Source organism: Lissotriton vulgaris, chromosome 10, assembly GCF_964263255.1.
Source record: "Lissotriton vulgaris chromosome 10, aLisVul1.2, whole genome shotgun sequence".
Lineage (NCBI taxonomy): Eukaryota > Metazoa > Chordata > Amphibia > Caudata > Salamandridae > Lissotriton > Lissotriton vulgaris.
Genome location: NC_141698.1, coordinates 926,542,823 through 926,687,001, shown reverse-complemented (window position 1 = coordinate 926,687,001; position 144,179 = coordinate 926,542,823).

Genomic DNA, 144,179 nt, shown 5'->3' with positions numbered 1-144,179 from the left:
CAATGAGATGGGGCGGTAGCATTTCACATCCTGGTGGTCCCCTTTTTTAAAGATGGGGACCATGATGGACTTAGTCCAGGAGTTTAGCAATCCCACATTTGCAGCTGCTGTGCACACTCTGGTAAGGATAGGGGCCCAAAGATCCAGGTTGTATTTAAAAAGGTCCACTGGGACCCCATCTGGGCCTGGGGCTTTCCCGTTCTTACTTGTTTCTAAAGCCACTAATAAATCGGATATATCAAAATGCAGCGGGATTGGATATTCTACTGTTGGGAGTATGTTAGCAGACCCGGCTATAGTGGAATTATTTTTAAAAATGTTGGTGAAGTGGGCCACCCATGTTTCTTCATCGATGGCCACTTCAATCTTTGGGCTATTATTATAAGTGAGATAAGGAGCTCTAACAGTTCGCCAAAAGGCCTCACTATATTTAGAGACAGCGCTCGTGTGGAGGTCTTCTCAGAGTTTCTGTTTCAGTTCCTGGATTCTTAGTTTGCGTTCCCTTCCATATTGGCACCTGAGGAGTTGGATCTGCCCCGCGTCTCTGGGTTTATTATGTAGGGCGAGTTTTAATTTAGTAAGGGCTGTAGTGCAGCTATGATTGAACCACCCTTTCTTGATAAGGGTCTTGGGCGTTGGTTTTGCAGTGAGTAGTCCCTTGATTTTCTCTAATATTTGACCGAAATTATTTAGGACTTCTTCGTGATTTACCGACAAATCCAGACATTTAATTATATTGGGATATGCCACATCAACCAATTTTTTTGTAATTTCATTTGGATTAATTTTTCCCCATTTTAATGTGTAGCCATTGTGTTTGCCTAAATCTAACTTATTCTGGGCAAGAGTTTTTGCTATTACTGTATTTTGGGGCTTGTAATCAGTTAAGTTGATGTCCATCCTCAGCACGAGATGATCGCTCAGTGAATTGGCGATGACCCGGAAGGCTCTAGCTATGTGTAGCAATCCAGGTGACAGGAAGATGTAATCAACTGTTGTTTGATATCCCCTGCCCACATAGGTCGAGTGGAGGGAGTTTTGATCCGAATTTGGACTGTTAGCTATTACAAGGTCCAAATCAGAAAGCAGGTTGTTCATGGCATTCCCCACCTTAGTGCGAACAAAGTGCACTAATGGGATATCAAATTCATCCACAATCCCACAGCAGGATGATTTTGCCTGTGGGCATGGATGAAGGTTGAAATCCCCTCCCCATAGAAGATGAGTTGCCCCTTGTCCATCCTTCAACCGATAGAGTTGCATTAATCTCTCCTGAACATTACGTAGAAGGATCAGAAATTGATCGTCCTCTAGGTTATTATAAGAGTTGACCAGAAGGATAGTCTCCTTGTTCGCAAAGGAAAGAGAGAGAATTGGGAAATTTGGGTCGGAGTGGACGTTAAACACTTTTAGATGATTCAAGGTGTTTGCAATATAAGTTATTAGCCCTCCTTTGGGTCTACCTATTGAGCTACGAACAGCTGGAATAAAATATGTTTTATAGGCCAAGAGATGAAGCTCTGTTGTGGACCATGTCTCTTGGAGGCAAATTATTTTACATGGCTTCAAAAAATGCAAGGCCGTCCCGTCCTCTATCTTTATACGTAAACCCGCCATGTTCCAGAAAAGGATAGGTATGGGCAGTGTGTCAGATTTTATTACTGCAGCTTCAATAGTTACCGGAGGTGTTCTTATTTAAGGAGACGACTGGGGTAAATTAGAGTTAATAGATTCAGTTTCCATTGATGGTCAGTCGACCATTTCAAGGCCGCTAAATCTATTGCTCAACGGGATGCTATACCAAGGGTCCCAGCGGGGCGGTTCTCTGTGAGTCGTCCTCAGCATGTGTGGACCCCATTCTTCCCAACCTCCTCCCTGGTAAAGCGAACCCACTAAATGCCAGGAATTATCATAGTCACGATAACGAGGGCCCCCAAATTGTCTTGTGTTCATAAAATCAACCTGACGGGGGGTGGTGCAACCCAGGGAGAGTCATGATTATGATAAAGGCCATTGGGTTGTCTTGAGGGATAGAAAAAAGAAAGTAGTTTAATACCTATACCTCCATTTGCACTCGGGTGGTCCCAAGAGCAGATATAGTCTACTACTCGGGGATCTTCAAAAGTAATCACAATTCAATCTCCTGAAATCGTTTTTCTACCTTTTCCCACCCATGGGGTCCTACGTACAGTCAGAATCCTTCCATGCCAAGTTGGAGGCATGGGACGGTTGGTATGTAGCCAATGTTGGGCCTTGTTTTTCAAGGACCACATGGGTTCAGCATTGTCGTCCGCTAGCTCAGGCACACCAGTCATTACCACTACGTAAGGTGAAGCGTCCGGTGGCAAGTCTACTGGAAATCTAACTTCGACGGGTCCTCTAGGGACGTCTCTGTTGGAAGCTGGGACCGAGGGATTGGAAGCTGGAGTTTGAGTTTCCGGGGTTTTAGATGTTGCTTTATTTGATGCCACTGTCTTCACTACAGGTGTTGTTGTTGACATAGCATTTCCCTGTGGCAAAGTCGCGACTACGTTGGTAGATGGGTTTACTGTGCTCTTTCTGTTCGTTGGTATGGGTGTTGCAGCTAAAGATACATTCTTTTGCGTGATTGCGGGTTTCGAGAGGGTATTTCCAGGCTTAAGGGAGGGTTGTTTGTTATGATTATTTCCCCCGTTTTTTGGGCCCCTGACGGTTGGTTATACTGTGGAAGATTAACCAGCTTGGATAGTTGAGTCTCCAACTGCGCTAGCTTTGCTTCCACTGGTTGAAAAAGGAGTTTTAAAAGCTCAGAGATCTTATTTAGCAGCTGGGAATTGTTGCTATCTATTGATACCTTACTACAGGATAGGAGAATAGGCGATTCCAAATTAATAGGGGTAGGAATGTCGTGATCAGGATGATGTACCATCGCAGGAACTACTAACTGTTCTGCTCTAGGGGGTGGATTCTGTGGAATACTAGAGGTGTTATCGGTCTCATTAGGTGTGGGATTTTTCGGATGGGTCTTTCTTTTCCTTATTGCCCCCTCCCTCCTTCCCCTTGCTTGCATTCTTTCATCTGATGTCATTTGTGGAAGGGTTTGGGGTAGTAGCTCAGGTGTTCTTTCAAGATCTGAGCTTATCTGTGAATCTGAAAGCTGGGAGGCCGACAGGTCCACGTTGTTAGGCAAACTACGCCTGCCCTCACAAAGAACCCTCTGCCCTTCATTATTGTTACCAGATTCGGGGGTTCTAGCATCCGCCAAGTTACCCATGGAGGATCTTTTGGCAAACGCTAAATCCAGGGAGACTCTTTCCTCCATCAGAGAGATACTTTGATCTATGAATGTATTACCCTTGGTGATGAAGTCATCCATGGGACCTAACAGTTTACCCACACTACCAGGGGCCTTACTTTTATTTCCTCTAGTTAGCACCATATTTCCTAAAAAGTGACAATATATTAAAAAGAGGTTAGAGGGGTGGCCCAGTCCAGTCTCTCCGGTCCTCGAACGGCCTCAAACGGCCCGCCCTTTGCCCGGGCTTCGCTCCGCGCTTAGTCCCGCGAGCGCGGTAAGGGCGGGATTTATTTAACAAGGAGGAAGAGGAGGAGTCTGGGAGGAGGCAACAGGTGCGCGTGATGTAGTGAGCGCTAAGACCTGTGGGCCTCGCAGTCCCGGACTCGAGAATCCAGCGGCGGTTGTCTCAACACCCCAAGAGTTACAGGCATACACGATGTGGCAGCAACAGGGGCAGTTCTTCACAGGTCACAAAGCGGCTGAAAAGGGCAGAGTCAAAGTTGCGACTACGAGCGGCGCCCGCGGAGCGGGGGCCGCGAGCCGTTGTTGTAGACGCACAGATCAGCTGGGAGGAGTCCGGGAAGAGGCAACAGGTGCGCGTGATGTAGTGAGCGCTAAGACCTGTGGGCCTCGCAGTCCCGGACTCGAGAATCCAGCGGCGGTTATCTCAACACCCCAAGAGTCACAGGCATACACGAAGTGACAGCAACAGGGGCAGTTCTTCACAGGTCACAAAGCGGCTGAAAAGGGCAGAGTCAAAGTTGCGACTACGAGGAGTAGTTGTATACCAACTAAAGTAAAATATTGCATTCACAAAATGCATACAGACCCCGAGGTAAGGGCTCTAGAGTTTCAATAGGTGGTTCCTGAGAAACACTCCCCTCTTTTCGTGGTTATTCCCCATTCACTATAGGTAACATTCAGGGCAAGAGGCAGATGGATTTGGTGCTGCTCAACTAAAGGATATCCAAGTTGGAGGTGGTCAAGAGGAGGGCTTTGGGGGCTCACTGACAAGTTTCCAAGTCCCTCGAAGCTGTGTTTGGGGAGTGAAGCAACTCAGCAGTAGCAAGCTTCGCAATGGACTCATGCAAAGCTCCTAGTGCACTGCTTGAAGGTTAGACACTAACTATGAACTATTCTGAGCCTCAGCAAGACAGAGCAGCTCTGTACTCCACAGACATGATGCTGTAGTGATGCTATTAATAGATACTGGACTTTTCCGCATCAGTGTTCGTGCCTTGAATCTCATCAGGTGAAACTATGAACTCATGCAACCTTTCACCTGGTATCTTCCCTCCAGCTGTCCACTGTTGTCCGCGTGATTGACGCTTGAGACTGATGAACTCAGAGTGGTGTTCTGTGGCTTTAATTTATTTCCCACTGTTGGACTATTTGACCCTCCTTTTGGTTTCTGGAAGGAATGTAGTTTCCAGAAGACAGATCACAATGTAGCCCCCTCTCAGTAGGCTGTCCCTACACCCTCCCCACACCCATCCAACGCAAGTGTCATCAGTCAGCTGACCCAGCTAATAAAAGAGGGCTGGGCGATGGGCCATGACTCAAGATACTAGCAGCACTCCTGTGTCTGTGTCACTCTGACACCCACATGTCCAGGAGAGAAGGGGCAGACTGACAACCAATCTCACAGTGAGGAAGAGGGGGCATACTAGGAGAGAGCTCACAGACTAGGAGAGAGGGCACAGACCAAGCGAGAGTTAGCAGAGACTAAGAGACAGGGCACAGCATAAAAAGATGGAACAGACTAAGAGAGGGTACAAAGACCCACAGCGAGGGCACAGACTAGGATAGACAGCACATGCTAGGAGAAAGGGCACAGCCACAGACAAAGAGAGGGGGCACATACTAGAAGAGAAGGCATAGACTAGGATAGAGAGCAGATACTAGGAGAGAAGACACAGACTAGGGGAGAGGGCATATAGTAAAAGAGAGAGAGAGACCGAGAGAGAGAGAGAGAGAGAGAGACCGAGAGAGAGACCAGAGTGTTCAAGAGAGAGAACAGAGTAGGAGAGGGGGCACAGCCAAGGGGAGAAGGCACACAATGACACCCAGGTCACATAGTGGGGAAGAGGGCACATACTAGGAGAGCGAGCAAAGAGTAGGAGAGAGAGGGATTGAGGGAGAGAAAGAATGAGAGAGAGGACATAGCCTAAAAGAGAAGTCATCGACTGACTGAGAGAAATGACAAGAAGGTGCAGAGTACACAAGAGAGTGAGTTGATTGCAAATGTATGCTGGATTCCTATTCTTCCACCAACGAAGGCAAACTGGAGAGTTGATGTGGCCTAGAAGCTAGAGCTGACGACTTTGGAATTGGGGGAAGGAGGTTCGAATCCCTCCCTTTGCTCAACATCCTGTAATTCAGTGTAGACCCCTCAGTCCTCCAAGTGCCTCAAAAATACAAAATGCGTACCATAAAGTGCTCTACTGCTCGCTGCCCATATGTGCACTGCATAAACTGCAAAAATACGAATAAAATAATTGCGGCAGTCCTGTCTTGAAGCATACGCTAAGGGGCAGATTTATGAAGGGCTTGCGCCACGTTTACGCCGCCGTTGCGTGACGCAACGGCACGGAAACGTGGCGCATCCCTGCGCCCTATTTACAACGTGACGCATCTAGGAGATGCGTCACGTTGTACAGCACTGCGCCATGAGGAGGCGTTCCTGCGCAGGGGCGGGCGCGTTCCTGCGCAGGAACGCCTCCTGAAAGTGGCTGAGTGAAATCTATGAGATTTCACTCAGTCACTTTCAGGGCAATGCTCCGTCATAACCCTGCGCCTGCTTGAAGCAGGCGTAAGGCTTGAGGCAGCATTGAAAGAAAAGGCCCCCCCAGAGCATTGCTGGAGCTGCGTCGCGCTTGCGACGCAACTCCAGCAATGCGCCACATTTCCGGCACAGATGCGTCACGCATCTGTGCCGTTTTTGCCCCATGGTGCGCCGCATCATAAATGCGGCGCACCATGGGTGGCGTAGCTGTGGCGCACTGTGGCGCATGTTAACTGGCGCATCCCTCGGGATGCGCCAGTTAACATAAATCTGCCCCTTAGGGGCAGATTTATGAAGGGCTTGCGCCACGTTTACGCCGCCGTTGCGTGACGCAACGGCACGGAAACGTGGCGCATCCCTGCGCCCTATTTACAACGTGACGCATCTAGGAGATGCGTCACGTTGTACAGCACTGCGCCATGAGGAGGCGTTCCTGCGCAGGGGCGGGCGCGTTCCTGCGCAGGAACGCCTCCTGAAAGTGGCTGAGTGAAATCTATGAGATTTCACTCAGTCACTTTCAGGGCAATGCTCCGTCATAACCCTGCGCCTGCTTGAAGCAGGCGTAAGGCTTGAGGCAGCATTGAAAGAAAAGGCCCCCCCAGAGCATTGCTGGAGCTGCGTCGCGCTTGCGACGCAACTCCAGCAATGCGCCACATTTCCGGCACAGATGCGTCACGCATCTGTGCCGTTTTTGCCCCATGGTGCGCCGCATCATAAATGCGGCGCACCATGGGTGGCGTAGCTGTGGCGCACTGTGGCGCATGTTAACTGGCGCATCCCTCGGGATGCGCCAGTTAACATAAATCTGCCCCTAAATGCTTAGCGCACCGAAGAAAGTTGCTTTTGTACATTAACACCCATCAGAGCCACAAGATCTGTTGTTTAACAATAAAGGTGTGACAGTACAACGTCAATGGAAGCTTGGGTAATAGCAAGAGGCTGATGGTAATCAACGCCTTCAACCCCTGCCTAGTCTAGAAGAGAAGTGGTGTCCAACGTGGGTCCGAGCTGGCAGGATTCAGGCAAACTTTCAGGATATCCATACAAGGCATACTTGTATTATATTTATTTAAACAGAAAATAATTTACAAAGTCGTGCTCTTGAAAATCCAACATAGGTCGGAACTTCCTCGACATATGTTGGACGGACACCCCAGCATCGAGCAATGTAAAACATTGTAATGTTAATACACTTTACAATAAAATAAGCTATGTGTCAATTGAAATGATTTATTTTGGGTCCAAAGAAAAGAAAATGGAAAAATAATTTTGCTCTTAAAGATATTGCTGTATTCTGAACATTGCCATATTGCACCTATGCAACAGTTATTAATAGGTCTAGAATTAGCCAACACCTTTTGTTTTTGATCAATAAAAATGCATTTCTACTATACTTACGTATTAGGGCTTTCAGTGGAGTCCTCTTCACCCACAGGTTTGCTGTAGTGTCATTACCTTTTTGTGTGCACCGTATCAGCACGTGACACAGGTTCAGGCTGCTTTAATCATTGGCTTACATGTGTGATGGTATACTCTGTACGTTCTCCCAATATGTTGTCCCCTTCAGTGCCAGGGACTATTGGTAGATTGCGTGCTCTTATATTTAAAAAATATACGTTTTGACTTTTAGGCTTTGCTTGTTTTGTGCAATGCACGCCTTCATACAAAAATATTCACTAAGTATTGGCAAAGCCAAAAAGGTTCAGTAGCCAGCTTTGCCAATGTTTGTTTTTATATGACTTTTGCTACAGTGCCAGAGCCGTCAGCTCCACCTTCCTAAATTCATATAAAAGTGTTCAACAAAGATTGATCCACTGTATACTGACACACAAAACATGCAGAAGGAAAGTGTGGTATTTTACCCATGTGACTCTCAGTTCAGGCCTTTGCAGTATTCTCGTGACTGTCTGACGAATAGATGTCAAAGTCTCACCGGTATGTCTGTCTCCAAGAAAGACGTCAAACAACTAAAGAAAAGCACAGAACTGGGCGTGGCAACAGATAGCTGGCCTCATTAGCTCTGTGCCTGTTTGAACTGCTTCTTAAATCCACTGTAATTTCGCTGTCTGCAACTCTGCTGTCGCCTTCCAGAGGGTGTTGCCTCTCAAAGTGTGTTGTGTTTGAAGGTGCCAAGGGCTACGGCGCTACTTCAGTGTACCTCAAAGAATGTGTGAAGGAATGTATTTTTTTCTCTTGACAGATCCGTCTGGTGGAAAGAATCCAGAATTTCCGTCTACAGGGCCTCGATCAGTCTTACAGAGGGATTACAGAGACAGGCGACACAAACGAGTTCCTCCCCAGAGGTGTCAGCTGTAATGTACCTGCCACTCCTCTTCACAAACACTGCTGTGGTTGTACCGCGGTTACTGCAATATTACATTGGTCATATTATGTAAGAAGCAATATGGAGCCATATGGTGCCGTGACTCTGTTTTAAAGCAAAACCAAAGCGGGTGATAGGCGGAGTGTTGAACAAATCAAACACTCACCCCCAGTCAACTGATCTGCGTTTAATCCATCATCATTCTTTAGCTCACTCCGCCACCCCAGTTCAAACCAGTTTGACCCTGTGCCTCATGGGAACAGTCCAGCCCAACCTGCCAAGCCATGTCTTGCCTGGACCGGAAACAAGCATCCTGGGACCGGTTTCTGGCTAATCGGCCATCATCAGCCTGTTTTAAGGCATCCTTTGAAAAGAAAATATCAAATAATAAATCAATAAGGGGTTTTAAAGCGCACTACTCACTCTTGAGGGTCTCAAGGCGCTGTGGGGTGAGGGGGGTGCAGCTCCGGATCAGTCGAAGAGCCAGGTCCTGAGGCACTTCCTGAAGGTGTGCAGGGTGGGGGAGCGTCTGATGCTGACTCGGAGCTCGTTCCAGGTCTTTGCTGCGGTGTAGGAGAAGGCTCTTCTGCCTGCTCTGGTTCTCCGGATGCGTAGAGTCTCTGCCAGGGCGAGGTCGGCGGAGCGGAGATTCCTTTTGGGTACGTGGAAGGTGATGCTTTTGTTGAGTTATTTGGCTCCGATGTTGTGGACATGTAATGAGAAGGTGTATGGCTGAAGCCATAAAGACTAAGGGCCTGATGCCGACTTTGGCACATTTGCGCCAGCTCTCTACCGGCACGGCTGAGCCACAGCCGCTTGAGGACCGCCTGCCATATAATTACTTTTTTAGTCATTGGCGGGCATTTCCTTTGCCATTCCCTGTGCGGTGCCTATAAAATAGACACTGCAATGGTAACGCCAAAGCATGTTCAAGCACGGCATGGACTAAGAAGTCTATGCTGTGCTGGAACGTCTGTGAATGCACAAAGGGGATTGTGCCCCCCTTTGTGCATCCACAAGGTGTGAGGCACAAGTGTGTCCTGCAGGGCTCCCTTTCTTTCCTCACTGCCACTGTTTTCATGGAGGAAAGACCTCCATAAAATTACTGGTGGTGATGAAAGTCATTATATGCTTGACAGGACAGCGGCGGCCCCACCAAGAACATAGATACTTCTGGACTGCCGCGCTATCGCCAGGGAATGGCACTTCCCTGGTGGAGTCAGCGGCCCCAGGGCGGCAAGATCACTAGGGTTGTAATGTGGCAGTTGCAAGACCGCCACCACAAGTATGGCGGTCCTCGGGCCTCCAGACTTGTAATCGGGACCTTAGGGGCTGATTTACAAGCCCTGTTCATCACTTTTATTGACATTCTGGCTGCATAGATTGCAAAGTCATGTCTACGAGGCCACAAAAAGCCACCCTGTGTGGCTTTTCATGGCCACGTTGATATGGTATGAGGCAACACAGCGCAACTTGCTGAATTGCTTCACACAGCGCCAGTGGAGGTGTGCATGCGCATTACGGTGGGTGTTCCCACTTAACACCCATAGTATATGACACATTCTCAGATTTACAACACAGTGAAAATCTGGGAATGTGTCAAAACCGTGCGCCTCCCCAGGGGAGGTGTAAAGATTGTTTCTGTACATGAAGGGGGCATTCCTGTATAAAAACAAACAAGCCAATAACACAGACACCTTTGCACCATGGTGCAAGGGAGCCTGCATTGGTGCCAGGCACCAATTTGTGCACCATTGCAGTGGAAGAGGACAGGAATGCACTGTATCGCATAGAATTGGCACATTCCTGACCTTTTCTTTTGGCACAGAGCAGTGCAGCAAAGTGAAGTACAGTGCAGCCCCGCGTCAAATTGTTGTAAGTGAGGTCATCAGGTTTATTTATGAGAGCCCTTCATCACTTTTGCACCACGTAAAGTGGTACATGTGTGACGCAGGGCTCTCATAAAGATATATGACGCCATGCAAAGCACCCTGCAGCCTCATAAATCATGAGTAAACCAATGCAGTGCAAATCGCTGAGCCGCCTTAATCGGCGTCCGGGAGGTAATCCATGGGCATTGCGGTTTCCCACGCAACACCCATGGAATTTGACGGTGCTCCAGATTTACTGAAACGGTGCCAGCACAGGAAGAAAGAACAGGAATGCCCTGTGTTAGAACTGGGGGTCTCTAGTTGGCAGTGGTAGGTACCACTGTCCAAATAGGGACCCTTGCTTCTAGTCAGGGTAAGGAGGAAACACTCTTAGATAACCTCTGCTCACCCCCTGGTTAGCTTGGCACAAGCAGGCAAGGCTTATCGAAGGCAATGTGTAAAGTATTTGTACCAACACTCACAGTAACACAGTGAAAACACCACAAACTGACTCCACAACAGTTTAGAAAAATAAAGGTATTTAATCTAAAGTACACAAGACTAAAATGATAAAAATCCAACATACACAGTTCACGAATATGGTTTCAAAAGAGTTCTTAAGGTTGTGTTAAAATAATCCACAGTTGCGTCACGTTTTAGCCAACAGTACCTTTAAATGCGACAAAGTGAAAAGCTGTAGCAGTGAAAAGCAGGCCTGTTGCGGTGACTCCGGTCTGTACGGGGAGGGATGCAATACCTTGCGTGCATTCCGGTGCACAGGTTCTCATGGAAGCGGCTTGCAAAAGGGACGATGCAACGATGTTTGGGGCAGCGACGATGCGCGGCTAAGCGACAATCTTCTACTCTCGCAGCCCCTCGATGCGATGGCTCTATGCTGACTCTCGCAGCGACGTGATGCGATCCGCAAGCAACCGGTGCGACGATCTCACCCAGTGACGGCAAGCTCTGCGACGATCCTCGCAACGATGATACTCTTCCCCCACCAGTCTGGTGCGTCCCGCAAATGGAGGATGCGACGGCTCTGGCAGAGGCAACAGGCTCTGCTTTAATCTCGGCCTTCGTAGCGGTCTGAATTTCCTCGCACTGACGGGGATGCGATCCGCAAGCGAGTGGTGCGATAAACTTTGCAGAAAGTTCTTTAAAGGTTGTTTTCTAGCTTCCCAACACAGGTACAACTTCCAGAGGCACGACACATGGGCCAAGCACTCCAGGAAGGACAGACCTCTCTCAGCAGAGTTCAGGGAAGCTGGGGGTGAAGTTCTTTTGTTTCTGGGACTTCTTAACAGGGAGCCAGCTCTTCTTCAGGCCCTTTGAGATTCCTTCAAGCAAGGGGACACAGCACAAAGCAAAGTCCTTCCCCTCTCCTTGGCAGCAAAGCAACAGCAGGTCAGTACAGCAGAGCAACAGCAGGACAGTCTTCCTTCTTCAGTTTGAGCTTTCTCCTTGGCAGAGGTTCCTTCTTGATACCAGGATTATCTAATTTTCTGTAGTCTGGGGCCCTGTACTTATACCCCTAAAAGTATTTGTTCCCTTTGAGCAGGAGGGCTCTGAGCCCGGCCTGACCCAGTTCTGGATGTTCCTTGAGCACCTTGTTTTCCTGGCCTCTCCTTTCTCTACAGAGAGAGAGGCAGGGTCGTCAGCCACCCAGCAGGTAGAGCCAGCATTGTGGAAGGCAGGCACAGCCCTATTCAGGCCCAGGTGCTACCCCCTCCCACCACTCTAGAAGCAGATGGAGCTATTAAGCCCAGGGATCGCCCACTAAGCCTCTGGGAGCAACCCAGCCCCTGTCACTCACAAACCAGACAGTCAATTCACAAACAGGCCAAGGCACACAGAAAGGTCAGACAAGAGAACAGCAACTTTCTAAAAGTGCTGTTCTCAAACACAGGATTTAAAAACAACCTTTCCCAAAAGATGTGTTATTAAATTCTGAGTTCAGGGATACCAGACTTTTATGTCCTATCTTGCTCCTATGGGAAGATATGCTTGTAGCCACTGTAGCCAGCATTCCCCATGATAGCCTATGGACAAGGTAGCCTTACAATAGTGAACAAGCATTGGCCATGCCAATTGGTTTCGCCATATTAGTGTATTATGAAAATAGGTCCTTGGTGCAGTGCAGAGTTGGAAAAGCATTCCAATGACACATGCGTGGCTCAGATAGGGTGGGAGGGAAACCTTTGCCCACTTGTGGTTGTCAGTGAAACACAATCGGATTTTGTATGACAGGTGCTCCAAACTCACATTTTTTAAAGTGCTTTTATAGTGGTTAAATAAAATGTTTACCTACAATCACACAATTTAAGCAGATAAGATGCAATATATACTGGTTTTCTTGTTTCACTTTATACAAACCATTTGTCTTTCCTTATGGATATATTTTTTTTATCCTTGTGTCTTTTTTTGCAGTATTGATATAGCCAAAGTCGACGGGAAGGTTATGAAGCAATGTAGAGCTGACACTGAGACTTGAACCTGAATTGATTGTAATATTAGAGTATGTTCGAGATAGTTGCTTATATTTAAAAGCACGATGGGTCAGATTTTAACATTTTGGTTATGAAGCCCTCTGAGTGTTTATGATGCCAGTACGCCAGTATATTTTAAAAATTTAGAACCTGCTCCACCTTTACCTCGAATAACAGGAGAAATAAAATTAAGCAATGTGATTGTGGAGAAAGTGTGCATTAAAGCTGAAAGAAAACACAATGTAAATAAAGTAGATAAAACAAAACGCAGTGACCAGAGAGGTTTAAATCCTAAACAAATGTAAAAAACAAACACAAATACAAGCAGTTAGAGTACAATTAGCCGAACATACACCTGCACAACAACCAAGTTATCTCTTCACGTGGTCCATTGTCCAATGAATATAGACACAATAACGCAGAAAAAGTCTTGAAAGTTGAAAAATGTGTCTGCTGTCTCAGATGTATTTATTGTTGTCGCAAACTAATTTTGTACAATAAAATATATCAATAATTTATCCAAGCACAGTAAATGTATTGCTGTTTGTTTAAGACATAAATTACAGAATGTATAGTCATTAACAGGGTAGCAGGGTGGTTGTATGTGTAATGAGCACCATCAATACACACAGGTCTTCGTCACCAATAATCTTAAATCTGTTATACAAGCTATATGCACATTATTTGTTTGTGAACCTTCTACCTTCTAGCCTGCTATTGCCGTAATAGTGGACGTGTGTGTGTGTGTGTGTGTGTGTGTGTGTGTGTGTGTGTGTGTGTGGTAAGCTTCTGAGTCTGCCGCTGGCCTTGGCATACTTGAGACAATGCTTTGGATAAGAGATAACCATAGCAAAATGCTGCCACTGGCACACTAGACGTAATTATTTGCACGTAGGACAACTGTAGCAAAATGCTAGCATTGAGATACTAGACATCATTGTTGTTATTACGCAGGAAAACAATGGCATATGAGGTGTGGGGCCTGGAAATCAACCGCGACAAAAGGTTGGATTTGGATAGCCATAATTTGTCTGTACATATGGCTTGCCTATGGTGTATGGATGGCTGCAATAGCAAAATTGTGGCACTGGCATACTGCATGTAACATTTGGCATAAGAGAGCCTTCATGACAAATGTTGGCTATGGCAAAATGGAGGTAATTACTGACATATCAAGGGATATGGGGGGGGTGGGGTTCTCACTGCTGGATCCGATAAAAAACTAGGTCAACTCCTGAAAAGCATCAGTCTTCATCGGCTTGGCACACCATGAAAGAACTTGAATATTTAACGAGTGTACTTTAAACATGTTTAGGTGAAAATTGTGCATTCAAATTTACTATTTGATCCCACTTTTTTTCAATCAGTTTTCTGGGGAGAACCACCCAAACCATCCAAGAACAAATCTGGTGCAATGGCTTGCTGGACTTAGAGGAAAGTATTATGACCCATAACTGTCAAAGTTCACCAGCCACCACTGCCACAACCATAAACACTAGAACCCATGTTTGGGCAGTTACACCGGCACATTGCTTTTCCTGTTTCTGATCCCTGTTTCCATCCTTGAAGGAATTGATTTAGAGTCACTGTTCTACAACCTGGAAATCTCATCAAGAAAACACTTTTTGGTAGCAAAAATGGCACAACTTAGAGATGTTCTTGAACTTGCAGAATTCATAGTGCAAGATTACTACTCACACTCATAACACAAGAATAGTGCCACCAAATAACCTTCCTGCATTACCTAGTTTGGAAGCAATTGTGTAGGGGACACAGTGGTGGTGATATTTGCAGCTGTAATCCTTTGGGTAATAATTTCCCTTGGTGGAGCAGTAGGAGGGGCAGTACCTATATCTGATGTCTGGTTTGTAGCAGAAGTGGCAGGAAACAAATATTTGCAGCTGAGAAAGAGCAGCAGACAAACTGACTCAACAGACTGAAACTGCGTCAATAAGGGTATAATTCTGAGAAACAATGACTTTATTTGAACAGGTACCGCTACTGAAATCAAGTGTGTGTAAACACAAAGCATACTTCTGATTGTGGCAGTGAGGTAGGCGTGACACTGAATTAAGTCTCCACAGGCAGCGTGGCAGCGGCTCTTCTCTGGCTGCCAGACACTCCTCTCAATGGCAGCACGCGGTCCAGCACTGTCTCTCCAAGTGATCCCACAACCACTCCGCTCAATTCCGTATCCCACACAAGTCCTGGGATGTGAGTTCAGAATATTTTGCCATTTGTTAGATAAATGAAGCACAATTTGAAGAATCATCAAGATTTAAATAAGCGTAGGAGCTATTGGCATTGTAAATGACAATGGGCCTCATTTATGAGGCTGTGCGTCACTTTTACGCTGCCGGTGCGTCACTTTTTGTGACGCACCAGTGGCGTAAAAAAATGCGCCTCGTTGCGCCATATTTACAAAGTGACGCATCTAGGTAGATGCGTCACTTTGTAAACCCCTGTGCCACATTATACCTGCGCCAGGTATAATGTATGCAAGGGGGCGTATTGACGCAAGGAAGGGTCGTAGAAGTGACGCAGTGAAATCTATGAGATTTCACTGCGTCACTTTTAGGACGCCGTTGCGTCAAAATCTTGCGCCTGCCTCACAGCAGGCGTAAGATTGACGCATGCCCTTTCACATGGGGCTTGCCCCATGTGAAAGGACGCATTGCTGGAGTTGCGTCACTTTTCTGACACACTCCAGCAATGCGTCACTTTTGCGCTTACATATACGTCAGAAATACTGACGTATCTGTAACTCCTTGCGACATGATGCGTCATACATTAAATATGACTCATCAGGAATTTCGCAAAGAGTGCGCACTGAGAAGTGACGCATCGCTGCTTTCACGCAGCGATGCGTCATTTCTCATAAATGAGGCCCCATGCCTTTTATTTATGAGTAGGTTTAAAAAAAGATAAATAAACAGCGTTGTCATTTAGAATGCCAATAGCTGTCCCTCTTACAGTTCTCTGTAATGCCTGCTTGCCCCCCTATAAGTTGCACTAAAACGTGCACTGGGTGCTGCAGGTAATGCTGCATTGACTCCCAAAACGCCATGCCGTGTCTGTCCCATGTTGCACTTTGACCCCACCAATCCCTGGTAATAATGGCGTGGGGCAACAGAGATCATGACGGAAACACATGGCGCAACCAAAGCTCACGAGGCTGCCACGCATGCCCAGCATCAAGCAGAAACCACCTACAGCGGCTGGGGGGGCCGCAACACCATCCTCCCCCACGATGTGGCGCCCGCTCCAAACGCGATGCCCCCGCAGCATGGTGGGCAACGCAAAGGATGGAGACCTTCCTGGAACAGCGGGCCCACCGGCAGTGATGGCACCTCAACCACCCTTGCAGACTCCACCACCATAGGCATTCAGGCCCGCCCCCCAACCCCAACCATAGCCCAGCAGCACTTTGTCGGCACCGGACCTGCAAGAGATGGTGGGGGGGGGCAAAGTGGGGGGGGGCATAGGGCATCAGGGACTGCTGCTAGGATCAAAGGACCGAGTCCCCCCGCCTCAACCACAGTATTAAACTTGTGCCTGACCCGCTTTTTGCGAGGAGCCCTGAGATGCCAGGGCGCGCAGGAAGCCAGCAATAGGATTCGGAGGGAGGGGTCCACCGGAGGCCCGCACCAAGCACAGCACACCAGGGGCAGCATGTGGAGGCACCGCAACAGGCCCCGTGAGCACCTGCCCCTCCAAGCCTGCACCGGTCCTGAGGGGCAATCGCCCTTCCCAAGGGGAAAGAGCCCATGTCCCAGTCCGTCGTGTTTACATGAGTCCCAGAACCATTTTGTTGCGCATGCGTACGATGTAAGGTATCGCACGCATGCGAGACAAAGAGTGCAACCTCATTAACCAATCAGACGATCAAAAAGCATTGAAAATGCAATAGGACTCGGATTTAACGGAGACCTATTGCATTTTAAATGCAAGTGCCGGCATGAAAGAAGGCACGAACAGGTAGGGGCGGGGGGGGGGGGGTTGTATGTGGTACAGAGAGAGAACGAGGAGAGATAGGAAAACAAAACTGTTTCCCAAGTAAAGGGGCACAGGAAAAGTGACGCCATAGCAGCCAGGAGGCGGGACTAAGATGACAACAACCAATGGAAATGCAGGATTTTTCATTGTAACCAATCAGATGTATGGCCTGAAAGTGGGCGGAGCTTTCCCCCACTATAGTATATACAGCATCTCTCCCCTAGACAGCGCATGCGCTGCCTAGGCAAAACCTAAAAACGAAAATGGCGGTCATTCACTACAAGACCATGTTACCTGCACTAGTACATGCTCTACCTTTCACATACACTGCACCCTGCCCAAGGGTGTACCTTGAGCCTGCCATAGGGGTGACCAATGTGCACAGACAGGGATGGGTTAGGCCTGGTCAGTGGGGACACTGACCAGGAGAACATGGCAGTTCACAGACTGCACACAGGCACTGCAGTAGCAGGCCTGAGACACCATTTTAGGGCTACTCATGTGGGTGGCACAATCAGTGCTGCAGGCCCACTAGTAGCATTTGTTATCACCAGCCCTGGCACACTCAGTGCACTTTACTAGGGACTTCTTGGTGATACAAATATGCCAATCATGGATAACCAATCACAATAACAATTTACACAGGGAGCACTTGCACTTTGACACTGATCAGCAGTGGCAAAGTGCCCAAAGCATCTAAACCAGCAAAAACGAAATCTAGCATAGCATCAAAAATACAGGAGGTAGAGGCAAAAACATAGGGGGAAACCATGCCAAGGATGCCAGGTCTAACACCCCGTATTGGTGAAATAAGGTGCATTCCTGCCCTTTCACTTTAGCGTAGGGCAGAGCAGCAGGGTGCCCAGCAAGGTGCCCTACGTCAAAATCCCATAAATGAGGCCATAGGGGGCTTTTTTATGAGAGGTTTGCATGGCCATGGCCTGTCACATTTTTTGACGCTCCAGCAGCGCCAGCCTATCAATTATATCTATGAAGTGACGCAAAGCCACTCTGCATGTCTTTGCATGACTTCATAGATATGGAGTAAGACAAAGCAGCGCAAGTCACTGCGTTGCCTTACTCTGCGTCAAGGAGGTATTCCATGGGCATTGGGGTGGGTTTAACCATGCAATACCCATGAATTTTGATGCTGCCCTAGAATAGCTCAATCACGTAAACCTGGGGCAGAGCTAAAACCTTATGCCTCCCTAGAGCAGGGTAGCGAGGAGAAATATTTTTATTCGTCCTTGTTTTTTGCTTTTTCCATGTGTGCACATAGATTGAGTAATGCCCCTTTTGGGATTGTTTTTGTGTAGGAAGGTGCCCATTCCTGCACAAAAACAATTCTGCCTGCAACAGAGGCCCCCTTGCACCATGCCCATTCCTGCACAAAAACAATTCTGCCTGCAACAGAGGCCCCCTTGCACCATGCCCATTCCTGCACAAAAAAAGAATTCTGGCTGCAACAGAGGCACCCTGCACCATGTTGCAAGGGTGCCTATGTTGGCGCTAGGTAAAACATTGACCGCCAGAGCAGGGTGAAAGGACAGGAATGCACCGTATTTAATAAACACGGTGCATTCCTACCCTTTCACATTGGCATAGGGCAGCACAGCAAGAAGACTTGCAGCGCTGCCCTATGGTAATTTCTCATAAATGAGTCCCTTGGTAGGGATATTCATAGTAAATTTTCTTGGACATGGGTTTTGATACTACCTTTGGTCCCCAAATGTAGTGTAACGAGGCAAATTCAGAGATTGAACAGCTGGTACAACTATAGGTTTTTTCAAAGAGTACGTGGAGAGTATTGACTGCAGTACTGAGTGTTGTTATTGGGTCATGAATAAATCTGTCTCTTACAATGTCTTCCATCGGAAGCAGGGATGCAGTCTCTTTTCCTGTCTGGGCCCACAAGTCTCAATCAATCCTGGTGGGGCCGCAGACTTGAGGCCTGTCGACCCAATGGCATGCTCACTTACATACATCCTCACCTTATGAGCCCTTCTTTGCCGTAGACCCAAGGAATAAAGAGGAGTGTGGTGTGGGCAGCCCAGGTTCCAGGGCGTCTGTCTGTTCCTCCACTCTGGCGTCCTCCCTATGACAACGCCATGGCTCAGATCTCCCACCAGGTATGAGCCACAGAGGAGCAGGTGGCATTTGCATCAAAGTACAGGCCAGTGAGAAGACGCGGCCTGTGTATTTTGTGGCCCAAAGATGGAAATTGAAGGACAAAAGGGCTGTCCACTAGAACACTAATGCTTCCCATACCATGGGCTTATGTCGCTCATCTATTCCTTAATATTCAGCTGTCACCTGAGGCCCAAAAACACAAGGCTGTGCTTGGACTCCAAGGATGTGCGTCCTCCCAGGAGACAAGGCTGCCCTTCTCCACCACAACTTTAATTTAAAGAACAAGGTGTTTCACTAGTAATGTAGATTACAATGTGCCCATGGCCTGTTGGAATATTAATGCTGCAATTGCTCGTGTTGAGCAAATATACTTACAAATGTACAAACAAAATGGAAATTGGTTACAATCTGGAAGCTGTACTTCCCCTACCAGTGCTGGAAAACTGGGAGGGGGCCCCGGTGGGTTCAGCCAGATCCCAAATCTGTCAGCTATTATTGAGTAAGATCCAGGATCCAGGCTGGCCCAGTGAAATATGTAGGCTCTGCAACAAACTGCAGACAACATGGCATATTTAACAGTACTAGCAGTTGCGTGCTTTCCTTTCAGAGCAATGATCTGCATTTCCAGCAGGGCCCAAAACAAAAGCTTCACTTAAACAGCCATCAGCACTCCCCTAGCTTTAATCTCAGCCTGCTCTTAGCTGATGATTATCATCTTGATTCCAGTGTCATGGCGGAAACGAAAGCTTGTTGTTACTTCACTAGTGCTTAGGAAATAAATTATGATATGGAAGCAGGTTTTTGACTTTCTAAGTTTTGTATGAAAGTGATATGTGTGCACTATGAGAATGTTAGGCGTATCTATCTATATAATTACACTAATAAGCATTTATAAAACACTTACTAATGAGTATTTGTTAATACCCCCCAAAACTGTTTTTAGCAATATTAGAGTAGCAAAAGATTGAAACTAGTGAGCTAATACTTACAATTCAATTTTGTGACCTGCTTGTTAACATGCTGTGCTTTGAAGCTGCGAAATTAATCCTCTGTGCTGCTGTTTTATGACATGGCACATCTGTGACTAGACCTTACACGGATTTGTCAATCATATGCCTTACCATCAGAGTTAAATTGCAGATGTTATACCCTACAGCATGCTAGGTACATATAAATCGTTGGAGCAGGTACCTTAACCCCTTGAAGAAATTTTGTAATGCAGTATTTTGTGACCAATTAAGTAAGCCAGGCCAGATTTTCTATCGCAGGAGTCCTTGTTGCTATTTTGTGGGGGGATAAAGTATTAAAAACATGAGCATGTAGGTTGACTGTCAGGCTCCACTCTTTATGATTCGCCCTTTCTGATGGCACCCTGTGAAACCAAATTAATGGGATCTCGGAGTACATTTTTCATTCCCAGCACATGTTCTTGGTCTTACAGAAAGTAAAAGACGGCATCCATGTATAAAGAGTCAGCGATGCAAAGAATTGATGGGGAGAGAATCCAGTTGAAACTGGTGGGGCTAATTGAGAACATGCAGCTAAGAAAGGGGAGGGCAACGCGTGGGCGCGCGTTTCGCACTCACAGGGGCTCATAATCGAAAGTAACTCGAGTGAGGAGCTGCCGACGAGCGTTACCAGCGTGGGGTGCAGAGCCCACGTGACCTGCTCACCTCTAGCAGCCTGTGAGTAATGGCGCAGATCCTTTCGCCAGCTTTTCAATTAATTTCTCGTGCCATGATTCCTCATCGGAGCAGACTGGGCGCAAGGTGAATGATTCCTGCGCTTTAGTGCGACATGGTGTTGATTTTACGTCTTTTCCTTTTTGTGCGACCTTGAAGTGACCTTGCTTTGTAGCAGGTATTTAGAGCATCATTACAATGAAAGCTGCACCCTAGACGGGCTTCCACGTCTCCCTCAGAAAAGCCAGGGGCGGTGATGTCATGAGGAGCTGTGCAAAGAACTGTGGATCCACTTGACCCAATATTTCTCCATTTATTTTATAAAGTTTTATATAGCGCAAACTTGATCACGAAGGATATCAGAGCGCTTTACAATTTGAGGCAAAGGTAACAAATCAGAACATTAATCTAACATGGGGAATCTAATGGGCATTGAATCAACTAGTACAAACATAACAGCTCAATATAACCTCGGTGCGCGAGTAGGAATGGGCTATGCGATGGAGCATAGAGAGACAAGGGGAGTACATACAATAATCATATACAGGAATAATAACCAGTACCCGAAACAATAATCGAAACAAGAGTCAAATGGGGAGTCTAAAAGGCAATGAATCACATGTTGAACATTAATAACCGCAATTGCATTGCAGATTCTTAATTCAGATAGGTACTCTAGAACTTTCTCCTTGTGTACAATCCTTAAATTAAAGCATGTTTGTAACTTAGGAAAGGCACACAAGATGTATACTAATGCTCAAACCTTGCATTAATCAAAACATAACAGTCTAAAAAACTCAAACCCATTCAATTCATTTTTAATACATATATTAATAATTTCAGAAGTTTTAAATTAATTCTACAAGTGATAATTCCGACATATTCACTGTAAAACTCCTTTTTAAGGAACAAAGCAGAAACACCCAATATAGAGTGGGAGAGTTAGCTTTTCAGACAGTACATCTTGAAACCAGGGAGCAGTGTTTGCCTCGTCCTGTTTCTGTGTGCTCCCTTTTTTCAAGGAGAAGACAAAATGGTCAGGATTGGACATCAGTGCAGCTGCTGCGGCAGAGACTATCAGGGCACAAGTCCTAAAATGCAATAGGTCTCGCATTTGCGAGAGTTTGAGCTCTTGGCATTGTAAATGGCAATGTCTTTTATTTACGTGTTGGTTCTTAAAACATAAATAAAAGGCATTGCCATTTACAATGCCAATAGCTTAAACTCTCGCAAATGCGAGACCTATAGCCAGTGGCGTAACAAAACCTGAAGGGGCCCCCCCTGAAAAATATGATGAAGGGGTCCCCCTCATCGTGTTCTGCTCCCCTTTCCCTTCAGAATATCATTATTTCTGTGATATCGACAGTGGTATAAAGCACTACATATAAACAAAGTTAACATTACGAAATTGATTTACAAAGTAGGAGACTGGTAGATAGCATGTCCCTCGCTTGAGAATGATATGAAGGACAAAACATGGTTCTCTCATCAACAATGGTGATAAACAGGCAAATGTGGATTTCTTAGCCCATTATGTGTGTTATTGGGCCACATTTATTTTCTCTGGCATGTACGTTTAGGAGACTGTCAAACACAAGATCTATTGAAGCTCTATAAGCGTTTTATTTTGTTTTCAGGAATACGGGTAAGCAACATTAAACTATATCATACTTCATTTAAAAATACTAAGATTCTTTTCTGATTTCAAGCATGAGGCAACTTTAGTGGTAACATGTCACTTGAATGTCATTTGATGCCTTTCTGAGCATAGTCGTGTTTTATCATTCCATCTCTCCACTTATTGGCCAATACAGTGTAAAAGAATATGCCTAATATTTTAAATTGCAGCACAACAAGACAAGGTTCCATATGAACCAGAACCAAAGACATGGGCCTAGGAGTTGCTGTCATAGGTATATGCTCCTAACTTGCACTCGCCAACAAATTGTATGATCCTAGGCAAACCACTTCTTCTCCCCATACCTCAGGTCCATTATCTACCAGAAATGCAGATATACAAAGTTTGCTGTGCTGCCATATCAACCCATTGAATTATCCAACAAGGATTTTAAGTTGTAAGTTATATACAGAATCGAGCCCCTTCACTCCTCAAACTAGCAGTGACCTATATGACATCCTTCTCGCTGCTGTTACCACGACAAAGACTCTTAAGAGGAGTTTCTAACAAGCTTCCGGGAAACGATTACATTGTAGGAAAAATCCTGAATATATCCTGAACACCGAGAGACAGTGAAAGACTTGAACACAGAATTTTGCCCACCGGGCTTAGTTGCGCTATAAAAATTGTTTTTCATTTCATTTCATTTCATTTTCATCAGGCACATTAGCTCTCTGATGCATTTTAATTCACTGTCTTCTGCCCTTACAACCATTGAGAGGAGTTGGCCTAACGGTTGGGGCGGTCAACCTCAAATCGGGGAACCAGGTTCAAGTCTCGGCAAGAACGCACAACATCCTGTGATTCTAGGCAAATCACTTAATCTCCCTGCGCCTTTACAAAAATGAATGTGTCCTTATGTAATGCAACTGGTGCTTGTGTAAAGCAGTTTGATACCCGATTTCTTTGGGTCAAGTTCGCACTATATAAAACTCTGCAAAAAAAAAGTAAATAATATTTTGGAATATGACTATTTGTGCATTAATAAAGGATTATTCATACCCTTTATGCTGTTGCGCGCTTCTCCATCATGCAACCATAGCAGAACCATCACAAACCACATGAGTAGTCTGCCTTTTTTCATCTTGTCTTGAGTGTGTTGCTTGGAGTGGTGTATGAGAGAGTGATGGTCAACCCTGAAGGATATGGTTAGGGACTTACGAAATGTATCCAGTTCAAATGCTGAATGTTAGCATCTCTCCTCAACCTACCTGCATGTAAAAAAGCCTAATTTATCCTAAGCTGACAATCAAGTTTGCAACAAATAAATTCCATTTTTCATTAGGTATGGGTACAAATGATTTTAATAAGTAAAAGTACCTTGAATTTGACTGATTGTAAATGCTATATTTAGATTTAGGCAAAGGTGCTCTCTATAAATGATGTTTTGGAAAAATAAGTGACATCGTTTGTATATCAAGGTAAATTAGCACAACAAAACTGACCAAAGCCTGATCTGTATTAAATATGACCTTCATAGGAAGTTTTGAAGAGGTCTCATTCAAGGGTCCTTTTAAAAAAGAGCATTTTAGTGCACAGCGGGCAACTTAAAAAGCTACATAGTTGTGATCAGGGCAGTTCTGCACATCTCTCTGAGCAGTAAATAATGACAGCTACCATATCCAAGGTAAAATCTTGCATGTAATGAGTTACAGGTTTTGAAATGCCTTTTGCAAACTCTGTCTTCCAATTTATCTTTGATACACTTCACACATCTTAGCACTCACACAAATGCACACTCCTATCCATCAAAACAAACATCTAGACACACACATGCACACTAAAAATCTCCAGTACGGTTCCTCACAAATACTTTTCTTTACACTTTGTCACACCTTTATCCTACATGCGTGCAATACACAAGGAAGTCAAGGATGAAAAGGGAAAGCTGCAGAAGTATACTGACAAATATGTCAGCCTAGTATCTCTTAAAAAGAGAAAGGAGTGAGGATAAGAGTGCGTCAGCTAGACGTGTTTACATATTAGGGTGGGTTCTGTGTATGACATTATTTGATGGAACCAAGGTATCTTTAGGGACCAAAAGCACAGGGTTTTTGCCACTGTTGGCAAAGATGCATTTTTCCACCACCGTCATTGCCCCTCATGATATCAGAGAAAAACTGAAGTAAAACTGATGCAAAGCCTTAACATCTGAGCTTCTGAAATGAACATACGGACACTTTTTATGACCCCCGTCTCCTATGTGCTGTCAGCTGACCTCATCCAAACAATTTAACACCACAGCATGTTTAATCTTCTCCATGAAATGTTTAAAAGATAGGGATAGGTTTGAGCATGCAACTCTGACACGTGCAAGGCATGCTCATAAATAAACATACTGTACAGACACATCCAACATTTACATTCAGTTCCTTAAGGCAGAGTCACCTTCCAGTGACAGTTAACTGGTCAACCCATTTATTCAGCAACCCTCCAAACACCAATCAGATTAGCCAAGGAACTGATAGAAGGGAAAAGAGTGGAGGGGGTAAACAAATATTAACAGTCAAGGGAACCTAATGATAGATGTATTGCAGTGGATGAGGTAGAATCATAGTTAGACCAAAGGCTTTCATAAAGAGGAGGCAGCTGTAAGAGAGGTGGAGACTGCCAGGAGAGAGTGACCGTCATTGACGAGAAACAATACAGGAGGAGAAAAGCAGTCAGAAAATGAGAGGGGTCAATTAGCAAAAGAGAAAAGCAGGCCATAATGGATGTATAAGAGGAAAGAGAGACTGAAAGAGGATGCAATAGGATACAATCAAGAAAAGAGGAAGAAAAGGAAAGCAAGAAGGCTAGTTCATAACAAAATAATGTGTATGAGAGAGTAAGTGAAAGAGTTAGAGATAAAGAGAGAGAAAGACTACTGAGAAAGTCAGGACAGTCTGCACAGAGATAAAGGAAAGAGTGAGAAAAACAGACCAGAGAGGTAAGGGCAGAAAGGAGGGGCATTTATGGGAAAGAGAAGAAAACAAGAAGGGGAAAAACAGAGAAAGAAACAAAAGAGGTAGAAAGAGAATTGGGGTATAGAGGGGTCAAGAGTGGCCCCCTCTGAGCATATGCTCTCCAGAGAGTAAGATTGCCTAAAATGAGGGTCATTCACAGTGCATGAAAGGGACTATTTGGAGGAATGAGTGAGAGGCACAGAACAGAACAGTACATCTTAGTTGCAGCTTGAGAGAGGGGAGGAAAGAAAGCAGGATGGAAATTACATGTTGGGAGATAACAGAGAGGGAGTTACCCACAGATTAAAAAGTGGGGCATCAGGGAAAAGGAGGGATGTTGTGTTCAGAGTAGAGATTGCAAGGTGATGGGAAAACACCAGGAACAAGTACATTAAATGCAGCGTGACTATGGTATTGTAAATGAATGCGTTATTTTGAGTAACAGAGCTCTGAGAGCTTTTTTAGACAAGTTTTCAGTGTGCTTTCCCACAACATGAAAAACATACATTTTAAAGAAGTGCAGGGCACCCATTTTAGTGCAGTTTGAGAAATGGAAAAGCTGTCCCATCTTTCTCACCCAGCTTTCAATAATTATGGCTGAAATACATACATGTATAAGGAGCAATGTCCACTATTCAGAGGATCATTGGGATAGAGCTGCAGGCCAGGGCTCTGAGCCATAAGGCCACCCTGCTACAAAACCTAGACACTGAAAGTCTGACCCAACAGCGCCACTGTCAGAGTCACAGGATTTGAACCTGACTTGGTTCTCGTCTCCATCCACAGACCAGAGCAACATGAGAAATCCACATCTACTGTAAATATAATTCTGCTTGAGGTTGGAAATTCTCAACTGCGCTGTGTCCTGGTGGTAATGCAGGTGCATGTACTTGGTCAGATCTCACTTTTGGGGGGTGAGGGAGAACCTACCTCTGAAAGTCAGACCAAGCAATGCAAGGAGTCACTCCTAACCAGTTTCCATCCCATGTCAGGCATTGTTAAAACAGTTTTCTTTGTTCAGCACTTGCAGAGGGCCCAGTGGGGGCTTTTGGGGTTTTTGCAAAGTCTGGTGTGACCAGGTGGTGAGGCATAATGAACGCTTCTGTGGTATGGTCCAAATACCCCCAGTGCCTGCCAGTTACACCATGCCTCCCTTTACTACATTAAGGTAGAAAGAAAAGGGTGGTTGGTGGACTCACCTGTTTGGGGGACACCAGCTAGTCCAGCGCAAGTTAGCCTCACCACTTCTTTAATCACCAGGAATCACAACCCTTCAACAGCTGAAGGATGCCAACATGGCCTGGGAGAAGGCTGCCACCGGACCAAGACACATAAAACCCAAATGCAGCCCTTTTGCTCTTTGCTGCTTGCCTTCTCTGTAGTCTGACTCCAATACTGGACTCTTACTGAGGGTGCAGGCTGGATGTGGGAGGGTCCACAATCCTGCTTTAGTCATCCATCCAGGCCTTCTACAAGAGCCCTTCACCCACTCCTGCAATTAAAAAAAACCCTGACCTGGCTTCCTGTAGAATCAGTAGCTTTCTAAAATGTAACAATAATGTTTTACATTTCTACAGAGCAGTGTCAACCTATTGCACTGTCTCTGCACAAAGAACGGAGCAAGTTGCAGACTGCTGCATGATATCCGGTCAAGAAAGTTGGTGGCTGAGGGGTCCCGGGGGCCTCCTGCACCATGGGTGTGGATGGGGGTGTTAAGCCGCACACACATACATACACCTACACACATACACACACCTATATCCGTCTCTCTTTCTCCGTATTGCGTATTCCTTTGAACTACTTTTGACATTCTCCTGGGCGCCGTTCTCTTGACTTTCTTTCTACACTCCAGCGCTCTTGATTCTCAGGTAAATCCTGGGGTGCCTTTCCTTCCAGACCTCTCTACACGTTCTAGAAACAGAAGCTATAAATTGCAACTGTTTCTTTTTTGTGCCCGAGATCTTAACACCGCTACCTGCCCAAAGAAAGGCTGAAGCTAAACAGGAACGGGCCTGTTGGCTCTTTGCTTCAGCACTCACTTCAGTCTGGGGCAGAGGGGGCCCCTTCAAGTGTAGGGAAGCCTGGGGGCCCCCTGCACCGCGGGGGCTGTGGGGGCCTTTGTTACGCACCTGCCTATAGCATTGCAATCACTCAAGAGCAGCAATGCTCATGGTATGCAGATCTGGCAATGGTTTGTTTCTTTACAGAAGGGATACGTTCATTTAGCTTTACAAGGAGTGAGTAATTCCACTCAGACATGCACAACAATGAGCACACGTTTTAAACACATCGGGCAGCATCAAGGACAGGTTGATCAGCAGAAGTTTCACTCTTCCTATTAGACAATCCTCTCTACAGCTTGTGTTCCGGCAGCTTTGGTATGGGTGAACCTTAATATTAATAAATTTGCCATGATTCAAGTGAAAATGAAAAGGAATTGAGTCCTATACGATATACCATGGCAATATCTAGTCTGGCTTTTGGGTTTTCTTGAGGTACAAACATTCAGTGTGATTCTGCTAATGCCCTCTGTGTGCCAAAATCCCCACCAAAACAATTTTGGATGCATACCCTGGCATTACAAACGCCTGCTTTACACATAGAAGGCCCAGTAAAGTCCCAGGGATGGTGTACATCATTTACAAATAAATAATTGACACAACTGTATTCATTTGACAATAGTCAGTATTATAGTGCAAAGCAGGGCGTGAAGATGTAGGTTCATTCTAAATTGCCAAGGCACCAATACATTTGAAACAATGACAGCGACTACTTCCCAAATCTCTTTTATATTAAAAAAAAAAACGTGTGGATGTTACTCACACAAGCAGTTTTTATGACACTATCTGGAACACACGTCTCAGAAATGAGTTGTCAACTACACTTGGCTTTAAAAAAACATGAATAATAAGATAAAAACCACTGAAGATCACAAACGATGCACCAGTACGCAATATAGAAAGAAAGGGTAATTTTTTTTGGTATCCTTGCCCTTATTAAAATGGTACAGTCCTATTGCGCTAGAACTTCCCCTACAGTCAGTCAACATGTGCAAACCATGCGAAAACAGAGTATCGACCAGTGGAGCCATGCATGAGGACTTCCTGCTCACCCAGAAGCATGTCCAGGTCACGACACCCTTTGAAGGGGGCGCTTCTGGGAAAATTTCCAGGACACGCGGTGCGTAACATGCAAATAGTCAGAAATACTAATACCTGAAGCAAGAAACGATATACGTTATAACGGCAGCAAACCACCTCAGTGACACGGTTTGCGTTTACAGAAACGCATACCTTTATCCAGTTTTGCATCTATTGCATCCTCGCACTTCGTCAGAGCATGGACTTAAAAAAATAAAACAAAAATCCTTTGTAGAAACCGGCTACGAAATCTTCACCCAATAATATGCAGCTTCTGTTTCGCTCTCGCAGTTAACTTCCTCAGTAGCTGTTTTGCAAGCTCCGCTCGGCTAACTTGCAACAACCAACCTCCTGCGAGAGGCAGCACCCCCGAGTGACAGAAGAAACCAGAGGCAATGTTGACACCACAGCAGAACAGTGGAGCAGATCACCTGACTCATCGGACGCGGAAAGCAAAGCCCTGTAATCCCGCTTGCTCGCAGAAGCCTGTTGCAAAAATATAATTAAATTAATAAACAAACGCGGCCAAAGCAGACTACGCTGAAAATAAAAATAAAAGAAGTGAGCATGGTGTCCCTAGCGGACGCCACACTCATTAAAGTAAGAAAAGAAAAACCATACAATTTTGAGCACATAGCACTGCAGCCGCCATTGTCCCAATCAGTGTTCATTGTAATAAAAAATAGTGCTCACCCACCAGATAAAGCCCACCATGTAACGCCACAAGTGCAAAATCCAGCCCGGATGGGTGAACCGAAAAAAAGACAGGGAGGGAACAAACAAGCCTCACTTCAAATAGAAAGCAAGTATTAAGCATAAAGTGTGACGTGTGGCAACAAAAAGCATGGGCGGAGCTTCCACTCCACTTCCAAAATCACCTCGATTGCAATAGATCTCGCAGAGTGAGCAGCGCATGCGCTGCAGCGCTAGGCGAGACCTAAAAAAGAAGTGGGAGGACTGACCAAGTCAGGCAGTATTTAGATAGGTAAGTGGATTACTGTTATGAACAAAGAGATCCTTTTGTTACTTGCAGTTAGTGCATAGTAATCTTTCTGGTAAACTAGAATGAGCTATGAAGTGTATTTGACTCCCACACTTCGTAACCCTGACTGTCTCATGTAACACATCTTGTACATTAATTTACACATTTACATGATTTATTTGGAATGGATAATGTGTATGTTATGTAAAGCGCTCTAACACTCTGCACAAGTGTGCTGTTTAAATTGTTGTTTGTGTAAATACTGAGACAGACCAACCCATCTGACATTATTACAGTGCAGGCACTTATATACAACAAAGTAAAAAGCATGCATCTCTTAAGGACCTGTGACGAGATAACAAGCTGTGCGCTTTTGTTTTCTCTCCCCGTGCATTTGCGAGTTTCCATGGATGCCTCCAGTCCCATACACGATCAAAAGGAGGCCTGATGGCCCCTTAACTTCAGCCCAGCTTGAGGTCAGAAAAACAGTCCCCTCCCTGCCTCACATTGCTGCTGGGAATCGAAAGCAGACAACGTGCAGGAGCTGATGAACTTGTTCCAGTGTTTCAAAATTACGCTGGGACAAGTTCAACATATTTCTGTGGGACCCAACTTCTTAGCAGGGGGGACGGCTTCTACCCTGTGAAAGATTGGGTAGACGCCGTATACCCGCGTGTACCCCTGACTCGGGCCCTGCTATGCGAGCCAACACCAATGGTACATGATGCACACATCCGAAAGATGTATCCTAGATGCACGATGGGGCACTGACCGGTGGTGGCACTTGGAAGTTATCCATAGCAGAGACAAGTATTTGCTGCTTTCTATCTGCCATGTACAGTGATGTCATGAATGCATTTTCTAATGTGCTTTCTAGACCAGTCCTGAGAAGTACTAATAGATTAGACTTTCATTGCATCTTGAAAACTGATTCCCTTTCGCACAGCATTTGTAGAGCTGATTTTGAGACCAAATGCTGATAGCTTTTAAACATGAATACTCTAAATATCTATGTGGAAATGGAAGTGGCAGGGGTTTTCTTGCATTTTTTATCCAAAAGCTCATGTACATAAGAATGTAAACAACAGTACTATTAAATGTTCTTTGAATAAACTATACATTTATCTCTAGTCGTTGCGTATTCTAATTGTTTGTCAACCACATATTAAATGTCTTACCACACCATAAAATTGTATATTTAGTCTTGCAAGTGACTAACAGGAATGACAAAATTAAGCACTACCTATGAGAACTGACCAACAAAAAAACACATAGCTGAACCAAGGAACAGCGATCTCCTTAGGGTACTGCATGGGAACATTAGCTACAACCATCTTGAAGACGGTAAGATTTGTTTGATGGCTGATGTTCTATTTTTGTGGTATTAAATGCAAAGCAAACTCCAACACATAACCCCTTTTTGACTCATCACATACACATGTCTGCCTGAGATCTTTTTACAAGTGTATCATAGTTCTGAGTGAAATTGTCATATCATAAACTGATGCTCCATCATAAATGATACGAAAATTACATAGAATTTTGTTGCAATTTTCCGAAAAAAGTGCGGAACTGCCTAGTAATCCACATCCTTTTATAACATTGAATAGATTTATTGAGCCATCTTGTAGAAGAACATTGTCTTGTTTTTCCTCTCCTTTGGCTCTGTTTACTCTGACATATTTCAATTTTAAAACCCAGATTAGATGAGTCGCTTTTATCATAACATAATATATTAATTTGTAAAGCACACATACACCTTTAGATCTCTTGACACTGAAATAACAGATGTTGGTTGTCACTCGTCAGTGGTTCTAATTTTATCAACCTCTGAAAGATGAAATGTTATGTTATGTTATGTTATGTTATGTGGTTTTTATTTGGCGCACAGATGCTCCAGCTAAGGAGCGTCCTGGCGCCCGACAAGGCAGCTACACAACACAACTAATAAAAACAGCACAAGCAAATGACTAAGGGAATAAAAATGTTTTCACGGCGCGACGAAAAGAAAGCAAATCGCTCATAGCGCGAATTGCCGGGGGTAAGGAGTTCCACAAAGCAGCGGCCCGCACTCGATGGACCTGAATGAAATGCTGAATGGACCAAATGGGATTCAAATCTGTAACCCTGAGGTCAAACTCAGATTCCTGGAGTGGATTCATTAGTCATTTGAACCAGTAGTCCTGGCACCCTCTCTTCAACTCTTTAACATCAAGTTGTAAGAACTTCCAACCACCCCAATCACCTTTACACTTTAAAGCTACAGAAACATGAAAAATAAGAATCTTAATTCAGAACCAACCACCCTCACACATCAGATAACTAGACTGTTAATAAACACTTGAAATACAGGCTAGATCAGCTGTATATGTCCTGATTTAAAATAAAAGTGATTTATATAACATATTTTTATCAATCGAATGTCTGAGTGCACTGCACACATGCAATACTAAATATTAGTTGTACTATGTTTATTACCCATGGTAACACATGTGAGGCAGTGTGACAGACCTTGAGGAGTACACCCACTACATTGTCCTGTATGCAAAGTAGCACTTATAAGCCCCGAGGTGCATTCAGTGTCAGACATAAACAGTTTCAACCTTTACATTGTTAGGATAATTACTGACAGATTAACATTTTAGCATTTTCGACCTGTTGAGTCACTGAATTTACTAGTAGAACAATGAGTCTCACATTATCATGAGCATTATCCTAAAATGTCTAAAGGGACAGGACAATGCTGCAAAGGAGCCTTAGTAATCACACCAATAATGTTGAACCTGTCAATAATAATACTCTATTTATTCAACTCTTTTCAAGTAACTAATTTCTTTGAAGGAGTATAAACCTTATAGTGTTTCTGGAACCTTTCTTTCAAGGAGTATCTTCTGTCATCCAAGCCTCCTCTGGCTTGTCTAGTCGAGGTTCATGGTCACAATATATATAAGAAGCCTCTTTCTGTGATACTTTGAAACTTCAATAACCCCTTTTATCATGTTTAATATTATAAAACCAATGACTCCAAAGTGCCTTTACAACACTATTTAAAGATGGGCTTCCAACAAATTGTCCTTTAATTCACTGAGGGTGGAGTTCCCTGGGATAGTTAAAATAAACAACCATAGTTTCTACATCTTATGGATATGGTCAATACATAGACAAAGGGTCATATACCCATACTCAGGTGCAATCATTGACGTGCGCTATACATGTGTAAGTCGTTTGGTCTCCATCCAAAGGCAATTAGGGGGAAGCACCAATGGGAGGCAATAATGTTCCATTTACAAGCACAACCCATAAAAAGAACAAGATGTATGAACTATGCTTGAAAATACAGAGATCCAGAACTTGGGCAAGTTTTAGAAGCCACTTCAGCTAACGTTATGTGACCCTGATGACCGGAGGGAGCCAGGGAAGATGTCTGAGAATTGACCTAATTTAGTTAAAGCGAGGGACCCCTCTCAGCATTCAAGCAGTCAAATATGCGAAAGAATGTACACATAGGGCATTTCCATGAAGTGGGGCAATAATTCAAGGTGTGTAATGGAAGAGATGAACTCAACTACCGAGTGAGTACTCATAGTTCATTTAGCAGATTTTGACTGCAACCACAATCTGTGGTTTCTGTCTGTTATTATGGTCATAAATATCTTCAAGGTAGCAGATCTGGGTCAAAGGAATCGTGTAGGGAGGAGGACGCCGTGCAGTTCAGCTACCAGCTACAAAGCGAACAGCCAATGATATAACAAACCCCAAAGGGAACCTTTGACTGTATGAAGATAAAAGCAAAATAAATCTTCTTTTACCACAAAGATAAAGTGATGAAAAGAACAGCGTAAGGTAGCACCCAGAGGCGTCCTCCTAACGATCAAGTAAATGAGAAAATAGGACTGGATTGAAGTTGGTCCTTTTTCTTCCTAAAGCGAGTGAAGGTTGGAGAAAATCTACACACAAGAACAAAAGGCCGAAAGAGATCTGGGCGGATGGAATACGTGCTCAGAGATAGCTAAATAATCAGGACCAGGAGAGATCTAATCTGGAGATATTATTAAGCTGTGAACGAGTCCTTGAAGAAGGTGCAGGATATAAAAGAGGCACCGAAACGCCGCGTCGACATTTTCGTTCCCATATATATTCATTGATTAATAATTACATTTGTGTAAATGTCTGTATGAATGATTGCTAGGTTAGCAATTTTTAATATAAAACTGTATGCTTTGGAAATTTCTGAAATTTATGTATTATTTTAAATGCAAAAACATGTTATAATCTAATTTTAAATCTTCTTAAATAAATGAAAAAGCTTTTTTAATGATTGTTTCAAGTTTTTATTATTGTTTCATGTTTCCCATGGTACTGTTAGGCCTTATATATACCTATCTGTAAATTTGGTAACCATTGTAACATCTAAATCCCCGACACTGATGTATGCGTCCCCTTTGGGATCCCAATACCATTAATGTCTTATTGAACCCAGGAGAAGGAATTTTGTTTTTAGTAACTCGTATTGAAGCCTGCTTATGCTGAAGTGGGATGATACATTGCCAGTTAATGCATGCTAAAGTGGGTGAAAAAAAAATGTGAATGGATAAAGTCTGGTTGAAACCCCTATAAGTTACTATGTTATACATATAATTTGTAGGAAAATCAAAAGGTATGGGCTAACAAAGACCTAAAAAAGTCTCTCACTGGCATTAGCTGCGAGCCTCATGCCTTTAAAAAAGAAAGAAAGTACAAAAGACAGAAGGAAAGAAGAAAGGAAGGAAAGAAAGAAAGTAAGAAACAAAGAAACAAAAAAACAAACAAACAAAGAAAAAGAGAGAGGGAAAGAAATTAATGGGACGATAAAGAAGGAAAGAGTGAAGAAAAAATAAGTAAATAGGAGGAAAGAAACAGAAGGAAAAAAAGAGCGAAGGGCACAAAGAAGGAAATGAAGAAGGAAGAGAAGGAAAGACAGAAAAACGCAAAGAGAAGGAATGAAAGGAAGAAGGAGAGAAAGAGAGAAGAAAAGACAGGAAGGAAAAGAAAGAAGGAAAGAGAAAGAATGAAGGAAGGAAGGAAGGAAGGAAAGAAAGATAGACAGAAAGAATCAAAGATTAACAGAACGGGTTGGAAAGAGAAGGAAGAAGGAAAGAGAAGGAAAGAAGAGAAGTGAAAGAAAGAGAAAGAAAGAAAGAAAGAAGGAGAGAAGGAAAGAGAAAAAAGATTGAAAGAGAAGGAAAGAAGGAATAAAAGAAGCCAATACTAAAAGAAGGCAAGAGAAAGATAGTAAGAAACAGAGAAAAGTAAGAAAGAAAGTAAGAAGAAAGAGAAGGAAGAAAAGAGAGAAAGAAAGTACAAGAAGGAAATCGAGAAGGAAAAAATGGAGAAAAAAACAAATAAGGAAAGAAAAAAGATAAATGAAAGGCAACAATGAAAGAAAGAAAGTAAGGAAGATAAAGAAAGATTAAAGAAAGTAAGAGAAAGAACGCAAGAGAATGAAAGGCAAATTAAAAGAAAGAGAACAAGAGTAGGATACAGAGAAAGAAAAAATAATGAAAGAAGGCATTTATGAAAGAAGGCAAGAAAGAAAGTAGGAAAGAAAGAAGGAAAGAGAAAGAAAGAAAAAAGAGAGAAAGATAAAGAAAGAAAGAAGGTAAAAAGAACAGTTTCAAATGGACACAGTCTAGTATCCTGTAAAACAGCAGCAGTCAGAAAAACAAAACACTCCAAAAGGAATTTCCAACAGAATTGGCAGGAGATGGTATCTGATCAAATTGGAGGGCCTCATTTACAAGGCCATTGTGCTGCCGGTTGGTCACTTTTTTGACGCACCGGCGTCACAGTGTGCCTGCCCATATTTTCAAGGCCACGTAAAGTCACTCTGCGTTCCTTTCACGCATTACTCTGTGGAAAAGGGGAGTTACATGGAAGTTACTGTGGGTGTTCCTATGCAACATCCATGGAACCTGACACATTCCCAGATTTACAAAGTTTTGTAAAGCTGGGAATGCGTCAGAATCCTACGCCTCCTCTGGGAACGCATAGGAGCGGCTCAGCGAGGAGAAATACTTTAATTTCTCTTTGTTTTTTCCTCTACCTATGTGTGCTGCATTCTGCAACACGCATAGAAAGAGGAACATACCATCAATTATTGTTTTTGTGCAGGAAGGTGTCGCTTTCTACACAAAAACAATCATCCTCTGAACGGAGGTACTCTTGCAACATGACGCAAGGTAGGCTTACCCATTGGCCCATGTTGTATGCTATAGTGTGTGCAACCAAAATATGAATGACACAACTACAGACCAATGGATGAAGAGAGGGTGGCCGAAAGCCTCTATCTGTAAGTACATTATATATATTTTTGTAAAATCAAAAAGTCTTGGGTGACTCCAGATCTAAAGAGATTCCATTCAACCTGGTTCGATCTCAGACTCCTTTTGTGGTGTTTCAAGTTTATCCACTCCATATTACTTTTCATGGGTGAATTTATATCACTTTTGATGTAAAGGCACGATCTACTCTTTTTTCAAAATCATATGCTAAACAATTAGGTTGTGAACATCAGTGTTAACAGATTAGTGGCTGGTTTCTTGTAATGTGTTTGTTTTATTTCACAATAATCAAGCATCTCTGAAGATGATGACGTGTAGATCATGCATTTGTCTTGCATTGATGTGCTTGAACCTAATGTTTCTAGACCAGTGGTTTCTAACCTTTTTAATTTTTAACTTCTTTGAACACCCACTTCTCCTCACTGCGATCTGGGAGCCATTGCTGAATCATTGGAATCCGAGGACCCCCACTAAGTCATCCCTGCAAGCCAAGGACCTCAGCTTAAGAAAACAATACATAAAAATAAGGAAAAAAACACCCATCATAAAAATTCACAAATGATGAATTTTTTTATTTCATTCACAAACAAATATAAAAAAAACATTTTAATTTTAATGGGAAGGTTGTAGCTTTTATAAATGTAACTGAGGCCTTTAGTGCCCATACTATATTTAGTTTTGATGCATTGCACTGCTTCCACAAATCAATCTGAGGCTACCAACTTAATGTTCCACCTCTAATTTCAAATTCCTTCACATATACATCAATTGTAAAACTTTCAGTTTTATATTTCCTTTATTTATTTACACCCTATTAATATGTTAATAATATTTAATTTTCAATGCAGTCGTGGACTCCTGACTCGGTGTTATGGACCTCCAGGTGTTCCCGGACCACAGGTTAAGTACTGCTGACCTAAACCGTAGGTTTCCTGTTGCTTTTCCCGAATGATATACATTCTCAGAGTCCATAGGTGCTTGATTTGTGGCAAGTGTGTTTGTATGTACTTCTTTGGTAAAGGAATTTAAACTGCCTTGTGGAGGTATCATAGACGGGAAGAGCACAATAGGGAAAGTAGAGGCGCACACAACCTTGCATAAGCCTCTTTTGCTCTTTTCAGAAGTTTTGAGTTATATCACCGGAGGGACTCGACACACTGTATGTGAAAAAAAGCCAACCACCGTGGGTACATACCCATTTTGTGAACCCAACTGATTGCTCTTTTCTTGCCCTTAGCCAAAGCCTAAACTAACTGACGTTTGCAGATAATTTCAGGTTGCCTAATGTTCCCACGCCCTCTCAGAAAACAGTGTCCGACACAGCAGGTTCAGTACTGTCTACAAAAGATAAATTTCTACTTGCTAGGGATGGGAGAGAACCTTGTGCCTCCACACATTTTTCTATCCCGTCACGCCTGTTAGTGGAATGTTGAGAAATCACTTTTCCCTCGCTCCATCCCACCAGGTGCGGTATAACATAAAATTTGTGGTCCATGATGGTTGTGCTATATCAGCACTTTGACTAAAAAGTCTAAATTCTTGCAAAAACCAAGCAGTTTACTGGTGGTTTTAATTCGCTGGTTTGTTTTTGACTTTATAGTCTTATCTGCATGCAGCCATTCCCACTCATTTGAGGAGACCTTTTCTCCACTTTGTGTGTGCAACTCCCTATGGAACAAGCACTGAGGGAAGCAAGTCATCATGGAGTGCTGCAGAATTTTTCTCACCCATGATATAGCCTTACTTGAGCAAGAGAAGAGACTGCAGGAGCCCAAAATGTTTTTCAGGAGCCCACAGCTGACATTGCTTAATGCCGGGTTTGCCTAATGCCGGGGCTGCATAGGCTTGATTTCAGCTCATGCTTCTAAGTTCCAACACTTACAGCGCCATGTCACATAAAATGAGCACTGCAAGTACTCATTTAAGACGGTCACTGCCACTGGCTATGAGCCCTTGGTGTCATAACTAGTCAAAAAACTAGAGCATCGCTGCCATAGACAGTGGTAAATTGCTTTTTGTCACAAGAAATTTAAAGGCAAGTGCTGCTTTTGACTCGAAAAGAAGCAAGATTTGTTAACATATAGAATGTAAACATCGGGACATAAATACATAGCACACACAAGGTAACCTAACACAATTAAAACATAATGGGTGCAACACAACCAAACATTCATAACAATGCAACACAATCACACTACAACAAAATATCACATCGTAATAATGCAGCAAAATGCACAGCAATACATGAAACAACAGAACTCACCACCACCACAACAAAGCGTCGCACAACAAACTTGCATATTTTTGTCACACATTACCACGTCCAGAAATCTTATTTAAGACTACGGTGGTAAATGTTGTTTGTACTATGCACTGCCTTACTTAATAGCATAGAGCACCTTTGAAAACATTTGTGATGCTGCCCCTGACTATTTATCTAACTTGTGCATGTTCTTTTTCTTCCCTGATTTCTCACTTTATTGCGGTTTCCCATCTCTGTCTTCCTTCCTCCTTCTCACTTTCTCCCTTTCCCTCGGTAGCTCTGGATCAAAGTGTGATCTTGAGAATAAGTTGTGCTCCTCAAAGATGAGTGACGCTTTCAGGGCTTGCACTGGAGCTTTACCTGATCTCCGTGTGCAGGCATGAAGATCCCAGCTTGGGCAAGTGCCATGAGTAACTGTACCATACTTTTTGGTTATTAAATTGCCCCCCTCCCCCTCCCCCCCCCCAGAATAGCTGTTCATCCACTGGGCCAACCCTCTTACCATTGGTTATCTGATAGACCTTTTCCTCCAACTAAGAGGTAAAGGGAGTTCGCATTTAATCAATTAATTTAATTAACAGTGCAACCCATTTGGCTACACAGTAAGGATCAGGAATCAGTGACTATAGTTAAGAAGGTTTATTAAAAGTTAGAAGTCAGGTTAAGGTAAACAAATTTCAATACCATGCTGTAAAGGTACAGACAAACAACTAGATAACTTAACTTCCTAAAGAAGTTCAGGCATACCAGAATAAGGCAGACAAGAAGTTCAGTCACAGCAATACAAAATATCAATAGTAGAATTTGATGCTCAGAGAAGAGTTTCTGATTCTCTCTTCTATACACGAGTGAGGTCTAAAACCATCTAAATGAAAGTTCAAATTAAGGAGGATAGTTTAGAACCTAAAAGGATCGAAAACATAAGGGAAATGCAGAAAAATAGGAAAATGCGGCGAAGTGCAATATGGTGTCAGCATTTCAGAAGCTCGGTCAAGAGTCTTTTTGGGAAAGGGGTATATGTGTTAGACTAACCCACACTCAGCGTCAAATGAGGTAAGCATAAAGGTCAACAACTTTCATAGTCCATAGAAAAAGGCCCATAACCTCAGACAGTATGAACACCAGTTATCTCCAAAGTAATCCTCCTCTGTTCCCATAATCAGGGGCTTCATTTGTCCTTTCCATTCTCACCTTGTGAGGTGAAACGTTTACCAACTATCCTGGGCGAATACTGGGAATGAGATTGCTCTTGGGTGCCTGCGGCTTCTTGCAACATTAACAAATGGCAACTTTCAGTTGATGCTCTGGCTCTCCAGGTTCCTTGTCAATGTCCTTTTTTCAAGTTTTCTCTCGATCGATCCATGTACAGTGTTTTATCTTTTCTCAAAGTAACAAACCATGAGAATGTTCCTGCAAGGAAAAGACATGCAAACAGAAAATGGAAAATAACATTTTGCACAGACAGAAATACGGGCCTAGTCATGACAAGTAAACATATTAAATCAATGGCACACATTGAATATACGTGTGCACATTTAACCACAAATTAATGGAAAATGTCAGTTGTTAGACCTGGCATCTCTGGGCATTTTTTCCTCAGTCTTTTTACTTTCTGACCTCCCGCTTTTGACTGTTTTTGCTGGTTTAATGTCTCTGCACACTTTCTCACTGCTGTACAGTGTTAAAGTGCAAGTGCTCCTATTGTAAATTATATTATGGATTGGTGTTTCCATGATTGGCATATTTGATTAACTGGTAAGTCCCATGTAAAGTGCACCGAAAGTGCCAGGGCCTGTAAATCAAATGCTGCTAGAGGGCCAGTAGCACTGATTTTGCCACCCACACGAGCAAACTTTCAAAGGGTTCTAAGAATTGCCACTGCAGTGTCTGTATGAAGTTTATACTGCCATGTAGACTTAGCAAGTGGGTGCACTTGCCAAGCCCTAACTTTCCCTTTTATTACAAGTAAGTCACCCCTAAGGTAGGCCCAAGGTACCTCAATGGACAGTGTGCAGTGTATGTGAAAAGTAGGAAATGTACTGGTATGGGTTACATATCCTGATAGTGAAATACAATGTATTTAATTTCTCACTATTGAAATGCTATCCGTGCCATAGGATTGATGGGGAGTTTACTTATAACATCTTGTGAGCATATCTTTCCATTGGGACAAGATAGAGAAATGGAGTTTAATATGCTTGAACTCAGAATGTAGAAATGCATCTTTTAGTAAAGGCGATTTTTATGTTCTGTGTTTGAGAATACCACTTTTAGAATGTAAATATTTTCTTGCTTAGCCATCCTGTGTGCCTCTTCTGGTTTTGGGGATTGACTGCATGACTTTGGAGTGACAGGGGTTGAGGATGTGCATTCTCTTTCAGACAGCCATTGGGGGGGGTTGAGGTTTGTTCCGCCTTTCCTGGGTGAGTCAAGGCTGAGCTAGATAGACTTTGGCTGTATTTAGAGTAGTGGGAGGAGATTTCCTTGCACCTGAATCGGCCTGGTTGGCCTGGCACAATGCTTTCTCACCTCCTGCCAGGAAGCTGGGCCACAGAGGACCAAACTGATTTGGGGCGATCACAGACACTCTTTGCCCAAAAGAAAAAAGAGAAACTGACTATAAATATTGGGCCCCAGTTCCCAGAACATTTGAACTCACTAGGATCACGGAACCTGCCAAGGAGAAGAGCTAGAAGTGCTTCCAGGAGGACTACTACCCCTTTGCTGTTATGTTGCTTTGCTAGGTTGCCCTGCAGTCGATGCTTCTGCATTGGGCAGTGAAAGGACTGGACTGAACTTTCTCCACTTGTTGCTGAGTATCTCCAAAAGCTTGAAATAGAGTTTGCCGCCTGTTCACGAAGTCTCTGGGACAGTAAAGACTTCACTTACCTTTGGGTATCGCCTCTAGAACCGTGGGTTTCATTTGCTACAGTGGGGGAAAGCAACCGACATCATCACCGACATTGCTGCTGGCTCCGTGTCCTGAAGGCACCACAGAAGGCACTGCTGCACTTCGCACCGCAACCGTGGTCTCACTGATGATGATGATGACCGATACCGCCACTGAACCACTGTTTGCACTGCCTCGCTTCACTCCGCCGCCCTGGTCACACCGATGATGTGGCACGCTAATCTCGACAATTGTGACTGCACCTTGGTTTAAGGGCACCGCTTATAAATCACACGACATACTGTCACATCCCACACCGCAGTCCAGGCAGACCAACACCAGCTTCCATCAACCAGCATTGCTGCTAACACCGTTACCTCTCAGCACCACAACAAGCAACTCCTGCTTTGCACCACAGCCCTTGTCTCACCGACGCCACTGGATGAGCGTCACCGAGCTGCTGCCTGTACCGTGACTTGAGGGCACCGCACGTCATACCACTACGCTTCACTTGTCAACCGTTACTGTTGCCACGAATGGCCCACACCGACATGGTCGGCCGGGCAACAAAGCTACTGTTTATGAGTCTGCTGTCAATAAATCTGGTCCGCATCGACCCGATCGGCCGGAACTGTTAGATTCTGTTGTTTTCAGCACTGTGGTAGCCCTGGACGGAGCTACAGACTTCAAGGAACTACATTTTAAAGTAATTCTTGCAAAGTGAATGTTTTTGACTACTGTATGTCAGTCTTTTATCGTTTTGGTCTTGTTCGCACAGATAAATATTGGTTATTGTTCTGAAAGTGTTGTGGTGTCTTTTTGTAGTGTTTTCACTGTATTACTGTGTGTTATGTGCAAATGCTTTACACTTTGCCTCTGAAATCAGAGAGACTGCTCATGTCAAGCTACCAAGGGGGTTAGCAGTTTTTTTTTTTTAGAAGTGTATCCCCCTTATCCTGACTAGAAAGAATGAACTTACATCTGCCCCCAGAAGCAACTCCCTATGTGATTATTTTGTCAAACGTCCTGATACTTCCTCCTGATGTACAGGAACATTGGTCCACTTTACGGAACAAATTATTACATTTATTAAGTATGAGGTTTGGTATTAATGACATTCTTTTTCGGGAATTCAAAATGGCACGGAGAGTAGCTTGGGTTGGGAACTCAATGAAGAGCCTCCAGGGTGGCTGTGTGGTCCCAACTTTTAAATCCCCCAGGCTGGTGCGATATATCATAGAAAGGGCTGGTAGACGACACTTCATGCCCAACGGTATAAACATCTTACCCTTGGGCTTTTTTTATCATCTCGTCAGAGACCTCTGGTACAATCAGAAGTGGGGGTTACCAATTGGAAATGGGTAGCCTGGCTGGGCGATCCCACTAAGCAATTGGTACGAAGTCTTCAACTCCCTCGAAGAACTAGACTGACTGCACCCCTTAACTGAAAATCTTCAAGATAAGAGACTTTGAGGGCACATGGTGCAAAATAGTGATTACTATTCTGTACTATCTAACCCAGTCACATGCACTCCTACGTCAGCCGGTGCCCTTACTGGTGTAGGGACAGACGGCAGGGAGCCCACAAAATTGACCCTCAGTAGACCCCCGGAGGAAGATGTATGCAACTCTTCTGATCAGATTATTAGTAATGTTGATTCCCCTCTTTTTGGTATGGCAGCACTAGCTAATCCCTTTGAGGAGACTGAAGATTTATGTAAACTTGTCTCCCGGAATGTTGTGGGATTACGGGCCGGTCTGCTGAGCCCAGCCGGCCACCATAACTGGGAGGGCCAGCCATTCCTAATGGGATCGCAAATTACAAGTGCCTCATTAATATGCATGAGGCATGCAATTTGCGACCCCCTTAGGATTCGCTAACAGTATCTCTGACACTGTTGTACATAGATGTTTGCGACTCTCAATTTAATGCAATTTGTGAGTCGCAAACATCAATGGTCATACATCTGTCCCACAGTGTATATATAAGTCTTTAATACTTCAGTGAATGCACTGCAATAGTGATGTTAAAGGCAGTGGTTTTCTTGGATTTTCTATCCAAAAGCTCATGTACATTAGAATGTAAACAACAGTACTATTAAATGTTCTTTGAAGAAACTATACATTTATCTCTAGTCACTGGGTATTGTGATTGTTTGTCAACCACTTATTGTCAAGCGCATTGAGACCCTCCGGGTAAGTAGTGCGCTCTATAAATGCCTTGATTGATTGATTGATTGACTTATTAAATGTCTTACCACACCATAAAATGTTATATTTAGTCTTGTAATGACAAAATTAAGCACTACCTATGAGAACTGACCAACAAAAACCACATAGCTGAACCAAGGAATAGCGATCTCTTTAAGGTATTGCATGGGAACATTGACTACAATCATCTTGAAGACAGTAAGATTTGTTTGATGGCTGATGTTCTATTTTTGTGGTATTAAATGCATGGCAAACTCTAACACATAACCCCGATTTGACTCATCACATACACTTGTCTGCCTGAGATCTTTTTACAAGTGTACCATAATTCTGAGTGAAATTGTCACATCATAAACTGATGCTCCATCTTAAATGATAGAAAAATACCATAGAGTTTGGTTGCAATTTTCAGAAAACAGTGCTGAACTGTCTAGTAATCCACATCCTTTTGTAACACTGAATGGGGCATCATGTAGAAGGTTAACATTGTCTTGTTTTTCCTCTCATTTGGCTCTGTTTACTCTGACATATTTCAGTTTTAAAACCCAGATTAGATGAGTCCCTTTTTTCATAACATAATATATTAATTTGTAAAGCACACATACACCTTTAGATCTCTTGACACTGAAATAACAGATGTTGGTTGTCACTCCTCAGTGGTTCTAATGTTATCAACCTCTGAAAAATGAAATGCTGAATGGGCCAAATGGGATTCGAATCTGTAACCCTGAGGTCAAACTCAGATTCCTGGAGTGGATGCTTTAGTCATTTGAACCAGTAGTCCTGGCACCCTCTCTCTCTTCAACGCTTTAACATCAAGTTGGACGAACTTCCAACCACCCCAATCACCTTTAAACTTTAAAGCGACAGAAACATGAAAAATAAGGATCCTAATTCAGAACTAACCACATTCACACACTAGATCACAAGACTGTTAATAAACCCTTGAAATTCAAGCTGGATCAGCTGTACATGTCCTGATTTAAAATAAAAGTGATTTAAATAGCATATTTTTATCAATCGAATGTCTAAGTGCACTGCACACATGCAATACTACATATTAGTTGTACTGATAGAGCGCGCAGGTCACCCGACTCTTTATCTCACCAGATTTCACGCACTTGGGCCCATGATGTGTTTATGACTGTATTTTTGTGAATCGGGCGAGTTTACACACCACCATCAGTAATTCTATGTGTTTTCTTATCACTATTACCAGAGTACCTGACTTACCACAGGCACCTAATTTCCTGACGGATCAGGAGCTAGCAGTGGACAGGAGATAAGAATAACCATAATACTTTATACATTTAATAACACTTTGGTACTTTTCTAATGACCACAGACACCTGAAGGGTTTTTAAAGATTTTATATAGTAAGTTTTTTTTTAAAAAAAACTTTATTTTTGGTGCAGACAATGATAGCATATAACAGTTGCGTCAACAGCCACAGGAAATCAACGACATTATGTCATAGAACAGTTTTCTGTATACACGGCCCATCAGCCCACAACCCGAGGGCCGGGCGGCGGTAGCTGGTAGCATATAAGCCAGGTCCTGAACCTAGCCCTGTGACTGCACGGCAGGATATTCTGATCTGCTTTTCTTTCGATTTTCTTTAATACAGGTTACCCCCCAACTCCCCAAAGGAACCCCTCCCCCCAAAACTACGGCATTCATGACTAAAACATGTGTACACAGGTCGTTCACCTCATTATGGCACTCCTATTGGCAGGCATAGCAGTATTCGTTACGTAAATTAGGAATGACGCCTTGAGATACAAAACACAATACTTCCCAGTTGTAACCTACATGTGCGTGTGCGGTCAGACACTCCCCCAACTCACCGGTCTCCCCCACCCTCTCGACCGCCCTCACCGTCCTCATCCTCAGACTCTGTATCCCCAGGGGTGAACAACTCCGCACTCGTACCATCCGAATCTTCGGCTGCCTCACCCAGCACCCACATCATTCTCCACGCAAGCAGGTCGTCCTGCAGTTTTACATCTCTACGCACGGTTTGCATAAAGGTTTCTTCCTCCGCCAGGGACGATTCCCCCACATCCCTAAGCCAATGTGACATCTCCGGGGCCCTCTGTCCCATCCACGTGATGGCCACCCTCCTCCTTGCCAGTACTAGAAGTAGCTGTAACATCTTATAGGGCAGAGTACACTTCCTGGGCTAGGGGACTAAGGCTAACAAGCAGTGAAGGGGGGTCAGTTCCATCCGGAGTGCAGTAACTCTACAAATGTGCGCCACCACCGACTGCCAGAAGGCGTAAACCAGTGGGCAGTCCCATGCTAGATGAAGAAAGGAGGCCCCCGGCGCGCCACACCTAGGGCAGTTATCGCGCTTGTCCGGGGCAATACGCTTCAAAGCAACCGGAGTCACATACGTTCGGTGTAAGAAGTTAAAGTGTGTCAATTTGAACCGTGCATTGCACGACACCTTCCGGGTGAGTGTACCAATGCGTTTGCGCTGTGTTGGGTCTAAAGCAACCCCCAGGTCAGCCTCCCAGGCCGCCCACGCCGGAGGAACCGGTGGAGTGGAGTCCTGCCGCATGGCTGAGTACAATAGTGTTACCAGCCTCCTGCCCCTACCACAGGATAGGATAATATTGAGGGTATGGGACACAGGGGGCGCATCAGGGAATTGCGGCCAAGTATCTCGTGCCATTGCATGGAGGCCCCTGTAGTGTAGGAACTGTCCCTCCCAGAGTCCGAACGTCTCCGTCGCCCGTTCGAAAGATAGGAACGTATCGTCCGGGTAGAGATCTGCCAACAGCTCGCACCCACCCGCTCTCCAGTCATGGAAAGGCATGTGTACCTCCATGTCCGCCACCGGGGCCATGATCCATATCGGCAGCTCTCTGTGAAAGGGGGCCCTCCGTAGGATTTTTTCCACAACACGCTGCCAAATGGCTGCGCTGTGTCGCACTATGTATGGCAGCGCCGCATCCGCGCCCCTGCCGTGCATCAGGGCCATCTGTACCGCCCTTTCATCTGCACTACCCGCAAGGAGCCAAAGTTCCCAGGTGTCCGCATCCGCGAACCACCTGGCAGCAGGCAACAGCTGAGCTGCATAGTAGTAGAGGTCGAATCTCGGTGCCTCCAACCCCCCCTCCTCCCAGCTGCGGACCACCGTGTGCAAGGCAACTCTACTACGCCTGCCCGCCCAGAGTAAAGACGTAAGGAGAGTATTAAGAGTGCGGAACATCCGCGGGGGAAGTGGGCACAGCGAATTCTGTAACACATACAGTACCCGCGGCAGCATCACCATTTTCGCTACTGCCAGACGTCCCATCAGGGAGAGAGGCAATGTGTTCCAGAATGCCACTGATTGTTGTAGGGAGTGCACTAACCTGTCCGCATTGCGGGCCAGCAATTGTTCATCCGACGACGCTACCTGTATCCCCAGATAGCGGAAGGCCTCCAGTTCCCACCGCAGACCCAGGTGTGGCAAGTCCCCGCGCGCGTCCACATTACATCCCGCCCGGCTTTGGGATCATGCAGATCTCGCCCTGGTACATCGTGGGCGGGAGAGCTCCATCCTCCAGCGCTGTAAGAAAGACCTGGAGGAGGAGGGGGCCGAGGACGTCTCCGAATGCGTGGTAGAACTCGGAAGGAAACCCGTCTCCTCCTGGGGATTTCGCCGTCGGTAGGCTGGCCATAGCCACCCGCACTTCGTGGAGGGTCAAAGCCCCATCTAATTCTTCCGCTGCTTCGCTCGGGAGGGCCGGAAGGGTCACTCCACGGAGGTAAGACTGATAGGATGCTTCCGTGACCAGCGGATCTGCCGTATACGCCTGCTGCAGGTGGGATTTGAGAACCCGCAACATACCGGACTCCGAATGCACCATGGTCCTGTCAGGGCCCCTCAGGGCCAGTATCCGAACCGGTGCCGATTCTTTCCTCAATATCCAGGCCAATAATCGGCCGGATTTGTCCCCTTCCCTGTGGAGTCGCTGTCTGAATTGACCCAGCGTGTATCTGTCGAGGCGCGTAAGGATATCGTGGACTTGCTCCTGGGCTTCCCGCTCCAGGGCCAGTTCCGGTTCCCCAGGATCTGGTGAGGCCTGGCGAGTCCGCAGGGTGTCTTCAGCCTCCCTCAGTTCGCGGGTCAGCTGTCGGCGGACCCCATAAGTAAGAGCCATGCATTCCCCTCGCACCACCGCCTTCAGTGCGTCCCACTTTGTTGACAGAGGCACGTCGTCCCCCTCCCAGTTGAGGTCTACGTAGTTAGTGAGTGTAGTCTGCACATGATCTCTACCCAATGGGTCCTGCAGTAAGTCCGCAGGCATCCGCCATGTATGGGGGCGGCAGGGCTGGTCGATGTCCTGCGTAGCGCACAACACCGGGGAGTGGTCAGACAGAAAGCGGGCCAGATGGGTGACCTTCAGGGAATACGACGCGTCTATATTTGCGGCGAGGACCCTATCTAGTCTGCTATGGGTGTCGTGTGTAGGAGTGTAGCAGGTGTACAGTTTCTGCAACGGGTGACTCTGACGCCACACATCTACCGCTCCCAAGTTCGCCATGACCTCGCGCAGTCTTGCCGTCGTGCGAGGTTTCGTCCCCGCACGGGGAGGATGTCTGTCTAGGACCGGGTCCAAGACACAATTAAAGTCCCCGAACCACAGGAGAGGGCTGTCCACGTCCGACACTAAGACGTCTTGCATTTGTGGGTAGAAGGTCGCATCGTCTACGTTGGGTGCGTAAGTATTAAGGAGTGTAAGGTCCCTGCCATTCAACTTCACCCTCAGCAGCAGATATCTGCCCTCGATGTCCGCCTCTGCATACTGTACTGCAAGGGGGACCCCGGGTGCCACCCAGATCAAGACCCCACGCGCATATGTCGAAAAGGAAGAGTGAAAGACCTGACCCCGCCATTTTTTAGCCAACTTTTGCGCCCCCTCCTCATTCAGATGTGTTTCTTGTAAACACGCAATCGAGATGGCATGCCTCCGGAGGAAGGACAGGACCCTATAACGTTTGGTACAAGTGCCCAACCCACGCACATTCCACGTTAAGAATTTGTATCCCATTTTTCCAGTAAGGGCCCCGCCGGGCCATGCAGTCTGCCGCCAAGATACCGCCTCCTAGGGGCCTGAACAGTGATACACATGATGCCTATACCAACATTTTTAAACAGTACCCCCATCCCCCCCCCCCAACGTTGCAACATTCGCAGAACACTTCCCCCTCCCCCCACCCACGAGCAGGATAATGACAACAACGCAACCTGTCAACCCACCCTTCCCCCGCTGGTGCCTGGACGTGCACAGCCTCCCCACATACCCCTCACAACCCATCACACACCCACACAACAACAAACTGCATACACCCCCCCCAGCTCCCCGCAAGACCCAATGCTCACATTATGTATGCCCGGCTCCGGCCCAGCCGTAGTCGACCAAGCAGGACCAAGTCCGACAGTAGCGCCCCCGCCTCCCATAAAGCAATCAATAGCCACATCGCAAATCTACTGGCCTCCGTCTTCTCCCCATTATGTAAAGTCTGGTGGCTCCGGGTACAATGTCTCTCCAGTGTCCACCTATACCCCTCTCCACCCCGAGAACCACCGCAGCCATCCAATGACAAAGTACATAGGGCTTCTACATCACCTCAGGGTGGGCCATTCACCTCCAGGGCCCCAGCTCCCCCAGTCTCCTGAATCACCAGGTCCGACGGTGCCATGTCCCTCACCGCAGCTATTATCATGTCCGGGACCAGGAGTTCCGCAGGTTCCAGCGGATTTTGAGACTCCGCCTCGGCCCCCTGCAGCAGGGGTTCCAGGAGCATTCCGCCATCAGGCCCCACCGTGATTCTAGGTTCCTCCGTGTGCTCCGACGTGGAGCGTCATCTCCGTCCGCCTCGGGGCCTCCGCTGCCGCTGGGGACGGCTCCCCCAAGTCTCCTTGGACCCACCACGGGCCCCCGGTGGAACCCCATCTCCCCTAACCTCCAGCCATTCCCAAACTTCCTCCGGAGATTCAAAGAAGTGCGCCTTACCCTGAGCCAGCACCTTGAGTTTGGCGGGATATAGCAACATATACTGCAACTGCATCGCCCGGAGCTTCTGCTTAACCCCCAGAAAGGATTTCCTCATCTCCTGAACCTGGTGGGTATAGTCTGGGTATATTGAAATCCGGCTATTTTCAATGGCCAGGTCCGGGTTCTCTCTTGCTGCTCGCAGGATGCAGTCTCGATCCCGATAATTCAATATCTTGGCAATCAGAGCTCGCGGCGGGGCCCCCGGTTGTGGCGGGGGAACCAGGGCTCGATGCGCTCTCTCGATAACAAACACTTCTGAGAGACCCTGTGGGCACAACTTTGCCCTAATCCATGCTTCCAGAAAGCGTTCAGGGTCTCCAGCCTCCAGTCTCTCCGGGACTCCCAGGACTCTAATGTTGCTGCGACGCGCCCTCCCTTCTGCGTCCTCAGCTCTCCATTCCAGGGCACCAGTCGTAGCCGTAAGTTGTGTGACCGTCTTCCGGAGAGAGGCCACCTCCCCCTGTAGCTGCTCGATGTTGGCCTCCGCATCTGTGACTTTGTCCGCCACTTTACGGAGGTCTGTTCGCAGGAGATTGACGTAGATGGAGACTGTTTCAATTTGCCTCTCCAGCGCTGAGTGGGAGCCCTGAATAGCCTTTAGGAGTTCCGCACGGGAGGGCTCACCGGGGTCCCCGGGCTCCTCATCCTGGCTTGATTGGCGTGTAATCCTCTGGGGCGGCAGTCTTTGCGTGGTGTACTGGGTGATCGTATTGGCCTGCGACGAGCGGGACGCCCTGTCTTTACGCATCCTCGGGACGATCCCAATGCGGGGATGGCCCGCCTGTAGAGTAGCAACAAGTCCACCTCCGCCTCCACCCAGCCGGTGGAAAATTCCGCGTGGAGTCGCGCTCGAGCTCTCACCCTTGTATAGTCAGCTGGGCGTCCCCACTCTCCCAACACTCCCGTCACAGGCAGGTCGCAGGGACCGCGGGCACCGTCAGGAAGCGTCTTGCACCGGCAAGGGGGTTTCCGGCAACTACACCCCACCAGCGGGGCGGCGCGATCTCGTCGAGGGTCCCTGTGGCCTCCAGCGGGGGCGGCTCCGCGTCCCTCCGTCCAGCCGGGCCCCACAGGAAGCAGGCCCCTCTATGTTCCGCACCCGGCCCGTGCGGGTGGCTCAGTTCTTATGCCCCGATCACCCAGCCAGTGGCCAGGTAGGGGGGGGGCCCTCAAGGCGCTCTGCTCCGGCGCTGCAATCAGGAGTCCAGCCTGCACCCCTCAACCGATGTTACCTCCAGTGGCCCGGGGCCTCCTCCAAGAGTCAATGGGGGCCCTCGCCCCTTCCTCCCCGCACTTCAGGAGGCAGGTAGGCCCGGAGGGACCAGGACGGCCCCACGCAGACTGTCAGGGGCTTAGTGTTGGTGCCTGCGCCGTCCGCGCCGCTCGCCTGTGCTCCTCTGGGCCCCCAGCCTGCTCCTACCCCACTGGCACACAGTTTCCGCCGGGACCCCGATCAGCAGGCTCCGCCGGTCACTCACCGCCTCCCCAGCGCGACAGCCGACCTCAAGATGGCGGCCCAGTGGGGGGAGGGGCACGCACTGGTCCTCGGCTCTTCCGTCGCTCCCCCGGACCAGGATAACCGACCGTCCCCCAGGTAGGCAGCGGCACAGCCGGGCAAGCGCACTCCATGGCTCCCTCACGGGTCCGGGGCCCCCCTGACCTTTACTCTGGAGCCGCGGCCTGTTTCTCCGGGGCCGAGTCCCCTCCCGGGGCGTCCCTCGGTCCAGCGCCGCTCAACATGCCCTCGCACACAGCGTCGTCCCCCCGGGTCAAGGTCCAGACCCGGGACAATCACAGCGATCGCCCTGCAGGCCCTCCACAGCACGTCAGGATATGGCCTCCCCCGGCCGACCAGGCCTCGACCGCGGCCTCGCGTAGGCTCGGCGGCCGCCTCCGGATCACCGGAGTTGCTCCGCGGTCACACCGCCACTCTCGCCGGCTGAAATTCGGCAGGGATGATCCCCGCAGCTTCAGGGATTCCTCCGGACTGTCAGGGCTGCTCACCGGAGCCTGGGCAGCATCATATACAGGATTTATGGGTCCGCAGGACGGGAGCTGGCAGAGCTCACGTCCTGTCGGCCATGCTGCTTGGCCACGCCCCCTATATAGTAAGTTTAAATCAGAATGACATGAGGATAAACTAATACAGATCAAAATATCAATAATCCGGATTACCACAATAATATAACTGTGAATGAGGGCAAGCACCATTGAGTGCGAGTGGAAAACTACTGGGTAAGGGTAACAGGGAACATGCTATTCAGTTTCAGGCTTATACTAAGGTAGGTGAGTTTAAAACATATTAGTCAGTGAATTGCTAAAGTCCTACAAGTGACTCAAACTGATCTTAGACTAAACGCTGATTGAAGCATAGATCCTAACATAAGTAAATTAGATCACACTAATAAGTAAACAGGTTCAATAATGTCCTACAGGTAGGGGGGAAAATGGAACAGAGCTAATAAACAGTTTGCATGTAAGTCTTTTGGAGATGACAGAGAGAATACCACGGGCAAGGATGCTTTATTAAAAGGAAAAGAAGGAAAGAGAATAGATAGACGGACACCCACAAATTTATATTTACCAAAAAGACGGAAATGAGGATTAACCCTGGCCACGGGTCAGCTTGGGAAAGGCGAAGACAAGTACCCTCAAAGACTTAGGATGTCAGTAGGCGAGCAGGTACAGCTCATGGACAGTCAGGACAGGATACCCCTCAGGATTTGGGTCAGGACTGGGCTCACCAAAGGGCACGACCAACACCTGCAGCTTCGGATGCAACGCCTGCGCTACTCTCTCTCTGCACGGAATCCGCCAGTAACCCTGATTGGGTTCTCGACTCTTCCAGCAAAGTGCTTCGCCAGCACTTAAGACTATTCCACCCCTTGGAGTTTGTGGAATTTACGGACAGAGTGCTCCGCAGCTCTCTGTATCAATCACCTATAGAGTTCGTAGGGTCGGTGACAGGTCAGCTACTCGGACAAGTCGGACAATTTCTCTAGCTAAACTAGGCTAGTTATACCCTTTTCGGGTCCCTAGACCACCCACAAATGTTGCAAGTGACAGGATCCCCAACTTAGGATTGGTCAGGAAAGGTGGTTAGGTCATTGTCACCACCTAAAATTCTGTGTTCCCATGATGAATATTTAATTTTCGTACCCACCCCTTACATTCCAGTTCCCGTGGCATACGTGTAGAGTGAACAATGGAGCACACAAACATTATCATATAAAATGTTACAATTCAGGTACAAATCGAAGTCTTCTCCCAGGCCAAAGAGCAGGTTCCCAGGAGCATCTCAGCTTCGGTAGCCAGCTGGCTGAGTTCCACTGTTGCAAGACTTTGTTTCTCATGTCACGTGGTGAGTCCCTGTCAAACTTCTAAGATGGAGAGGCTCCCCACTCCCAGGCCCACAGATACGCGGTACATGAAAAGTAAGCGAAAACAAATTAGAAACACAGAAAAAATGAATACACTGTATACCATGATCAGCTACACTACATCCCTTACTTTATAATATCTATAGCATTAGGGTTTTAGGCAGAAAGAGATAGATGAGCAAAAGCGGCAGTAGCAAGCGGAGAGCATGTTAAAGAGAAAGCGGCCATATTAGCAATACTGCTCATGAGCGAAAAATCCCTCCAGAACTGCGAGTGCGTCACATCACATGGGTATGACCGACGCATGCGCAGACTAGATTTCTGCGAAGCAGCGATTCTGTAGTATGCAAGCCTCATTACGATTAATAGACACATAGTCAAGCATCTCTGAGACACCCGCGTGTAGTGTAAAAGTGCAAAATTAATGACAAACAGGTTGATTAACGATATTACAGGTTAAACAAAGTTCTGTGAGCAAGGCGCTTTACGTGAGAATCCTTGCTCCATCAGTACTATGTTTATTACCCATGGTAACACATGTGAGGCAGTGTGACAGGCCTTGGGGAGTACTCCCACTACATTGTCGTGTATGCAAAGTAGCACTTATAAGCCCCGAGGTGCATTCAGTGCCAAACATAAACAGTTTCAACCTTTACATTGTTAGGATAATTACTGACAGATTAACATTTTAGCATTTTCGACCTGTTGAGTCACTGAATTTACTAGTAGAACAATGAGTCAACTACCCCCGCGCGATTTTTTTAAATATTTGCAAATACAAAGCTTTGTGTACAAACAACTGAAGACCTCATCAGCTATACTTGATAAGTTACCAATTATCGAGATGATTGTGAAAAGAAGTAGAATAGGGGCACTTTATCAATATATAGTATCAACCTTTCCGGACGACTTGCTAGTACAAAGTGCCAAGTGGGAAACCAAATTAGGTCGGACAGGTATTGACTTAGTCGCGGAAATGGAACTTGCTAGTTAGGTTATTGCATCAGGTTCATTGAAGACACAAAGCTATATGGCCATGTTAGACCTTTATTATACACCAATGAAAATCGCAAAATGGGGTGCTAGTAAGGGCATTACATGTGCTCGCTGCAATTCATCGACCGCAGACATAATACATATGCCTGTCCAGTATTAGTAGGGTTTTTTGACGATATTGAGCATTTTATCAATTCTACACTCAAGATAAGTTGCTTATTGACTCCTGCATTAGTAATATTCGGGGTTGACGTGGGTAATAGCTTAGCTGGTACTCATTCATTCTATAAATCAGCTCTTTTATTCATTGCTATGTCCCAGGCACGTCTGCGTATTACTTCTCAGTGGTTATATGTGGAAGCCCCGACGTTTGCACAATGGCGAGCAAGACTGCTAGCCCTCCATCGGTTAGAATTCTCTGTGTTTTCTTGTAAAGGGGGGAGGAGCCGGTTATTAGCAACTAGAATCTGGGCACCGGTGGCTGAATGGGTTGGCTAAGGATTCATTGTGTTACGGGGTATTGACTGATGTGTGTTTTTTCCTCTACGATTATTATTCATTATCCCCTTGTCGATATTGATCTCTATGTTGTAAACCGCCATCTAAGTGTTTACCATCAGATTATCTACATGGATGTGCAAAGCTATTTTTCAGCAATGTTTTTTTACTTTTGGGCTTAAAACCAACTCTGCAATGTGTATTGTAATGTGTTTTTTCGTTTATTGCAAATAAAAAAAAATATTAGAAAAAAAACAGAACTGCGAGTGCGTCACATCATATGGGTATGACCGACGCATGCGCAGACTAGATTTCTGCGAAGCAGCGATTCTGTAGTATGCAAGCCTCATTACGATTAATAGACACATAGGCAAGCATCTCTGGGACACCCGCGTGTAGTGTAAAAGTGGAATATTAATGACAAACAGGTTGATTAACGATATTACAGGTTAAACGAGGTTCTTGAATGTGAGCAAGGCGCTTTACGTGCGAATCCTTGCTCCATCAGTACTATGTTTATTACCCATGGTAACACATGTGAGGCAGTGTGACAGGCCTTGGGGAGTACACCCACTACATTGTCGTGTATGCAAAGTAGCACTTATAAGCCGCGAGGTGCATTCAGTGCCAAACATAAACAGTTTCAACCTTTACATTGTTAGGATAATTACTGACAGATTAACATTTTAGCATTTTCGACCTGTTGAGTCACTGAATTTACTAGTAGAACAATGAGTCTAACATTATCATGAGCATTATCCTAAGGTGTCTAAAGGGCCAGGAAAATGCTGCAAAGGAGCCTTAGTAATCACACCAATAATGTTGAACTTGTCAATAATAATACTCTATTTATTCATCTCTTTTCAAATAGCTAATTTCTTTGAACAAGTATAAACCTTATTGTTTTTTCTGGAACATTTCATTCAAGGAGTATCTTCTGTCACCCATGCCTCCTGTGGCTTATCTAGTCGAGATGCATGGTCACAATATATATAAGAAGCCTCTTTCCGTGATACTTTGAAACTTCAATGACCCCTTTTATCATGTTTAATATTTAAAACCAATAACTCAAAAGTGCCTTTACAACACTATTAAAAGATGGGCTTCCAACAAATTGTCCTTTAATTCACTGAGGGTGGAGTTCCCTGGGGTAGTTAAAATAAACAACCATTGTTTCTACATCTTATGCATCGGGTCAATACATAATCAAAGGGTCATATACCCTCACTCAGGTGCAATCATTGACGTGCGCTTTACATGTGTAAGTCGTGTGGTCTCCATCCAAACGCAATTAAGGGGAAGCACCAGTGGGAGGCAATGATGTTCTATTTACTCGCGCAACCCCTAAAAAGAACAAGATGTATGAACTATGCTTGAAAATACAGAGATCCAGAACTTGGGCAAGTTTTAGAAGCCACTACAGCTAACTTTATGTGACCCTGAGGACCGGAGGGTGCCAGAGAAGATCTCTGAGAATTGACCTAATATAGTTAAAGCGAGGGACCCCTCTCAGCATTGAAGCAGTCAAATATGCAAAAGAATGTACACATAGGACATTTCCATGAAGGGGGGCAATAATTCAAGGTGTGTAATGGAAGAGATGAACTCAACTACCGAGTGAGTACTCATAGTTCATTTAGCAGATTTTGACTGCAACCACAATCTGTGGTTTCTGTCTGTTATTATGGTCACAAATATCTTCAAGGTAGCAGATCTAAGTCAAAGGAATCGTGCAGACCCATTAATTAAAACAAGCATTGGAAAAGCCAATAGGTCTGTTGTTGGCTGCCAGCCTTCTAGCAACTGTTTTGTTTTGTCAAGGTTTTTGCAAAACGTTATTGTTTGAAAATATGCTGGGCCCTCATCAATCTAAAAAAAAAAATTGCTACAGGCAAAAATTGTTTTTTTTGTCTCGGAAAAACACCCATTACCATAGTTCTTCCTGGCATTAAAGTGAATGTCTTTGTGTGTGGATGTGTTCCTTGTGAAAGTGCAGCACATTGTAACTCGTATTAAAAGCCTCTTGCCTTTAAAAAAGAAAGAAAGTGCAAAAGACAGAAGGAACAAAGAAAGGAAAGAAGGAAAGAAAGAAACAAACAAACAAACAAAGAAAAAGAGAGAGGAAAAGAAAGAAATGGAAGAAAAAAGAAGGAAAGAAGAGAAGTGAAAGAAAGAGAGAGAAAGAAGGAGAGAAGGAAAGAGAAAAAAGATTGAAAGAGAAGGAAAAAAGGAATAAAAGAAGCCAATAATAAAAGAAGGCAAAAGAAAGTTGGAAGTAAAGAGAGAAAAGTAAGAAAGAAAGTAAGAAGAAAGAGAAAGAAGGAACGAGAGAAAGAAAATATAAAAAGGAAATAGAGAAGGGAAAAAAACAAGCAAGGAAAAAAAAAGATAAACAAATGAAAGGCAACAATGAAAGAAAAAAGTAAGGAAGATAATGAAAGATTAAAGAAAGTAAGAGAAAGAAAGCAAGAGTATGAAAGGCAAATTCAAGGAAATAGAACGAAAGTAGGAAACAGAGAAAGAAAAAAAATGAAAGAAGGTGTGAATGAAAGTAGGTAAAAAAGAAAGTAGGAAAGAAAGAAAGAAAGAGAAAGAAAGAAAAAGGAGAGAAAGATAAAGAAAGAAAGAAAGTAAAAAGAACGGTTTCAAATGGACACAGTCTAGTATCCTGTAAAACAGCAGCAGTCAGAAAAGCAAAACACTCCAAAATGAATTTCCAACAGTATTGGCAGGAGATGGTATCTGATCAAATTGGAGGGCCTCATTTACAAGGCCATTGTGCTGCCGGTACGTCACTTTTTTGACGCACCGGCATCACCGTGTGCCTGCCCATATTTTCAAGGCCATGTAATGTCACCCTGTGTTCCTTCCATGCATTACTCTGCGGGAAAGGGGAGTTACATGGGAGTTGCTGTGGGTGTTCCTATGCAACATCCATGGGACCTGACACATTCCCAAATTTACAAAGTTTTGTAAAGCTGGGAATGCATCAGAATTCTATGCCTTCTCTGCGAAGCCATAGGAGGGGCTCAACAAGTAGAAATACTTTTATTTCTCTTTGTTTTTCCCCTACTTATGTGTGCTGCATTCTGCCGCACGCACAGAAAGAGGAACATGCCATCAATTTTTTTTTGTGCAGGAAGGTGTCCCTTTTTGCACAAAAACAATCATCCTCTGAACGCAGGTACCCTTGCAACATGACGCAAGGTAGGCTTACCCACTGCCACATGTTGTATGCTAAAGTGTGTGAAACCAAAGTATGAATGACACAACTACAGACCAATGGATGAAGAGAGGGTGGCTGAAAGCATCTATCTGTAAGTATATTATACATATTTTAGTAAAATCAAAAAGTCTTGAGTGACTCCAGATCTAAAGAGATTCCATTCAACCTGGTTCGATCTCAGACTCCTTTTGTGGTGTTTCAAGTTTATCCACTCCATATTACTTTTCATGGCTGAATTTATATGACTTTTGATGTAAAGGCACTATCTACTCTTTTTTCAAAATCATATGCTAAACAATTGGGGTGCGAACATCAGTCTCAACAGATTAGTAGCCCCTTTGCGTGCAATGCTTGCTGCTACAGCGCCAGGACACCTCTGTTTGAGGTAGCTGTCGCGCGGTACAAGCTCCAATATTTTTATTATTAGTAGTAGTAGCTGGTTGCTTGTAATGTGTTTGTTTTATCCCACAATAATCAAGCATCTCTGAAGATGATGACGTGTAGATCATGCATTTGTCTTGCATTGATGTGCTTGAACCTAATGTTTCTAGACCAGTAGTTCCTAACCTTTTTAATTTTTAACTTCTTTGAACCCCCACTTTATCCTCACTGCGATCTGGGAACCATTGCTGAATCATTGGAATCCGAGGACCCCCACTGAGTCATCCCTGCAAGCCAAGGACCTCAGCTTAAGAAAACAATACATAAAAATATGGAACAAAAGTGCATCAAACAAATTCACAGATGATGAAATATTTGATTTCATTCACAAACAAATATAATTTTTTTTTAATTTTAATGGAAAGGTTGTAGCTTTTATAAATTTAACTGAGGCCTTTAGTGTCCATACTATATTTTGTTTTGATGCATTTGCACTGCTTCCACAAATCAATCTGAGGCTTCCAACTTAATTTTTCACCCCTAATTTCAAATTCCTTCACATATACATTATTTTTAAAACTTTCATCTTTACATTTCCTTTATTTATTTACACCCTATTAATCTTTTAATAATATTTAATTTTCAATGCAGTCGCGGACCCCTTGACTCCGTAGCATGGACCTCCAGGTGTCCCCGGACCACAGGCTAAAGTACTGCTGACCTACACCTTAGATTTCCTGTTGCTTTCCCTGAATGATATACATTCTCAGAGTCCATAGGTGCTTGATTTGTGGCAAGTGTGTTTGTATGTAGTTGTTTGGTAAAGGAATTTAAACTGCCTTATGGAGGTATCATAGACGGGAAGAGCACAATAGGGAAAGTAGAGGCGTAAGCAACCGTGCATATGCCTCTTTTAGTCTTTTCAAATGTTTTGAGTTATGTCACCAGACGGACTTGACGCACTGTATGTGAAACTCATGGGCAAAAGCCAACCACCGTGGGTACATAACCATTTTGTGAACCCAACTGATTGCTATTTTCTTGGCCTTAGTCAAAGCTTAAACTAACTGACGTTTGCAGAAAATGTCAGGTTGCCTAATGTTCCCACGCCCTCTCAGAAAACAATCTCTGACACAGCAGGTTCAGTACTGTCTGCAAAAGGCAAATTTCTGTTTGCTAGGGATGGGAGAGAAACACATTTTTCTTCCCCCGTCACGCCTGTTACTGGGATGTTAAGAAATCACTTTTCCCTCGCTCCATCCCACCAGGTGAAGTATTATATAAAATGTGTGGTCCATGATGGTTGTGCTATATCAGCACTTTGACTAAAAAGCCAATTTTTTTGCAAAAACCAAGCAGTTTATTCTGGTGGTTTCAGTCCGCTGGTTTGTTTTTGACTTTATATCCTTATCTGCATGCAGCCATTCCCACTCATTTGAGGAGACCTTTTCTCCACTTTGTGTGTGCAACTCCCTATGGAACTAGCACTGAGGGAAGCAAGTCATCATGGAGTGCTGAAGAATTTTTCTCACCCATGATATAGCCTTACTTGAGCAAGAGAAGAGACTGCAGGAGCCCAAAATGTTTTTAGAAGCCCACAGCTGACATTGCTGAATACTGGGGTCGCTTAATGCCGAGGCTGCATAGACTTGATTTCAGCTCATACCTCTAAGTTCCAACACTTACAGCGCCATGTCACATAAAATGAGCACTGCAAGTACTCATTTAAGACGGTCACTGCCACTGGTTTTGAGCCCTTGGTGTCTTAACTAGTTCCAAATCCAGAGCAGTGCTGCCATAGACACTGGTAAATTGCTTTTTGTCATAAGAAATTAAAAGGCAAGTGCTGCTTTTGACTGTAAAAGAAGCAGGTTTGTTAACATATAGAAAGAAAAAATGGGAACATAAATAAATAGCATACACAAGGTAACCTAACACAATTAAAACATAATGGGCGCAACACAACCAAACATTCATAACAATGCAACACAGTCACACTACAACAAAACATCACATCGTAATAATACAGCAAAAAGCACAGCAATACATGAAGCAACAGAACTCATCACCACCACATCAAAGCGTCGCACAACAAACATGCATATTTTTGTCACACATTATCACATCCAGACTTCTTATTTAAGACTACGGTGGTAAATGTTGTTTGTACCCTGCACTGCCTTACTTAATAGCATAGAGCACCTTTGAGAAAATGTGTGCTGCCGCCTCTATTTACCTAATTTGTGCATGTTCTTTTCTGATTTCTCACTTTATCGCTGTCCCATCTCTGTACTCCTCCTTCCTTCTCACTTTCTCCCTTTCCCTCAGTAGCTCTGGATCAAAGTGTGATCTTGAGAATAAATGGTGCTCCTCAAAGATGAGTGACGCTTTCAGGGCTTGCACTGGAGCTTTACCTGATCTCTGTGTGCAGGCATGAAGTTCCCAGCTTGGGCAAGAGCCATAATTAACTGTACCATACTTTGTGGTGATTAAATTACCCCCCCCCCCCAGACTTGCTGTTCATCCAGCACTGGACCAACCCTCTTACCATTGGTTATCTGATGGACCTTTTCCGCTAACTAAGAGGTAAAGGGAGTTAGCATTTAATCAATTAATTTAATTAACAGTGCAGCCCTATTGGCTACACGATCAGGAATCAGTGACTATAGTTAAGAAGGTTTATTACAAGTTAGCAGTCAGGTAAAAGCTAAACAAATTTCAATATCATGCTGTAAAGGTACAGAAAATCAAGTAGAAGTTCAGGAGTACCAGAATAAGGCAGACAAGAAGTTCAGTCACACCAATACAAAATATCAATAGCGGAATTTGATGCTCAGAGAAGAGTTTCTGATTCTCTCTTCTATACACAAGTGAAGACTAAAACCATCTAAATGAAAGTCCAAATTAAGGAGGATTGTTTAGAACCTAAAAGCATCTAGAAAATTAGGGAAATGCAGAAAAATAGGAAAATGTGGGGAAGTGCAGGATGGTATCAGCATTTCAGAAGCTCGGTCAAGAGTCTTTGTATATGTGTTAGTCTAATCAGCAAAGAGTCAAATGAGGTAAGCATACAGATCAACAGCTTTCATAGTCCATAGAAAAAAGCCCGAATCCTAGGCTGTATGACCACCAGTTATCTCCATGGTAACCCTCCTCAGTTCACATCATCAGAGGCTCTATTGTCCTTTCCATTCTCACATTGTGAGGTGAAACATTTACCATCTATCCTGGGCGAATACTGGGAATGATATTGCCCTTGGGTGCTTGCGACTTCTTTGCAACATTAACAAATGGCAACTTTCAGTTGATGCTCTGGCTCTCCAGGTTCTTTGTCAATGTCCTTTTCTCAGGTTCTCTCTTGCTCTATCACTAGGACAGTGTTTTATCTTTTCTCAAAATAACAAACCATGTGAAAGTACCTGCAACAAAAAGACGTGGAAAAAGATAATGGAAAATAGCATTTTGTGCAGAGAGAAATACGGGCCTAGTCATGACAAGTTAACATATTAAATCAATGGCGCACATTGAATATACTTGTGCACAATCAACCACAAATGAATGGAAAATGCCAGTTGTTAGACCTGGCATCTCTGGACATGTTCCCCCTGCCTTTTTACTTTCTGACCTCACCGTTTTGACTCTGTTTTTGCTGGTTTAATGCGAACTTTCTCACTGCTGTTCAGTGTTAAAGTGCAAGTGATCAAGTGCTCCTATTGTAAATTGTATTATGGATTGGTGTTTCCATGACTGGCATCTTTGATTTACCGGTAAGTCCCATGTAAAGTGCACTGAGGGGGCCAGGGCCTGTTAATCAAATGCTGCTAGCAGGCCAGTAGCACTGATTGTGCCACCCACACAAGCCGCCTTTCAAAGGGTTCTCAGAACTGCCACTGCAGTGTCTGCATGACGTTTGTACTGCCATGTAGACTTGGCAAGTGGGTACACTTGCCAGGCCCTAACCTTCCCTTTTATTGCATGTAAGTCACCCCTAAGGTAGGCCCAAGGTACCTCAATGGGCAGAGTGCAGTGTATGTGAAAAGTAAGACATGTACTGGTATGGGTTACATATCCTGATAGTGAAATACGGTGTATTTAATTATTTTTCACTATTGAAAGGCTATCCGTCCCATAGGATAGAAAGGGAGTTTACTTGTAACATCTTGTGAGTATATCTTCCCATTGGGACAAGATAGAGAAATGGAGTATTGTATGCCTGAACTCAGAATGTAGAAATGCATCTTTTAGTAAAGATGATTTTTATGTTCTGTGTTTGAGAATACCACTTTGAGAAAGTAGGTATTTTCTTGCTTAGCCATCCTGTGTGCCTCTGCTGGGTTATGCATTGACTGTATGACTTTGGAGTGACAGGGACTGGGGATGTGCATTCTCTTTCAGACAACCATTGGGGGGGAGGGGGTTGAGGTATGTCTTGCCATTCCTGGGTGAGTCAGAGTTGAGCTGAATAGACCTTGGCTGCATTTAGAGTAGTGGGAGGAGATTTCCTTACACCTGAATAGGCCTGGTTTGCCTAGGACAATGATTTCTCCACCTCCTGTCAGGAAGCTGGGCCAGAGAGGACCAAACTGGTTTGGGCTGAGCACAGAAACTATTTGCCCAAAAGAACAAAGAGAAATTGACTATGAATATTGGGCCCCAGATCCCAGAATTTTTAAGCTCACTGGGATCACAAAACCTCCCAAGGAGAAGAGCTGCCAGGAGGAGTATTGCCCTTTTGCTGTTTTGTTGCTTTGCTAGGTTGGCCTGCAGTCGCGGCTTCTGCCTTGGGCAGTGAAAGGACTGAACTGTGCTTTCTTTACTTGTTGTTGAGTATCTCCAAGAGCTTGAAATAGAGCTTGCCTCCTGTTCACAAAGTCTCTGGGACAGTAAAGACTACACTTACCTCTGGGTACCGACTCTAGAACCTTCAGTTGCCACAGTGGGGGAAAGCAGCCAACATCATTACCGACACCGCTGCTGGCTCCGTGTCCTGAAGGCACCGTAGAAGGCACTGCCACACTTCGCACCACCACCCTGGTCTCACTGAGGACGATGACGGATATCACCACCGAGGCACTGTTTGCACCATGACCTGTGGCCACCGCACTTTGCACTGCCTCGCTTTACTATGCCACCCTGGTCTCACTGACGATGTCACTGCACGCTGACCACGACACCCGTGACAGCACCATGGTTTGGGTGCACTGCTCGTACGTCACATGACACACCGCCACGTCCTACACTGCAGCCTGGGCCAACCGACACCAGCTCCCACCAACCAGCATTGTTGCTTACACCGCTACCTGTCAGCACCGCAACAAGCACCTCCCGCTTTGCACCGCAGCCCATGTCTCACCGACGCCACTGGATGACCATCACTGAGCTGCTGTCTGTACCACGACTTGATGGCAGCGCACATCGCACCACTACACTTCACAAGGCAACTGCTACGGTTGCCACAAACGGCCCACACCGTCATGGTCGGCCGGGCAACAAAGGTACTGTTTATGAGTCTGCTGCCACTAAAGCCAGTCCACACTGACGCGGTCGGCCAGAACTGTTGGATTCTGTTGTTTTCAGCTCTGTGGAAGACCTGGATGGAGCTATCGACTTCACAGAACTGCATTTTAAAGTCATTCTTGCAAAGTGCATGTTTTTGATTAATGTATGTTGGTCTTTTATCGTTTTGGTCTTGTTTGCACAGATAAATATTGGTTATTTTTCTAAAAGTGGTGTTGTGTCTTTTTGTAGTGTTTTCACTGTATTACTGTATGTTATGTGCACATGCTTTACACGTTGCCTCTGAAATCAGAGAGGCTGCTCGTGCCAAGCTACCAAGGGGATTAGCAGGGGTTATTTTTGAAGTGTATCCCCCTTATCCTGACTCGAAAGAATGGTCACTATCTGGACAAAGGTGCAAACCATTGCCAAAAAGAGACCCTCATTTCTAACAGTAGTACATTAGATTCATGTTACACATTGCATTCAGATACAATAGCTTGAGTACATGTGTATAAATGTGACTAAGAACTATATTTTAATGAAAATATAAAACATTAGTGCACACATTACATGAATCCATTTTTGTTTCTAAAGTAAATACACTTTAATAGTTATGAGAATGGTTTAATCAAGTCTCTAAGGAGTATATGTGTACTCTCTGTATCTCCGCTTCTAGGTCTATGTCTAAGGGGTCTTTCAAAACCCCCTCTCTAAGGACTCTACAAACAAAGGCTTTTATATGTCCTACCTCTTCCCCCTCTGGTATCTTTAGAATGCGGAGATTATTCCGTCTTGAGTGAGTCTCCAACTTTTCCATATCCATCATTAGGGCCTTATTTTGTTTCTTTAAAGCACTGAGGTCCTCACTGTTTTCTGCTGTGGTAACTGAGAGGGTAGAGACTTTCTTCTCCAGACTAACTGTCCGGGCTATTATCCCTCCCAATCTAGTTTCCAAAAGATCAAACCTGTCATGTAATCTTTTCTGGTTTGTCTCAGAAATTTCAAATTTCTCCAACAAGTCACTTCTCATTAAATGAAATAGGAGCCTAATCTTATCAAGCTCCGTCAAAGAGCTGATACTGAGTAGAGCTTTAGCAAGTGCCTCTCTTCATTATCGGACTAACCCATACCAAATTAGGTCAGACATAGGGGGAAGAACGGCTCAGAGACAATGGGAATTGGGTTCAAGAATGCCGGAACTTAGATCATTGGGAGCAAAAGTACAGATGAAGTTTCCAGCCTTGCTTAAAGTTATGTGGAATAACAAAACGTATACCTGCAACCAGCCGGAAGAGGTAGATGAACTGCTACGGAATATGAGAGAGTAGTTTCTGTTGGAAGTATCTTGCCCCAAAATACTGAGCATACTTAAACCTAAACTTCCACTTGTATCTACTGATCATGCCTGTATGGCAAAAAATTAATTTAGTAATCCGAGACATAGATCAACCACATTAAGTAAAAAAAAAAAAAAAAAAAATAATAATAAAAAAAAAGATATAATAAGGGGGGTTTGCACATCACACTTGTAAAAAACAAACAAAAAAAATGTCAGGAAGAAAGGAGAAGGAAGGGAAAGGAGAGCGATTCACACTAATTTACACTAATTCACACCGATAGTAGTTAATAGGGGTAAGGGACAAGATAGATAGGGTGCTTCAAGACGGAGAGCTCCATAGGGGCAGGACAACGCCCAAAATGGAGGGAGGGTTCCTTGGGGGAGGGAGCGGGGGGAGGGGAAAAAAAAGAAAAAAGTCCTCATTTGATCACAGAAACTCAAACATTTACATATACAGACAAATACAAACATATATACATATACATAGACATTTAGGCAATGCTTTTACCCTGGAGACTAGTTGGGAGGGTAACATCTGGTTATGGCGGTAAATCCTTACACAAGTAGTAAGATAATTTCTTGGAATCTCAATGGAATAGGAAGTTATTGGAAACAACAGAGGATATGTGACTTTCTAAAGAATCTCGAGGCTAGTATATATTTACTACAGGAGACCCATCTTGAGGAAAAAGAGTGCAAGAAGGTCTTCGAGAAAAGGCGCTGGGTACAGGACATTTTATGCTCGAGGCAAAAGGGAATATCTAGAGGAGTTGCTATAATTATTAGGGCAAATAAGGGAATTAAAGTACAGAGCTGGGATACTGACCAGTCAGGGAGGTGGCTGGTAGTTGAGCTCTCAATCACTAGCTTACCATATACTTTTGCAGTGTTTTATGGCCCAAATGAGGATAACAAAATCTTTCTTCGTAAACTTGAGAGGGTTTTAATTCTTAGTAAAGCACCTCTTATTTTTGGGGGAGACTTTAATCTCATTTTAGACACTCAGTTAGATCGTGCCTCCAGAGCAAAATATATCTTGCCTAAAAGATCTCTTTCAGTTCTCAAGAATGTAATGAAAGAATACAACCTGTTAGACGCCTGGAGAACCAAGAATAGAAATCTAAGAGAATATTCCTTTTATAGTAAAAAATATAAACAATTCTTGAGAATTGATTTATTTTTGGTAGATCATTCCTTTGAGCCAGTTTTAACTTCAGTCATTCATATCCCAGTGGGCCTTTCGGATCATTCAGTAGTACAACTAAGCATCAACTTTACAAATATAGCCACGGAACGCAGATGGACCTTGGATAGAACGATCCTTCTAGACGATAATATTGGAGTCAAAATCAAGAGCAGCATATCAGAGTACTTCTTATTTAACGTGGGTTCAGCTTTAGAACAAACTGTTTAGGAGTCATTCAAGGCCTTTCTTACAGGTTTATTGGGATACCATATGAGACAAAAAAGAAAAGAGATAAAAGATAGAGAAATTAAAGATTTGGACTCTATTAAAAAGAAAGAGAAGGAGCTTCAGCGTGCAGCCTTGGAGGAAAGAGAGAAGATTCCGGAATTAGAAAAGGAGCTTCTAGAGCTGAAGCAGAGTCTCAAAGCTAGAGCTGATAAACAGACCCATGACAGATGGGAGACTAGTAAATTAAAAAAACTTTGAGTATGGAGAGATGTGTGGGGCACTTTTGGCGTGGAAGGCCAGAGCGGACAGGACCAGAAATAACATTGACACCTTGACCTAAAGAACCTCGGGAGATCAGCTGACTAAAGAAGAAGAGATCAGGGATGAAGCCAGGGGTTTCATGGAAGAGTTATACCGGGAAAATATTAAGGTTGGAATAGAAGATTTTGAGAAGTGGTGAAACCAAAGGGCATTAACCCAATTGAATGAAGAAGATAAAAAGACCCTGTCGGGGGACATTACTGAGGGGGAAATTAGAGCACAGCTAAAAAAGATGAGCAGGAATAAAGCCCCAGGCCCAGATGGCCTACCAACGGAGATCTACAAAGATAATGAGGAAGAGATCCTTCCACACTTGTTGTCTCTTTTCAACAATATCTACCAACAAAGAGGGGGTATTCCACCCTCTTGGTTTGAGGCCACCATCACTTTAATAGCTAAACCTAATAAAGACCCAATGAAAATAGACTCATATAGACCTATCTCCCTTCTAAACTGTGACCTTAAAATATTTTCGGGGATTCTGGCTGAGAGACTATCCAAAGTCATTAAAACTATCATCCACCGTGACCAAAGGGGTTTTATCCCAGGGCAACAATTGAATGAGTTGACCTTTCAGGTCATTGGAGCAATCGATTATGCCGAAGAAAAGGGACTGCCACTTACCATCGTGGCAATAGATGCCGCGAAGGCTTTCGATCAAGTTAATTGGGTGTTTCTGTGGGAGACTCTAACAAGGTTTGGCTTTCCATCACCCTTTATTCAGGCTGTTAAAAACTTATATGGGAACCCACGAGCAAAAGTTTTAATTAATGGGTGCATGACGGACTGGTTTGAGATATCAAGAGGGACGAGGCAGGGTTGTCCCCTGTCTCCTCTCCTTTTCGATTTATATATTGAGCCTTTTGTGACAGTGATACGATCAGATCCAACAATTACCCCCTTTAATATGGGTGGGCTGGAGTTAAAGACCGCATTGTATGCTGATGATCTGTTGCTATATACTATCAATCCATTAGAGGCTATTCCAAAGCTATTCAAATTAGCAGAGGAATATGGAGCAGTCTCAGGATATAGTATTAATAAGAACAAAACAGACATAATGAGTTGGAATAATACTGTCCCCATACCAGATACAAAACCAAAGATCAGGTACCTAGGCATCTATATTACTCAAAAACTGCTAGACATACCCAAAATAAGTTGGCAGATTGTGGTGAAAGAGATAACTAAACTCCTTCGAAGATGGACCAGTCTACCTCTCAGTATTTATGGTAGAGTCAACTTAATTAAAATGGTAGTATTGCCCAAAGTGACTTTCCTATTCAATAGTATTCCATTGACATTTCAAAATGAAGACATTTCAAGCCTTCAGGGAAAAATTAGCTCATTTATCTGGGCAACCAAGTCACCAAGAATTGCTTGGAGAAAGTTGAGGAGGGGTTAAAAATAGGTGGACTAGCCCTCCCAGATTTGCTTTTCTACTGTTACGCATTTCAGTTAAAAAACTTTAGACTCCTGGCTAACAAGCTAGACTCGTTGTCACTCGTTGTCTGCTATCCGACCTTCCTAATGGTCTTGAATTTTTCCTGTTTAAATTTGGCGCCCAAAAATTTTACAAAAAAGTCCACCTAAAAATCCTACTAACAGCACTTAAACTGTGGCAAACAGCTTGTAAAATCTGGAAAATTCCTTACTATAACTCCCTGGCACCAATTTGGGACTCCCCCGGAATGTCTATTAGATCGTCTCTCTTTCCCCTTGAGAGAGGCAGGCTTAATACGATGGGGAGATCTGCAGGTCAATCTAGAGCTTTTAGACTTGGCATCCATATCTAACATGACAGGAAGGTCCCTCACGAGGTTCAAATATTATCAATTATCATCATGGTGGGGAAGTCAAAATTGGGCGTCAGAAATAGCAGGCTGTGAATTTCTAGAATTAGCCAATAGACAAGAAGGATGGAAGGGCGAGGTTTCAGCATGGTAGAATATACTAATAAGGGCAAAGGACAGACAAGAGGAAGAGATCTCGAAACTTTGGGGGAATATAATAGGAGATGGTACGGAAAAACAATTGGAGGTTTGGATAGACTCATTCATAATATCTCAAAAAACAATAAAACCTGCTAACCTCAGAAGAAATCATCTTTACACGGCATACAGGGTCTATTGGACTCCCTCAAAACTCTCAAAAATATCGGCAGTACCACACTTTTGTCCTAGATGTAAATATACAGCGGCAGATGACCTATACATTTTTGCTGATTGTACAGAAGTTAAAAACTACTGGTTATTGGTACGCACTTTTTTAGAGGAGGTACTATCTAGACCAGTCGCTTGTAGTCCTAGATTGATTCTTATGGGTTTGTTAGAGGAATACGATATTAGAGACAGTATTACTCAGTTTATGTTCTATGTGATTGTCATCGCCAGGAGGGAGATCTGCAGAGAATGGAAATCTCCAACCCCCCCTAGGTTTGCAGACTGTCTAAAAAATATCATGGCTATAAGTAAAATAGATCTGATATGTGGGGGAGAGGATGCAGCAAAGATCTGGGCTCCGTTGATAAAGTGGTCAGATAGTTAGACAACAAAAGTCCAATGATTATGATTATGCCAGGGGTTTGTGGTCTGGTCCTCCCCGAGACAAGGTACAGTGACATCGATCAGGGGAATTGGACTGGTAGAAAACCTCTGGGAGACCTCTCGAAAGCTAAACATAAAATACTCCAGGGCGCAAAGTTAGGTATTGTGTTGGCAGAATTGAGAGTTTCCATCTAGAGTCATTCCATCTGGTGGCATATATGAGGAAAAAAAAAGTCTCTAAGGAGCATATACCATTTTAGTAAATTTAATGCACACAGGGCCAGATGCACGACCCTATTTTACATGCACAAACAGGTTTGCGACCTGCTTGCGTATGCAAAAAACAATTGGGCCATGTACTAACCTTATTTTGCGACTCGGAAATGATTTGCGGCTCGCTAAGTAGGATTAGCGACTCGCTATTAGGAAGGGGCGTTCCAAGGGTGTCCCGTCCTAATAGCGAGTCTGAGCTCTATGTAAGACTGTTTTGCGACCGCAATTGTGGTTGCAAAACAGTTGCAGTTTACCACCCTACCCAGAAGGGTGGTAAAGCACTCCCAGACCCCTTTCCCTTTGAGAATGCAAGGGGAAATATTTTTTAGGGGCAGGCAGTGATCCCAGGGACCACTACCTGCCCTTAAAAAATAAAACAAAAATTTTTCTTTTTTTTAAATGCATTCCGTTTTCCTTTAAGGAGCCCAGCAGGTCACCATACCTGGGAGGGCCAGCCATTCCTAATGGGGTCACAAATTGTGAGTGCCTAATTAAGAATGGAGCCAAAATTACGCTGCTCTGATCCCCCCTCTGATGGTGAATCAAACCATCACATCAAGATAAGTATCTCTTATCAGATGGACAAATCACAGTCTAGTTGTTTTCATCATCTTTCTTCTTGATTCCCCAAAATCTTCATATCATCATAGTTTTTGCTTTGCCTATTTTCTAATTCTATGTCTGCTTTCTTTCTCTTCAATACCCTTTTCACCTGTGCACATTAATAACCTGTATAAATAACAAACAGGGTTAAGCCACAGAGAGAAAGTATCACTAAGAATCTCAGAATACTTACAACAATTCCATTCCCTTAATTTGCAAACAATCTGCCTACAGCAGAAAATCCATTTCCTATTGCTTTCCATGCGCCGGTTGCTTCCAACCCTTTCAAATGTCTATTCAAGTCAGTAATGTTCTTAATGTATCTCTTTAAGTCCTTACTCTTGTAAGGAATGTAAGTATAACATTATTGAACTTTTAACATCCAACAGACTCCGCCCTCCTTTGCAAAGAGAACGTCCAACGCAAGTCTATTATGCTAAACCCTTGATCTGATAGCAACCACCTCAATATCTACAACTAAACAAGCATGTACAATGCAACAGTTTCGCCTTTGTAAAAGTTAGAGCTATTGGCATTGTAAATGACAATTTTTTTATTTATGTGTTGGTTTTGAAAACAGATAAATAAATGGCATTGTCATTTACAATGCCAATAGCTTAATCTCTCGCAAATGCGAGACCTATTGCATTTGCACCCACACGCACACACACACAGAGCCACCCACACACACACAGAGCCACCCACACATAGAGCTACCCACACATAGAGCTACCTACAAAAAAAGCTAGCCACACAGACAGAGCCCCAACACACACAGAGTCCCAACACACACAGAGCCCCAACACACACAGAGCCCCAACACACACATAGCCCCAACACACACAGGGCCCCATCACACACAGAGCCCAACACACACAGAGCCCCAACACACACATACCCAATACACACAGTACAGAAAATAAGTCGACGACTGTGCACCAACGCTCTGTAATGAGTACACATTTGCAGGCAGCTGCACACTGTAAAGAATGCATGCTTATTTTGTACATATATATTCAACCTAGCTCGTTCACATATTGTAAGCACTCTGCTATGTCACCTATACTGAGCAGACCTATGTCACCAAAATACACTGCAAGCACCCACCTATGTAGCCTATGATGTGCAGTTCAACAACTATACCCTACACTTGAAGCTTTATACCAAAACACACTGCATGCCCAGGCCCGTCACCCACGATACACAGTGCAAACTCAGCTCCACCAGCTGGAAAACAAAAACCTAGCTGCCAACCACAATACTTTTCTGAGCACGCTGACATCTGTGTCATACTGAGCACTCAGCTTACAGCCAAGGGGCATTACGCACATCAACCTAGAGTACAAAACAGAATGCAATCACATACAGTAAACTGCTCACTGATTTAAGAATATGGGCTCGTTCTCCGTTATTTTTTCTCTTGTAACGGAAGTCTTCTGTTACACAATTACATATAAGGGGGCCCAACGTAAGCGCTAGATAGTAGATGAAAGCGACACAAGACTCGGTGGCATTTTGAAAGGTGCCCTGCGAGCCATATTGGATTGCACAGTGGTTCTATACATGCCTGCGCCCACCCCCTCCCCCCGAAAGAAATACAGCACCGCGATGGTTTACTACCACGACTAAATTACACGCGTATTCTTAAAGCTTCACTTTTTACTAAGCACCTTTGAACATTTTGCAATCGATATCATGTTGTCAAAGTGTAGAATGAAGGGATAAATATATATCATATATATTAAACGATTACAATAGTCTGCGACTTGCCCACCTCCTTAACATCCGTTTAAACCACTCCTTCATGCTCCAGTCACAGCAGATGTCTCCGGTCGCTCACTCCTAAATTCTTTCCTGCTTAATATGGCCATCCCATAATACACTGTGCGGTGTGGTAAGTGCCCGGCCGTCTTCTATTTCAATGAACAACAGCCTTGCTTCTATAGTCATGTTCTTAAGGTCAAGTCTCCTTGCATACTGACTAACGAAAAGCACGCTATTGCTAGGTTGTGCTTCAGTGTTCCAATTCATTTAACAGTCACTAGCACTGACGTGCCTGGTGGAGGTTTTGTACTTCTAAGCCTACTTTTCTCGGACGTTGCGTATTTCCTCACTTGTCTGGCATATTAGCTTGCTTGTGGGGTTGTAATGGCTGCGGGTACCGTGAGCACGAGTGGCGGTGTCGTGAAGAAGACCGTGGGGGTACAGCACTGGCTCAAGACAGCTTATGGCTTTGCAATGGACAGGAACGACTTCCGCAGGTACTAGGGGAGGGGCAGCAGGGTCGGAGATCCGAAAGGACCAGCACAGCAGTATTTATTTATTTTTATTTAGGGCATTTTTATATAGCGCGGACATTACCCAAAGATGTCAGAGCGCTGTACAATAGGACCAGTTACTTTACATGAGAAACGTGTTACACAATAGAGAGTTACAAAAAATAAACAGGAGACTTAACAAGTAAGCCACTGTCCGGCCGCCATCTTCGGAGAAATGACCAAAACAAACCTTAAAAAATAAATAAATAAACCACCACCCACCACCACAATGACGTTCACAAAGGGGCGGAGAGCGAAAAGATCACCGGAATGCCCACGAATCTGCTCCGACAATTACAGACAGATCTCTCCTCCAATGGCTAGCCTCCATTTTTGGAGCTAGCCAATGGAAGAGAGAGGCGGGACAAAGCCCCGTACTGCTAAACATAAGATTTCGCCTGCGCAAACACTGCTGCGCAGTGGACGCCAGGCGAAACCTAAAAACCTCCAGCATATCTTACAGGGATCACGCTGGACAAAATTGGGCACAGATTGGACCCGATGTGTCTTCGTAATTGTAACCTAGTAGCAACTTTTTATCATATTATATGGGAATGTCCCGCCACAAGGCACATGGAGAGGACGTTAGATAAAGAAATGAGTCTCAGCCACGCCTAGGGTTCCTTAATGTCTGGGAGGCAACGGATCTAACAGAAGTGAAACAACAAATGACCACATTGGGATACACAGTGGTTAAGCAGGCTATTGCAATGAAATGGGGATTAGGGGAGGAGCCATCATTAAAAAGCCGGATGTAGGACTTGGATAAATGCATTATAGCTGAGAAAGATGTGTTTAAATCGCAGGGTTGTCCTAAGAAATGGGATAGAAAATGGGAAAAATGGAATGTGTATCGAGGTGGGATGTGTATTTCACCAACTGTTGATATGGAAATGTGTCACAGAAACTGTTTGGAGAGCAGAAGACAGATTTAAGTTCTTCTCTGCTTTTTCTTTTCTGAACATGTGCATGTTTTTTAAATAAAAGAAAATCCTCCAGCCGTACTAGTAAGCAACTTATCAACTACAGTGGAAAGCTTTCTAATCCTATGCAAATTTACTATCACTGCTACAGATGGCATTATGGCACCAAAGATGTCTCCCACAATTCCATTCCCTTAATTCTCACATGTTCTTCCCCTATTGGGTTACCAAGATTTTCCACATGATTGATTTTTGGAAATGAGGAAATATAAATTTTATGGTCAAGTTGTGTTCCCTACCGTGTACCCCACCGTCTCCATGTACCAGCTTAAAGTGCATGTAACTTCCCTCCTGTGCCAGCTATGAAGACGCAAATACATTTGCGTCCAACGTTAACATGTCCTCTTTCAGACCCACCCTGAATGGGTTGAATATTCCGTTTCTGAGTATGCTATGCCAACGTCTTTTTGTGGTGTACTTTACACGTTTTTCAGCTCTGGCAAAGTAGGCCCTGAATTCTGCCATCGAGCTTTTTCCTGCCTTCTGACTCTGAAAGCCTCAGCCCAGGCTGTCTCTGTACCCGTGACCTCTGCCTTACTCCCTGTGCGGCTCATGGCGCTTAGCTCAGCCTGCTGCCTGCCAAGACTGACTTCAACCTTCGAATTATCTGTTCCGCTCCTCGAAAATGCATTCCTGCCTACTAGTTTAAGTAAACATCCCCCCAGCTGCAGAGCAAAGGGCCCGGCCTCACTGTCTCCATGCAAGTAATTCATAGCCTCTGTTACCATGGTAGGCCCATGCCCCTCGCATTCTCATGTAGACACTTAGGCGCTTATACACGCACTCACAGTCAGTATAGAATAGCTTCTGCTCCAGAGACCTTTTCCGTTTAGATAATATGGTTCCCAAACATCAGATATCAGATATGATAGAGTACGAGTTGATCTGACATGCCAGACTTCTGTCTCTTTCCGCTCGTGTAAATGTCAAGTCCCCTGCACCCTCTGGTTTCACGTCAATCACACGTCATGCAGCTGCGCGCGCATCCCAGCCTCAGATTTCTGCTGACATTGCAACATTTCTGCTTTGTGCCACCCACTTGTGACACCTACCTGTGACGTTTCTAGCACACACCTCTATGTTCACGCCTAGTTCACGCCTTCTAATTACGTATTACTACCACGTGTGTGCTCTCATCTTGCTTCTCTCAGCTGTTACGCCTACTGTATTGGTTTCTACTGTACGATTTAAGTATATAAGCTATGTATTGTCAATAAAATATTGCTCTATCCCTTCCTGAACCCCTGTGGTTGCAGGAACATGATATCCAGTTCTAGAACCATTCCTTTTTAAGGAATAAAACCCCAAAGAACTCTAACACCACGGACTCTGCCTCTTTCTTTCCGATTGAGTTATTATTGATTAAGTACTTACCTGCATAGAAATTAGGACGGTAAATCAAATATTTACCACATCATTCTGGCGCCCGAATAGGGACCCCTCCCCCACCCCACGCGCCGGTTGGTGTGTTGCAAGCTCTGTCCCCTGCCATCAGTTAGACGGAAACTACGCGTACTGGCAGGATTTCCTGTATCTCCCTCTGGCCCACGGAGGTGACGAAGACTGCGATCAGCACCCAGACGAGGCGGTGATGAGTGCGGAGGATCCCGACCAGAGCCTAGCCGAAAGAAGCAAGGTCCGAGGTGTCAAGAGGCCCACCAGTTTCCGAAGTATCCACGTGTCGAGTCGAGTCGAGTCGAGTCCGGTCCAGTCGAGTTTTTCCGAGGCCTTCTGTTTCCGTGCTTCCCGGTGAGTACCATTGCTGGGACGTATCAAGACGGGTTTGGGTACACAAATTCGGTCTGCACTGTTTTAGACAGTGTATCTGTGCTGTTTAGCAGTACATCAGTTATTCAAGTTCTTGCATTGTCTCAGACAGTGTATCTGTGCTGTTTAGCAGTACATCCGGTATAGGGGGTAGTCATATATGTCTCAAATGTCTTTCATGTGATTAATGTCGTGGTATGAGTGTGACTGTTTTTAATGTACATTATTGTGTTCTTGTGTAACTAGCTGTATTCAGTATTAAGTAGCAAGGATTGAGCATTCAGTATTAAGTAAACAAGATGCCGTTTTTCAACAAGTTAAAGCAGATAGGAACTAGGAAAGGGATACTAGAGGAAGAAATTCCTATCCCCCCTAGGGACACTCCTGGAAATTTTATGTACCACAAGCATGGCTTAGATGCCATATTGTATCTAGATTTATGGGCCGATTATACTAAGCATCTAGACGAGAGACACAGATGGCCTGTTACCGGAACATGGGATGCCGAGTGCATCATGAAGGTAGAAGAAGCACTATGGAAAAAGAAAGCCAGACAATCTCAGAAGGACGCCATAGAATTTTGGCGTAAGGAATCACATAAGCGTGCTGAAAAAGCACTCCGTAGAGAAGACAGACTTAAAGAATCAGATAAAGCCCGAGAAAACGAATTAGTTACTGAAGGGATCCGAGTAAAATCAGAACAAGTAGACCGCGCACGAAACAATCTCGTAAATGGCATGTATCTTGTGGCCGAGGGTTCGCCTGAAGCCACTTCAGAAATACCGAAAGATCTGCCGCCACCATTGGTTCCAACTAAAGTAACTCACAGGACCACTAAAGACATATTTCTGAATTCCTATCTAGAGGATGTAGCACCCGCTTACACCAATCTGCCTGTCCACGTCCCGCCTACTGACGGTGACGGGGGTGGCAACCCGCCTCCAGACCATATCCCGCCACTACCGCAACCAGGTTTCCCCGTTCGACAGCCCATCGTTCCTCCACCTCCACCACTTCCCGCACCTAAAATTGATATACCAAAACCGCTTCTACCTGATCCTACTAAAAGACAAGTTCAAGTACAGATACAGACTCCACAGAGAGATAATGTCCAAGCTTCCGCCTCAGGAGGTGCGACCGGGGGTTACCGGACCCCGCCACCAACACACAGATTACACCTTAGGGATATGCAGAACCCTTTTACGCTCCAATCACCCCGCCTCGACATACTCAAAGAACCGCTTTCAGTTTGCAGATATGATCCAGTACCCGGCAAAGACGATAGAATGATGATAGCATCACTACGCTTACGACATGCTACAGATTACCTACTGTTTTTCTCAGGAATGAAAGAGCACCTAGATAGAATATATCATTTTGTCCAGACTGGGGAAGACCCTGACAGTATTAAGGAGGCCATGGCGCATCAGAAAGTTGACACTCAAGCATATATACTACGTTTTTTTATAAATTGCCTAATAAGAGAACGAGACAGGCCTGAGACAGAACAGGAGGAATTAGATGGACTCAACAAGTGGGGTCAAAATATATCCGAAGGAAAACATGATAAAGGGGGTTGCATAGCCAGTATGTACAAGAGAATAAGAAAAGCAGTGATAGAAATACACGAAAAAGAGAAAGAAAAAGCTTCCTCCGAGGAGGAGGAAGAACCTGAACAACAAGAAAAGACTACAGATACGATAGCGTATGTAGGTAAGGGAACTTACCTTAGGAAAGGCATTCGCCCAGAAAACAAGAGAGTTTTTCTCTCTGGCATAACAAAACCGAATTCTCCCGAACATCAGTTCCAAGAGACTGATAAAAGGCTTCGAGAACGAATAGAGTACCATGTACTCAATTCTATGGATGAACAAGAACTAGCCCGGTCAGCAGTATTATGGGCTGACAATTCGAACATATACAATGATGACACAGTAGCGCAGACATTTCTGAACCTTTCCCCAGACGAGCAGAAATTAGCAGGTGTATACATGATTCAGCACCTCCTCACGTTATACAGAAACCAACATTCTGATCCAGGTCCCTTACACGATACATTAGAAGCGCTACTCATGGATAGATGGAAAGGCCTAAGTACCAAGTTAATACAAATAATTCTAGTACAACGACATAGATATAACACCTTCGTAAGCTCCGAATATGTTCCCGTTCAGCCCCCAGAAAGAAAAATGTATCATATGGAGCGTCTGCATGGCATTGAAAGTCAGAACCCCTTACGAGAAGTACATCCGGTTATGGGTACCGATAATAACTTGAAACGTGTGTATGTACACACGCCTCTGACCAAGTTGGAACTGTTAGAAATGAAGAAACTAGTACCCTGTCATGATAAAGACCCTGCAGGTTTTCATAGAGAACTTAAAGACATGTTACTGATGGGGGATTACACATATGAAGATATCATGAAAATGTTAAAGGTATTGTTGCCTACCGGCATCTACGAGAAACTCAAGGAAAAAGAATGGGAGGTGGGAGACAAAAAGATTGTATGGGCAGAAATAGAAGACGAGGAGGAAAAACGTACCCCAGGGCTAGGCCTTGGGGAGAAAACTAAAGCATTACCAGGTTTAATAGTACAGGTTCTGCCAAGATTACTGACAACTAGAAAGGAAGATTGGGACGCAATTTCAGCCTGTAAACAGAAACAAGATGAAGATACTAGTGACTTCTATTCAAGATTCGAGAAATGTTTCATTATTAATAGTGGTCTTAAACCAAGTAGCGAGTCGTACCCGCATCTTTTTGTATCGAAGTTAGTGGAGAATTCCCTGTTAGCAGTTAAAAACCGTGTATACAAGGTTGAGAGTACATGGCAAGCAAATACGCCATCACAGATGTTACAGATGTTACAATACCATCAGAACAGAATTAGAGAAGAACAGGATCATGAACAGAAACGTATGAAAGACACGAAAATGAAAATGTTAGTGGCCCAATCGGTTCCAGCCGACGGCCAGAGAAAGGGTACGACCCAGACAGGTCACGCCGCAGCTCCCGTTAAAGGGACATGCAACTATTGCAAGCAGCCAGGTCACTACGTACATGAATGCCCAGTCCTGAAACATAACATAGCAACAGGTAAAACTAAGGAAAGACCGCATCCACCAAGACAAGACCAGGCCCAGCAACAGACTTCACAGAATGTGCAGCCCATGCAGAATACACAGCCTATGCATGCTTCGCCACATGCAGCACAGACAGTAGCGGAACCACAGCCACAGCCCATTGCCGCAACTCAGCAAGTTTCACAACAGATGTACCAGTATGCCCAATCTGCTTACCCCGATTATCCACGATACACATGAAACAGCCTAGAGAGGGAGGTTGGCTTGCCTCTTATTGAAATTCCTGTAGATCAAGAGGGTCCTTATGTTATGTTATGTTATGTTATGTTATGTTACGACTATTTATTGTGCGCACAGATACTCCAGCCAAGGAGCGTCCTGGCGCAGAGACAAGGTAGCACGTAACACAACAACAGGCTAAGAACAGAAACTAAGAAGCAGCTAAAACAAGAAAGTTTTTATCGCCCTCCGAAAGGTCAGAAGGTCCTCCAGCAAGCGGATTTCAACAGGCAAGGAGTTCCATGCTGACGCAGCCATTACCTTAAACGAGCGGCCCCCCATACGGCTAAGCCTGAATCTGGGAACCACCGCAAGGGCCAGACCCTGAGAGCGGAGGCTACGGGCAGGGACATAGAAAGACAGACAACTCGACAGGATTTCCGGGCCTGTACCTCTCAAGATTTTAAAAGCAAGGCACAAAACCTTGAAGAGGATACGCTTCCTAACCGGAAGCCAGTGTAGGGAGCGAAGGACACCTGTTACTGAGCAGAATCTGGGCAAACCAACAATCGCCCTCGCCGCAGCATTCTGAACCCGTTGTAAGCGGGTTAGTTCAGCCTGGTTGGCCCCAGCCAGGAGAGAGCTGGCGTAATCCAGGCGGGAGATGATAGTAGCCTGGATCACCAACTGCCTGGTCGGGGCATCAAAGAACTTGAGAACAGGTCTCAAGCCCCTCAGGAGACCGAAACAACAGGCCGCGGTTCTTTTAGTATGGCCTACAAAAGAGAGGCCCGCATCCAGCCATACCCCCAGATTTTTCACTTCCGATACCGGGATCGGAGTAGGTCCCAACTCTGAGGGCCACCAGTGGTCACCCCACAGCTCCACTCCCTTCCCGACGACCATCACCTCTGTTTTAGTGGCGTTTAGCTGAAGGCAGTTGCCTGTCAGCCAACTAGCCACCGCCTTCAGTCCGGACTGAAACCTGGGGGCCTCAATCTCCGCATCCCCGCTGAGGGTAACCGCCAGCTGAGTGTCGTCGGCATATGAGACCAAGGTAAGGCCCCACTGCCTAGCGACATCAGCCAGCGGTCTCACGTAAAGATTGAACAACGTGGGACTCAGCGAGGACCCTTGCGGAACCCCCATGGCCAGTGGTTGAAAGTTGGACTTGAAGGGAGGGATGGCAACACAGAAGGAGCGGTCATCTAAAAAGGAGCGGAACCATTGCAGCACCTGACCGCCAATGCCAGTCTCCTCGAGCCGACGTAGGAGGATGCTGTGGTCTACCGTATCAAAGGCGGCGCTAAGATCTAACAAAATAAGCGCCGCCGTTTGACCAGCATCCAACTTTGCCCGGAGATGTTCCACCATCACAAGTAACGCAGTTTCCGTACTGTGCCCAGCACGGAATCCGTTTTGTGTGGGGTCCAGGGCCTTGGTCCGAGTCAGATGTTCAGACAGGGCCAGGTTGACGTGGGCCTCCGTGATCTTGGCTGGCCAGGGCAACAACGAAATGGGGCGATAGCTTTCAGGCTTGGAAGGGTCCAGGGTGGGCTTTTTAATGATCGGGGACACCACAGCTTGTTTCCACTTAGATGGAACAATCCCCGTTTCCAAGGAAAGGTTGACAAGGGAGCATACGGCTGTACGTCCCATAAAAGCTTGGTCTCGAAAGAGAGCAGGCCTTACTGGATCGGATGGGGACCCAGATTTGACTTGGAGCGCAAGTTTGTCAAAACCATCCAAGGTGAGGGGGGGGAAAGCAAGCAGTGTAGTCTGATGGTGGACCCCAATAATATTTTCCTCAGTGAACCCTATGCTAGGGAATGTCCTATATATAGCTTGGACCTTCCCCAAGAAGTAGGATGCAAGGGATTCACAATGGGAAAGGGAGCTCACGGTGGTAGAGGTAGTCCGCTTCGCTGTGAGATCTTTAACAGCCTTAAAGATAGCTTTAGACGGATTTGGACTGTTCCGGAATTCGGTGGCATAAAAAGCCGCACGGGCTCGGCAGATAGCTCGATGGTAGAGCTTAACGGACTTGGCGTATGCAGCTTTTAGATCAGCCCCATAGGTTTTCCTCCAAGCCCGCTCTGCTCGTCTACAGGCGCCCTTTAGGGCCCGGAGAGTGCCATCGTACCAGGGACTCGACTCTCTGGGATTGATTTTAGTTGAAACGATGGGTATCAGAGAGTCCAAGGCCCTAGTAATCCATGAACAAAAGAGGTCATACCCCCTTTCCACATACGTCAAAGGGCCCAGCGGCTCCTCTAATAGAAGACGGTGAAAGTCCTCTAACCGAAGCTTTTTCCAAGCCCACAGTCAAGTATTGGGAAAAGACAGAAAGTTTTTAATTGACACAGGGGCAAGTCGCACTACAATCAGCCATGATGAAGTCCCAGGGGCACCCCTCTCAGGCTCACAGAATGTTTCCCTTGGTTTTTCAGGACAGCCTATTGTAAATGAGGTATCAAAACCCGTCCCCCTGGCTGTGGGTCCATTATCACGTGTTACAGACCTGTTACTTACGAAATCATGTCCAGAAAATCTGTTAGGAATAAAGACACTGAAGGCTCTAGGAGCAGTGATATGCTGTTCTCCGGAGGGAGTTAGACTCTTTCTGCGAGATTTCAAGGGTCACTATGTATTACGAGAGTTTGATGTCAGATTGAAAAATGTACCAGATCACCTGTGGGCACAAGGCCCAACTGATGTAGGCTGTATGCATATCACACCATACCGTGTTACACTCAAGCCAGGAGTTGTTTTACCCCGAATCAGACAATACAAGTTACCACCCGATGCTGTAGTGGCTTTACTGGAAATCATTGAAGAGCTCATTGCCCAAGGAGTGGTCGTAGAGACCGACTCCAATATCTGTAATTCCCCTATCATTCCGATTCTTAAACGTACTGATCCCAATGCACCACCAGTATATCGGCTGGTGATTGATTTACGAGAACTGAATAAATGCATTGTACCACAGTACCCTGTGGTCCCCGACATCTCTTCCCTATTGACTGCTATTGATTCAGAAGCAACGTTCTTTACTGTAATTGACCTCAAGAACGCCTTCTTTAGTGTACCTATTGACCCAGAGAGCCAATATCTCTTCGGATTCAGTTTAAATGGACGAAGTTTCAAATTTTCACGCGCACCTCAAGGATTCACAGAAAGCCCCAGCATCTATAGTCAAGTACTGAAAAGACAACTCGATTGTATTCAAATGCCAGTTAACACCGCTTTACTGCAATACGTCGATGATCTGCTGATCACCGCACGAAGTGAGCCCGAATGTGAACAAGCATCACTGACAGTGTTACATTTTCTGGCCGACAAGGGACACAAGGTGTCTCCTTCGAAGCTACAATTCTGTGTTCAGCAAGTTGTGTACTTGGGTCACTTGCTGTCCAAAGTGGGGAGACAGCTCACTCCTGATCGCATTCAGTTAATTGTAAATATGTCACAACCCCAGACACAAAAGGAAGTGCGGGCCTTTATAGGCCTCACCTCGTACTGCAGACAATGGATTCCTCAATATGCATTTCTAGCTAAACCACTCATCCAGTTAACGACACAGGAGGCAGCGACTTCGACTGTCCTTCCTTGGACTCAGGAACATACACAAGCCTTTGAAGAATTAAAGAAAGCTTTATGCCAAGCACCAGTTTTAGCGACACCATGTTACAGCAAACCTTTTACACTTTTTGTTACAGAACGTGATGGTACAGCGTTGTCTGTCCTCACTCAAGATCAAGCAGGTTCACATAAGCCTTGCGCTTATTTTTCAAGTACATTGGATTCAGTAGCCCAGGCACTCCCTGCGTGCTTAAAGTCAGTAGCAGCAACAGCATTAGCAATCAGACAGAGCGACTCAATTGTTTTAGGACATCAATTAACAGTACAAGTTCCACATTCTGTAGAGGTTCTTTTAAACAGAACCCAGACTCAACACTTGACTATAGCACGACTGACAGGTTATGAATTGACGCTATTCCAGCCACACATAGAAATCAGACGCTGCAGCATTCTAAACCCCGCAACATTGTTACCCTCAATTATGACAGATCCAGCCCCGCATGATTGTATAGAGATCATTAATGCAGTAACAAAGCCTCGACGAGACTTAACAGATGTCCCACTGACAAATCCAGACCTGACACTTTATGTGGATGGTTCATGTATGAGAACAAGTACAGGAGAATTAGTGGCCGCGTATGCAGTGACCACTGAAACCGAAGTTAAAGAAACACATCGTATTGACACACTGTCCGCTCAAGCGGTGGAGCTCATCGCTCTGACCCGAGCCTGTATACTAGCCAAGAACAGAAATGTTAATATATACACTGATTCCCGTTATGCGTTCGGAGTTGTACACGACTTCGGAATGTTATGGCAAGAACGAGGTTTCTTGACCTCTCATGGTGCCAAGATTCAACACGGTCCCCTCATTCAAGCACTGTTAGAAGCAATACATCTGCCTTCAGGCATATCCGTCATGAAGTGTAAAGCACATACTAAAGTTACAGATTCTGTTTCCCAGGGTAACGACCTGGCAGACCAGACAGCAAAACATACAGCACTGACTCACACCCAGACAACTGACGTGACAAAGACAATAGTACCGACACATTGTATGACAGTCAAGGATCCCACACTAGATGTAATCGATATTCAGACACATGCTACTACAGATGAAATAAAGAAATGGACCGAACTAGGAGGGATCCAGACAGATCAAGGTTGGATGACGAAGGGAAAATCTACATGGTTTCTCCCCGACTCTATGGTTCAAGTCATAATAAATACAGCACATAGTCCTGCACATCTAGGAGAGAAAGCGATGTTAGACAGTTTACAGAATCTCTGGTACAACAAACACTTACGAGCAGCAGCAAAACAGAAAGTGTGTACCTGCATGATCTGTTGTCAGTTCAATCCAGGAAAAAGTGTCCCCGTAGAGCAAGGTGGATTTCATCCTCCCGATCACCCTTTTGAAGTACTCCAGATGGATTATATCCAGATGGACCGTTGTCGAGGATTCAAATATGTCCTCGTAATTGTTTGTGCACTTTCCCGTTGGACCGAAGCATATCCAGTCCCAGATTACACTGCTCCGACCACTGCCAGGCAGCTGGTTCGAGAATTCTTCCCACGGTACGGCTTGCCTCGTGTCGTGTACTCAGATAACGGACAGCCATTCTCATCCGAACTTATGAGACAGGTTTCCCTGCTGCTAGGATATCAGTGGAAATTCCATTGTGTCCGACATCCCGAAGCCGCTGGCCTTGTAGAGAGGCATAACCAGACACTAAAGACCCGCCTTGGTAAAATATGTAAAGAGAAAGGGGTCGACTGGATAGTCGCCCTGCCAGTTGCATTGTTCTACATGAGAATGGTTGCCCACTCGAGATCAGGACTATCCCCGTATGAAGTGGTCTTTGGCAGACCACCGAATATGTGGGGGACGCCCATTCCTAAGAAAATTACCGATGTTGATTGTAATATGTTGACAGATTACCTTGCCTCCTTGATGTCTGCACTCCAATCATGTCGTTCACAGGTTGCCGCAGCCTTCCCTGACAACACTGATGTAAAGCCGCATGATGTCCGTCCCGGAGATCTGGTCCTAATTAGGAACTTTGACAGGAAAAGTCCGCTGGAGCCCCGCTGGAAAGAGCCGAAGACCGTCCTTCTTACAACGAGGACCGCCATCAAAGTTGAAGGCAGAAAGGGGTGGATCCATACAAGCCATATAAAAAAGTGCAACGAACTGATGCCAGAAAAAGACTCGTCCACCCCCTCCAAAGACTGTATCGAACCTAGTGACTTTAAAGTTCCGAAACAAGAGAAAACTCCCCAAGAAGAGTACCGCATGAAACTCCGATCTAGCAAGTCAGACAGTTTAATTGTTTAAGTCCTCCCCTAGGTGAATCGGTTAAATAGTTTCTGACATGTATCCCCTAGATCGAGATAGAGAGAGAGAGAGACAACTCAAGAAACGTACATATTGCAAATAACTCCGCAGTCACTGTATAGTGACATTATTGATTATGTTTTTTCTAAGTCTTCTGATTATTGTTGCTAGTATATTGCTTCCCATATACTACCCTATTTTCAAGCGTGAACAATCTGCTTACAATGTCACTGCTGAACATTCTTTTAGTGAATTACCTCCCCACGAACTTTCTTACAGACTTGCGCTGCGCAACAACACATTCATTAGTATGTTACATCACTCCCATCAGACCAACAACGCTACCAACTGCTGGATATGTGGCCGACTCCCTCCCTACCAGAAATATAAGGGAGTTCTGCCCCTCTTTCCGTACCCGTTCACTCACAATGGCTCCTGTGGTGCATGGTTTAGAATAATTAATTCCTTAGATCCTGATATTGCTGTTTTCAAAGGGAGCTGGGTTTGGGGAAACTTGAACTTAGTTCTGCTTAATGCCTGTTACCCTGACAAGAAGGGACTTCCCACTAGAATAGGAACTGATCTAGAAAATGAAGTATATGGATTAGGTAATTATACAATTAACCTTATGATTCTTACTGTCGAATCCGAAGCTGCACCAGTTCTCCCCGCTATGTCAGTATTACCAGTCACTGGTGATTTATGTGTCAGTAAGAAAGGTTCAGTACACTTAGGTCATAGTAAATGTACTACTGTGGTCGAATTCAGTGATCAAGGTAAATCTTCCTTTAGAGCTACCCGTCATTCCTACTTTGTTTGTGGTCATACCGCATACATACGCTTACCTCCAGATTGGGATGGTACCTGTTACATTGCATTCCTTCTGCCACCTGTTTTTCTAGCTCCTCCCGATTATCACAGAAATACAAATCTAGTAAAGAATAGACTCCGAAGAGATCTCCCGATTGTCGACTACACTGAAACGGCATGGGAACAATACACAGATTTCAATAAAGGATTCTTTTTCTTCACAGGCCCCGTCCAAAATAGTAAACTAATACGCAGATTAACTAGAACACTTGAAGCAGTAGTAAATGAAACTGCCTCCGCCCTAGGTAACTTAACAGAGGAGCAGTCCGCCATGCGGGTTGTTGTTCTTCAGAATCGTCTTGTTATTGACGTCATCTTGGCAGATAGAGGCGGAGCTTGTAAGGTCATCGGGTCAAGTTGCTGTGTTTTCATTCCAGAAAACGCGCCAACGGTATACCAAGCTATTACACGTCTTCATAAAATTGCAAGTCAGATACATCAGAATCCAGGCACCTGGACTTGGTCCGGTTGGTTCTGGACAACGCTAACCGCTTGGGGATGGAAGATCCTATCCTTCCTAGGCATTGGCCTAGTCATAGTATTTAGTTGCTGCCTGTGCCTACAGTGTGGGCCAGCGATTTGTGGACTGTGTGCCACATCATGCATTGGACATTCCAGTTTTCTCTCAAAACGTGAAAGAAAGAAAGAAGAACAAATGATGTTACAAGAACAGACTGATCGATTCATGAGGATCGATATATCATGAAGGGTCCGTAGGGAACAAGGAGGGAATGAGGAAATATAAATTTTATGGTCAAGTTGTGTTCCCTACCGTGTACCCCACCGTCTCCATGTACCAGCTTAAAGTGCATGTAACTTCCCTCCTGTGCCAGCTATGAAGACGCAAATACATTTGCGTCCAACGTTAACATGTCCTCTTTCAGACCCACCCTGAATGGGTTGAATATTCCGTTTCTGAGTATGCTATGCCAACGTCTTTTTGTGGTGTACTTTACACATTTTTCAGCTCTGGCAAAGTAGGCCCTGAATTCTGCCATCGAGCTTTTTCCTGCCTTCTGACTCTGAAAGCCTCAGCCCAGGCTGTCTCTGTACCCGTGACCTCTGCCTTACTCCCTGTGCGGCTCATGGCGCTTAGCTCAGCCTGCTGCCTGCCAAGACTGACTTCAACCTTCGAATTATCTGTTCCGCTCCTCGAAAATGCATTCCTGCCTACTAGTTTAAGTAAACATCCCCCCAGCTGCAGAGCAAAGGGCCCAGCCTCACTGTCTCCATGCAAGTAATTCATAGCCTCTGTTACCATGGTAGGCCCATGCCCCTCGCATTCTCATGTAGACACTTAGGCGCTTATACACGCACTCACAGTCAGTATAGAATAGCTTCTGCCCCAGAGACCTTTTCCGTTTAGATAATATGGTTCCCAAACATCAGATATCAGATATGATAGAGTACGAGTTGATCTGACATGCCAGACTTCTGTCTCTTTCCGCTCGTGTAAATGTCAAGTCCCCTGCACCCTCTGGTTTCACGTCAATCACACGTCATGCAGCTGCGCGCGCATCCCAGCCTCAGATTTCTGCTGACATTGCAACATTTCTGCTTTGTGCCACCCACTTGTGACACCTACCTGTGACGTTTCTAGCACACACCTCTATGTTCACGCCTAGTTCACGCCTTCTAATTACGTATTACTACCACGTGTGTGCTCTTATCTTGCTTCTCTCAGCTGTTACGCCTACTGTATTGGTTTCTACTGTACGATTTAAGTATATAAGCTATGTATTGTCAATAAAATATTGCTCTATCCCTTCCTGAACCCCTGTGGTTGCAGGAACATGATATCCAGTTCTAGAACCATTCCTTTTTAAGGAATAAAACCCCAAAGAACTCTAACACCACGGACTCTGCCTCTTTCTTTCCGATTGAGTTATTATTGATTAAGTACTTACCTGCATAGAAATTAGGACGGTAAATCAAATATTTACCACAGAAAAACTATCCCCATGTAACATGTTCCATACCATCTCCTGGGTAACCTATAATTGGGATTCTTACCACAAATGTAGTAGAACCCTGGAATAACAGTATCTTTACCACCGAAATATAATCCTCAATTCCCACGGGTTTCAAAAAGGTGGTCACATTCACTCCTGTCTAAAAAATAGGTATCTCAATTGGATTTTGTAGTATATACACAAGATTCCCATGATGTTGCCAATCTAATGCTAATGTGTCTACATTCCCAGCTACCTTATGCTCAAGTTCTTCTTAAGTCCATGTTGGTGTATTCATGTGATTTGCTACTCTAGCCATAATAATTCTTCTCCTATCTTCTACAAACATTCAATGAATATTTTCCTCTAGATGCATCTACATGTACATATTTTTCATCTATTGAAGGTAAGTAGGAAGAGGTATTCAGGGGCACTTGTAGACCTAAACTCCTCTACATGAGAAGGTGTGGGTAAGCTCAACATTACAAGCAAAAACAATTAATACCAATGTCACAACAGCAAATACTCCTGCACATAAGCGTCTATGTTTACCAGTTTTTGTGTTTTTGTGCTAGGCTCCATGATTTCTCTGAGGTCAGACCATTTGGGTGAAAGATAGCAGCACACTCTTCTCTGTATGTTTCCACCTGCGCAAACAGTAAAACTAAGTTTAAGTGTCTTTTTACCAAAATATGTACAAAGGATCTTCATGAGACTTCCTTAGCTCTACTCCATTTTCTTGTAAATGACAACCTTAAGCTCCTTCATTAGACTCAGGTCTTGGTACTCTTCTTAGCAGTTGGGCAGGGCACATCTATTAAGTTCTATCTCATAAATGTGCATTTCAAATTCACCAATGATCACATCCAGAATAAATTGACCCGGTCTGTTAAGTGGCAATGCGATTTCAAAGCTCATTTCGGCCACAAAGTTCAGTTCAAGGAGGCTCATTTGAATGCAAATTCTTATAGCAAAATGTCCAAACTTCTCGCTCCCAGTCATTGGCAGCCAGATATGTCCATTCAGGTGTGGAGTACTTCAGCAGGGTACTCTAGCTTTCTTTGACCTCCTTACTGTTGGCTTTACTTCATCATTGTCACTTAGTCCAGTTCCTTCAGTATCTTCTGCAATAGTATATGGCACACGCACTTCAGGCAAACTGTGTCTCCCTCTCTCCTGTCTTCTTGACCATTGGTCTTCAGGCCCAACTCGCATTACTGCTGCAGTAGGCCCTTCACCAGGGTCTGAATCTGGTGCAGTCAACACTACAGGATGAGATCCTCATATACTGACTTTAACTGTTGTCAGACCCCCTTAGGTTGAACAAGTGCTGTCCCAGCTCCTTGCTGGTCCCCCACAGCTTGACTAACCTGCTCCCTGTGCCTCACTGTACTCACCGCAAACACAAGGAGATGATGGACGGAGTGCTGAAACTTTTCAGACACTCACCCCCAGTCCCAGATCTGGGTTGAATCCATCATCGTTCTTTAGTTCACTTCGCCACCTCAGTTCAGACCCAGCTATATGCAAATCAGTCTTGACCCAGAGCCTCATGGGAACAGTCCAGCCCGAACTGCCAAGCCAGGTCTTCCCTGAACCAGAAAAAAGCATCCTGGGAGCGATTTCTGGGTATCACCTTTCATCAGCCAGACTAGCTTGAATCCAGTGGCAAAGTGAGCAAGGGACCCATGTCTGGGCATACTCTGCCAACTTAGGGTAAACAAAGTAAACACAAGGAGATGATGGACGGAGTACTGCAACTTTTCAGACACTCACTCCCAGTCACTGATCTGGGTTGAAGCCATCATTGTTCTTGGGCTCACTTTGCTTGAATCCAGTGGCAAAGTGAGCAAGTGACCCTCACCTGGGCATACCCTGCCAACTTAGGGCACTCACCAGCACTGTTATCTCATAAAGGGGACAAGGGACTCTGCAAATATGGATGGTGTGCACCCATCTGGGGAGACCTCTGCACTTCAGAGCTGTTGTAGTGACCAAGATGACTTGGTAGGGGCATTGCCACCCTGGTTGCAAGCACGACTTGCCCATGTGCTACTTCATCATAACTCAGTCCCCGGTGCTGAGGTTATGGCACTGCTCCAGTTGAGGTGGGGGTGTAGCCTCTTCAACCTGATGAGACACACTAGCCGATTCTTTGTAGTTATCAAGAATCATGTCATCTGTAATGTTCACAAGTGCATTCTCATTGTCAGATGGCAGTCTTATGGCTCTTCCCATGATTATCTCAAGAGGAGACAATCCTGTCCTCCTATCCGGAGTACTCCGTAGGCTCATCAACAGATGAGTCAAAGCATCAGGCCACTTCAAAGGTGTTGAGTCACACACTTGAGCCAACCTGGATTTCGAAGCCCCATTGACCTGATCCATCATAACGGAAGACTTTGGTTGACATCTGTAAAATAACCTCTGGTTGGTTTGCCATGCTGCACATAACATCATCAGTGGGTTCCTCAGTCTGATTCCAGAGAACCCAAAACATGGCATTAGCTCCCAAAACAACAATTTAATGACTTCTCCTGGTTCCAGTAAGCCTCAACTTACTGCGAGAAGATGCACACAATCCCTGAGATGTATCTCAGCCCATTACACACTGGCATCTCAATAAAGTTCAGTTGCACCCTGTTGAAGGGGTCACTTGATCTCACTATGTGACTCAGTGTCCTGCCTACATTCTGCTGCTCATACGCAACACACCTGTGACACAACCATTCATCCGTTAATCTGAATCTGGAGTTAAACCAGGTTTGCCTGAACAAATGCAGCATGACGTCTCTACCTACATGTGTAGCTCCAGGTCCATGATAATGTCTCGCCATTGGAGGCAATATGCTAGCTAAATATGCTTCCGTCTCCTGAACCCAAATGTCATCTTCATCTCTTTTGACACAACCACTTCTAAACCATCCTGGGTGTTCTGCTTCTGACACTTTCTCCTGTAGCCTCTTAACTTCCTCCCGTGTATCAACTGTGGTGATCAACATATTGCAATTTCTCTCATCTGTACCCATTGAAGGTGCACATGTTTAAGGATCAATATCTGTCAGTTTCATCCTCATACCTGTTGCCCACAGTTACATAATCATCTCCATTGTAGTGTGCAGAACACTTTACAACTGCAGTCTGGGAAGGTATCTGTAGAGCCTTCAACAAATTATGAACACTCTACCCATTGCAGATTGGTGACCCCAATGAGGTCATGAATGCATGTTGTGACCCCAATTGTCCAAATTCATGAACAACACCAAAGCTTTTTTGGCTATCAGTGAAAATAGTCACTCTTGGCCAGTCTGAAACACAACATGCTCTAGTAAGAGCAATCAATTGGCCACCTGTGTAGAAAACACTCCTTGTAGCCAGGAGGCTTCAACCACACCTGAGACATTAAAAACTGCATAGGGAACTCTTTCTTCATGGTCTCATGAATGAAAGAATGAATGTTGGATTTATAGAGCGTGTGGTTACCCTGAGGTGTCCCAGCGCTGTACCACTGGGGAACCCGTCCTGGCTTTCCCTATGAGATGGTCCCTTTACTGGGCATCCCCAAGGTGCAGCCAGGCATCCCCGGCGGTGATGGGGCCGGAGTGGAGATTAAGCAAGCTATTGCCCAGAGTTGCAGCGTGGGACCCCATGGTTATAGTGGCACCGAGGCGAGATTTATTGGGCCCGCTGACATTGGTCCTGCACCCGGCCGCGTCGGGAATTAAACCCTGGTCCCGGACCGACCTCTGCCTCCGGGTCTACCACCTCTAACCGTTGAGCAGGAGCCATCAACAAATATCATACAATCAGACAGTGGCACATCTTGTATGTCAGTTCTCGGTTTGGTGCATAGTTCAGTAACAACAAGATAGTCATGTTCAACTTCACTTTTAACCACATAATTCCCAGGTTCAGGTAAAAGAATAGCTGGATTGAGAGTAGAACTTCGCTTCAGTGTAATATTGTTGGCCACATGTATGAATTGTTCTTACTTTAGTGGTTGCTAGTGAGGTACTGCATTTTGGTCAAAAGTATCTCTATAGAATGGGGAACAAAAGCAGTTAGAGGATGGCGTACAACAATAGGTTGATGCTGACACCTGTGGAAGCCACAGCTTTGAGACATCCTGACAAAGCAGCAACTATTGGGTCAAGTTTAGCTGAAAAGTGGGCAGCATGTATGCAAGCATTCCGGTGCATCTGGGTTAGCACTGAGAGAGCACAGCCCCCCTCTCACTGCAAAACCAAGCAAAACATTTATTGTAATCAGGCATTCCCAGTGCTGGGGCACAACAGAGACTTTCTCTCAGCTCTGAGAAGGCACGCTTGCAGATGTCCTCCCATGGTACTGGATCTGGCACATCTCTGTGTGTCTGCCTCTGAAAAGGCTTAGCACTAGAGAAAAGTTGGAAATCCACTGTCAACAGTAGCCCTATTCCCAAAAACATCCTTCCTATTTCTGGGTACTTGGTGGATTCATTTTCAGAATCGCTTAGATTCTCTTTTGTGACACCTTCCTCGCTCCCTTCTTGATAAGATGTGCTAGGTACAGGACCTATCTCTTACAGGACTGCAGGTTGGTTGGGGACACTTTATGTCCATTCTCAGCGAAGTGGTTCAACAGAGCAATTGTTTTTCGTCTGCAAGCCTCTTGGTTATTTGATACCACCAATAAGTCGTCAATCTACTAGACCAGGACTAAGTGATAGGGCATCACCAGAAACTCCAAATTATTCTTAAGTATCTGCTTAAAGATGGGCAGACTCCCTGTAGACCCTTGTGGGACTTGGCACCATGCAAGAATATGGCTTCCATACCAAAAAACAAAGAGGAACTGCCTGTGCTCGTGCAACAGTGTGGAGAAGAAGTCAAGAGGTCTTTGCACAAATTGATGACGATAACCACTCAACTTCACATGGAATCTGAAAGATACTCACAACTAGATTTGGTACCACATGACAACAAGGAACTACAATGGTAATGATCTTTTTTCAGGTCCTCCAGTATGTAATATTTGCCATTGGGCTCCTGCAAACCCATAATGGGTGTTAGACCTGGCACTATTGGCGTGAGTCTCCCTTCCATTTATTGCTTTTGTTTCTTCTGTGTTTGTTGGTGTTAGATGCTCTGGGTGCTGTGTCACTGCCATTCAGCACCACAGCCTGAATGCTCCCTCTTTGTAAATTGACTGTATGAATTGTTATAATCCTAATTGACCCAAGGAACATGATAGGAAAGTCGAATGTAGTATGCCTGAGCTCCAAATATGAAGGTGCATCTTTTAATGACGATAATTTCTATCTTCTATGTTTAAAACTACCACTTTTGGGAAGTAGGTATTTTCTGGCCTAAGCCTTCCCGTGTGCTCTGCTGTCAGGTATATTGGCTGTCTGGTTTTGGAGGGTCAGGGCAGGCTGACACCGACCTGGATTAAATGGAGAGATCTGAAGTTGGAGTATGGGGAGGGGTGACCCTTTGATGTGAGTAGGGCCGTGCCTGACAAGGTGAATGATGGCTCCACCTCCCACTGTGTGTCTGAGGGCTGACCCCCTCTCCCTAAAAGGCAGGATGAGCATCGTAAATAAAGTGCTCCATGACGACACAAAACTGGTTCTGGATGGATTCAGTGATTTGTGACTTTTCTGAGAACAAAGACTTTTGGGGTATAAAAATCTGTGCTGAAACCCCAGAACGGTGTGTTACTTTTGGATTTCAGGACGAATCTCTGTCCTTGTCACTAGAGGGAAAGGACTCTGAAACTTTCATTCATCTTGCTGAAGCAACTACCCAAGGGCCTGATTTGAGCTTGCCTCCTGCTGAAATCTCAGGGACATTAGACTTCACCTATCAGCCGTCCGGATTCCTATCTGAGGGGGATTCTACTCACAGGTGAGGCCTCTGTTGAGAATTCCAGAGCCTCTGGTTCTACTGCGGGAAACGCAGACTGAGAATCATCGCTATTGCGGGCTGCTGCAGCTGAAGAGCTGTGCCGCTGAGTGCCCGCATTTGCTGTGCTACAAAAATAATCGCTATCGCTTGTGTGGGCTACTGCAGCTGAGAAGCTGTGCCTCTGAGTGCCCGCACTTGCTGTGCTACGAGAATCATCGCTATCGCCATTGTGGCCCGCTGCAGCTGAGATGTGCCGCTGAGTGCCCGCATTTGCTGTGCTACGAGAATCATTGCTATCGCTAGTGTGGGCCGCTGTAGCTGAAGAGCTGTGCCGCTGAGTGCCCGCATTCGTTGTGCTACGAGAATCATCGCTATCGCTATTGTGGGGAGCTGCAGCTGTAGAGCTGTGCCGCTGAGTGCCCTTATATGCCGACCTACAAGAATCATCACTATTGCTATTGTGGGCCGCTGCAGCTGAGGAGTGGTGACTCTGAGTGCCTGCATTTACTCTTCTACGAGAATCATAGCTATTGCCATTGTGGGCCACTGCAGCTGAGGAGCTGTGCCGCTGAGTGCCCGCATTTACCGTCCTACGAGAATCATCGCAACCTCTATTGTGGGCCGCTGCAGCTGAAGGGCTGTGCCGCTGAGTGCCCACACTAGTCACCACTTCGAGGATCTGGTTATCACCTGCGTGTGCTGTTGGGGGCCCGCCTTTAAGTCCCGTCCCAGGATTATCGTGAATGCACGCCGCAGACTGCTACAGCTGGGAGCTGTGGCAGTTGTGTGTCCACCTGTCATCACCACTGCTTCCTTGTGAGGGTTGTGAGCAGGTGTTCCTCTTTTCCTCGTGTGCGAAAGTCTATCGTGGAGTCCTAGGATAAATCCTAGGACTTCACAATAGACTTTCGCGCACACGAGCAACAAACTTTGGATGTAAACACATGATTTCTGTATAAATCTGAACATGCACAGACTAAATGCGGACACTATGTCGTTGGATTGCAAAGATTAGCCTTGAGAAAGCCCTGGCTCTACCTGGCCACAAAGGGCAAAACGTGTGTCGGCTGTTCATTTACTTTCACGTTTTACCTAATGAAAAATTAAAAAAAGAGCGAATTATCAACAATGGAATGTGTTGAATAAAAAGAATCACTCTTCGCTCAAAACCTAACTGAATTCTTGTATTGATTTGAAATAAGGAATTATCCTATTTTGTTAAAAAGACAACCGTGGAAAGGAGGAACACCTGCGCACAACCCTCTCTACATTTGTCCTATCAAGGCTGTCTAGGTCCAGAGCCTTAAGCAATAGCTCCTCCACCTAAATTAAAGGATTTATATCCAGTATCAGGATCACTGGGCCGTTCACCCTTCCTTTAATGACTGCTTTCTTGTGAGGCTGCGTGCCATGCCCCTTTATATCTCAGAAACATTGTGCATCACCGGGTCGAGTGGACCCCGGCCTCGAACTAAGTTCATTCCACACCCTTTTGAGACCTCTATTGGTTTTGAAGTAAATCTGTAATTATGTGCATTGTGGTTTCTTGATCTCTTTTGAGCCTTATGTTAAGCCTATATGAAGATACTTATTTTTCTATAGCTACTTGTGTGGTGTCCCTTTGTAGTGTTTTCAATGCGTTATTGTGTATGGTCATAAATGCTTCACACACTGCCTCAGAGATAGGCCAGTCTGCTCGTGCTTCGTTGCGACAGGGTTGAGTAGGGGTTATCAAAGGGTGTAGCCCCCTTACTCTGACTTAGGAAGAAGGATCCCTATTTGGGCCTCGGCGCCAGCTGCTGCCAACTGGGATCCTCATTTCTAACAGTGGTTGATTTGCATGGACAGTAAAAAAGAAAAATCCCTTTGGGTAAATTTCATTACAGGCTAATCATTCTTATCAATTATCACACAACCAGAAGTTACACTCTTTCAACTTGCTCTTACACCACACTTGAAGATTGGACCATATATAACCGGGGAAGCCACTAACACAAGGATTACTATTTCACATATTTATTATTCATATAACGAAATTCTCATTAAAAAAGTGACCAGACAATCAATATACATGATATCTCAAAATTAATAAAACACAATACATTAAAAATGAATCAAGTATAACATAAAAAGTAGAGAGTAAAAAAAGCCATACAGATACAATATGTCTTAACAGTTTACACAACCGTCATGTAATAATGTCAATAGCATGGAACTCAGCAGTTTGTGATTAGTATTCTTTACCCATGCCTAGATAGGCGGACTGTGTACTAGAGTTTGGCGTTGACGCGTTTCGATGGGTCAATTTATAAATCCATCTTTCTCAAGACAAGTGTATAAACTCTCTATGCTTGTTTAGACAAATTTGTAGGGTCACCTGCTTCAATAAAGTAGACTCTCTTTATCGTATTCTTAATCATCTGTACCTTAGGGATATGGATTATAACCCAGGATCGAATAAAATATCCCCGTAATATAATTTAGTGCTGTATTTAGCAGGAATCCTAGTTAAAACAATAATACATCCATGAACGCAGGGTTTCAAACAATGTTGCTTGTATTGCACAGAGGTTTTTCCGCATAGTCACCCCTTTAGGAGAGTGCGATAATAATGTAAAACTGATTGTCACGCTGGTTACGAATCCACTTCAGTCGCTTATTTACTGGGGCAGAAGTCTTGCTCACAATCCCTTTAATGATTAGGGTCGAGTTTCAGCAATCTGTGGCTGCTCCTGCGTATGTTCTTTCCTCAAGAATAAAACAGGAAAGCATTCCCCCAAGTCTTCAATTGAAAAGGACATCTCACTTGTGTGGGTTGGCTTAGTGCCCGCAGCAGGAAACATCCCAAACTGTATTATGGAGACATTAAAACTATCTATCACCGAAAAACTGTTTTTTTAAGGGGATAACCTGCATTTTTGGTCCAGGGCTCTTTGGCCATCTAGGGAAACCTACCCAACCAAGATATGTCTGAAAACTAGACACCCACAGGAGTCCAGGGAGGTGTAGCTTGCATGGATCCCCCAAAGTTTTTTTACCCAAAATCCCCTGCAAACCTCAAATTAAGCAAAAAAAACACATTTTCCTCACAGTTCCATTTGGGATCACCGCACCAGCGCCAAAAACACAGGTGCCACCCTATCTATCACAAAACGATCTGTTTTTGCAAAGGGGGCTCCTCCGTTTTGGTCCTGTGCTTGGCGGCCATCTAGGGAAACCTACCAAACCAAGATATTTCTGAAAAGCTAGACAACTTAGGAGTCCTGGAGAGGTGTAGCTTGTGTGGACCCCCAACATTTTCTTAAACAGAATCCTCTGCAAACCTCAAATTTAGCTTCTTCTGATAAAAATGATACCTCACTTCTGTGGGAGGGGCAAGTGCCTGTGACAGGAAAAGGCCAAAACACATAGAACTTTGACAGGGCACTAAAGAGTGTTCATAAGTACAGGTTTTATTTTATACATTTTAAACAGCAGAGGAATTTCCTGGTTGCGTGCAGAGGACGTAACGGTTTGTCCTCAGCACATGAGCACTATGGCTAAGGATGAAATCGTCTGTCCTCAGTACTCACGTGGTTTAAGATCTTCAATTACGCAAGAAATGGTCTAGAATAACACTTTCCGACCTACCCTGACATTCACTTCAAAAGAAACCTCGACCAGCAGGGACTCACTCAGATTGATACAGTTCCTCCCTAGACACTGAAATTCACTATACCAACCACACCTCAAAATCACGCAAAGATAAAGTCCCTATTTCAATAGTGCTGTCAACAATTCCTCATGACTAACACAGCAGACAACTACACCACAGTGTCTTCTAAACTGATAACGTATCTGTTTATCCCAGGATCTTAGGCCACATCAGACCCAATATTCACTTCAACTACTCTGCATTAAGCATCACATTCACACAAAAACTTAAAACACCGCTGCAGAGCACCACACAATCACTGCAAAACACAGCGAGCTAAGCAATAGGCAATTGCAATGTGCAAGCTTATTAACACTCAGACCTCCGCTGCTACAACTTGTTCCCGAACCGCTGGAACTCCATCAATCCTTCGATCAAACAATGGCTTAGGGGTTTTGGACTGGGTAATTTCTGAATGGGACACCCTAACTCTCTCACTTTAGTGCTGAACCATCCAATGAGCTACCAGTTGATTCAGTGCTGGGCCAACCTTCTTACTATTGGTTATCCAATAGACCTTTTTTGCCAACTAAAAGGGTGAATGGAGTTAGCATTTAATCAATCAATTTAATAATCAGTGAAAACTATTTGGCCACACAAAAAGGACCAGAAATCAATGACTATAGTTAAAAAAGTGTATTACAAGTAAGCAGTCAGGTTAGGGTTAACAAATCTCAATACCATGCTGTAAAGATACAGAATAACAACTGGGTAACCAAACCTCCTTAGAGATTCAGGCATAGCAGTATAAGGCAGAAAAGAAGTACAGTTACATCGATACAAAAGATAAATATCAGAATTTGACGCTCAGACAAAGGTTTGTGATTCTCTCTTCTATACACGAGTGGGTTCTAAAATCATCTAAATGAAAGTCTAATTTAAGGAGAATGGTTAACAACATGCAAGAATCTAAAATATCAGGGAAATGCAGAAAAATATGGAAATGCGGGGAAGTGCAGGAAGGTTTCAGCATTTCAGAAGCTCGGTCAAGAGTCTTCTTTGTATAGGGGTATAAGCCTTAGCCTAAGCCACACTCAGCAAAGAGTCAAAGGGAATAAGCTTAGAGGTCACCATCTCTGAAAGTCCATAGAAAAACCTCAGACAGTGTGAACACCAGTTATTACTGCAAGAGTCTCCAAAGTAACACCCCTCTGTTCGCATCATTAGGGGCTCTATTGCCCTTTCCATTCTCACATTGTGAGCTGAAACATTTACCAATTAACCCCTTCGCTGTGGGGGTTATTCCCCCGCTGTGCTAGGGGAGGGGGGCGCGCACAGCGCCCGCATGCTCATGACGAGCTCAGCTCGTCAAGAGGCACGGTGCTCCTGTGCTCATGACGAGCTGAGCTCATCACAGGTGCATTGGCTCCCATGGAACGTTCAGCACAGCAGGTGAATTCTCCCCGCACCTGAGCGTTCCACGGGCCATGACGAGCTGAGCTCGTCATGAGCACCGGAGCGCCGTGGCTAAAGACGAGCTCAGCTCGTCTTTAGCATGGGAGGGGTTAACACAGCCAAACCTTGGAATGACATTGTCCTTGGGTACCTGCGACTCCTCACAACATTAATAAATGAAAACTTTCAGTTGACTCTCTGGCTCTCCATGTTCCAGGTCATGGTTCTTTTCTCTTCCTTTCTCTCTTTGTCACTAGTACAGTAATGTATCTATTCTCAAACTAACAAACCATGTGAATGTACCTGCAGAAAAAGACATGCAAGCACCAGAAAATGGAAAACAGCATTTTATGCAGAAATCAATCTGGGCCTTGTCATGGCAAGTTATCGTATTACATCAATTGCGCACATTCAATATAATCATGAGCACATTCAAACACAAATGAATGGAAAATGTCAGTACATTATATTCATATTTCATGTTGCATACAGGTAAAATAACTTGAGTACACATGTATAAAAGTGAATAAGAACTACATTATAAATGCAAATATGAAACATTAGTGCACACATTATATAAATCTATTGTCGTTTCTAAAGTAAAGACACTTTAATAGTGTGAGGATGGTTGTATCAAGCCTCTGAGGAGTATATGCCATTTTAGTGAAGTTAAGGCACACAGGGGCATATTATCAAGGACAGGCGATACATTATCGCCGCTTTTATCGGCAGGAAACTGCCGATAAAGCGGCGATAATGGCCTTGATAATATGCTCTTTGAATTCCAATCGAAGCCCATGTTAGATGTATTCACATCTAACATGGGCTTCGATTGGAATTCATAGAGCATATTATCAAGCCCATTATCGCCGCTTTATCGGCAGTTTCCTGCCGATAAAAGCGGCGATAATGTATCGCCTGTCCTTGATAATATGCCCCACAGTGTATATATGAGCCTCTGATCCTACAGTGAATGCACTGCAAAAGTGAAGTCAAGTGTAACACTTTCCATTAATATCCTTAGGACACGCAAAATACATGCTTTAAGTCCACGTATATATTGTGTATTTGTGACATGTAAGGATGGAGCCAAAATTACTCTGCACAACTGTTCACCAGCATAGCTCGATGAGTGGCAGAAGTCAGGGTGACTCAGTGCGAGTTCCAAGCTCTCTGTGTTTACAGCGAATAACGCCCATTATGAAACATGTCCTGGTCAGCTGGCCAAGTGTCGGCGTAGGTCAGCGCAGGCCTGGCCTGCACGGCGGAAAGCAGACCCTGAAGTCCCCATTCGTCTGCTCCACGAGCTGTAGAATCCTCCTACAGTATGCCACAATATCAAAGGAAGCTTCAAAACTGAAAACGCTGCCCCTCCTGTCTATCAAATGGTTCCTGGACCACCGCCCCTATCTCTAATTCTTGTATGTGCCACAGCCGCCTCTTCCCGTCACACTGAACATCCTGTCTCCTCAGCAGTTTTCCCTTCCTCCTCCTCGTGATTATCAAGTGTATGCCTTGCCTCTTCCTTGCTTTTCGTTTACATAAATGTTACTTCCGCTGTTTGCCTCGGGTCGGTTTTGCGGGGTCTATTTATGGAAGTGCATGGAATTATGTCTCAAAACCTCTCTCAGCAAACAACATTTCGTGTCACGCGTCGTGACTGAGCCCTGGGAGTGTGGAACCCAGCGGGTGAACAGACTGTTGGAGTTATTTGAACAGTTCCGAGAAATCCTTGCCACGGACTTGATGTGTTCAGTTTCAGTTGTTTTACAGTGAAATACATGAAAAGACAAGTTCTGGGTAAAGACGGATGCTTGGATCATTGCACCTCAATGACCATGAAATAATCCCAAATTATTGCTGGGGTTTACGCCTTCATTTTCTTGGACTCAGGGACACATGATCCCGAATTACGTTCCACGATTTCACAGCTACAACATCCAATCAGTATTGAATGGAACAAGACACGTGTTCTCTGGCTAAGCACACAAATAACTCTCGTATGCATTATTAAAGTTGATATCTTCAGTTGGGCCAGTTATTCTACTTTTCTATGAATGTTAACTCTGCAGGATGAATCCAATGGCTGATGGTGGAAGATCAGTGACCATGGAGCCCGAGAGTTAGAGCTGGGCACAGCACATCAGAAAAATAGCAATGGGTCGTCCATTTTCAACAGGGGCTAATCTGGGATTTTCCAAGCCCTACAAATCTCTGCATTTGCCGTTTCCAGATGTATATTCCCAAAGGACTGGGGCTGACTTTGCATTCAGGGAGACTTCCCTAAGTGCATTTCAATAAACCTATAGAGATTCCTCACATCTGACTAACCCTCCTCCCATTGGTGGGTTCTGATGCCCTTCCTGATGATCTCCTGATAGCTGCTTGGAATCCCTGGGAGACCTGGAAGCTGGAATGCTATGGGCATGCAGGGAACCAGTTGGGGCATTTCTTTCTTTTTCTGTAGCCGTGTGACTCATCTTGCTCCTACCCAGTCAAATGTCCATCGCTATGTGTATGCCCTATCGCTTGTCCTTTCAAAGCATCCAATTTAAAATGTTAAAAGTGAAAGGGCTGCTGGTAGTGGCCTTTAGCGCCCCTTCTAAGGTGATTTAAGGACAGGCTGATGAGGATCTGGAATAGGCAGCAGCTGTAGAAAGGGATCACTCCCAGGGACAGCCGCTGGCTTCTGTCTCCAGACCAGGACATTGATAGTTTGGCTGCTGAGTAAGGATGTTTATTATAGGATTACGAGAGCTTCGACACCTCCACAAATAGTCTTTCTTCGTCACCTCATAGCGGCATGCTACATAAATCCTGTGCTTGTTTTGTCAGATTTGTTCTAATAACCTTCCTCAGTTCTTACGTCTTTTGCTTATTTTTCCGCATGTGAAATCATTGACCTGGCAACCTGAATGCCTTACATGCTGCAAACTTTTCAGTCTGACTTAAGTTACATCCATGTCACTGCTCTTCTCCTGTAAAGGTTACCAAACCATGGGTCCTCTGTACTGCCTTTATTTTGACTTGACAGCTGCATGCACACCTATTATTATCATTTCAAATTTACCTATAGTGGGCTTCGGCTCCATCCAGAGGAGTACCTCCGTCTCACCTCCTTCTATTTGCTCATTGCTGTATCATTCCGTCGCCTATGGAGTGTTTGCGCTGAAATGCCTGAGGGACTATTTCACATCTCAAAAGTCCTCTGAATCATCACATGTTAATGTATTTATCTTATAGATGTATTGTATATAGCAATCAATTGGGGGTTTACTGCATCATGCGTCTTAATATTTTAATCAGGATACACAATACATGCCAGACCCATTGGTTTTGCTGATGCTTGTTTGTAGTTCACTCAATGCCAGCTCACTGAAAGTGTATCTAAGACACTGCCAGGGTTGCCAAATGCTGAAGTTGCACAGCCTTGATTTCACCTCATTTCTCTTAGTTCCAACACCTTCAGTGTCATGTCACATGAAGTGAGCATTGTCAGTAGTAATTTAAGGCGGTCTCTGCCACTGTTTTTTGGCCCTTGATGTCGTAAATAGTTTTAATTACAAAAACAACTGGAGCATTTTACTGCCATAGACGGTGGTAAATTGTTCCTTGTAATAGGAAATGTAAAGGCTTGTGCTGCTTTTGGCTTGAAATTGAGCGAGATGTGTTAACATATAGAATGTAAACATTAGAACATAAAAATGATAGCATACACAAGGCAACCTAACACAACTGAAACATAACAGCGCACAACACAACCAACATTCATAACAGAATGCAACACAATCACAGTACAACAAAACATCACATTGCAAGAATGGAACAAAAAATACACAGCAATACAAAAAACAATAGAACACATCTCCATCCAGAACAACAAAATGTTGCACAACAAACATGCATATCATATTCTTGTCACACATTACCACTTTCCCGAAACCTGAGGTGGTAAATGTTGTTTGTACCGGGCATGCCTTACTTAATCAGAGAGTGCCTTTGAAAACGATTCCGATAGCGCCCTGTCTCTTTATCTCACTCATTTCAGCAGCCTTATAAAAAGATTGATGAGATATGTTTACCTTTAAAGGTCTAGCACTTTGCCCTTCAAATGGCATTTATTCCTAATCTGTAATATTCTACTTTCCCTTCATACATTGCCTATTGGCAAAGTAACTTGAATATTCTGAGCTATACGCATTATGCACTTTACTTGATAATTCTGTAGCTTTTTAATTTGTATGAACTCTCAATAAAAAAAACATTACAAAGGTGAGTGACGCTCTGGGCGCTTGCACTGCATTCACCTCTGTGTGCGGTCACAAGGATCACCGTGAGTGAATGTGCCAGTAGGTTTCTCTGCTGAAATAGTTGTGCTCAATGTGATTGTCCAAACAAGAGAACCTTTCTTATTAAAATGGGGGTTTGGTAACACATACCCATGTATTGGTGTTTACATAGCACAAACATAACCGTGGTGCAACAGAGCACTGTACACTATATTTTGGGAAAGCACATTCATGTACATCAAGTGGGAATTTACGGCTTTGATTTACATAATTGTATTGCATTTCATTTTTTGAGACTTACAGATATTTAGTGATTTATCCAAAATCACATTTTTTTCGGTGAAGTGCCATCGCATATTCACATCCAGGTCCTCGGGTTCCAAAGTAACAAAAGTGACCTTCTTGACCTCTAGGTTACATCTCCTTGCATCCATGCAAAGTGATAGGAGCAGGGTGACCCTCGTCGATGACATTGCTCGTTGCAAAAGAAAATAATGTTAGATAGTCCCCCAAATAAAAAATAAATAAATAAAGCTAATATTTCTTGATTCTCTTTGGATGGAATTGATAGAAGAAGCAAACACAATATCACCGTTTATTCTCGTTTCTAATTATTCGTATGCTTAGTTTTTTATCATAAAAATAGACTATAGGTATTCCCGGTTAACACCACCGGTGTAGTTTATACTACTCTCCAAGTTCCCGTGTCCAGATCTAACGCATCTCCTTGCCCTGTCAAACTGTAAGAAAGTCCATCTTCCCTAGGTATTCCCCCAATGTTTTATTTCCTTTGGACACTCATGATTTTGATCTCTGCTTTGGTCTGGTGCCATTTAATAGCATAAGCCCCAATATGGTCATTAAAATGATGTCTTTTTCACTCCTAATTCAGCACCTGTCAACATTGGACTGTTCTGACAGGCTAGGCCCCCAGGCTACAGCTGAGAGGTGTCAGTTTTAATAACTAAGACACTGTTGTCCATTTAATAATGTTTTGAAACTGGTGTTGGCTCCAGGTTTGATATTTTAGAGGTTGATGGTATTTATCCAACCAAGGCCTATTAAAGGTTTAAACACATTTCTCAGCGGGTGGGAGTCTAAATGAGATTGCAATTGTGCCTGCCAGGGAGTGAGCTGCTTCCCGGACTTAAACATTTCATAGATATTATAAGTAGCTATTTAGGACGTTCTAATTTTAATTGTGTTATATATTTATTTTTACTCCTAATACTGTTATTTTTTTAATTATATTTTATTTTTTATATTTTATTCATTTTAATTGTTTGTTGATTTTCGTGTTTTGGGTACTAAATAGGGAAGTGGTTTAGTTTCTTTTTTATTCATGGTTTTATTTGCAACAATCATTTCTTTCAAATGTAGTTGTATTTGTTTTACATTTAATTAATTAATTTCTTTATTTTAAATATGTTTTTTGTTTTATTTAGGTATAGTTAACTGTATTTTTAGAAAAAAATCATTTGCTTTGGGAATAGTATATCTGATGCCTCCAAAGTCCAACACCTTCTCTACTGTTGCTCAGATTGGAGTGAGAATAGTAAATGTAACACCTCTGAACTCCAATACTTTCCTCAATTTTGCTAACATTGGAGTTGAAATAGTAATTCTAGCCCCTCCAGAGTTCAAGCCTTTCCCGAATTTTGCTTACAATGGAATGGGAGTACTTTGCCTACTGTTGGTAAGATTAGAATGGGAATAATAAATCTGACCCTTGGAAAGTCACATGCTTTCCATGCTATTGTTTAGTTTGTAGTGGTAATATTATGATTTTTGTTGTTCCTTTAATATTGGTAAAACATATTTATAAATTAAAGATGTCTGTTTATTTTTATATTTTAACTTTATATATATGTATGCAATGTGCTATTATTATTATTATCAGTAATAATATCAGCAATAATAATAATCCTAATAATACTGTAATATTTGTATGTATTGTTTAAATATTGTTTTAATTTTTAAGCATGCATTTTTTAGATGTAATTTTATATTGGTTATTTAAAATATATTATATATTTCTTTTTTAAATATTTTAATATTTTAAACTTTAATATATCATTTTGATTGAATGTAGTGCTACATATATTAACATTTTAAAAACAATGCAACAATATTTTGATCCATGATATTTTTGCTTTGATATTTTTGTAGTTAACCTACAAAGGACGTAATTAACAAAGATAAACCTCCACTTATGAGTACGTTTACTCTGTTATGATATTCACAAACAGAGGATTTAATAGTAAGTTTGAGATTGCAGAGACTCCTCAGTTGAGGTGGAGACCTCTGCACATGAAAGGCGAGGACCTAAAAAATAATGTTTATTTTTGTGAATCAGGTCCAAGGTCTGTAAATACAATAATTATGTTCCCAATTTTGCTTTGCAATGTTTTGTCATAAAATCTTATTGGTTAGTTTAGCTTTATTTTATTGCACTGCGTTGTCTTTTCCATTCCCCTTCTGGAGCCTAAAGTGCCTTATAGATAGTCGAGTAAGTGACTACTCTGTTTGTCACGCATGGTTAGTAGATTCTAGCTTTTAGAATGGTGTACATGGGGGTAATTTTGGATTTGTTTGTGAGTCTTGGTGGTGTGCTCCAAATTTGTTTTGGTAAATTTGTAGCTATTCTAAACAATGGCGTGTGTGACAAGATGTGTCAGCAATAGAGTCACATTTGCATATAGATTCTATATTTACCATATCAAGTTATATCTTTTGACCGCTTGGATTGCTGGTGTAAGGAGCAAGGCTTGCTCCAACTAGGACCTGCATGGTGCACCCGAGGATGACCATAAGTACAACAATAGTGGCTCTCTGGGGTCCACCATAAAGATGAAATGGCAGAACCCATAGCCAGTATCACCATCCCAGTAGTGGCTCAATGGAGTTATGGGAGTGGAGAGTCACAACCCAAGAGTCAAACCATAGAGGCCACAGAAATGGGTCTTTTGGACTCACCCAGAAGCAGAGATGGCACAACCCAAGGATAACAAGAGACCCACCAGCTAGGTCTAGGTGTTTACCAGCAATGGATATGATTCAACACAATGAACCAGTGACACTATGTTAGTGGGTCATCAAGGTCCACCCAAATGTAGTAATTGTGCAAATCCCAATATATAGAGACAACATAGTTGTGGGATTGTAGGTCCACCCAGAAGCAGCGGAGGAGGTTCCTTATGATTATCACAGGCACCACAGTAGAGGTAATAGATAAATAGAGGCCTACTGTATCACAGGGATTTACCAATTCTGTGTTGATGAGAAAATAGGTTAGTACAGTGGGGCCTAGATGATTAGATGGGAACAATTAGTCCAGTGGAAGTAGTATTGGTAGTAGATCAAAGATGATGGTGAGGCAGGGAGGAGTAGGGAGGGATAGATCTGAAGCAGTAGGAGTGCCACCCCAGGCTCTTCCAGGTCCACCGGGCCCAATTAGGATAGGTCCAATAGAAAGATCCCTTAAAGTTTGTGTCCTTGGTATAGAGGGGAGCCAGGGCCAAGAAATGAGGAATAAAAATGATGAAACCAGGGCAGCCTATATTAATAATGAAAAGGCACACTCAAGTTCAAGTTCAAAAGACCTTTATTCGAATTCGATAAAATTCATAAAAGTACCGAACACAGCAAAACACACATATACATATAATACAAAACAATTATATAAATAACATTCCATAATAACAGAGTAGTTCATACAGTGATTAAGCAGTAAATTTCATTATCTTATAAAGTTTTTGCAGTAGTATCATTATGACTGATTCTGATTTCAGGGACTTTCCATTGTCTTGCGTGCACGTATGGCTAGTCTTAAAAAAGTGCTAGTGCGAAAGGTCAGTTCAACAGTGTCCAGGGTAAGCAGCAACATATAGGATTCCTGAAGTGTGAGAGGTCTGAATTTTCTAAAATATGGGGTTAAAAGCCATTTAGTATAAAAGGCACACTCAAAGAAAGACACAAAAAAAGTAGTTATACCAAATCACGGTTCTAACAATTAGGGCTATAAATGAAGTCCTTTGATGTGCATTGGATGTTTTAAAGCTCACTCATCCCCAATCAGTCACAAATGTGTCCTAGTACACATCATGCCAGCTGTGCAGAGTCTTGGCTAAAGGATTCCCATTAGGTGCTCTGCTTCCTCCAGCTTCTTTCGCTCTTGTTTCTCCGTTTTTTCTTGTCTCTTTTTTTAATGTTAATCATGGTCTAGTCATAGTTTGGATTCTACCAGTCTAATAGGCTTTATTCTTTATTTGGAGTAGTCTTTGTAAGTATATGCAGTGTTCTGCTGTGGCACTTGGACCTCTTAGCTATCTCTTCCCGTATCTTTGTCTTATTTTGTCCATAAAGGATTGTGGAAGAGTTTTGTGCATTTATGTTTTTGTACATCATTAAAAGCATGCAGAAAGTAGTTTTACAGTCAATTACACATGTACACAGTGATATATAATGCATTCGCTCACACCACAGTGATTCTGCAGTTTAACACATGTTTTATGTGAAAATAATGTATAAAAACCCTTGATTTTGTTAGTGAGCCACAGCTTTCCTGAGCTTTCCTGAAGGCTACTGAACATGCTGCCCATTTTTCTAATGCTTTTGTTGCCCTTTTGGTATTTAAAATATTTATGTTTCTATGCTTCTCTGTATTACTCTATTTGCTGAGAGCCTATATGGCATTGACAATGTATGACATCTTTATCTTAAACTATTCTACTGCTCAATACCTCAGTTAGAGAGTGTTTTTTCTTTTTGTTTAATTGACTGTTTTATGATACTTTTTGCTGGGAAGCGCCTTACTTCGGGGACACATTGCCTCATGAAACTGCGGTTGAGCACTGATTAATTGAATTGTGGGCAATCTGTTGAGATAAAGTTTTGGGGTGCCAAAATTGCAGGTTCCCCCACGCCCACAACACGAACTGCAAAACTGTGTTGCTTCTCTGTAGTATTTCATTCTGTAGTAGTATTATATGTGAGTGAGGGTTACACAGAGCTCTTTTGTGGTTTTACGTTTACATTAAACCAGTTTACATTGAACCTAGCACTTCATGAGGCATGGACAGAAAGCCAACATCAATGTACATCATCAGATACATTATTTCAATATTTTAGGGTCACCAGATACAGAGGCCATTTCATTTCCCAAAGACAGATGAGTCAGAAAAAAGTGACTTTTGAATTCTGGCCTAAATCTCATGAGGTATGTGGCATTGCTTATATTGAGAGGGAGACCATTCAAGAGGCGTGGACCAGCAGGCAAGTACCATCTGTTATCTATATTTTTTCATTTGGTCATAAGTATCAAACGAGGTTGGTTGAGATGTAGTGGGTGTAAAACCAGGCTCCCCAGGCCCTAGTGGTATCAGGGGGCCTTGTTAGGACCCCCTTTGTTGACTCCTGCCAACATTTTCATGGCGGGCTCACCTTCATGAAAAGAGCGATGGAGAGACAACTCCTAATATGCTTGGCAGTGCTGAATTGGCACCGCCAGCATATTAGTGCTCCTGACCTCTTCGCGACAACTGCGGGATCCTTGATCCCTGGCGGTCGCAGCAGTCCTTTGGTGGTCCGACCGCCACAGTCATAATACTGCGGGCGGGCCTGCAGTGTGGTGCTCGTCGGACCACACCACTTGTTTGACGGTCCAATGAACCGCTGAACTCATGATAAGGCCCTTATAGTTGGCTTTGTGAAAATCAATTTTCTCATGATTCCATGGCCTTTTTGTCTTAGTACTCTACCCCTGATTCAAGTCTTCCCTCCCAATTCTTGTGGTTGTCCTGCACAATTCGTTTTTTAGTCTCACAGTGTTCTGATTGGATAACATGTATCCTTTCACTGATGACGCCAGACTTGTGAAGAGAGGCTGTTTTCTCTCCCTCGTTCTCTTCATGCACCCTGTGCTCCATTCCTGACTCTATATTAAAACATTAGACACTCCCAGAGCTTGCTTGCCTCCCCAACACCCATGCGCCACCTGGATTAATAAGTGTCCTTTTCAATCAATCAAAATGCTTTATTCAGTATGCAGTGCATGACCATATAAGCAAATACAAATACAAATGTTAAAATCATCACAGATACGTAGATATTGATAACACTGCCAAATTAGAAATAGAAAAGATGTGAAGACAAAACGTCTATCTCTTGAGGCTTAAAGTGGATGTTATCACTAAGAAAGGATGAAATTATTTCTAATTTCAGTTCAATTGCAGGAATGACAGATATTCTTAGCAGGGAACATCGTGTGGAAATAGCAACAAAGTGCGTTAGTCTAGGCTCAGCAATGTGCAAATTTCGCTTTTAGATACTTCCAAAAGGTGCAGAATAAAAATCTAAAAACAATATAAAATTCAAAAAAGTTGCATGAATGACAATTATTCTTAACAATGAAAGTCATATGAAAATAGAGGAATACAGTGCTTGAGGCTGAGCTCAAAGATGTGCAAATTACGCTTTTAAGTGCCTACTGAAGATGCAAATTACACTGATTGCATCATGAGTGTCCCGCTTATGATATATACTATGATATGTAAGTTTCTCTAGATGCTTTCTTTAGTGACCGAGTAAGGTACATTAGGAGTTTTCCTGCTAGATCATGAAATACAAATTGCAATAACCTCTTAAAAAGCATTATTAGTCTGCTTTATTAGAATGTTTCTTATCTAAATTTAAAAATATAATGTCTAAAACAAAAATGGGTAAAACTAAGCTCAGACTACAGGTTGGTTAGATGTCGAATACAACATTTTAAAAACCTTGACATATTTGTAGCTATAAACTCTGATTCCAGCATTTGAAGAGCCGGAAAGGCTGGTCGGCATTGAGGTAAACCCATCAGTTTCAATAGCGGGATCAGCCAACGATTTCTGAGTTCAGAATAAAATTTACAGAAAAGGGTTACATGGAGAAGGGACTGCACTGAGATACCATCACAAGGTCATTGGATTAGCTGCTTTGACCAATTGTTTGTGGATGGGAAAGTTATAAGGCGATGGAAAACATTTAATCTAAATCTAGTCAGTAGGAATGTGTCCTAGCTAAATAGCTTCAAGGTTAAATAGGGCTCGATTGTGTCAGTGGTTTGGATTGGCAAGGAATGCTGTACAGAGATTTTATTTGCTTCAGCAGACAGTCGGAGATCAGCTAAATGTTTTAAGCATTCGTTCCTTAACAACTTTCGTGAGATCCTGGCCATTTCCTGGGGATTAAAATATTAGTTCTGCAGGCCCAAATCACAGAGGAACTTCTTAACATATTGTAGCCATAGGATCTTGTAAACTTTAAAAATGGGTTTTAAACTGTTCGTAAATGGCCACCAGTACATGTGCATGTGCAGCTTCCATTTTAGAGTGATTTTCTTATACTCTAAGAAAAATCAAGCCAAGATGTCCACTAAACAAGCATGTTCATTGGCCTTTTATAAATGATTTTTCGTAAAGGAAGAGAAAAACCAATCCGAGATTCTGACTTCACATTAGGGTGCATGCACAGGGGCAATGCTGGAATGGTTTCTTTCTTTTAGCAAAAATGGAAAGGGGCGACCATTCGGTCCCCCCGAACGTATGGTGGAGTACCACGATCCCCCCGGGAAGCCATCTTGGGCAGGAGGCGAGTCTCGGCTGGTATGCCCGAAGCGGCGTAGCCGGGGCGCGCCTTTTCCCGCCCTGGAGTGGGTTGTCCTAGACACTGACGCGACCGGCCACGCCCTCGGAGGCAGGCGGGGCGGGTTTACGCCCGCCCTGAAGGCGGATAAAAGGAGCAACAAGCCAAGAAAGCATCCTCTTGTTCCTGTGCTCTGAAGCTGCACCTCCCCGCTGCACGTGAGCTCGAGACGGAACGAAGAGCCAATTTTGAGCGTTATAATCTTTCTTTTTGTCTTACAGATATCCCGTCTGAGGATGCCCAAGAAAGTCGGAAAGCGGGTCGGTACCGATCAGATGCTCCGCATGCTCATGAAGGAGGTAGCCGATTTGAAGAAGCAGATGGCGGCTAAGAACGGGGAGGGAGGACCGAAACGGCCTTTACCGGGAGTAGTCCCCGGTGGGAGAGGCAAGAGGTCCAGAAGGAGGGCGCTTGGGGGGGAAACCCCGGTTCCCGATACCCCACTTGAGGAGCCAACCCCGGTGCCGAAGGAGGGGAATCCGATCCCCGTGGTGGTCACCCCCGTGACCGGGGAAGATATGCCTCCCGAGTTAGCGGCGCAATTGGCAGCGTGGTTGGGTAAAGATAGCGAGGGCACCACGGCTGACGACGCCCGGGCAGTAATGAGACAACTGCGGGAATCTAGGGAGGCTGTGAAGGCACCATCTTCTGTTACCCCGCCGGTTCCGGCGGCGGAAAATGCAACAGGCCCAGGTTCGGCGGCAAATACAGCTTCTGGTGCAGGTAAGCGGCCATTGCCGATCGCGGGGGAGGGGTCTGTACCTTCACGAAGGGAGAAGGTGGCTCAGCATGTTCCACTGGAAATTAAGGAAAAGATTTGGGCGAATAAGTATGTTAATATTTTTTCGTTGCTTACCGACCATTACGAGATGGAGCATGTTAACAGCCAAAAGGAGCTCATGCATCCGAGTGTTTGGCGCGCAAAAATGGCCGCCTTTAAGGTTGACGAAAACATTGGTACTTGGGGCAGAGCGTGGGGCATTTTTACCTCCATCATGGGCGAGCGCAGGCCCGAGTTGCTGACCGAGTTGCCTATTTATCAATCACGTATCATGGAGTATTCCGTAGCGTATGGGGGCAATCAGTGGTTCTGCTATGATAATCTTTTTAGAAAAGCTAAGGAACACGACCCAGTTCTGACTTGGGATTGTTACGACTCCGTGTCATGGCAAAAAATGGAGAGTACAGGAATGTTAAAAGTGCCATTGTCAGGGAGTAGCGGGGGTAAATCTTCCCGCCAATACTCTGGGACACCCTTTCGGGCGGGTGCAGGTAACGAGTACCACTCGAAGCCGAGTGGCAACGCAGGTAAAAGGGGAATTTGTTGGAATTTTAACAGAGGTAAATGTACGAGGCCCCAGGGGTCATGCAAGTTCAGACATGAATGTGGGGGGTGTGGGCAGCCATCCCATCCTGAGTCCATGTGCAGAGCCAAAACGGGTGATAACGGTGGTAAGGGAAGCGCCAAACAGGTCTGAAATAGTCCGAGGGGCGCCTTTACCTACTCCGATTGATACCATGGCAATGATTCCTTGGCTCAGCGAATACCCGGATCATGCTTCCGCTGGGGTGTTGCGAAACGGGTTTTCATATGGTTTCCGCATCCCAGTGGGGGAGTTTCAGGGTGTAGCAAACTGTAAAAATCAACTATCGGTCTTGCAGCATACGGCTGTGGTACAGGTAAAGATTGGGAAGGAGGTGACTCGAGGTCGTGTCGCCGGCCCATTTGATTTGCCACCGGTGGCTAACTTTGTTTGTTCCCCTCTAGGGGTGGTCCCCAAGAAGGACCCGGGTGAGTTTCGGCTGATACATAACTTGTCAGCCCCACGTGGTCTTTCCGTGAATTATGCGATAGACCCGGAAGTGTGTTCGGTGCGGTACGCATCTTTCGATGAGGCCGTCGCCATGTTGAATCGCCTGGGGTCCGGGGCGCTGATGGCAAAATCAGACATCGAGTCAGCGTTCCGGTTGCTCCCGGTACACCCAGACGATCAGCGTCTCCTTGGTTTCAGGTTTCAGGGTCGTTATTACATGGACAGATGTATGCCAATGGGATGTTCTATATCTTGTGCCTATTTTGAAAAATTCAGTTGTTTTCTGCAATGGGTCTTCACAAAGAAGACGGGTTTTCAACATGTTATGCATTATCTCGATGACTTTCTGTTCCTGGGGGCAGCCGGGGATCCAGAATGTGGACAGGCTTTAAATGAATTTTGTGTCTTAATGAACCAATTTGGTGTGCCATTGGCGCCAGGTAAGACCGTGGGTCCCTCGACTTCCCTCGAGTTTCTGGGGATCGAGCTCGACTCGGTAGAGGGTTGTTTTCGATTACCAAGAGAAAAGGTGTTAAAATTCAGGGCATCCCTTGAAACATGTATTAGTGAGACTAAGGTAAAACTGCATCAATTGCAACAAGTGGTGGGCCAGTTGAATTTTGCCCTGAGAGTAATGCCGATGGCCCGCCCCTTTTCCCGCTCGATTGCACGAGCCATGGTCGGCCTGAAGGAGGGTCATCACCGCACGAGGCTCTCGGCAGAGGTTCGCCAGGACATGCGCATTTGGTTGGCATTTCTGGCTGATTTCAATGGTCGAATTGTCTGGAATAAACCGGCGGTGTCCTCTGAGGAGCTGGGGCTGTGGACAGATTCGGCGGTGAGTATAGGTTTTGGTGCCATATTCGGCACACAATGGTCGGCTCAAAAATGGCCGTCATGGTGGCATGAGTGCGGTTTGACGAGTAACATTGCTTTTCTCGAACTTTTCCCTATTTTGGTGGCCCTGAAAACTTGGCCTGAGGGGTTCCGGGATCACTCTGTGGTGTTTTGGTCTGACAACATGACCGTGGTTGAGAGTATCAATAGTCAGGCAGCAAGTTGCAAATGGATGCTGAGACTGCTTAAAGAAATTGTGTTATTGTGCATGCAGTTGAATGTGCTCTTTAGGGCAAGACATGTCCCGGGGGTACTGAACCAAGCGGCTGATGCGCTTTCTCGTTTCCGTATGCAGGCCTTTTGGGGTTTTCTGCCCACAGCGGACCCGGTGGCGGCACCCTTTCCCGAAGCTCTCTGGTCTCTCGGTGCCCCGAACTACAAAACCTCGTGGGAGAGAGTTTAGCACCCAGGACAAGGAAGGCATACGAAGGGGCGTTCCGTTCCTATTGGTCCTTTTTGGGTGCTGCTAGGGGGGAGCTTTGGGGCCAGGAGGAGCTTGTCGTAAAATTTTTGCTGTCTTTACATCAGGCAGGCAAATCAGTAGCTACGGCCCAGAGGCATCGGGCCGCCATTTCCTTTATGGCAAGGGCTCATGGGATCCAGGACCCGACTGCGTCTTTCGTGGTGCAGAAAGCGCTACGTGGGTGGCAACGCCTTGAGGGTCGCAGAGCAGATGAGAGGCACCCGATAGGTCTGGATAGGTTGGCCCTGTTATTATCTGTACTCCCTGCAACGTGTTCATCACAGTGGGAGACAGTGTTATTCCGAGCCGCTTTTGCGCTAGCATTCCATGGGGCTATGCGGGTAAGCGAATTAGTGGCGAAGAACAAGCAGGATACGATGGGGGGACTGTGCCAGGAGCACATTCAGGTCAAGGGGGAGACGATGACTGTCTCGTTTGTCAGGTCCAAAACCGATCAGAGTGCGATTGGGGACTGCATAATCATACAAAGGATTACCGGATCTTCCATGTGCCCGGTGGTTTGCGTAGAGGAATATTTAGCGCAAAGGGTGGCATCTTGGGGGGGGACCTTGCTGAGACACGCTGACGCCACCCCACTGACGAGGTTTCAGTTCCAGCGGGTGCTTGCGATGTCGATTTCGGCCGCGGGATTGAACCCCTGCGAGTTTGGGACCCATTCCTTTCGGATAGGGGCTGCTACAGAGGCTACAGCCAGGGGTCTGAGTGTAGAAGAAGTAAAATGTGTGGGGCGTTGGTCCTCGAACTGTTATAAGAGGTATGTGCGGTTGCACATGTTGTGAAGCTGTAATGATGTACTCACGCTTCTTGTTTTTGTTTGGTTTTCAGTTGCGCAAGCCTACGAGGCGGGGCGGACTGTGCAGTCGACCCGACACCTGGGGACCAGCGGTCAGACATCACCGGCTGTGAAAAAGGAGGTGTGGGTCGTGGGCCACTCATACGTGAGGCGTGCCGCGGACGTATTCAAAGCAGGTGACATGATTCACGTGGCTGGGGAATACGGGTACAGTGTGTCCTTCTACGGAAAGGGCGGGCTCTGTATTGACCAGTTTCAATCCTTTTTCGAGGGTTTGTTAGGGCGGACAAGGTCACCGCCGTCTATAATCATAGTCCATCTTGGGGGCAACGATTTGGTGGCCACTGGTAGACGACTTCTTCTTGAGGCAATGCTTTCCACTGTAAGTTGGTTGGCAAGAAGAGTTCCAGGGTGCACAATTGCATGGTCCCATATGATCCCACGAAAAGTGTGGCGGGGGGCAATTTCGGTTTCTGCTCTGAATCATTCAGTAAGGAAAATAAATAACAAAGTGAGTAGATTGTTTCGTTCAAGTACACTGCATTCTGTTTCGCATGGTTGTATCAAAGGGGACAGTATGTATTTGGGGGATGGTGTTCATTTGTCCCGGGTGGGGAATGAGTTACTCATAGGAGATCTCATAGCTTGGTTAAAGAGTTTATAACATGACCTTTAGGTAGGAGTGGTTGTGGGGGGTCCGGATAGCCGGTCAACTATCCGGCCTGTGGCGGTAAGGTCATGATCGGTGAGCAGTAATTGGAAGATCCCTATGGGGGGGCGTCACCCATTACGGATGGGAGCGCTCGGGGGAGGTGGCCATTGGCCCCTCAACGGGGAGGCGGTCCCGTCTAAGGATAGGCCGCCGGAAGGAAAGGAAAGGTGGTCAAGGCCCCTTCCTGGATAGGAGGGGCTACGGGCCCTCCTGGGGAATTTCCCGGGGCCAGGACATCTGCGACGGCAGATGGGTAAGTTGTGTGGGGTTCGGGAGGGGGTTTACGCTACCTCTTAGACACCTCACACGAGTCCTCGGACGACCGTTAAATGGCGTCGAGTTCATTGGGGCCCCCGTCAAGTCCAAGGGAAATTGGTAGATGCACTTGAGGTACGCCTCTGTGCGGTTGGTCCCCTCACAAGTGAGGGTGGTATTTCTGGTTTAGGGATCTGACACCGGTTACGACCTTGCCGTTGGCCCTTAACGTTAGGATGTACAATTTCAAGTCAAATGTTTTTGTAGGATGTTAGTTCGGCTAGGAGAACCTTTGTATTAGAGATCTGTTAAGGTTAGCCAAACATCGTAATGTGGAAATGAAATTGTACATGATATGAAACTGTTATTTTATGTTTTGATTTTGTTTCATATTTTAATAAATACGGCCGGGAGGGTCACTCCCTCCCGCCTTCCAAAAGTTCAGAACCGTTTCCGGTTTCCCATCCTTGGGGATTGTGTTGAGAGGGGGTGGCGGGTATCTCAGCCATATGGAAAGGGGCGACCATTCGGTCCCCCCGAACGTATGGTGGAGTACCACGATCCCCCCGGGAAGCCATCTTGGGCGGGAGGCGAGTCTCGGCTGGTATGCTCGAAGCGGCGTAGCCGGGGCGCGCCTTTTCCCGCCCTGGAGTGGGTTGTCCTAGACACTGACGCGACCGGCCACGCCCTCGGAGGCAGGCGGGGGCGGGTTTACGCCCGCCCTGAAGGCGGATAAAAGGAGCAACAAGCCAAGAAAGCATCCTCTTGTTCCTGTGCTCTGAAGCTGCACCTCCCCGCTGCACGTGAGCTCGAGACGGAACGAAGAGCCAATTTTGACCCACCCACCAGCCCCTGAGGACAGCTAGTTGTTTTGAATAAAGTTTTGATGTGGTAACTCTATTTTCTTACAGGTTGTGATGATTGTCGTGATATTTTTGAATATGCAATAAAGACGGTCACTTTCAGTATGTTTTGCAAATAAAGTGTTTTGCACTAGTGTTGATCAGTAATCATGCTTGTAATAAGTATAATTTAGTTTTAGGTAGATTTGTCGTATTTATTGTCGGGCGGTAAGGTCATGATCGGTGAGCAGTAATTGGAAGATCCCTATGGGGGGGCGTCACCCATTACGGATGGGAGCGCTCGGGGGAGGTGGCCATTGGCCCCTCAACGGGGAGGCGGTCCCGTCTAAGGATAGGCCGCCGGAAGGAAAGGAAAGGTGGTCAAGGCCCCTTCCTGGATAGGAGGGGCTACGGGCCCTCCTGGGGAATTTCCCGGGGCCAGGACATCTGCGACGGCAGATGGGTAAGTTGTGTGGGGTTCGGGAGGGGGTTTACGCTACCTCTTAGACACCTCACACGAGTCCTCGGACGACCGTTAAATGGCGTCGAGTTCATTGGGGCCCCTGTCAAGTCCAAGGGAAATTGGTAGATGCACTTGAGGTACGCCTCTGTGCGGTTGGTCCCCTCACAAGTGAGGGTGGTATTTCTGGTTTAGGGATCTGACACCGGTTACGACCTTGCCGTTGGCCCTTAACGTTAGGATGTACAATTTCAAGTCAAATGTTTTTGTAGGATGTTAGTTCGGCTAGGAGAACCTTTGTATTAGAGATCTGTTAAGGTTAGCCAAACATCGTAATGTGGAAATGAAATTGTACATGATATGAAACTGTTATTTTATGTTTTGATTTTGTTTCATATTTTAATAAATACGGCCGGGAGGGTCACTCCCTCCCGCCTTCCAAAAGTTCAGAACCGTTTCCGGTTTCCCATCCTTGGGGATTGTGTTGAGAGGGGGTGGCGGGTATCTCAGCCATATGATTTTAAAATGTTGATATGCATACATTTACAAGTACGGTGTCCATCTTGGAATTGTTTTCTTACTGCAAAATAAAAAACATGGGAAGATGGAGTATATATACATGCTTGCCATCTTGGAATGTTGTTTCCTTTTCCTTTTAGATGTATTGATCCGAGCAAGACACGTTGTAAGGGTTATTCTGTGCACTGTCATTATTATTATTCAAGCATGATGAGTTACTTGTTACATAACCTGTAATGAAAGAGAAACTTGAAAAATGGTCATGACACGTGGTATGCGATAAACTAAGGAGAATGTACTACACTAAAGAGGGACCTAAGAACTACCATTGGTAGTAAATGTTGACTCTTTTAAAGGAATCTACTACTTCTTGTTGGTGTTAGAGAAAATGGGGTAGGTTTCTTCAAGTGTCGGTGGTCCTATGACATGGTTTTAAAATATTTTTTTTTAAACTGTACCTTATTCATAAATTGAGAATTATATAATGAAAGTAAACAGCACTCATGTTAAGTTACGTGTAAGTACAGTCACAGGCCTAATTATAAAAAAAAATGTACAGTGCTTTTTTACATCCAAGACACAATTCTAGTGTGTTGTACATAAGGAGAAAGGAGCATGTTTTTTTTAAAACTTTTTTATGACCACTTCTTGTTTGCATCATTTAGGTAAGTTATGGGTGGTATAAGGAATATTTTTTTAAACAAATTTCGACTTGCAGGACCATATTAGAATTGCACGTTTGCATACATTCAAACTGTTGCAGAAATGTTTTCACATAGAAAAAATAACACATAGGAAAAATGTGCTTGCTTTACAACGTGTAAGAATCTCTTTAAAATGCATTTTAATGTTGCAAAAGAATTCATAAGTATATCTCACATAGGAAAAATGTGCTTGCATAAATGTACATGATAATAACATGATGTACTAGGCCATCATTCCTGAATGTGCAGCTTTTAATTAGTCCCAAGTCTTCTATTTCGATGCTTGCTCATAGCTAATGAGTCACTTATTTAGGACATTTTGCCTAGCACCAGCATCTTGCTAAAGAATGTGCTGACTTCAAGATTATGTTTCCTTAGTTTCATCGTACCATATTTATTCATCCCATATGAACAATTAACCTTGCTGTAAAGTCATAATAAATAGACTATTAGAATGAACAATAATTTAGATACATTCTATGTATGCTTAACTAGAATTTATAGATTTGTTGCAGTGCATCTGGCTAGCCTTTGAATTCACAATAGACACTCATTTAGCTTAGGTAAGACTTTTTTCATGAGAACTTTCAACCATGTTTCGAACTAACAGTGTTTTACTATGTACCGGTGTAAATTTTTACCATGGGAATCGAGAGGAGAAGCAATGGATATTGCCAATTGGATGAGCGGTTTCCGTTGGATGAAAGATTTGGAGACATACTAAGTTTTGTTCCATTATTGTGTGATGCTATATTAATGAGTGTTCCAAGCTTATTAGAAAGAGAACCGGCACACTGACCTCTGAGATTTACTTGTAGGAGCCCCCTTATGACCCTGCTACGGGAGAGTCACTCTTTTGCATCCTTGCCCTTTGTTACCAACATCTATTGCTAAAGGTGACTTTATTCTTCTCTTCATTCTAATCTCTCTCAAATATGCTACTGCAACGATAATTCCTGTATCATTGATATTCTGATAGTTTCTACTGCAGCTGTGGGGAACTCGGCTGAGTTTCCAGTGCAACTCTTCATGGGATGCATTAGTCTCTAACTATGGTCTGAAATCTTGTTCTTTTCTGAAAAGGCCCTCTTCATGGGTTTCTCTGCTTAGGGTAGATTAGGCTCTTTCGCTAGATAGTGCCAACTTCCTTTATGGAACACACTATATTGATTTATGCTGTCACTAATCAACCTTTTATTCAATATTTCTGTAAACTTGACTAATTTGAATAAAGATGAAAAAACCATTCTAATCCTTTACGATAAATAAAGGTTTTGAAAATGTGCTCAACCTCTCATCATTTGCTGAAAATGAAAGATCTGGCAGTTTATGATATATGCATGACTTGTGTTTTGTTCCAGCTCCATTCATACTATGGTGGCAAAGGTCCATCTGACCAGTGAAGTGCCATCTGGATTTCCAAAGGTCGAAATCTGTAAGTCGCAGTGATTAATCCTAAGCACCATTTGGCAAATCCATTAGGTGCTAACAGTGGCATTTCTACAATGTCATCCATCTGTAATGATTGACATGTATTCCTCACACAACAAACATCCAAACATTTACTACAAATCTAGAACATAGAGCCTCTGAACGAGTAAAAGCTGGCAGGATGTCTGAGCAAGGTAAAAGTCTTATGCGGTGATCATCAGGCCACAAGTTTAAATACCGAATGGCCTCAGCTTTTCGTCTTTGAAATGGTCTTCATATGGGTGCCATAATTATTTATTAATAATATCTACCATTCACAGCACTCAGAAACAAAGCAGAATCGGATTGAAACACGACATACGTACAATGTATATTATAATAGAATTGTCCACCACCAATGTTGCTAATTTATGCTTTCTCAGACTGCACATAATTATCTACAAATCGTGGTGTTTTCACAGATTTGGGAAATAAATAAGAGAAGGACTGCATTAATAGCAGTGACATTAGAAGAGACATATAGTTGGTGCAATCCATTAGAGAAGGCAATGACAAACTGCTAGCCCATTTTCCCCTTTCAAGTTGGTTGGACAGAGTAGTAGTATCCCACTGGTTGATTATAGCATTTACCAGGAGTGTTTAAGCAAATATGTGTATCCTGTTTGAAGCAGCATGGAAAAGGGGGGGGGGTTGAATGCGACCCAGAAATTCTGGTTTCCACAGGCTTTCTATGGGTGTGGGGTTGAAAACTCATGGTGTTCTGTAAGGGTTTTTTTTTATACCATCCGAAATCATTAACTCTGGTCCCGATATCCCAGCCTCTAATTAGCGGATATCTCATAATGGGGGTCAAGGTAAATAAAATGGGTGCTTTGTTACACCGTTTTGCCACTGATTTAACCATGATAGAATTACAGAATGCAATTTATTACTTAAACATCAAGGGCCTTATTTATGAAGGTCTTGCGCGACTTTTAAGTGACTTTTAAAATGGGAAAAAGACACGCACCGGTGGCGCAAGGCCTTCATAAATAAGGCCCCAAGTGTATATCAATCTGGTGCACCTTGCGTGAGATGTCTGAAAACATCTTTAGCTTGAATTGTACTGCAGAAGGAGTCCGAGGAACATCACCCAGCAGACCTTTCTCAAGGGGTGTAGGAGGTATATCTTTATGATATCAGTCACTTTAAGAAGGTTGCTATAGTCAGCTCGAATGGTAGGAGGTAGCAAACCATATGCCACCACTTGCTATACTCAACAAGATCAAGGCAAAGAGCAGCTTTGTGTACATCCCTTGCAGTGTTTCTGACTCTCAGGGCTATGCTCTATGATTTAGCTATGATCTCCATAATAACAGTGCCCTTTTCAGAGGGCTAAGCACTGTTCCAGGATTATACATTCTTGTAACATGCCCAGCTCTAAATTGCAGAGTCAGCAAATGCCAACCTCAGCAAGATCTCCTTTAGAAACACATACCATTTTGCATAAAATATAAAAGGGTAGTGGTTGCAGTTCCTGAAATCACACCTAAACATCACCCCATAGACTGTCAGATGGAGTATCACATGGTCTCTCATTGGAACCTGACCAGTGATTTGATAAACTCTTTAAAATCACCTCCAAGAAAAATAGGTACTTAGTAGGCTGATCTAGTCTCTCAGTTTGGGTATAAAAGATGGATAGTAGCACTTCAGGGCCCTTTCGGGTTGTGTTTTAGTTTAACTATATTAATCAGTAGCTTAGATAAGTAAATGTACTGAAAGAAGGTGAACAGAAGTAATGTGTACACTTAGGAGCGTATTACGATATTGAAACAGTGGTGGATACGGGTCCGACTGACCTCCAGTCAGTGGTCCCGACTGCTGAGTTATGATGTAACTGCACATAGTGCGTCGCAAGCTCCCTTTTCTCCATGGAAGCTTGTGCTGCAGTCGGAAATCGGCCGCAGCACAAGCTCCCATACAGAAAAGGGAGTTTATGGTCCCACCTGCAATGCGTGGAAGGCACCTCGTGATGCCTGCCTCACGGTGCAGGGATCAACAGGGGTGCACCACAGGTGCCCCGTCGGCCACTAACCGTAGGCTGCTGGTTGAAGGAGGCCCTGCTAGGGGCCCCCAAACTCACATTCTGAAAGGCTTTCCATGTTATAAAGCTTGGCATGGAAAGCATGCCGGAAACCGAGCATCGTCAGACAAATATCCTGCTCTTTATATGCCATTTGATGTAACTCAGCTATTTGGCCATGCATTAGAGGAGAACATGCACAACCTTTTTAGTGAAAATAAGCATTCTTCTTTTAGATCCTTGGAGTCAAGTGGTTCTTCTTCAGTTGTATTTTCTAAAGGGAAGCCCTTTTGTCAACCATTTGAACACCAGTAGCAGCAGCAATCTTCGTTCAAATCATGTGATAAAGGTTCTGCTGGCAAATAGCCACAGAGTCCTTCAGAAAAGGAAAAGTCCTGACTGTATTGGGCATGGTATCAAGTTATCATTCAGTTATGTTGAATATAAATGTTTAACAAAGCATAGGAATGATCTGCTTCTGGCTCTATTGAGAAGGGCTACCAAAACGAGTTTGCTACCCTCTCTTCAGACTCAGGTGTCCAAGCAAGTCCTTGGTTTCAATGTCCACAGTAGAAAAAAACTTTCTGAGAATCAAATCAGGCGCTTCATGTGATGAGAGCAGTAGTCCCTGTTCCTTGAATTGAGGTATGAAAGGGAGTGTGCCCAATCATTTTTCTAGTACCAAAGTATTTGGGGGGGGGGGGGGGTAATACAGAATAGTGATAGACTTGGTGAAATTGCTGCACTACAAAATTGAGCCTTTACGAGGGATAATTCAGTTGATTTCCTGCAGGAGAGATAACGATTTCTGTAGAGTAATGTTTGCCTACTTTCACATTTCGCAGCAAGTCATCAACACTACCTGAAGTTTGTGTACAAAGGCATCATTTCCAGTTTTGTGTGCTTCCATTTGGCCTCAGCTCAGACCCCAGAGTTTTCACAAAAAATGGGAGCTCCTCTGGTGGCTCATCTTCATTTTAGAGGGCTGTCTTTTTTCCATATTTAGATGACTGGCTTGCTCGTGCTACTACAAGAAACAAAGTGCTGAAGGGTCTGGAAGCAATCCGCGATTGCATGAAGAAGCATGATTTTCTTCTCAGTTATTCGACATGTCAGACAGTTTAATATCAGGGTCAAACATTCATAGGAGCCAGATTCAGAACAGACTTTGACATGGTTGAATGGTTTTCAGGCTGAAGTCGAGTGGAGAACAATTCTTAATTGGTGATTTATATTATGTCCCAGACATAGGCTCTGGCAGGGAAGTGGTCAAGGATTCAAGATGTCCACATGCAGATGTTATGTCCCCTGGGCCATGTTACAGACCAGACCTTTAGTGTTTCATATGAAGACGTTTTGTTCTCAGAGGTTTGGAGAAAATGACCAATAACCAGGGAGATTATGTCACCTTTAGGATGGTTGTTGAATCATAAGAATCCACAAAGGGGCTTTTTTTTAATACCAACCATCTAAAAATATTATCAATCAATGACAGTTCTCTTGGGTAGGGAGCTACTGGCAGACAGGGTGATCCTGATGACATTGAGCAGGAAGGAGGCATGCCACTCATCCAATTGGAGCAGTTAATGGCAGTGAGAGGATTCAAACATTCCATATTGGATCATCAAGTCCTTATCAGATCAGACAACATAGTGACAATAGTCTATAAACATTAACAAGAGGGGTTTTGATCCAGCTCTCTGCAGGCAGTAGCCCTTCTTTTATGTCTTTGGATGACATTTTTACTTTTATGTTTGAGGACTTTATGCATCAGAGGGACAGACAGTGCTCTAATTGATTCTTTGAGCATAAAATGTCCTTCCTCTCAGGATCTGGCCTTTTCTCAACCGCCTTTTGTGAAATTTGAATGAGGTTCAGGACTCCTTTCATAGACCTCTTTGTAACCAAAGAGAACTCTCAGGTTGTCCAATTTGGCCCAGAAAGCAAGAGGAAGTGGTGTTGGGTGGATGCTCTAATCTCAGCATAGCCCCAGAAACATCTTTAGCCATGCTTTGCCTCTGTTGCCCTTAAATCTCAGGATGTTGCCAAACTTTCAAATGGAAGATAAAATCATGATCCTGGTGGTGTCATTTTAGCTGAAAAGAGGTTGGTTCCCTTTATTGAGATCCATGGCAGTATGTCAGCTATGGAGGGCTCCCATTATTCCCTTTTCATTGGATCCCATGAGAGTTATAGAGTTCTGAAGAGGCTGGCGTTGTTGGTCTGGAAATTGAGAGAAAAGGTTTACAGCAGAAAGCGCTGCCCTTTTACTCAGCAAAAGCAGTCAACATTCTTGAATACATTCTACTTGTAAAGCACACTTCTGTCACTGTACATCATTTCATTCTTAGTATATTTCCAAATATCTGTCTCCTTTACATTGTAACAGTGCAGAGTTTACTTTTTATGGGACAGTTTTAACTTCAAGTTATCTATCTCTACACTAAAAAATTGAATTGGCAGCAGTCAGGGCATCAAGGGACCACTATATTTTTTTGGAGGAGATTTACATTTTCAATGCAAGATTGTTCAAAAGTTTTATGATTTCTCACACTTCGGTGAAATATATGTCCCAGATTTGGTATTTGGCTTTAGTATCTAAAGCACATGTATACCCGCACGGGTGTTTAGCAGCGTTATTTCACATAACATAATAAAAAGTCTTAAATTATCATCCTTTTGAGCCCCTCTCTTCATCAGATTCTAAAGCCTTGCCTATGAATGCAGTGTTTTGGTGGCCATAATTTTGGCTAGGAGGATTGGAGATTAACGAGCTCACTTAGGGCATCCTTCAGTTCTGATTTTAAATGAAGATGGTGCACTTTTCTGTCCTGACCCCTCTTTTGCATCAAAGGTGGTGAATCAGGAACTAATGTTCCCAACTTTTCATCTGCCTTATTCTTGTGAGGAATAAACCTTCATACTTTAAATGCTGAAGGAACATTTTTGGTGTATAGAGGACACACCTTTTTCATCAGGCCAATAGCCTTTTTTGTAACCTTTGGTTCTGTAGGCCGAGGTAGAAAGGCTTCAGCTTTGACAATTAGCCAGTGTAAGTAAGTAAGTATTTAAGTAAGTAATATTTATTGTTTAGTTAATTAAAACCATAACAATTTTGAACAGATAGCAAAAGCAGATAAGAACAATATTGTATCAAAAGGTTAAAAGGAAAGACTTAAACATACTATCATTTTATATCTTCCAAGGATTCTAAAAACAAACAGGATCAGTGTTAGAAAAGGTTCAGTGCATTGAATTAGTCCACAGCTTTTTGTGCTTCCGACCCTTTTAGCACAACTTTGTGAATGCTTTAAGAAATTTAATCAGCCTGCCATTCAATGACGGATTGAGCCGGTGTATCAGAACTATGTTTGCCATGGGCTATTGCTTAGCAGGTTTTCCAGTTCTGGTGGGTCTTCATGGGATGTCGACTGGGATCCTAGGCACTCCAACGGCAGAGGTGAAGGGAGTACTGCTTTCAGAAATATGTGGAATAGCAACATGGGCAGTAACTCACACTCTTGTGCATCCGAACACACTTCAGGGTTTAAGAGGTGATTTGAAAAATGTTGGGATAGAGGTTTTAAGTTCTGTGTGTTCATAATCTTTAATTCCGTATAACAAACACTAGGTATGATCTGAGACTTGGTGTAAAATTCATTTATATTTCTAAAGGAAACTGGTGTGGTTTCCATATTGCTCATTGGAGATGACAAGGATGAGGGGTGAAGAGGTAAAACAATAATTTATTAAAGGTAATCTTCATTGCTTCTAATCCTGCTTAAACTCACCCTACTAATTATGAAACACCATCTCTCCCTTGTTTATACAGGCTTTTTCTGGGCTATGCATCTGAAGGACTGCTGGGAAGGATAGCCTTTTATGGTACCCAGTTGGTGGAGTGACTTCTTTCAGCACTGTTTTTCCTCTCTGGGGCAAATGAGAGTCACCTCATGAGTAATGACTGGGATGAGTTTGAGGAGATCAAGGAATAGTGAAGATTACAGATGAGCTATCATAGCCTTCCTCAACTTATAGCCAAACAGGCCTGGATGAAGGTAGGATCTCATTAACCGACAATTTGCTAAATTGTGGAAATGAGTGCCCCTCGTACTTTATTTGACATCTGACCCCCGCTATTTCTAGCTTCTAGAAAAACATCTTTCTGTGCTTGAAGGATGTGCTAAGGACTTCTTTGGGAAATAGAGGTAACAAGGTATAGGGTAAAATTATAATGGGTCATGTTATTGGTCATGGTATGGATGGTTTTCGTATAGAGCCCCTATAGTTTATGAATCTCAAAATCCACTGATAAGACATAGCAACAATTGATAACTAAACTCGTTACCCACTATTGTGATGTTATAAAGGCACTTCTGACCAGCTGACAGCTCTCCCTGAGAGACTGTCAGCATAGAGCTACTTGTCTGCTGTGACTGAAAGCAGAAAACACAGCTGCTGGAGGGGGGCAAAGGCAGAGAAGGTAGCAGGATTTGGTCAACGATGACAAGTAAGTTTTGTACCTTTGGGACAGGGGTACACAACAGAGGCGATGTTATATATGGTTCCCCCATTACTCCTCTGCCACTGCGTAGCAGTTAGTAAGTAAGTATGTTTATTTTACTTGCATGATTAATTAAAACTGTTGCAACAATAGACCAAATGATTAAAAACTGTAAGCAATAAAAATACAGTTCCTCTAACATTTGACATTATTATTGTCTTATATACAGTTGAGCATTTGGGCAAAGGGAGCAAAAGTGCAAGCTTTCGAATCAATAATGCAATTCAGGAATCAATAAGATTGGTTTAAAAACTACTGGTAATTAACAAATAATTTGCATATTAACAAGAGCCCAGGAGGTATCCTAACCCTATGTTGACAAGATGACACAGATGAAAAGTATTATGCTTGAAGACAGGAGAGGTACAAAAGAAAAAATACATTCTTCCAATAAATATTGACATCCTTGCCTGATCTCGGTTATCAGTGAATTCATATAAAGGTCTTCATACCCCACTGGGAGCAGTACCTTCTGGCCATAGCCCCTGTTGCCATGCTGACAGTTGTACACAGCGCTAATTTTCCCCACCCCACCTGGTCTTCCTGCTTGTATTCACGGTGTGGATCTGCCGATTAATCTCATTTCGACTGCATTTAGATATCCCACAAGGCGACAATTTGACTATAAGATCTTTGTGACAAATCCTATACAGGAAGCTACCACCCCGACCCCCTCTGCTGTATTCCTGTTGGCTAGTCTCTTTGGGACTATATTCAGATATCTCACGAGGCTGCAGTTTAGCTGTAGATCCTCTATGGGAAAACTTGCCACGACTGCCTGCCTGCAAATGCAAATGCCCCTATGGATAAAAAGTAAACGTAGCATTGCTTATCTTTTGCATAATAGTTCTATGTATATGCATATTAGGTGAAGGATGTCTTCTTTCTCAGCCGGCACAGAAGGCAGCAAGGCCTAGCTGATGGGCGTTTCCAAGGTGAACGATGGTACAACGAGGGAAGAATGCAGAGACGATAACACAGATACTTCTCCATTGTGGGTTTTGTAAACCCTGTGCTTAGAAAGGACTGAGGTGCTGTCTTGGAATAACTGAGAAGAACAAATCAGCCGTTTGCTCTACATTCCAGTGTTGCTTTGTACTTTAACAGGGAGACGCATTTGATTGTTTTATTAACCAGCCGTTTGGAGATTTCATATGATCTTGACATCCCCCACAAGCCTGGAGGCCCAATTGCTTGATTCATTCAATGAGAAATGCCCTTGCTGGGCAATTTTCCCTGGTCGTGAGCTCTGCCCACAGATAAGCATTCAGGGTCCCCAGCTGCAAACCCTTGATCTTGGGCCAACCGTTAATTTATGCACCTCTACGAACCAGCCCCTGTTTTCTGCATGCCAAACTCAAATCTCATTTGAGCTGGTGATGTGTACTTAGGGAGACTGAAGATCATTCTAAGTGCACCAGATACTATCGAGTCAAACGTTGCCGCACCTCTGCCCCTTATTGACTCACTCACTTAGTGGGATGAGCTTTGCCTGGAACGCCTGAAGTAATGGAGTAAAGCTAGAGTTCAATGCTTTGTTCTTTAGATTTTTCAAGTCAATGCTGTTTTTCCTCTCCTTCTCAGACTTCTTTCTAGGTTGAAAATAAGCCTTTGCTGTCTATTGTCACACCTAAATATATATACTCTTTAGCGGTCTCTAGCAGTTGTTTGGACAAATACCAACAAGGTGTACCTTTTGCCTTTTTTTGGTTCAAAATCATTGTCTTAGTCTTGTCTAAATTTAAGCTCTGGTCATTATCATCCAAGTAAGATTGGATGGCATCTAGTACATGCTGAAGACCAACGGGTGCGGCTTATGAGTACCAAATCATCAGCATGTGGTAAATTCGAAAGGACCAGGCCCAACAGCTTCAGGGCCTGAGAATTACAGCTGTCTAACCTTGATATTAAATCTAACATGAAGAGGTTACACAGGGTAGGATCTTAGACTCAGCTTTTCGGTGGATGAGATGCATCTAGAATGATGAGTTCCTGCTCCAACTTTCCTTGCACCCAGGTGTCTGTATGTGGCAAAATCAGCTGTTTCAAGAGAACGGTAGGGATCTTCCAGTTGCTTAGTTTGCCCCTCTTAATACGATCAGAAGCAGATCTATAATTGATGACACAGATGTACAGGGATAAGTAAACCCCCTTTGTGGCATTGATTAATAAGGAGAAGGCTACAGTGTTGGTAGTAGTACCGGTTTGCTTGCAGAAACCTGTCTGATCGAGAGTAATGGAGGTGTATTTGTTGTATTTGTTGGCCCAGGATGTTAGTTCCTTTAATATAAGCCCCACAAAATATATTGCATCATTATCAATAAAGGCAACCAATCTGTCGTTTTTTGCCTTGTTCTTATCGCTTTGTTTATAGATTGGTGAGATGATTGAGCCTCTCTCTAAGGCTGGGATTGCCTTCTCCCTTATCATTTCTTCGAAGACCGGCATCAAGCCTTCTGCCCATAAATCGGATATAGTGTGAATAAGGCAGTGGTATGAGATTAAGGCCTGGAGCCCCTTCCCATCTTACTTTGGATACCTGCCTCCGTGCCGAGATTGTATGTGCAAAAACATCAGGTGATGGACAGAATGCAGAACAATGTCAAACATTCACCCCAGTACAGAGATCTGGGCCTAAATCCATCGTTTTTTTGCTCACCATGCCATTCCAGTTTGAACCCAGCCATATGCAAATCAGTCTTGACCCTGTGCCCCATGGGAACAGTCCAGCCCGAACTGCCAAGTCAGGTCCTCCCTGGACTGGAAACAAGCATTCAAGGACCGGTTTCTAGCTTTCAGCCCTCATCAGCCTGGATAGCTTGCTTCCAGTGGTGCGGAGAGCATGGGACTCACGTCTGAGCATACCCGTCGCACTCGGGGTGACATATGCAAAAACAACAGGTGATGGACAGAATGCAGAACAATGTCATACATTCACCCCAGTACAGAGATCTGGGCCTAAATCCATCGTTTTTTTGCTCACCATGAAATTCCAGTTTGAACCCAGCCATATGCAAATCAGTCTTGACCCTGTGCCCCATGGGAACAGTCCAGCCCGAACTGCTGAGATTGTAAGCATAGTTACAAGTTAGTGCTTCCCTGGCCACCCCTGCACCAGTGGTGGAATTTGAATTGCTATTATAGTGTTCCCACAGAAACCTCGCTCAGGCATCCTCTGGTATGTACACGCCTTTGCAGCGTAGATACCAGGTGATAATTTGAATGCTGACACTTCGGTATCTGTGCTGCAAACTTGCAGCGAGGACCTTAGAAGGTGGTGGTATAAATTAAAAGGATTTTAGATAAAAAAACAGGAAAGAAAACGAAATGCCTCTTGGGTGACAGCATGCCAGAAAAAGAGTAAAGCCTATTAAGATCAACACAGACGCTTTGGCAGCAATATATGCAAATAAATGACATTCGCACTGCTTAGACAGATGGAAACTATTAGTCACTGCTACAATCTCTGGAATGAAAAAAGGACTGTAAAATGATTATCATACGCGAAAACCTAGGTGGCATATCAGATTTAATATTTAAAGGCTAGGACCAGTATAGGATGTAAGAAGTGGGGTGTCTGGTATAGTTTGTGAAATAATGCTGGTTTTGTGCATAGTGTTTAATACTGCCGTAAGGCTTCTTCAAAGCACTAAAGTTATAAAAAGGAGGGGCTAGGAGAGAGGAAATGGGGAAGTACGTGAGAAGGAGTGTGATGAGAACACCTTCTCAATGGAATATTTTCACTAAAGAGTGGTGTGGCTCACTGGTTAGAGGCGGCAGACCCGAAAGCAGAGAACGGCCTGGGACCAGGGTTCAATTCCCATGAACGGCCTGGGACCAGGGTTGAAGTCCCAACGCGGCAGGGTCGTGGACCAGGGTCAGTGGACTCGATAATTCTCGCCTTGGTGCCTACTCTAACCAGGGATCACACTCGGCAACTCTGGGCATTAGCTTGCCTCATCTCTACAACGGCCCCCCACATTCGCCGGGGATGCCTGGTTTCATCTTGGAGATACCCAGTAAGGGATCTTCTCACAAGGATAGCCAGGACGGGTTCCCCAGCAGTGTACAGCCCCACAATGCCTCAGGGCAGGAGTGCGCTTTACAAGACTACATACTAAATGTTTTATGGTGATTTCGGAGCAGTGGACCTAAAGCCTCTACCCTGAACCTACTGTTCGGAATGGAAGGGATGTATGACATTACAACGCATACTTTTACAACGCATACCTTTACAACACATTTTTTACAACGCAACATCCATTACAACGCATTCCATTACAACGCATACCATTACAATGAATTTTTACAAACTACCTTTACAACGCATACCATTACAATACATACCACTACATTGCATGTATGGTAAGTATTGGATAGTGTAGCGGTAAAAATGACAATTCTAACTCCAAGGGGGTGCAACAGTAGGGTAAGTGTTGGATAGTGTAGGGGTAAAAATTACTATTCTAACTCCAGGGGGTGCAACACTAGGGTAAGTAAGGGTACTATGCGTTGTGATGGTATGCATTGTAATGACAGCGTTGTAATGACATGCGTTGTAATAGTATGCGTTGTAGTGTCATGCGTTGTAATGGTTGCGTTGTAATGGCATGCGTTGTAATGGATCTTGCATTGTAAAAGTTTTGTTGTAAAAGTTGCATTCTAAAGGTTGTTTCCCGAATGGAAGAAGCAGGAGAGGCAGTGTAGGGGAAGGAGAGGTGAGGGTGGAGAGAGTAGAGGTGGAGAGGCAGGGAAGGTGAAGGAGAGGTGTGAATGGAGATAGTGGAGCAGGAGAGGCAGCATGGGGGAAAGGAGAAGCAAGGAGAGGGAGATTGAAAGAGGTGAACAATATCCAAAGGAGGGAGCAGGACAGAGAAGGAGGTAGAAATCGCTTGGCAGTGTGAGGAATCAGTGCCAACCGAGAGTTAGACATCATGGAATATTGCTAGGGATCTGTGGCAAAAGTCAGTGATAGTCCCTTGAGGCAGGTGCATGACCCCAACCAAGAGTGATTACATTCAGGAATTCCATCTTTCTCAGCCCTAATCTTATAGGCGTTAGGAATTATGAGAAATATGGCAGGAGCTGTGGGGAGGGAGTGACTTTGGTACCACTCTGTTTCTTGCACAGGTACTTGGGCTTCTGGAAGGGAAGATCGAGCAGGGAAAGGAAAGGGAAGCATTGCCCTGGCCCTGGCACATATGCAGCTAATCACTCACACTTGTTTGGCCTGGACTCGGCTGCAGGAGTTTGCACTTAGGTCCTGCAAAGGTGTGTGCGCCGGATGTAGGTGCCGAACACTTTCTTCTTTGCCTGAGGGGTCGGAACACCAGCAAGGAAACATATTTGTAAGTCGTGGCCGTCAAGCGAGACCGGGGAGAGCTGCCTTTACACATATATCTGACACGTGTGAGCATGTCTTTCCCATAGACAAATCAGAGGAATGAAATTGTTGAGAGCCCAAACATTAAGAGAGTTCTTATCTGTAATAAACCTAACTTTGATTAAATAGGGTCCATTCTTCTTATTATACTGTTGTAGTAGAATGACAAAGAAGTGAATCCTATATTTAATACAGTAGTTTTGTGTTTATCTACTTGTTAAAGATTTTGAGGGTGTAAAAAGGCAGTATCCAATAAATCACAAGAACCTATTGGCAGCTTGATGCAGAAAGGGTTGTGAGTAATTACTGGGGAATCACATCCATTACATTTGAGATTGAGCGTAAGATTCAAATAAGGCACCGCCATTTGCTGAGTGCCTGTCACAGCATAGTACCTGGTGCATTGTGGTGAGAGAGGGACCCCCCACGTAGACAGAAGTGATTTTCGTCCTGGTTTTCAGAGAGGGAAAAGAGCATACATCATGGCCGAAGCCATTTCCAGTGTAGCAGTGCCAGGACGGAAATATGACCGAAATATTGATGAGGCAGGTGGATTGAGGGGTGTTCAAGTACCAACTGAATGTTGTTGCTAACTACTAAAAGAGGAAATGACAGTGCAAAGTAAGGAATTACAATTATGATGAAGACAAGGACCCATAGTAGATATCGCTTTTTTGGAGGGCAAGACAATGGAAGATTAAACATTGTATGTTGCAAAAGTGAGTTCTTATTTAAGGGTCTGGTAGAAGTGGTCTATACGCAGGTTATTGTACACTTTCTCCTAGATGTACAACAATTTTGCGAGTACAAAATTGGTCGCAAACTGATTTGCACAAATGGCACTCGTAAATCAACATTTTGCAATACGAATGAATACCAGCTCGCAATATATGTGACCAGTATTTGCATCCATATAATAGCGACTCTGAATTTTTGAGTTGCTAAGTATAATGTACAGACCAGTCGCAAATAGCGAAAATGCGCAAACAGGCACCTTTGCGCATGCAATTTACCACTAATCGGAACCAGGTGGTAACCAGGCCCAACCTATAAAAACACGCCCAGAATGCATCAGAAATCTTTCCACTATGTCCGCCCTGTAAGTGATAGCGAGGAGAATGCGGATAATGGTTGCTCAACAGAGGAGGCGGAGACAGGAGAGGATATTCAGAGTCAGGCTATCATTGTTTTAGAAGTCAGAGGAAGAGATTTATGACCAGTACAAGCTGAGTAGCACTGTCATCATAGACCTCTTAGACACCTTGAAGCCACAATTGGAAAGAAGAAGCTGCGCAGGAATGCAGTCCCCACACATGTGCAGGTGTTGTGCACCTTCCACCTATTGGCCACTGGTAGCTACTACGATGTTCTTGCAGTGGCTGGATGTGTATCGCAGAGTGCGCTATTGCGTTTCTTTCACAATTTCCTAGAAACCAAGCTATGCCAAGCTATACCACATCCATCAACACATCTACCTGCCCAGAAATTATGTGGAACTTGAAAATGCTAAACTGCAAATTTACAGAATAGCAAGTTTCCCACAGGTCGAGGGGGGAGGGGTGGCTGACTGCCGAGAGGAATGACTGCTTTCTAAGGTGGCTCCATCCGAGCACGCCCGTTCCAAGATAAATGGGTATTAACATCTATCCGGTAACTGGTTGAAAAAAGTACCGGAATATACCGTGAGTCGAAGGAGACTGGTGACCACCGATTCCAGCTAACAGTTCCGGAAATCGGCCCGATGACCCACTTTGCAGCCCATCGGTGGTGCTGCGCAGCACCTAGCAAGGAGTAATCTGAGCCGCTGATCCTGCTGGAGGCGGCCGTGTCTCTGCTTTGCTGCGGAGCAGGGGATTGTTTGGAGCCGGGGCGGTGCCCCTGGGGGAAAGATTGCGGCGAGTAAGGCCAGCCGGGACAGGGGGCGCACACTGAGGGACTGGTGACTGTGTGGGCCTCGGTGCATCGGAGGCCCTGGAATGGACCGCTCTGTGCGTCCGACATTGATTGCCATGGCGCCCCCTGCAGCGCTGCGTGCAACAGTCACCAGAGGAGAAGTGCATTTGCTTGCACTGGAGTACACAGTTGCCTGCTGCCCCGTTGTCCCGAAGTAGAGTCCTTGGGACCATCTGCTGGGCTCCAAGGTAGGACAGATCGACGAGTGCCCTGGGGCAGGCCTATTTGGTCCTGGGTGCTGCCTGCCAGTGAGGAGAGGAGAGGGGTGGAGTGCTGCGGCCCCATGGAACTCCTTGACTACCTGGTCCCTACTTGCTGTCTCCCTGACCAAACGCAGCCCTCCTCAGTGGCCCCTAGTTGGTACTGGGGCTGCCACCACCAGAAGCTGTGCAAAAGGCGGGCTCTCCCCGCCTGGAGTAGTGAAGAAAGTGTCCGGGAGGCCATGTGGCCTAATGATGATCTGAGCGAGTGCCGAAGGGACGTTGAAAGGAGAGGCCAGGCCACCGTCACCTTTACCGCACAGTTGCCATGCTCGATAATTTGTCAAGACAGGGGCTGTCGACCTGCGGACCAGCGGAGGGCTTGAGGTCTCACCCCTGGGGGTGCAGTGATCCGGCCTGTAATCAGTGCCTAGATCTTGGTGGTCATGGCTTACAGCACCACACCCTGTGCATCGCGGGAGCAGCACTATTGACACTTGGGACTGATGTCTAGTGGCGCACAACAGGCTTGCTCTTTTCCCCCGGAACACACACTGAATGAGATATCTTCATCAAGGCTGGGGGTCATCATTCCAAAACAGCGGTCCAAGCCAAGCTGAATACATTTGCATGGGACAGGGGTCCTGGGTCAAGCCCGAAGGGGGGAGCTGCTGCATTGGAGAAGCAACAGTATGGAGAGGGGGCGAAGGAACCAACGCTGCAGGACATTCTCACGGTCATCACGACCGTTCTTACATTGCTGAAGTCGCGGATTGATTCTGTGTCCACAGAAGTATCCCTCATTTGGGAGGATAGGAGCTCTATGATCACGCGCCTAAAAGAGGTAAAAATCAAAGCTAGCTCCTTGGTCGTAGACACCTCTGAATGGCAGCGCAAGATGGAGACCTTCAGGCCCACACCACCAAACTAGAAGCGCAACTAGATGACTATGAAGCGCGCTCTAGGCGTAACAACCTTCACATTCTGGGAGTTCTGGAAAGGGCAGAAGGGCCGGCAGTGGATTTGTTCATAGAAGAACTGATCACCACCTACCTCAAGCCAAGTGGGCTCTCCAATTTCTTCTCTGTGGAAGGAGTGCACCGAGTGCCGGGCGGCAGACCGAAGCCGTTGGCCCCCCACGCTGCCCTTACTTGCTAGGATTTTTAACTTCAGAGACAGGGAAATCATCCTGCAGACAGCTCAGTCTGAGCCCCCATTGGAATTCCAAAACAGTCGAATCACCTTTTTCCCGGACTTCACCCTCAAGGTGCAGCGACAGCGACGCAGCTTCCTTGATGTAAAAAAAGCACTTTGTGAGAGGGATCTGAAATACGCTATGTTTTTCCCGGCCAAGTTGAGGGTGGGGTCGGACGGAAAGGCTTAGTTCTTCTCCACCCCCAAGAAGGCCTGGGACCGGTTGGATGGTTGGCGCACAGCAGACTGGAGGGGCAACAGTGAGTTCCAGGGCGAGAGTAGAGAAGGGCACTGGCGAACAGGAGGGGGCGACAGGAGGGTCTGAATAACTGGTCTGTAAGTTGCTCTTATCGTTGGGGGGTGTTCTACCTATTTGCCGATTGACTGAACTGGGGTCCCGGCCCTCTTAGGGATTGAATTTGCTATTGACCTGTGGTTCTGGGACTTCATCATCATGGACACACCGTGATATTGACATTGAATTGTAGTCAAAAGCAGATTTTGATCCAATTATCTGTTTACCAGTTGCCTTAGTCTTTGGGACGGGTGTCTGGTTGGACGCACGCACCCACAAGTTTAATGGGGTGGGCGAGAGGTTCTGACAGCACCATGCAGAGAGGAAGGGAAGGGGGTTCTTTTTTTTGTTTTTGGGGCATTGATTTCCTGTGCCATGTGTCGATCCACTGTGCACCGTTGTCTGATCGTTACTCTGTTGGAATTTCTGGGTGCAGGAGAGAGGGGTGGGGGGTGTTTAGTTCAGTTTTGTTTTGTATTTTGTAAGTATGACGAACTTGAATCCACTCCAGCATCGATATCCACTGTGCAAATGTCTTGTACTGTTGAGCCAGATAGGGCAGGGGGCTCTATGGTGCAGATTCAGCCCGAAAATACCCAGGAGAAGTGTCCCCTGCGCTCATGCTTCCAGACTTTAGACAATGGGTGACATGGCAGCTCGACCGGGGTTCAGATTGGTGTCTTGGAACGTTAATGGACTGGTGAACAAGATCAAGTGGGTGTGCTTCTGCAGTTACTCAAGCGTCACTCCCGAGATGTGGTCCTCTTACAGGAAACACTGCTGCAGGGCAACTCATGTAAAGCCATGACCAGATGGGGTTTCAAATTGGTGGGTCACTCATTGTTTGGGTCTGGCTCCCGGGGCGTGGGCGTGATGGTGCAGAAACTGTTTCCCTTCATGAGAGATAAGGTCTGCACAGATAACCTCGGTAGGTTCGCTGCCATAACTGGGACTTGTGAGGGGGAAACACTGAACATCCTCTCTGTCTATATTCCACCACGTCTGCAGGCCCAGGTTTTTAGGGACCCAGGAGGACTCCTTCTAGCACTACCAGAGGGTGGAGTATGGATTGGGGGGGACTTTGTAATTGTTGTAATTGTAATTGTAAAAATTATTTATAAAGCTCTCGGACACCACTGGTTTCATGGCGCTGTAGGACAGATAAACTCAGGGGGAGGGACAGGGAGAAGGAGCAGGTGATAAGTCCTCATATGCTTGTCGGAACAGGTGGGTAGTTTCCTAAAGGGCATGTAACAGGTGGTTGATCGAAGTTCGTGGGGGAGAGAGTTCCAGGTTTTAGGGGGTTTAATTCGATTATCTCTGACTCGTTTGATCGTTGGCCCAAGAGAGGGATCACTGACAAAATATCGACCTACAAAATATCGACCTACAGGAATATCGAGTCAAAAATATCGAGGGCAAGAATATCGACATCCTATCTACAACATGGTAAGTACAAAAATATCGAAAAAATAATATAGATGTTAAAAATATCGATGTTAAAAATATCGTTTTTTTTCTTTTAAAATATAAATGTAAAATAAAGTAAATAAAACTAATAAATAAAATCTACATAGTTAAAAGTATCTAATAATGTTTAAAATTAATAAAAAATACATATGTAATAATAATACATTAATTAACTATATACAGTAAATATATATTCTATATGTACTGAACAATAAGTTGTAATAATTATTTTACTAATTTATAAATTAATAAAATATATTCTAAACTACAAATACATTTACAAACATAAAACAATAACATAAATAAATGTAAAAAAATATAAAAAATTAAATATACTTTTAATATTTTAACATTTAATTATATAAAACGTTGGATAGTGTAAGGGTAAAAATTACCATTCCCACTCCAGAGAGTGCAACAGTAGGGAAAGCAGTGGATAGCGTAGGGGTAAAAATTACTATTCCCGCTCCAGAGAGTGCAACAGTAGGGAAAGCTTTGGATAGCGTAGGGGTAAAAATTACTATTCCCACTCCGGAGAGTGCAACAGTAGGGAAAGCATTGGATAGCGTAGGAGTAAAAATTACTATTCCCACTCCAGAGAGTGCAACAGTAGGGAAAGCGTTGGATAGCGTAGGGGTAAAAATTACTATTCCCACTCCAGAGAGTGCAACAGTAGGGAAAGCGTTGGATAGCGTAGGAGTAAAAATTACTATTCCTACTCCAGAGAGTGCAACAGTAGGGAAAGCGTTGGATAGCGTAGGAGTAAAAATTACTATTCCCACTCCAGAGAGTGCAACAGTAGGGAAAGCGTTGGATAGCGTAGGGGTAACAAGTACTATTCCCACTCCAGAGAGTGCAACAGTAGGGAAAGCGTTGGATAGCGTAGGAGTAAAAATTACTATTCCCACTCCAGAGAGTGCAACAGTAGGGAAAGCGTTGGATAGCGTAGGAGTAAAAATTACTATTCCCACTCCAGAGAGTAAAAAAGTAGGGAAAGCGTTGGATAGCATAGAGGTAACAATTACTATTCCCACTCCAGAGAGTGCAACAGTAGGGAAAGCGTTGGATAGTGTAGGAGTAAAAATTACTATTCCCACTCCAGAGAGTGCAACAGTAGGGAAAACGTTGGATAGTGTAGGAGTAAAAATTACTATTCCCACTCCAGAGAGTGCAACAGTAGGGAAAGCTTTGGATAGCGTAGGAGTAAAAATTACTATTCCCACTCAGGAGAGTGCAACAGTAGGTAAAGCGTTGGATAGCGTAGGGGTAACAATTACTATTCCCACTCCAGAGAGTGCAACAGTAGGGAAAGTGTTGGATAGCGTAGGGGTAAAAATTACTATTCCCATTCCAGAGAGTGCAACAGTAGGGAAAGTATTGGATAGCGTAGGGGTAACAATTACTATTCCAACTCCAGAGAGTGCAACAGTAGGGAAAGTGTTGGATAGCGTAGGGTTTGAAATAACATACTTATAAATAAAAGCTTTTTTTAATAATAAAAATATAAACTATTAAATAAATATAAACCATATACAATACCTATACATAATTATAAAAAACATGATTAGCTAAATATATTTAACCAAAAATAAATATTAAAAAATACCATTTTATAATATTTAATTACCAATTAATAATTAATTAACAATCATATTATTAACAAAACAATTAATTTAAAAACAATATTACTTAATTACATTTAAATTACTTCCCACCATATTCCCCTATAAACCCACTACCCGCAACAGAACACATTTATCTATTTATGAATTAATTACAATTATTTACCAATCAATTAAAATTAATTACCAATTAATTAAAATAATTACCAATTAATTAAAATTAATTTATGATTCCTACTAATTAATAATTAATTAAACATAATTCAATAACTTCCCACCCTATTCCCCTATAAACCCACAACCCGCTACAGTACATATATATCAATTAATCAATTAATTAAAATGAAATACCAATTAATTAAATTTATATACCAATAATTTAAAATTACTTAAAAATAACTACTAATTAATTTTTTATTTAACATAATTAAATTACTTCCCACCCTATTCCCCTATAAAGCCACAACCCACTACAGAACATATTTATCAATTAATCAATTAATTAAAATGAATTACCAATTAATTAAATGTAATTACCAATTATTTAAAATTAATTAATAATAACTACTAATTATTAATTAATTTAACCTAATTATATTACTTCCCACCCTATTTCCCTATAAACCCATAACCCGCTACAGAACATATTTATCAATTAATCAATTAATTAAAATTAATTTCCAATTAGTTAAAAATAATTACCAATTAATTACAATTTATTAATAAATCCTACTAATTAATAATCAATTTACCATAACTAAATTACTTCCCACCCTATTCCCTTATAAACCCACAACCCGCTCCGGTACTAAAACATATAATTTGCTTATAAATACATTTATTAATATATAAACTGAATACACATATAATATTAATTATTTTAAATACTTAAGTAAAACATATAACACATACATAATAAAAAACAAAAAAATAATACAAATATCGATATTAGTGTCATCGAAATTAGTAACATCGATATATATGCTATCGATATTACTAACTTCGATATTACTTACATCGATATAAAGAATTTCGATATTACTTACCTTAGGGTCGATATTCTGTCCAACGATATTCTTGACATCGATATTCTTCACCTTCGAAATTTCAAACAAAATATTTTGGTAGGTCGATATTTAATGCTCGATATTTTGACTGTGTACCCTCAGGGAGCTCTACCGCCTTCTCGAACAAAGATCCACAGCTACTTGTGGGCCATGGGCCTGGTTGATGTATGTAAGAGAATGCACCCCAAAGAGCAACAATACATGTACTATACAGTTGCCCACCGCAGCATATCTAGAATAGATTATATCCTGACACTAGAACACCAAGTTGTCAGCGTCAAAGAGAATCAGCACTTAGCCAGAGGCATTTCTGACCACTCTCTGATCCTCTGTCGCATAGTGGTTGGGGATCCTATGGTAGGCCGAACAGCCCCGATTAATCCCTGGTACCTCAAGAATCCTGTGTCAGCGACAAAATACTGAGTTACTCCGAACTATACTTCCAGGAAATTGAGGGCTTGGTTGATTCACCGGTGGTACTATGGGAGGCCTACAAAACGGTAATCCGGGGGTGGCCCTATCCCAAATAGCGGGCTTGCGGAAGGAGAAGAGTGTCGAAATGACCCGACTGGAGGGGGGAAATCTTGCAGCTGGAGGAGACACTCAGTAAATGGGTGAGGGGGAGGTGCATCAGCAACTCCATATCAAAATCAAGGAGTACACTGACCTGGCGACAGAGGCAGCCAAACTGTATCGTAGAGCCTCGCTTAGCAAGATATATGATGTCGGTGACAAGGCTGGTAGATTGCTGGCTTGGTTGGACTGGAGGGAGCAGGTTCATTGGTTGGTGGTCGAGGTTGAGGTGGACTCTGACACCCGCCTTACTGACCCACAAGACATAGCTGATGTTTTTTGGCAATATTGTCAGCACAAACTCCGAACTCGGAGGAGGAGGCCGCCTCCGTTCTACGTGATATCTCCTTGCTGTCACTTACAGAAGAAGAGTGCCTTGAGCTCGATCTAGATATCACTGACATCAAGGTGGGGAAAGCTATTCAGGACTTGCACGGAGGGAAGGCGGCGGGCCACAACGAATTATCGATCGAGCTTTTTAAACTCACTTCGAGTAAAATCACACCGTACAGCACTGATATGTTCTTGGCAAACAAAGAGAAGGGATTACTGCTGGCAGACCAACTGCTAGCGAACATAGTCGTTATTCACAAAGAGGGCAAGCCAAAGCACAAGTGCTCATCCTATAGACCAATTTCTTTACTGAATGGAGACGCTAAGATCTTGGCGAAAGTCCTAGCCTCCCGACTACTAAGGGTCATTACCTGCCTGGTCCACCCAGACCAGTCGGGTTTTATGCCTGCAAGGAACACCACCCTCAACCTGCGCCGACTCCATGGAGTGCTCGGCTGAGCAGAGACAATAGATGAGGATTCAGTAGTGGTGTGGTTGGACGCTGCTGCAGCATTTGACACCATAGAATGTCCCTTTATGTTTGCTGTGCTTTGTAAACTGGGGATGGGCCTGGAATTCATTGGGTGGATCCGACTCCTCTGCCATTACCCTCTGTCCCGAGTAGTAGTCAACAATAGGGCTTCCTCCACCTTTGATCATAGCAGGGATGCTCTTTGTTCCTGCTCCTATTTGCCCTGACCCTCGAGCCACTCGCTATGTGAATTCGTAAAGATCCCATTGTGAGAGACCTTAAATGGGCTCCGGGTTGGAAGGATCGCATCTCATTATATGCAGATGACATTTTGCTCTACCTGGCATCAGCGGCTGCCTCTCTCAAAGTGGTCCTAGACATCTTTCGGGTCTTTAGAGAATTTGCCGGCTACAGGATAAACTGGTCCAAGTCGGTGATTTAGGTCCTTAGTGGGAAGTTACCTCCGCTTCCTCGCGGACTTACAGTAGTCGAAGCAGTCTGCAGTTTCAAGTACCTGGGGATTAGGGTCTCCAAGGATCCCACCAGATTCTATGACTAATTCAAATCTAATGCCAGGCACTGAAAGACGCTCCCTCTCCCCCTATTAGGTTGTGCTGCCGTATTTAAAATGATGTCCCTTCCCCGCTTTCTCTACGCCTTACAGAACATCCCAAACTATGTCCGCCCTTCATATTTCAAAGAAATTGACTGCCTCCTGCGAGACCTGCTCTGGGAGGACAAGCCCCCGCGCATAGCTACCCACAAACACACATGGGGATGGTTTGATGGGGAAATTGGGTTGCCGGACATAAATCATTATTACTGGCGCGCTCCGAACACTTTAGATACCTGCAAATACAGCATGCCGTGCTGGCAAAGCTCCCTAGAGGCGAACCACTCCCGGAGTCCTCTCCACTGGAGGATAGAGTGCTAGATGGGAATCTGCCGGAGAAAGCCATATCGCTTATCTATAAAAAACTGATAAGCAACTTGCCAGAACCATTGGACCAACTGCGGGCAAAATGGAACCACGACGTGGCCGGTATGGATGATGACGAATGGGTGGCTTATCCTTGCGAGGTGGCCATCTCTTCCAGACTGCAGTTAGTGCAGCTCAAAATCCTGCATAAATCGTACCTATCCAGATCAGTTCTGGTCCATATGGGATAAAGCTCTGACGAGAGTTGCACTAGGAAGCGTGGACAGGTGGGCACAATAATCCATACGTTTTGGGAATGTACAGTTATTCAGAGATATTGGGCGGGGATTGTGAGACTTATGGAAAGTGTATTGGGACAAAGTATTGATGGAAATATAAAACTAGTTCTCCTGAACGCCTGGGTACCAAGGTGAGTAACTCTGGGATTGATGGTCGTGAAGCGTAATATTGTATGGCTATGGAAGGCCCAGTAGCCGCCCAGTACGGTGGACTGGAGCAAAGACATGGACTGGTGCATGGTCACAGAGAAAACAATCTATGTTGCAAGAGGGTGCCCCAATAAATGGATACAGGTCTGGGATAGATGGAACACATACAGCAGTGGGATCACTGAACCCTATTTGACTAGGGAAGATACCATTGTTTCTTTCGATAAGTGCACCTCCTCTGGCATGCAATTGCTGTACCATTATGAACGTATGTAGTTTTGATGATTGTTGACTATAAGTCATACTTGATTTCAATTAAAAGATTTACAAAAAAAAGTTTTCCACAGGTCATAAGGTGCATAGATAGGACTTATGTGCCCATATGTGCCCCATCCAGCATCGAATACATATTGCGTAGTAGGAAAAGCACACATTCCCTCAACATCCAGTTGTCTGTGATGCAAAAAACATCATCACATATATTATTACCAAATATCCTGGAAGCACCCATGACTCATACATCCTCAGTTACAGTGGCATATACCAGAAATTAGAAAGAAGTGACTTTGATGAAGGATACCTACTGGGTACAAAAATGTAATGTCCACAGTGAGATGTATTTGCACTTTAATGTCTGTTGGCACGTTGTCTCACCATCATCTATCTGTCACCAGGTGACAGTGTGTATGCCCTGCGGCCATGGAACCTCACACCATACCTGTCTTCCAACAGTGCACATGAAAGGCAGTGAATCAGGGCACAAAGGCGCATGAGGACCGTGATCAAAGGCCCACTTGCCATCCTTAAATCGCGCTTCAGATGCCTCTACAAGAGTGGAGGAGTCCTGCAGTATGCACCTTAGACAGTCTGCAAAATAGTGACAACATGCGCATGCTCCACAACATGGCCTGCAGGGGTGGATTGCCCAGGGATGTGTCTGAATCAGAATCAGAGGATAGGGACCCAGGACCACCTGCCCAACAGCAGAGGGATGATAGCTCTGCAGCAGAGGGGAGGCGGCGCAGGGACCAGATAGCTAACAATTCTTTTTAAAAGGAATGTCCAAAGTAATGACACACTACCCTCTGCATAAGACAGTACAAATTGTGAAATCAAATTAGAATTTTAGCTTTATTGTGCAACCTTTCACAAACAAAATCAGGACAACCTGTCCATCCCAAAACACATGATAAAACAAATGCATAACTGTATTGTGGTTACATCACCACAAATGTTAACAAAGATGTGGGCCAATGACTGTGCAGTTACTCCTCCCAATTCACTTTCTGCCTCTATGTCCAGCCTGAGTAGAGCTGCCACTTGGAATATTAGCCTGGCGGCTGCTGCTTCTACAAAGATTTGATGTTTCCCCAGCAGAGACACTACTGCGGCTGTCACTGTCAGCACCCTCTGGTGCACCACCACTGGCAAACATATTAGTTTGAAGTGTCTACACTGCTTCAGTTATTTTTTGGAGGCCACGTGCTACATCTCAACTGTAATGGCCCATCTCCACTTGGAGACCCAGGGTGCACTTCGTGCATTGGTTAGTTGCATGTGCTAGCCTCACAATGGCCCTGGTCAAAGCATCCATCTTAAGTCCCCTGCTGTGCTCCATGCATCAGTGCTGCCCCCTATCTTCAGACAATTCTTTTGCCCAGATTGCCAATAGCACCTGCAAGGGCATCAAAGTTGGCTTCCAGGTGGCACTGGTTATCAGTCATATTTTGTGTAATGTCCCTGAATCCCTGAGTCAGCTTAAGGTTCATCTGCCTTTGTTTTTGCATGCACTGGATCCTGAGCATCGCCTGTTCCAGGCCTCCAAATAACACCTGCTTGGGTGATCCAGCAGGGGGCTGAGTGTGCAGACTTGCTTTCATCCCCCGTACGACTGCTAGGTTTGATGCACTAGCCAGACCCTGGTGATAGGAGTGCGCATTGATGCTGCTGTTTGCTGTGATGCTGTTGTCACACTGGCTGTAGCCTGTGGTCGCTGCAGCAGTGTCTGGTACTTTGGGACAACTTGGCATACTTGATGCTCCTCCCATCCTGCCCTTCCTCCATCTGGACCTGATCCTGGCTTCCCTCAGTGTCATCTGCACTGTGCTCTCCTCCCAGTGGTGTATCTATGTGGCAAAGGAGAAAATACATTAAGTGAGTCACTATCTAAGTGGTGTCGCAGTGTTTATCTCATGTCATTTTATAACTTCACTGTATATATCACTGACTACGTTTCCCATAATGCACCATTTGGGTTTATTTTGTGTGGCGATGGAATTTTGGGTGTGGATGATTAGTATGCATGCGTAGAACAGGCTTTAGTGGTGAATTCAATGTTTCTTACAGATTTCACAATTACCAGGGTTTGGAGTGGCAGTGATGTGTCGAGGGTCCAGATCAACAACTGCCACCGTCTCCAGGGTACTCTCCAATATGGCCTCTCCATACAGACGGTTCCGATGCAGTAAATGGCCCTTCTCCTGTCCCTTGTACTTCTCGCAGTTGTGCTGCCACCCTCTCCTTGGCCCTGGAGTGCAGATCATACCATCTTTTCTTAATGTTGTCCAGGGACCCGTGTGCCACACCCAGGGCATTGATGCGCTGCTGCATTCTTTTTCTGATCTTACGTTTGACCGCTTCAGGGACACTGTGTGATGCGCTCCGAAACAGCTACTCTTGATTATTGTAGCATACGTCTATTATGATTTCTATCTCCTTTTCAGAGAATTTGAGCTTCCTCAGACGCTCCTTTCCAGCCTTCTCACTGGCCTTGCTGCTCATGGTTTTTCAGCGAGCCTGCCTGCAGTGTTGAGCTATGCTGCTGCACCTAACCATGTGCTAGATAATCTCCTCAGCAATCTCCTGGGACACCACTTCCTGTTTTGGGGTCCTTCAGCTCTACCAGGAAGTGTTTACTCATGTTTTTTCTCACAGTCTCAATTTGCGCATGCTAAATGTTTCTGTAGCTCTCGCTATTTAGGTATGCTAAATGTCCTTTTCAGACGAGTACGCTGTTTGAGAGCACTTCGAAACTCCCAAATACCCAAGACACAAAATAGCGATGCGAGTCATTAGCGACCAGCAATCATAGTACCTCTTTGGTACGTAGGTATCGTTTTGTGACTCGTAAATTG